General features: G+C 47.7%; 1 protein-coding gene across 1 annotated transcript; it reads left to right on the forward strand.

The window, feature by feature from the left end:
* The first annotated feature begins 23,961 nt into the window (after positions 1-23,961).
* On the forward strand, positions 23,962-117,447 carry Atxn10 (ataxin 10). The gene is made up of 12 exons (XM_090328888.1): positions 23,962-24,261; positions 38,351-38,542; positions 44,522-44,604; positions 51,991-52,087; positions 53,825-53,983; positions 56,902-56,982; positions 62,654-62,819; positions 67,548-67,656; positions 68,386-68,555; positions 102,888-102,951; positions 116,635-116,822; positions 117,171-117,447. The coding sequence occupies exons 1-12, from the start codon at positions 24,146-24,148 to the stop codon at positions 117,171-117,173; spliced, it is 1,428 nt and encodes a 475-aa protein (XP_090185014.1). The 5' UTR covers positions 23,962-24,145; the 3' UTR covers positions 117,174-117,447.
* Positions 117,448-136,690: the final 19,243 nt, after the last annotated feature.

Here is a 136,690-nt window from a genome sequence, read left to right on the forward strand (position 1 = left end):
AGTTGGTATTTTTTTTCTTTTGCACCAGTCCTGTGGCTTGAACTCAGGGCCTGTGTGCTGTATTCCTGAGCTGTTTTGTACTCTACCATTTGAGCCACAACTCCACTTCTGGCTTTTTGCTGGTTAATTGGAGAAGGAATCTTAATGAATTTTTCCTCCCTGAGCTGGCTCTGAACCGTGATCCTCAGCTCTTAGCCTCCTGAAGCAGCTATGGTTACAGGCGTGAGCCACGGCATCTGGACTTCCAGATCAATTATTTTTTTTAACAGTAGAGGATACTTTGAACTTTTTATTTCATTTTGTATTTTTTTTTTTTGCCAGTCCTGGGGCTTGAACTCAGGGCCTGAGCACTGTCCTTGGACTTTATTTTGCTCAAGGCTAGCACTCTGCCACTTGAGCCACAGCACCACTTCTGGCTTTTTCTATGAATGTGGTACCAGGAATCGAACCCAGGGCTTCATGCGTGCTAGACGAGCACTCTACCACTGGGCCACACTCCTGGTTGTCATGTTGTGTTAGTTTTGTTGCCTTGTAATTTTAAAGGAACATTTCTTGAAGATCACTTTTATCAGTATATTTTTTTTTTCTTGTTGATCTTGGGGCTTGAATTCAGGCCCTGCGCGATATCCCTGAGCTCTTCAGCTCAAGGCTGGCATTCTACCACTTGAGCCACAATGCCATTTCTGGCTTTCTGGTGGTTAACTGGAGATAAGAGTCTCATGGACTTTTGTGCCTGGGCTGGCTTTGAACTTTTGTCCTCTGATTTGTCCTCCCAAGTAGCCAGGATTACAGATAGCTTCCTTCTGCTTCCTTTAAGCTTCATTTACTGGAACACTTTTTTCTGTGACAGAAATTTTAGATCATTGGTTTTCAGCCTCCTTATTTTTGAACCCATGTATTCAAGGCAGAAATTTTCCAGCCCAGCCTTTCTTCCTTCGCTGCTTCCTACAAGTTTCAATACGTTTATTTTCATCATCATTCTGTCCAAAGTATTTTCTAATTTCTATTGTGGCTTTTCCTCTGACCCATCGTTATATAGAAGTGAGTTGCTCAATTCCCAAACACTTGGGCCTCGTCCAATTATCTTTCTGTTATTAGTTTCCAGTTTAATTGCACTGTGGTCAGAGAGCCACCGTGGGGTGATTTCAGGCCTTTGATTTCAGTCTGTTCAGACTTGCTTCAAGGCTCAGCACAGGCCTTGGCAGAAGTATTTTTGGTGACTGTCCCTTGTCTGCATTTATTCCTGTCCTAGCCTGGTGCCATTGAACCCATACATTTTAGCATTTATTCGTGTGTGTGTGTGTGTGCAGGTTACTGCTTCTCTCAGCCTGTTTGAAGGCATTTCTGTTTGACTTTCATTTCTGAAGAGTCCTTCAACAAGGCTAAGTAGGGTCTGCTTGGCTTTTTTCCCCCCTCTTAGCAAATTAAAGACATTGTCTCATGGTCTCCCGGATTCCAAGACTGTGAGCTGCCCCCTGTCCTTGTCCCCCTTGGGGCCAGCTATCCTGCACGGGCCAGTGCAGGTGCGGCTCAGGCAGGGCAGGCTTGCATAAGCTTCCCCACACATCCCTGGACACAGCCTTTCCCAAGCCCGCTCTGCAGTTCCCTCCACCATGCAGAGAGGCGCAGAGAAGGAGAAGCCACACGACCTCAGGGTGGTCTCTTCTCTGTCCAAGAAGCCAAGTGAGGCAGGAGCAGAGGCAGAGGCAGAGCCCTGTCCCTTTTTCATCCAGCCTGAAGGGACAGGTGGATGTTTAAGACAGTGCTACCCTCCCACTGTCTTTTGAGCAGTACCAGGGTTTGAACTCAGAGCCTTGCACTAGCTAGACAGGTGCTGGGCCAGGTACGATTACCCCACATTGACGAGGCCCCTCAATGCCCAGTTGGGCCCTCTTTCTCCCCTCAGTGCCCACCCTCACGGACAAGTGTGTTTGGTTCTGCCCAGGAGTCCCACCACGCCACAGGGCTGGTTACACGAACGGGGTTTCCAGTCCAAGCCTGCACTGACTGAAGATTTGTAGAGCCAGGCCTGGTGGCTCACACCTGTAATCCTAGCTCCTCAGGAGGCTGAGATCTGAGGATCATGTTCAGAGCCAGCCGAAGACAAATCTGTAAGACTCTGATTTCCAACTAACCAGCAAAAGGCCGGAAGTGGAGGTAGGGCTCAAGTGGTAGAGTGCCAGCCTTGACCGAACAAGCCAAGTAGCACGACGTAGCACGACGCCCTGGGTTCAAGCCACAGTATCAGCACAAAACAAAAATACAAAAGGAGGGGTGAGGAAGAGGGGCGATGGGGATGAGGCCGTGCTCTGTGCACGCGTGGACACCAGTGCATCCCCTGCCACCAGTGGATGCTAATGAGAGCATTAAGGGTGAAAGGGTGCCTTGACCCGTCCCCAACTTCAAATCCAGACCCTGCAGTGTCAACCACCACGGGTTCCTTTTTTCCTTTTCTTTCTAGAAGGCGCCATACATTGCAGCCATCTGCAGTTATTCTGTAGCAGGCCCTACCTTCTGCACCCGGTGAGATCTTACAACACCACCAGGGCCCAGGGCCTCAGGGTTGCTTGGCAGGGACCGGTGTGGGATGGATGTTCTTCCTCCCCCTTCTTCCCCTCTCCGCTTCCTCCTCTCCTCCTCCCCCTTACCTTTTTCTCCCCCTCCTTCTTCCCCTCCCTCCCTCTCCCTCCTCTCCCATCTCCCCTCCTCCTTTCCCTCCTTCTCCACTCCTCTTCCACCCTCCCTTCCCCTTTTCTTCTTCTCCTTCCCCTCCTCCCCTCTTCCCCTCTCCCTCCCTCCTCCTCTGGCTCCTCCTTTGCCTCCTCCCCTTTTCCCCTCCTCCCCTCCCCTCCCTCCTCCTTCAGGCTAAGCCCGTCCCCCTCCTCCTCTCCATCCCTGTTCTAGTAGAGACAAGCAGGGAATCTTTGGGCTGTGCGGGTGGGAGCAGCGCTGGGCTTGATGGCACTGGTCCCCCTCTCGTACCTGAGTCACCTGTGGTCGCAGGGCCAGGTGGAGTGGGCCAGGCAGCCGCTGGGCGCAGGACACAGTCTGGCCCAGGGCAGGAGGAGGAGTCCCTGCGCGCAGGGCCCGCTGGGCCCATCCTGCTGTGTGCAGCAGCTGCTCACCCCGTGCATGGCTGTCCGCTGGCTGGCTTGTTTGCTGGCAGGGTTGGAGCTGCGTCCCCACCCTGGCTGTCTCTTTTTAGATTTTGTCAGTACTGAGGTTTGAACTCAGAGCTTGTCCTGGCCTGGCTGGTGCCCTTGGGGCCCGCTGGTCACAGGAGAGCACTCCTGCACTCCCTGCCAGGCGCCCCTGGAGCCACATGGGCAGCCACCGTGCTCCCAGCTTCCCTCCGAGGAGATGATGGGGTGAACCCCCTCCCAGCCTGACCTCAACATCTGTGCACACCTTCTCGTCCTCGGGACAACATGGATGTGTTTCCATCCTTTCTCTTTTGTTTTGGAGGTGGTCTTCTCTGGTACCATTCTACCATTTGAGCCACACCCCAGGGCATTGTATTTTCTATTGTTTTTTTAATAGGATCTCTCTTGGCCTGGTCAGCCAGAACTGCAGTCTCCTATGTGACTGGAATGACGAGTGTCCACTGCTGTGCCCAGACTTTTCACTGGGAGAGAGGGGGTTCTGGAGAACTTTTTACAGTGGTCCTCATTTCATGATGGGAGCCATTAGGCCTGGATTTTTTGGGGGGGAGGGGATTTCTGTTTGACAAACAAAGCATCTGAGGTCCAGGCCTTGAAGCCTTCACACTTGTAGGAAGAACAGGATTCCAGGGGGCTGCTCTGGTCTCAGCTTCGGTCTCCACCCAAGTATAAGCAAGGGAAGAAGAAAGCACAATCACAACAACAAACCCCAACAACCTATAACACCATAGAACACTATTTAAGACATGGAAGTATAATACAATTCCATGTCCTGGCCCCCCTCCTGCTCCCCATGCTCACAGGCAAGACCAAGGCTGTGTCTGCCCTGAGCTGGGTTTTTTCCACCACGCAGACTCTGTGGCACGCACAGCCCTTGCCACTCACTGTGGCAGGGCCTCCTGCATTTCAGCACCAGGGCGTGGCTGGCAGGCTCTGCTCACACAAGCCGGGGCTCAGCCTCGAATTCCTTTCCTGGGACTATGGGAAAGAAAACACCCCCCCAACCCCCAACAAAATGAGACATAGCAAATCAATAGAAATCCTGCCACACGCATGCTTGCTTCTGTCAAATATTTCCAGAAACACAGGCAGCTGCCGATTCAAAGGGAATGCTGGCGCAGCTACACCGAGCCTCCCCACATCTGACCTTCAGGCGGCTCCAGAGCCCCTCAGGAAAGATCCCTCGGTAAACTTCAGCTGATTGCATCTGTAGCAGCCCCCATATGGCTACTTTGGGCGAAGCCACCATAGTTCTTAGCAGAAAGAAATAGCAAATCGCATTGGAAATAGTACTGACTGCTGCACGGGCATGTGGAGGGGACCATATCTAAAGCGGAGAAGGGGGGGGAGATTGTATCCTGCAGAGCTGTTTGCTGTTTTTGTTTGTATTTGTAATCATTCTATAGCCAGGCACTGACAGTTCACTCCTGTAAATCCTGGCTACTTGAGAGTCTCCGGCTGGGAGGGTCAGGCCTCCAGGCCAGCCTGGGCAGGGAAGTCCGTGAGGCTCCATCTCCACGGAGTGAAGGTGGAACACACCCGTGACCCCAGCAGCTACAGGAAGCCTTAAGTAGATGTGCGCCTGGGCAGGAAGTGAGACCCTGTATCAAAAGTAACCATAAAAATGGGACTCAGCAGTTTAGCGTCTGCCAAGCAAGTGTGAGACCCTGAATTCAAACCAAAATTAGCAATCAAGTTGTGATGCTAGGATTCGAGGCATGCCAAGTGTAATTCACATCCTTTTAGAAGAATCAACATAGGTTATTTGAAAATGGCTCCCGAAACCAGGCGCCAGTGGTTCCTGCCTGTAATCCTAGCTCTTCAGGAGGCTGAGATCTAAGCACCGCAGTTAGAAGCCGCCTAGGCAAAAGAGTCTGAGAAACTCTTTTTTTATTTGTTTTGCCAGTCCTGGGCTTGAGCTCAGGGCCTGAGCACTGTCCTTGGACTTTCTCAAGGCTAGAGCTCTACCACTTGAGCCTCAGCACCACTGTCTGGCTTTTTCTATGTATGTGGTACCAAGGAATTGAACCCGGGTCTTTGTGCATGCTGGGCAAGCACTTTAACCACTAGGCCAAATTCCCGGCCCAGAAACTCTTATCTCTAACTAACTACCCAAAAGCTGAAAGCGGAAGGATGGCTCAAGTGGTAGAGTGCTAAAGCCAAGTAAGAATGGGAGGCCCTGAGTTCAAGCCCCAGTATTGACATGGGAATAAAGCCACCAATGTACAGCTGGAAATAAGAAGGCAGACAACATGGGCAACAGAAGTGTGGAGAGGACGATCCTGAGCCCAGGAAGGAGCAGGGCCATGAGGAACTGTGCTGCCTGACTTTCCCTGTCAGGAATCAGGGTGCGTGTGTGTGCGTGTGTGTGTGTGTGTGTGTGCGCGCGCGTGCACACGCACATCAGTCTTACAGCTTGATCTCAGGGCCTGGGTTCTGTCCCTGAACATTTTCCCCTAAAGACTGGCGCTCTATCTCTTGAGCCACAGCTCCACTTCTGACTTTTTCTGAGTAGTTTATCAGAGATAAAGAATCTCACAGACTTTCCTGTCCAGGCTGCCTTCAAACCATGATCCTCAGATCTCCGCCTCCTGAGTTACCGGTTACAGGCGTGAGCCACCAGGTCTCAGCCTTTTGAAGCTCCACAAATCAGATACTTCCATTTTTAACCAACCAGCACACCATGAACCCTTACTAGATGTACAGTATGGTCTTATACTGAGGTTGCTGTCAACTAAGAAAAGAAGTCAACGTTTTCGTTTGTCAGTAAGAAGCTGGTGGCGCGAGCACGTGCACATGCACATATGAGCGTGCATGCAAATCAAGGCCACACATGGGTGCAAGTGACATTATTTGGCTTGGATTAAAGGTGTGTGGCGTGGGGAGGGGAGGATTCGATGTTGATCCAGGAGAGGTTCCAAGTCAGGAAAGGAAGGGAAAGCAGACAGACGGCTCCTTTAGAATGAATCCATTTATCATTTTCCCACAGGCAAACAGTGAAAAAAAAAATGAAAAGAAGCCAGAGACTGTGTGCTTTTCCTTGAGAGCTCCTTTGACTCTCAGAGATGACGTCTGGGCTAATGTGAGGGTCACTAAGGAAACCGTTTGTGCTCCTGCATAGCAGAGCAAACAGGATGTAGAAGACCCGAGTAAATCATTAATTCACTAATATTATTATTGATGGCATCTGGAGAGACTTACATATTCCTTCTTTCTCCCAAGCACTCAAGAGTTTTCTCTCATCGCAAAGCAAACACTCAGATAGCCACTTTCTGGATCATTATTCCCTCTTCACCTCGCTCTCCAGAGACGAAGAAGGGGACCCTCTCGGATCTTAATGGATCAAAGAAAGGGAGAGGCTGGGTAAGAGAGCTGGGCTTCGTGAGGGTTTGGGTTTTTTTTGTCTTTTTTTGAGAATAGAAAACCCATTAAGGAGAGTCTGACTTAGAGACAAAGTACCTTCCCATGGGCAAACAGAGCTGAGTAGATGGCCGGCCCCAGCCTCAGACCCCAGCCTGGCCTCTGGTCGTCAGTTTGTGTGGCATCTTGGAAAGTCAAGGAGGTGGTGAGGGCTGCCAGGGGCAGGCACTGCCACGGTGCAGAGCTAGCTGTGAGGGTCAGAGCTGTGGGACACCGGGAGTCGATGCTGAGACAGGCACAGGTCCAGCTTCCTCCTGCTGCAGACCAGTGGGCTGCAGCAACACTGTGCTTTCTCCGCTGGCCTTGGGGTTATCTTAGAGGTGAGCTGTCCCAGTGAGGTGGCAAGGTGGCAAGGGTGTCCCCAGACACAGTGCCCAGGGCACCATCCAGCTTGGGACAAGCCCAGGGAGCACAGAAAGCTGGCCAGGCATGCTGTCCCCCCCCCCCCCAACCTGCTGCACTGCCACCTCGTGGTGTGTCCTGCTTCAGCGGTGTCACCGCTCTAGGTCCTGAAGGACTGCTGGAAACACAGCAGAATGGGGGGCTCGCTGATGCCCCACAGCGAGGAGGGCTGAGGCTCTTGGGACACAGCTGGCAACATGCCCATCTTCCAGCCTGCCCTGAGTCTCAAGCCTTCCTGTCTTACAGAGGGCCGCTCCACCCTGTCACCACTCAGCCCTCCACCAGGAGCAGGGAGGAATCTGGGCAGCCATTTGCCATGTGACCCTGTGGCCCCTGGGTCCTGGTCACAAAGTCAAGCTGGGGTCTGAGCTGGCAGCAGCTCAAGGGGGACTGGGTCTGGGGGGCTTTGGGGGAGCCCTGGTCTGGTGTCTGGATGGTAGTCCCCACCAGGGACATGGCTCCTGTGCTGGGGTCCCCAGAGGGGACTGTGGCAAGGGGTCTGGGGACGGTGGGCACTTGGGATTTGTGGCTGGAGATGCAGCAGTCCAGAGATCCAGCCCCTTAGAATGAGCCTGACCCAGACGGAGGCGCTGGCATCTGACGGGGTCTGCCGGTCTCAGGGCTGTTATGGGGGGGGGGCAGGGACAGGAGGGGACATCGTGCCTCAGAATGGAGACTGGAGCCCCCAGACTCCACTCACTGACTCAGCTATGTCAGGTGTAGAGGCAAAGGCGGTGTCTCCCCCTGGGCATTGCTCGCTCTGAGGGTCTCAGCCCCTGAGGTCAAGACTGCCTCTGAGCCCCAGCACCGCTGCCCACAGGGAGTCAAGCTGAGAAGGTAGGGTGGGCCCAGAGGCTCCATCTTCACCAACACTGCTGGTATGGCTTGTGGATGGTGGCAGAGCCTTGGCTCCTGGTGGGTTCCCAGGGAAGACAGGGCTGGCTGGGGCCTCTTGAGGAGGAAATGAAGACACCCAGCCATTTGGAGTCACCGGCCCAGTGGCCGCTTCCTCGCCTCTCTCCAAACATGCCATCCTGAAGGATGCCGTCCCTTCTCCACGCTGTCTCCAGGTCGTCTGTGAACCATCCTGGGTACCGGGTTAAGTAGTTCAGAATAACCAACTCACAGGGCTCCGACCACGCCCCCCACTCGAGTGCAGGCAGCCCATGGACTGGTGGATCTGTGGGCCTTGGCCCCATCTGTGAGACGCTTCTTGTTTTAACCTCTGCTTTTAGATTAGATCCTTCTAGTATCCAGATTGGGACAGAGTCAGCCTGGAGGTATGGCTCCAGCGGTAGACACTTGTTTAGGAAGCACGGTGTCCTGGGTTCAATCCCCAGCACCAAGACACACACACACACACACACACACACACACCACACACCACACACACCACACACACACACACACACACACACACACACACACACATCACATCACGGCAGATTCCAAGACAGGCTAGGATTTTTGAGCCACAAAATCTCTCCTGGAGTCAGGTACAGATGACTTGAGCCTGTAATCTTAGCTATTCAGGAGTTGAGAGCTGGATGACGGAGGTTTGAAAATAGTCCAAGCAGGAAAGTCTATAAGGCTCTATCACCAAAATAACCAGGAAGAAGCTGAGCTGGATGTGTGGTTCAACTGGTATACCACTTGCCTAGTAAGCTCAACATTTAGGGTATATCCCCAGTGCTACTAAAGGAAGAAGAAAAGCAAAGGAGGAGATTCCAAGTCAGAGGGGTGTGTGTGTGTGCGTGAGCACATCTGTGTGCCTATACTGGAGCTTGAACCTGGGTCTGTGCACTATCTCTAAACGTTTCCACTCATGTCTCTTGAGCCACAGCTCCACTTCTGGCTTCTTGGCCACTCACTGGAGGTAAAAGTTTCACAGACTCACCTGCCTGGGCTGCCTGACCCACACTCCTTGGACCTCAGCTGTGTTGAGTAGCTGGGATTCCAGGCATAAGGCACTGGCACCTGGCCAGGTTATGATTTTGAGCTGCCAAAACTTTCCTGGATAGGTCTCTGTGATTTCACAGAAGCCTCTGCGGGGGTCTGAGAAAGGACCTGGAGGCTGCGCAGCAGAGGGCCAGGTGACTGTAGAGAGATGGCACAGAGCTCCCTGCACAGAGGACCCCGCGTGGGCCAGGTCTCCAGAGCCCGGCATGGCTGCAGCTCCCTCCCAGGCCCACAGGCCGGGCAGCCACCTCCCCTCCTTCCCTCTCAGAGGGCTGAACTCTGACAAGTTGGCTAGGTTCCCTAAGGCAAGGGCTTCTGAGCTTTGTCATTCTCTGAAAAAATGTGATTTATGATATATTCCTATTTGCCAGACACTCCTTTCCCAGGAATGAGCACTCAGCCCAGAGGAGGGAGGCCCTCCCTTCCTCTCCCCATGCCCCTCCTAATTAGCTACCCACACAGGTACCAAGAGCAGGGGGCTGTGTGGCCCCTGAGCATCATTTTATGACGTGTTAATGACATTTTAGATGGCCACACACTTAAAAATGGATGGCAGCACAAGGCTGGCCCACAGTTTACTTCTGGATGTCATGTTCTGAGGGGAAGGTGTCAGGGTGTGATGGAAGAGATTGTACTGGGGTTCCATGGGTTCTTTGTGCTGAGCAGGCACAAAGCCCTGGGTTCAATCCCCAGCCCACACTCCAAGGGAGGGAGGGAGGGAGGGAGAGAAGGAGGGAAAGTTGTATTTTCTAACACCTCTTCTAGTTTACAAAAAAAACCAAACCAAAAAGCCAGTATGGATGGCTGGACACGTGTGGCTCCCACCTGTAATCCTATCTACTCAGGAGGCTGAGATCTGAGGATCAAGGTTCAAAGCAGCCCAGGCGGTCAAATCTGAGTTAAACACAAATCCGGTTAACCACAAAAAACTGAAAGTGGAGCTGTGCTCAAGTGGTAGGGCACCAGCCTTAAGCAACTTAGAACAAATAGCTGTGGAAGAACACAAAGCTGTGAGTTCAAGCTCCAGTACCAGAACACACACACACACACACACACACTCACACACACACACACACACACACTCACACACACACTCACTCACACACTCACACTCACACACTCACTCACACACTCACACACACACTCTCACACACTCACACTCACACACTCACTCACACACTCACACACACTCACACACTCACACACACTCGCACTCACACTCACACACACACTCACACTCACACACACACTCACACACACTCACACACACACTCACACACACTCACACACACTCGCACTCACACTCACACACACACTCACACACACACACACTCACACACACTCACACACACACTCACACACACTCGCACTCACACACACTTTATTGTTCTACAATAACCTGGCGTTTCAAAATGCACAACAGTCGATACTGGAGAGGAGACCACCCCTTCAGCCAAGCCTTCTTAGAGACGCTTTGTGAAGTTGGTTTGCATGGAGCGGATGCAGCCTCCCCACTTCTCTTAGACTCTTGGGTTCAAGTTGCCAACTCAAGATAAGCAGCAGTACTCAAAACTCTGCAAGCGGCAGGAAGGGATTTGATCTCTGGATCTGATTGCTCAGTGCAAGTCAAGAGGCCGAGTCTTCAACAATGTCTCCATATCATGACACTTCCTTAAAAATCCTCAAAGGGGAAACCTGAGCCTGTGAAAAATGACCCCAAATGTCAGTGGGACAAAACTTCCCTCCAAGACATAATTAGGAGAGCACAGCCGGGCTCTGACGATCTCCTTTGTTTTGTCTGCTCTCAGAGGGGTTTAGTAGGGCTTTGCTGGTTCTTTGTTAAAATGAATTGTTAAAAAAAATTATATATAAATAGGCCTGGCACGAGTGGCTCACGCCTGTAATCCTAGTTACTCAGGAGGCTGAGATCTGAGGATTGTGGTTTGAAGCCAGCCCGAGCAGAAAAGTCTGTGAGACAAGTATCTCTAGTTAATATCAAAAAGCCAGAAGTGGAGCTGTGGCTCAAGGGTAGAGCAAGCCTTGAGCAAGAAAAGACCCTGAATTCAAGCTCCAGTACTGGTATGCACACACACACACACACACACACACACACACACACACACGAAAATTACATCCATAATAATTCAAATAAAAAATGTAGCCAAAAAATGCTCATTTTACCTAGTTTGTGTATGTGAAGTCATCCCAGTTTTTCAAGGTAATGTGCCTCTTCCATTTAATTGTGTGCCCTTCTGGGCTGCTGCTGAGTTTTTTCCTCGAGCACTATGCAGGACACACTGGCACACACCAAGGACTGCCAGGACAGCTACAGAGCACATGCCACCAAGGGAAGCCACATGACGCCAGGTCGAGCACATCTGGTTGGGTGCTGTACCACACGGCTTCACAGCTGTGAGGCATGGTTAGCACTTGGGACCAAGGATTCTGTGCCATTCAATCAGCAGCCTCCTTCCGTCTCCCTTGAGGCCAGCCTACGGGGCGCTGCCCCTGAGCTCTTCAGCTCAAGACTAGTGCTCTACCACTTTGAGCCACAGCACCACTTCTGGTTTTCTGGTGGCTAATTGGAGATAAGAGTTTCGGGTCCTTTTGTGTCCAGGCTGGCTTTGAACCTCGATCCTCAGATCTCAGTCTCCTGAGTAGCTAGGATTGCAGGTGTGAGCCACTGGTGTCCCAGGAGAAACCAGTTTTGATAAGGAGTAGGGAAAACGTTCTAGAAGGTCCTCACGTGGTTGTGTTCAGACTGGCCTGGAACCCCAGGTGGGATCAGGCCCTGATTTTCCACAGATGGCTCATGCAGGTGCACAACGAGCCCAGCACAGAGCTGAACGCTGGGCTTCCCGGTAGGATTGAATCTAATGGGAGGTGGAGGGGGGCAAGGATGAGAATCACGGGACCTCCTCTCCTTGCCTCTGGACAGACAACAGGGACCTCCAGTTGGCAACTAAGCCATGACAATATACCTAGTGCCCTCTCCCAGGAAGGCAGAGAAGCCAGCGGGAGAGGGGAACACCTGGTCGAGGTGCTTACATCTGTAGCTGTCTCTGCCAGCCCACCTGGGTTGCCCTGTGGGCAGCATTTCCCCAGGGTGGCCACCAGGTGGCACCCTGCAGTTTTGAATGGCTGCTTGTCTGTGTCACCGCTGGCCAGCAGCTTTCTCCACAGTGGGCCTCCAGGCTTGCAGGACTGGTATCTCAGAATCCTCCATCTTCCTTTCCCACCGAGGGGCCCTGAGCCCTGCAATGGCCCAGCCTGGGGCTCCATGCAAAAGACCCACTGAGAGTGCCCTGAGAGAACAGCCGTGGTGCCTAGATGTCACGGCAACTTAGGAAGGAACAACCTGGCTGCAGTCCCCGACTTCTGGGGAGGACACCTGCCTGGGACGGTCTGGTCACTGAAATCGTGAGTTCTTCCCAGCCACCGACTTCCGTTCCTCATGTACGAGGTTACGGAAGGGCGTCTGGTGTGGCTGCCGTTGAGGGTAAAAATGCAACACTGGTAAAGGAAATGCACTGAAAACCCATCCTTGCCTAATCAGAAAAGTAAAGACAGCCAGGAGGTATGTGTCCTGAGCAGACCTTGAGGCTGGGTGCAGGGGACAGGATCGGGGAGCTGGCTGGGGGTGGGGGAGGCAGGGTCAGCTTGCATAGTGGCTCTGTTTTGATGGGGTGCATGGGAGGAGAGAGTGGGGCTCCCAGGTGCAGGGCAAGGCGCCTGATAGCACTCGGAGGCAGAAATGAGAGCCGCCTGTGCAGAGGAAAGAGCCTCTGGGCTGTAGGGGTAGCCAGAAATTCCTACGTCCCCCCTAAGTTATGAGACTTGTTTTAATCCTGTCTCTATCCTGGTCTCACTTCCTGACGTCTCAGGTCGTGTATAAACACTTCCTCCCTGAGAAGCTCAGCTTAAAAGGAAAAAGGAAAAGAAAAAGGCTAAACCATCAATTCCTTAACATTGTCTTGCGGCGGTATTGTATGAGACATAAAAACAAGTGGCATAGATGAGCCGGGAAGCATCTGCTACCAGCGAGGTCACCCTGCCATGTGACCATTCTAAGGGAGTGGAGGACAGGGATGGCACACACTTGGTGGGGAGCATGGCATTTTCAGGCGTTGGCATGAAGCATGGTGGTGATACAATGGTGCACGTGCCTGTGCGTGCCGGCACTGGGGCTGGCGTTTCTACCACTTGAGCCACAGTTCTACAGCAGTCTTTTGGAAGTTCCATGGACTTTTCAAGCTGTCTTTGAAATTCAGTCCTCAGCTCTCAGCCTCCCGAGCAGCTAGGGTTACAGGGGTGAGACACTGGTGCCGGGCTGGCTGATGCACTGGGTGCCAGCCGAGTGCAGGATTCACTCCCCATCCTCCCCCTGATCACCGTCACCGTCACCTCTCAGATGCCCACACCCAGGACAGTGCTCCGGGCAGGGGCTGGACGCAGGGTGGAATGGGGGGCTCCTCTCAGTGCCAGACCCCCACCAGGATGGTCCGAGTGAGGTAGGGGTTGTCCCGTGAGCGCAGACTGCAGGGGTCTGTGACGAGTCAGCGTGGCTGGGCGCCAGTGACTCACACCTGAATCCTAGCTACTCCGAGGGCTGAGAGCTGAGGGCTGAGGTTAAAGCCAGCCTGTGCACGAAAGGCTAGTCTATCTCCAGTTAGCCCCCCCCAAATCACAAGAGGAGCTATGGCTCAAGTGGTAGAGTGTCAGCTTTGAGCGAAAAAGCAAAGCAACATTGGGAGGCCCTGAGTTCACATCTGAAATGCCAACACGCGGACTCCTGACCCCACCTCCCACACATTCTCGTATTGTTGCTCCTTTTTTTTTTTCCTGCCACTTCTGGGGCTTGAACTCTGGGCCTGAGTGCTCTCCTTGGGCTTTTTCAAGGCTAGAGCTCTACCACTTGAGTCACAAGCACCATTTTCAGCTTTATTCTATGTACGTGGTACAGAGGAATCAAACCCAGGTCTTCCTGCATGCTGGGCCTTCATCTACCACTAGGCCAAACTCCTGGCCCTTGTTGCTCTTTTCTCACTGTGCCTAATGTCTGCATTAAACTCCACGGATAGGTAAGCATAAGAGAAGACACAGCACGCACAGTTTTGGAAGCCAGGAGCTGGTGGCTCATGCCTATTCCTGGCTACTCATGAGGCTGAGATCTGAGGATCGAGGTTCAACGCCAGCCCAACCAGGAAAGTCCATGAGACTATTTAGTTCTCGAGTCCAGTTTATCACAGAAAAAGCTGGAAGTGGTGCTGTGGCTCAAGTGGTCGAGCACTAACTAGTCTTGAGCAAAAGGAGCCCAGGGACACACCCCAGCCCAGAGCTCAAGCTCCAGGACCAGCAAAAAAGAAAACAAACAAACAAACAAACAAAAGATTCCGGGATTATCTGGTTTCAGAAGGTCATGGAACACAACCCAGTAAGTAGATAGAGGAATGCTGGACTGGCTGTGTGTCAGCAACGCTCAAGGCTAATTCCAGCCAATATTTGCCACATGCCCCTTAAGGGTTGATGTCCTGGGCTTTCTGAGGCCAAGGTGTGCCTTGTCCAAGCTCCTTCCTGAAATCCGACCCTGAGATTGGAAAGGGATGTATGCACATGGCTGGGGGGGAGCTCATGGCAGAGTGCTTACCTTCAGTCCATTCGGGGAGCAGAGCGGGGAGGGAGGGGAGGGGGAGGAGGAGGGAAGAAAAGAGCAAAGGAGGGAGGGATGGAGAGAAGGAGGGAGGAAGGAAGGAAATAGACAAAATGACTCTGAGGCTCTGGTAGGCACAGGAGGGTGGGGATGACATAACAAGTGGGGGTGTGGGAGGCGATGGGAGGGGGTTAGAAAGGGTGGGGTTGGGCATAAAGGGAAGGAGTTGTGTTTGAGAAGTCTGGCTGGCCTGTGAGGAAGGCAGGAGGGCCCCCCGCGAGTGAGAGGTCTTGGTGTGTGTGTGGGGGGGGGCACCTGGGAGTTACGGGGTGGGTGGGGTCAACAGAGCCTGGGGTCGTCAGCCCCAGCCTCCAGGGGGAGCTGCGGGCTCTGCTCCTCCCTCCCACCAGCAGCCTTCACCTCTGCTGGCCTGCGGCTGCCCACAGGCCGGCCTGTCATCGCTGGACAGTTCCAGCTGCTCCCCTCGCTGACCACAGCTTCCGAGGCTGCCCTCCCGCCTCCATCTCCTGACCTCGTCCTGATCCCAGCGCCCTGCCCTTTCCCATGGCCCCAGCTCCCCTGGCACCCACCCCGGGGGCCCCAACCACACAGTCATCGTCCCAGCTCTTCTTTTGCCAATGCCCTCAACGGCTTGGCCCTTGTCCTTCCGTCCTGCTCATCCGGAAAATCCAAGCCAGGGTTTAACAGCACCTGTCTCCACCCCTGCCCAGCCTCCATCAAGGATGTTGGTGCCCACAAAGCCATGGTAGCCAGTGTCAACTGCCTGTCCTGCCCCCCAGCAGATGGGTTTGCCCTCCAGTTCACGGAGGGGCCAGGCCCTGTGCCCATCGTCCTCTCCCTCCTTCTCATTGTGCAGATTCAGAACTGGAACTCCGAGAGACGAAGTGACATAGGGTCTCCAGACAGACAGACAGACAGATGTGCCAGTGGACTGACCTCCAGAACTGGCACAGAACCAAGGCCACACGTTTTACAGCGCACCAGATGGACGAGGTGCTGCCTACCACCAAGAAGCTTGCGCTAGAGAAAGGCTGTCCACAAACGAGTAAAAGAATGACTACCTCACATGAGCAAAGGACGAGCCCCACTGGGGCTACGTCTGAAATCCTAGCTACTCAGGAGGCTCGCAGTTCAAAGCCTGCCTGGGCAGGAAAGTCTATAAAACTCCTATCTCTAATTAGCCAACAAAAAGTCAGAAGTGGAGCTGTGGTTCAAGTGGTAGAGCTCCAGCTTTGAGCAAAAATGCTAAAGGATAGTGCCCAGGCTCTGGGTTCAAACACACCCCTGTATTGATATACATCTATACAAACGGGGGACATTTATTTGCATATATGTATATATATGTAAATGACTTGGGACAAGCTCTCTCATCCTAGTTTCTTTTTTTTTTTTTTGCCAGTCCTGGGCTTGAGCTCAGGGCCTGAGCACTGTCCTTGGACTTTCTCAAGGCTAGAGCTCTACCACTTGAGCCTCAGCACCATTTCTGGCTTTTTTCTATGTATGTGGTACCGAGGAATCGAACCCGGGTTTTCATGCATGCTAGGCAAGCACTTTAACCACTAGGCCAAACTCCCGGCCCCTCATCCTAGTTTCTTGAAGGCAGGTATTGGGGAATCATCGTTTAAGATCAGCCTGGGAAAAAAGTTAACAAGACCTCATCTCAAGCAACAAAGTGTTCATGGTGATACAATGTCTGAGCCCAATTACATGAGAAGCACAGGCTGGGGGGTGTCAGTTCAGGCTGGCAAAAATGCACAATTCCCTATCTGCAAATAAGAGAAGATAAAAGGGGCTGGGGTATGGCTCAGATAACTACCAAACGCAAACCCAAGTCCAAACCTTAGTACAGAGGAGGGAGAGGGGGGAAGAAAAAAAGGAAAGAGAGAGAGAGACAGAGACAGAGATCAATACAAGCCTGTAATCCTAGCTACTGGGAGAACAGAGATTGGGGAATTGTGTTCTGAAGCCAGCTTGGACAAAAAAGTTTGTGAGATTCCATCTTAACAAGTGGCTGGGCACAATTACCAACCTGTCTTTTCTTTTCTTGCTGGACTAGCATTTTGTCACTTGAATCACACCTCCAGCCCTGCTTTTTCATAGTTATTTTGGGAATGACCTCCCAGGCTGTTTTCAACTATGATCCTCTTAGTGTGTCTTGCATAGTGAGGGCTGAAGCATGAGCCAGCAATGCCCTGATTCACCTCTTCCATTCATTATATTAGAAGTTTGGAAATTTCTGACTTCCTCTTTTTCTGTGTGTTTGCTGGTACCACAACTTGAACTCGGGGCCTGCACACTGGCTCTTAGCTTTTTCTGCCCAAGACTAGCACTCTATCATTGCAGCCACTCAAAGTTCCACTTCTGCCTTTTTGGTGGTTAACTGGAGGTAAAAAATCTTACAGATTTTCCTGCCCAGGGTGGCTCTGAGCCTTGAATCTCAGATCTCAGCGTCCTGAACCCATCCTTCTTTCTCTTGAGCGTGTGTTCTGCTTTCTTGTTTCTACGCAATTCTGGAGACTTCTGGATGGCATCCTGATATGAATGTTATGCTGTGGACATTCTGGATTTTCTTATGTTCCTGTGCTGAGGGGTGCTTCCTTCCTTTTTGCAGGAACCGTCCTCTGCGGGCTTAGACTGAAGACTTTGCTTCTTGAAGGGGAGCTCCAATCATGCTTCAGTCCTTTTGTCTTGGGCTGAGAAACTTGGGGTGTTACCATCCCACATACTGTGAGGGGCGTCAGTGGGAAGTCAGAGGCCTGGGGGAAGCAGCTCAGGAATCCCCTCTCTTTGCTTGCTGTCTTTAGTGTTCATATATTCACACATTTACTTTTATGCCCCTAGGGCACCGAGAATGCAGGGTGTGTGCATGTACCCCCACCCCCTGCTGCCCCTCACCCATGCACACGGGTGCCCCAGGCCAACAGCCGGTGCACAGGTATGAGCCTACCCATGGTGCACTGCTCTTCCTGGAGGCAGGTGAGGCTCGGGGCAGAGCCTGTGTCCTCTCTTCTCTGACCACAGCCTTTGCATGGCTGTTGTCTTGCATTGTTGCATTTTGTGACGTTACTGAGAGAAACGTGTCCATAGGCCATCTAATACATTTTTTTTATTGGTACTGCTGGGATTGAACTCAGGACCTCACATTTGCTGGACAGATGCTCTACCACTTGAATCATGCCCCCATCCCTTTGGGCTTTGGTATTTTTCAATATTTTTCAAGGCTGATCTGGGCTTGGCTCCTCCCACTTATGATTCCTGTGTAGCTAGGATGACAGGTGTGAGCTACTGCACTCAACTCTGAGTGTGTGTGTGCGTGTGTGTGCCTGTGTGCGTGCGCACATGTGCGTGCGGGTCCTGCAGCCTGAACTCAGAGCCTGGGCTCTGTCCCTCAGCTTTTGTGCTTAAGGCTAGTGTTCTACCACTTGAGCCACAGCTCCACTTCTGGCTTTTTTCCAGAGTTGGTAATAAGTGTGTTACGGATTTTCCTTCCCTGGGCTGCTCTAGAGCTGTGATCCTTGCATTCAGCCTCCTGAGTAGGTAGGGTTACAGATGTGATTTACCAGTGGCTGGCACTGCCCTCAGGTTTTTATTATGAATTTTTTTTTTGCCCAGGCTGGCATTGAACTTCAGTCCTCCTGATCTCAGCCTTCTGAGTAGCCAGGATTATAGGCATGAACCATCCATCCTGCTATCTAGCATATTCTTTTTCTATCTTGCATCCAAGTAGAACTTTGTAACATTGATCCAGAAAACACTTTGGGCAGTTTAGGTCTTAGCTGCCACCAGAGTGGCTTTTGTGAGGCCACTTCTGTAGTTTCCTACCAGATTTGTAGCTGGGGGTCTAGAGTGGACGATGTTAAGTTCTGACAGAGGAACTCCACTTGCAGTCTCTTACAGACATGGCTGCTGGGACATGTAAGGCAGAGGAATCCTTGGGCAGGAGGTAGAGTCAGGCCTGTGCCCACAAGGGTGGTCTTGTGTGTGTGTGTGTGGGTGTGTGTGTGTTGGTACTGGGGATTAAACTCAGGGCCTTGTACTCGTTGTGACACTATTCTAGCACTTGAGCCACACCTCTAACCTTTTTAGTTTTGAAACTGGCTACAGACCTGGATCCCCCTAGCAATTCCTCTGAAGTAGCTGGGATTACAGGTGTGTCCTACCATGCCTGGCCCCAGACACGGCTTCTAAGAGAACCGGGAGCACTGGGCAAGACACCAGGTGAAGATTCCCCAGGTGATGTCTTATGGTTTGGAGCAGAGCCAGCCCAGCAGTTATTGTTGCTTTGTGACTGTGCTACGCTTTGCCTGTTCACGTGGTGAAGGTGTGGGTGTCCTTCCTTCCCCCTCCAGCTTTCCTCTTCCACATGGGGTTGCCTTCTCTCACTCAGACTCTTTTGTATTTCCTTTGGCACCCATCCTTTGGCAGCTATTTGTATTTGTTAGCACATGGCATAGTCTTGCACTATTTTGGTTTCTAGTATTTCTGTGGAGAATGCAGCCTACTCAAATCCCTACTCTCTTAAAAATAAACTGTCTGGCTGGAGGTGGGGTAGATCCTGTTTAGAGATGGATGCTGCGTGTGTGCGTGTGTGTGTGTGTGTGTGTGTGTGTGTGCATGCGCATTAGTATGTTGGTATGGGGGCTTCAACTCAAGGCCTGGGCCCTGTCCTGAGGTTTTTTTTTTTTGCTCAAGGCTGGTGCTATACCACTTGAGCCACCACTCCATTTCTGATTTTTTGGTGGTTAGTTGGAGATAAGAGTCTCACGGACTTTCCTGTGTAGGACGGCTGTGAACTCGGATCCTCAGATCTCAGCCTCCTGAGTAGCTGGAGGATTCCAGGCATGGGCCACCAGTGCCAGGCACAGAGAATTAAGTTATTTGTTCACATAGGTAACTTTCTTGAAGATAGCCTTTCTCAGTTTTAAGAGCGTTCTAGCTCACAGAGAGACAGCTGCTCGTGGCCTGTTGTTTTTCTGTTTATTAAATAATCCAGTTTATGGAGGCAGTGTCTTACTAGGAAACGGACACCGTGCCTCTAGTGATGCTGTGTGCTGTCTTGGACTGAGGAGCTGGATCTATATCCCCCACCTCAACCCACCCATTCCTTCACCCCGCTTTCTGAGTTGCCCTCCCACTCCCCCCCCAATGACCCCCCCATACCCCTCCTCTCTGTGCTTGCCACTCCACCATCCCCACTTTTCCCAGGCAGCTTTGGCTTCCACAGTGGCCATGTGCACAGTATGGGCCTTCACTGTCCCTGCTCCACCTCTGCTGCCCCCCTTCCACCCCTAGAGGCCCATCGCTGCCCCCTTCCACCCCCAGAGGCCCACCTCTGCCCCCCTTCCACCCCTAGAGGCCCACCGCTGCCCCCTTCCACCCCCAGAGGCCCACCGCTGCCCCCTTCCACCCCCAGAGGCCCACCGCTGCCCCCTTCCACCCCCAGAGGCCCACCGCTGCCCCCTTCCACCCCCAGAGGCCCACCGCTGCCCCCCTTCCACCCCCAGAGGCCCACCGCTGCCCCCTTCCACCTCCAGAGGCCCACCGCTGCCCCCTTCCACCCCGAGGCCCTCCTCTGCCCCCTTCCACCCCCAGAGGCCCACCGCTGCCCCCTTCCACCCCCAGAGGTCCACTTCTGCCCCACTCCCACCAGCTCACATTAACTTCCGTCTCCACCACCTGAACCACCCTCACTTTTGTCTCTCCCACCCTCCACTGCCTTCACCTTCCACTCACATGTACCCCTCACTTCCTGGGCCTTCCTCCACTGCTTCTACTGCCCCACCTTACACCCTCTGCTGCTTCCACTGCCACCGCTTCTCCTCCGCTGCTTCCACTGCCCTCATTTCCTCCTCCACTGCTCATGGTTCCAGTTCTGCCTCTTCTTCCAGCCTTGTTTGCTGTTTCTATCATTCTCCTTCCGCCTCCACTACCCCCACTTTTGCTCCCCCTCCAAGTCCGTGGTCGCCAGTGTTCACTTACAGGCCACAGGCTCCACCCCAGCTACTGAATTCTGCCCTCCTGGGGACATTGTGGCCTTGGGGGATTGTCACCAGCTGACAGTGACTCACCCCAACACAAGTTTAGAACATCTGCGGCAGCTGCCTCACAGGCTGTAGCTGGCCTGGCCCTTAATTTTTAAATTTTTCAATTCAACAAAGCACAGAAGACAGCTACATGAACACATGTGCACTGCAAGGCCGACTACCAGAAGTCAAAGCAGAAGACAGGAGGTAGCAGACTGGCTTTTCCTGGCGGCCTGTAGGTCTCCTGGAGCAGCCAGTACTGACATAAACCGTCCATGGAGAGAAACTCGGGCAGAGGGCAAAGATGCTGTCACAGAGGGGCTGCTGAGAAGCCAGGGTTTTCCATCCGCCCAGCCTCTGTCTTCCTTGCTTCACAGTGTTCCCTTCTTCCTTCTCAACCCTGTGCCCTTTGGTACAGTTTGTCTTTACCTTCCACTTCGCCATTTTCTCCACAGACTTGTTTTCCTTCTCTTTACCCTTCCCTCCCTGCCTTTCACTCAGTTTTGCACTTTTCTCTTGCTTATTGGGAGAGGTGAGGACACAAATGGCATCTGAGGTTCAAGTCTCGCACATCAACATGGTTGGCACACTCACGTCGTTTATCTAAGAGCAACAGTTACCTAACTCTGAAAGATGCCATCAAGCCAAGTGACATATTGACTTGATTTCCTCAGTCCAGTCGGTTGACAATGCCAACCAGTGCTTGTACAACCTCATTTCCTTTAGTTCCTCTTACCCAGACTTTCAGTTCCTTCAATTAATGGCTCTCTCCCTTCTTATAACTGATTTCCTCCCTTCATCCTCACCTGTCCTGGGATTTGAACTCAGGGTCTTGGATTTCCTAGCCTCTTGAGCCATGCCCCCAGCCCTTTCTATCTTCCCTTATTTTTCTGGTAGGGTATCATGATACCCTTGGCCTACCTAAAACAAGACCATCCCTACCATGCTTCCCACATAGCTGAGCTCCTACCCATGTTCCATCATGTACACCTTCATGGTTGACATTAGGTCTTGTTAACTTGTTGCTGAGGCTGGCCTCAAACCAAGATCTTCCTGATCTTCCTACTCTGAGTACATTAGAGGGTTTTGAGTAGAATGGAATGCTGACATATTTCTGAAAGTTCTAGAATGCAGAGAAGCAGTAAGGAGCACCACTACAATTATCCAAGTGGAGAAATCTGAACTCCATGGGGAATCTTCCCTGGGAGACTCAAGAGTAGTTTTCTTTCATAGTAGAGGATAAAAAACTAAAGACCATGATTTCCATGCATGAAAAGTAAACTTTATTAGATAGACCCTAAGCTGTGAGGAAAAAGTGGGTAGTTTTGCCCCGCAAGCCTAAGGGTTCTTTAGCACGTTGAACTGTCTGGAACACTGGAAAAGGATCCAACATCTGGCTCTTGGTGACCATCAACACACATCCACCTGCAGGATGGATGAACAGACAGCCAAAGAAGCGGGACTCGGTGCAGGCACACCTCTGTATGCTCTGGCGGCGTGTTAGTTAGCGAAGAATGTCAAGAGCGCCACACTGTAAACACCTCCGAGCTTCATCTGTAATGCACAGGGTTTCTGTGTTGACAATATTTGCACAGCAATGTGCACAATTATGTTTTCTGCTCAATAATTTGGCCCTTTTCAGGGTTGGAAGCATGTCTTAGGGCTCTGTCTCCAGCACCTAAGCATAGGGTTTGGTAGTAATTCTTACTGAATGCACACATAATACACCTTAACCAAGGGTGGTGGAAAGAATGCGGTGGGTTACCAACAACAACCAGAGAAGCCTTGTCCTGTAAAGCAGATCCATCTCCCTTAGGAAAACACTCAGGTTGGGCCACACCTGAGTGCTCGTGCTCACACCTGTAATCCTAGCTGTTCTGGTATCTGAGAATTGTGGTTCAAAGCCAGCCCAAGCAAGAAAAGCCTGTAAGATGGGGCCGGGAGTTTGGCCTAGTGGTAAAGTGCTTGCCTAGCATGCATGAAGACCCAGGTTCGATTCCTTGGTACCCCACATACATAGCAAAAAGCCAGAAGTGGTGCTGAGGCTCAAGTGGTAGAGCTCTAGCCTTGAGAAAGTCCAAGGACATTGCTCAGGCTCTGAGCTCAAGCCCAGGACTGGCAAAAAAAAAAAAAAAAAAAAAAAAAAGAAAAGCAAAGCCTGTAAGACTCTTGCTTTCCAATAAGCCACCAGAAAACGGAGAGTGACGCTGTGGCTCAAAGTGGCAGAGTGCTAGCCTTGAGCAAAAGAGCTCAGGGCTCAGGGATAGCACCCAGGCACAGAGTTCAAACCCCAGGGCCGACAAGATATATCTTTTATATATAAAAGACCCTCAGGTGTTGTATCACACCCTCATCCTGAGAAACACAGCTGTTGTAGAGTTGGCATATTGACTCCTAACTGCGTTTTAATCTTCAAAGCCCTGGAGGACCATATTCTCACTTTATGCTGGGTGCCCAGACCAGCAGGGTGACCTGAGCGTTCATGGGCTGAGACTTACCAGCTGGTGACAGATTTCTCTACCAGGTGTGTACGCACGTGTACGGGCATCAGTGACCCCCAAGGCAGAATCCAAGTCTCATGAGAGGGGACCATGCCTTGGCCCCTCTTCTCCGGGACCCCTCAACTAGAATCTCTGCGCAGACAGGCTTCCTCTTTTCCAGCATTCCCTGGGGTGTGTGTGGGGGCTCTCCCAAGTACCTTTCCATGGGCCCAAGGGTCCAGCATCCATCTCCTCTGAGGGACTCCCATTGCAGTGGTCATCCCCGGTCCTCTATCTTGAACCCCACTTCCCCTCATCCCCTCCCCTGGAGAAGTCCTCTGGGGGAAGCTCGGATCCCCCGGGGGAAGTCCCTGTCCCAGCCCCCCTATTCCTCCCCCAGGGAAGCCCCCTCCCCCATCCTCCCCCAGAGAAGCCCCCTTCCCCCGTCCCCAACCCCCCATCCTCCCCCAGGGAAGCCCCTTCCCCGGTCCAGGGCTCCTATTCTCCCCCAGGGAAGCCCCCTCCCCCCGTCCCCAACCCCCCATCCTCCCCCAGGGAAGCCCCTCCCCCGTCCCGTCCCCCATCCTCCCCCAGGGAAGCCCCTCCCCCGTCCCGTCCCCCATCCTCCCCCAGGGAAGCCCCTCCCCCCGTCCCGGCCCGCCATCCCTCCCCAGGGGGTCCTGTCAACACCCACAGGGCCGCACGTGCTCCCGAGGGGACGCCGCAGTCCCCCACACCTCCCAGACGACCCCCGAACCCAGTCTCCGCCCCGGCGCGGGACTTCCGGCGGCGCCCCCTCCCCTCGGGCGGGACTTCCGGCGGCGCCCCCTCCCCGCCGCGCCGCGTCGTCGCCGTCGTCGTCGTCGTGCGCCCGAGGCGGGCGGGCGGGCGGCGGGCGGTGCGCGGCTCTCCCCGCAGGGCGGCGGCGCGCGCAGCCTCTTCCCCTCCCCCGCGCCTTCCCCGGCTCGCCCGGCGCCTCGGCCTCCGCTGGGCCTCCGCGTCCCGCTCGGCCTGCCTGTGAACGGCAAGATGGCGGCGCCCAGGCCTCTGCCCGCCCGGATGTCGGGAGTCATGGTGCAGACGCCCATCCAGGACCTGGAGGCGCTGCGCGCGCTCACGGCGCTCTTCAAGGAGCAGCGGAATCGGTAATGGCGGGCGGGCGGCGGGGCGGCCGGGCGAGGCGGCGGCGGCGGGGGGCGGGGCGGGCGGCGGCTGGACCCCGGCCCCCCGCTGGAGACGCGCAGGCCCGGGAGTGGGTTTTAGACCCGGTCCCACGGCCGCGGTGTGCCGACGGAACGAGAAGTAACGCTCGTGGAAACACGAAGCGATGCCTCCGCGCCCCGCGTGGGGCCGCCGCTCTTCTTCCAGCGTCCCGTCGAGGTGGATGGAGGGGTGTTGGACGGGGCCTCCCCGGCTGGACTAAGGACGGATACGTGGAATAAGGCGTGTGGAACGATCAAGGGATGTCCTGACCCCCCCCCCTCCCCCGCCCGCCATCCCCACTGCCTGTCTGCTGTTGTTTTCTCCGGATCGTTGAGTGGAATAACCTTGGACGACGTGAAAGAATGCACCCTACGTCCTTACCTAGCATCACCTCACTCCACACATTGCCCCTTCTCCTCCGGGTTGTAGTTGACGAAGTAGGAGCTGGAAGTCTTTGTTCTGGCCCAGAGAGATAAGATCACACATCCCGTCCTGGGGGTGCAGGCAGAGGGCCAGGAACTGGAAGGACTGGAACAGCTGCTCCTGGGTTGGTCAGGATGGTCACCCAGGGCTCCTTTCCGACCTGCGCCGCATCTTTTGCCCTGCCTCCAGTCACAGGGTGCAGCTGCATGGGCGTGGTAGGTGGCCTCCAGGCACTGCTCTTGGTTGGGGCTTTTGGGCAGAATATTAACTGATGCGTTCATTGTTCCTGAGACATCTGTTGATGAATGCTCAGGCAGATCTGTACCCTATGGGAACCACACCTTAGGGACCAACCGTTTATGAAACACCCCTGTAAACACAGGATCCATATGTGTATATATGTGTACACACGCGTGGATAAACTGTACACCCAGGAGTGAGATTCCACCACAGTGTAGCCCCTTTGAACAGTTAAGCAGTTGAACAAAATACAAGGAAGCCGAAACAGGTGGCAGGGGTGGAGAGACATGATCAGAGAGAGGAAAAGAAGATGAGGATGGTATAATTACTTAGTGGACTTAGGAAACCTGATGAAATTGGTCTGCAGAGGGGGAGATCAGAGCAGAGTGACTGATGGGGAAGCATTGTATAGATACATGGTCGCGTTAAAATGAAAACTCCTGTACAGCTGAAGATAAACAGGTTGAGAGTATAGCAATGAATGTGACACAAACATTTTTATCAAGTATGTAAGGGAATTACTGTGGAAACAAATTAGAATGGATTTCTGTCCAGTGTAGGCACTGGATGCCTGAGGATTGCTTGGGTAAATTGGTGAGCTGGGAAAGGCCAAGATTACTGCAGCCACTGCCTAAGGATGAGAGGGCTTAGCACCAAGAACAGTGTTGGGGGTGGGGGGTGTTTGCTGGTTTGCAGAGAGGACATTTGCAGAGTGAAACATAAGTAATGTGAGTAGTCCAGAGAAAAGCAAAATGAACCCTATGAGAAACAAATAGGAAACAACAGAAATGAGAGGAAAGGCAGAAAGCAGTGGTACGATGGTTATCTTTCCTTGGTGGAAGAAAAGATGAGTCTTTAATGTGATGGTACTAAAGTCTTAAGATTCCGTTGTAGTTGCATCACTCCGTGACTTTGGGACTGAGTAGTCCTGAATATGAGTCTTGGTTTAGCTACGTGGGCTTACTGCTTCTTATCTTGAAAATGGAATAAAAAGAAGTGTCTTAGCTCATGACTATTGTCAGTTATTTGGGAGGTAGAGATCAGGAGGGATGATGATTCAAGGTTAGCTTGGGTAAGAAGTTAGTAAAAAAAAAATACCCCATTTCAGTGAATAAGTTGAGTGTGGTGGTGTACGTGTCATCCCAGCACCACCAAGATGGAAATGGGGCAATAGTGGCTACTTAGAATTGTGAGCATCTATAAGGGTTGCACTGATTTGTGCCAAATAGATGCTCCCCCCCCCCTCTTTTCAGTTGTGGGTCTTGAATTCCGGGCCTTGGTGCTGTCCCCGAGCTCTTCAGCTCAAGGTTACCTACCACCCTACTCCTTGAGTCACAGCAGCACTTCTGGTTTTGAAGTGATTAAGTCGAGATAAGAGTGTTGCAGACTTTAGTACCTGGGCAAGCTTTGAACTATGATCCTCAGATCTCAGCCTCCTGAGAAGCTAGGATTACAGGGGTAAGCCACCACTCTATTGGGCTAGGTGCTGTTTTATGTATGACCTGCTATTAAATACCTGAGTTAATTGTGGGACCTAGCTTGGAGCCTAATTGTGTTTTATTTTCCTTATTGAAAACAATGGAAACTTTCAGGAAGGTGATAGTTTATTCTAATTTTTTTTTTTTTTCTTGGTTGGTTGTGGGGCTTGAACTTTGGGCCTGGGCACTGTCCCTGAGCTCTTCAGCTCAAGGCTACTGTCCTACTCATGGGGCTCGGTGTTGTCCCTGAGCTCTTCAGCTCTAGGCTACTGCCCTGCCCTTGAGCCATAGTGCCACTTCTGCTTTTCTAGTGGTTAATTGGAAATAAGAGTCTCATAGTCTTTAGTGCCTGGACTGGCTTTGAACCGTGATCCTCAGATCTGAGCCTCCTCAATGGCTAGGATTACAGACATGAGCCATCACACCCGGCAGTTTATTCTAATTTTGAAGTTTACAGAGAGGGATCCCAGGATCTTATTAAAAATGAAAAAAAGTACTAGGTGCTAGTGGCTCACACTTAGCTACTCAGGAGGCTGAGATTTGAGGATCATGGTTGAAAGCCAACCTCAGCAGAAAAGTGGGGGCTCAAGTGGTACAGTACTAACTTTGAGCACAAAGAGGCTTAAGGACTTTGTCCAGGCCCTGAGTTCAAGCTCCACAACAGACAGAAATCCTCACGTCTCGTTGTGTTTTTAAATGTGCTCACAGATCCTCTCCTTCAGGGGAGGTTGTATGGTTGAAGGTGGTGATTTGCTTCTGAAGCATAAAATAGAAGAGACTGAGTGGCTCCTCAGACCAGGTCTGCTTTATCTGGGAGCATTTGAGAATGCTCGTGCGTGAGTGTGTAGAGCTCCTCCTTTAGAGATGCCCCAAGCCACGCGTGTGAGGATGTGGCTGTCACTGCTTAATTACTATATAGTAATCATTAATGCACTCTAAATGTATTTTGCTGTGTCCAGTAAGCATTTTAGTCACTAATTTGTTAAAAGTTATGTACGGTATAAAATGTCACACTTCTGAGCCCCTTCATCTTAACCCCACCTTTTTTTTTTTTAAAGCACATAGTATATTCTGTTATACTTAATACTTGCTTAGCATAATAACTTTTTCCAGACTGAAAGACTTACGCTTGGCTTTTTGGGGGGGGGGATTTTCCTTTTTAGATGGTGTGTTTGAATTTGTTGTCTTTTGCCAGCTTAGAAAATTGACAGCCAACACTTAAAATCATTGTTCTCAGTTTTCTCTTTGGCTTCTGGTACTCCAGTTAACACATATGTTAAGCCTTTCACTGCATCCTTTGTATTTATGGGCAGTTTTCCGTACTTTTTTTTTTTTTTTATCATTTTTCTCTTTAACTTGCTTTCGGGTTCTCTGATCTTGTAGTTTACTGTCATCACTGTGTTTTAGATTCAGATATTGTGTTTTTAAATTAATGTATTTCCATTTAATTCTTTCCTAAATGGATTCCTGTACACTGTTGAAATTTATATTGTTATCTCTCTTGAACATATTAATTACAGTTGTTTTAAAGAGTGTGCCTACTAGTCTTTCTATTGTCACCTTTTGTGTTTTTGTGTTCAGTCATGTGGTCCTGTCTTTTTTTTTTTTTTTAACTGAATGTGGAATATTGTATGTTGGCCATTTGAAGCCTTTTTATATTCTTATAAAGTATTTGTAGAACCAAAATCAATCTAAAACTATTTCTTTGAACAAATGGTGGTGGACTAGCTAAATTTCTTCCTTTTATTCTTTCTCTCTCTCTCTTTTTTTTTCTGGTAGTGGTTCTGGGGTTTGAACTCAGGACTTCATGCTTTTACTTGCATTATGTGTTTGGCTGGCATTCCACCACTTTGGCCTACAGCCCAAAACTACCTAAAATGAATATTGAGAGCATTCACAAAAATATTTCAACATGGATTATAGATGTAAGCATAGACAGTATTTAGAAGGAAACACAAGAGACTTACCTTTGTGACATTGTATGTAGGCAAACATTTCCTGTCCAAAACACAGGTGGCACAAACTGTGAAAATAAAATACTACATCAGATTCAATTGTATCCAAATTGAAAATGTCCTATCAAGACATTCCTTTAGGTGAATAGGCAAGCCACAAACTCTAAAGTATTTACTACATAAATATCTAATGAGAGACTGTTTCAGAATGTATAAGATAGTCTTACTGAAAACTATAGTTCACCTGGGTGTGATGGCTGCAGCCTGTCATTGTAGCTACCTGAGAGGTAGGTAGGGGATTGGCAGCCCTGGCAAAAGCAAGGAATCGTCTTAACCCATCGCTGGTCATTGAGCATTCATTCCTACTATGTAGCTATGGGAGAAGTATGGTGGCTGGGTATCATCCTTAATAATAGGATGCACAGGGGCTGGGAGTTTGGCCTAGTGGTTAAAGTGCTTGCCTAGCATGCATGAAGACCCGGGTTCAATTCCTCGGTACCACATATAGAAAAAAAAAAAAGCCAGAAGTGGTGCTGAGGCTCAAGTGGTAGAGCTCTAGCCTTGAGAAAGTCCAAGGACAGTGCTCATCCCTGAGCTCAAGCCCAGGACGGGCAAAAAAAAAAAAAAAAAAAAAAATAGGACGCACAAGTAGAAAATAACTAATGTGGAGGTATGGTTCAAATGGTAGAGCACCTGCCTAGAAAGCTGAAGCTTTAAGTTCAGCCCCCAGTACTGCCAAAACAAAAACCGAGGTAGAAAAACCTACAACTCAAGAAAAGGTGAATCCATTTAAAAATTAGGCAAAAAAAAAAGAAGTGTTCTTTACATAGAGTAAATGCCAGTGAATTTATAAATGCCAGTACGTTTATGATTAAATAGTGTGATTATATGTGAAAGAAATGTAAGTAAAACCATGATAAGATAGCATTTCATGAAGCTGGGTGAGGTGGCTCACGCCTGTAATCCTAGCTACTCAGAAGGCTGAGAACTGAGGATCTCGGTTCAAAGCCAGCCTGGGCACGAAAGTCTTCTGTGAAACTCTTACCTCCAGTTAACCACCAGAAAACTGGAAGTGGCACTGTGGCTCAAGGGGTAGGGTAGTAGCCTTGAGCTGAAAAGCTTAGAGTTCAAGCCCCACTACTGACAAAACAAAAACAAAAACCCACAACCAAAAAAGATCGCATTTCATACCTTTCCGTTTGATTATTTTCACATACATAGGAAAGTACAGGTTGGTGGTCGATATGTAAAATGGTGTGGTCATTGTGGAAAACTGCCTGGTGGTTCAGTGAAAAGCTATACCTCTGTTAGGACCAAGAAATTCACTCTAGATGAAAAAAGACAAATACTGTACAATTCCACTGATATGGACTACCTATGATAGCAGATTCTAGGCAGATTCTAGGCTGACAGGTTCTAGGCAGAGAAGGAATGGTTAAGAGAGGGTTAGAGGCCTGAATTCAGGGCTTAGGTATTGTCCTTTCTTTCTTTTTTTCCCCCTGGTGGATTGTTGGGCTTGAATTTGGCACCTTGGTACTACCCCGGAGCTCTTTTGTTCAAGGCTAGTGCTGTACCATTTTGAGGCACAATACCACTTCTGGTTTTCTGCTGATACTCCCTTTTTCATCTCCAATATTATTTACTTAAAGTTCTTTAGTCAGATTTCCCAGGGGCTTATGAATCTTTTTTTTTTTTTTTGGTGGGTCATAGGGTTTGAACCCTGCCTGGGCGTTGTCCCTGAGCTCTTCAGCTCACTGCCACCCTACCCTTGAGCCATGCCCCACTTCTAGGGAGAAGTGCTGGGAGAAAGCTTGTGGATTGTATGTGATTCTCTTACAGCTAAGGTGATTGATCCTTTCTTGATTCTGGGATCAGATTTTACCTGATGTTGCCCTCTTACGGTGTCGCCAACTTCAGCCAGAGAGCCAGTCCCGGCTCCAAACTCTTCTTTTCTTGTGCTATGATTTCTTTCTGCGTCCCTGCCACCTCCCCTATAGTCTTCCATTTTTCAATTCTATCAGGCCTCTTAATCTTCTCTCTTGTGTCACTAGATTCCAGCCTGCCATATTTAGGGAAAGATGGGTACTTCTTTTCTTTTATTTTTTTAAAAAAAGCTATTTCATACAGTATAATGAGCAATATTGAGCTTTTTTCCAACTATTACTCGAAAATCATTGTTGTAATACTGAACTTAGAAGTGTCTTAATACTTTTTTCATCCCTATGCTCACATACAGTGGTGATCTTGTTGTAATTAGCATTTCCCCTCCCATGGAAAGTCTTTGCTGACCTCTTTCATAGACCTTCACAGAGAATTACATTAGAGTAGCACAGGATGTGGAGGAGTCCTGTAGGGGTACGTTCAGCAACATTTAGTTGTGCAGAAGTGTGCACATCACCCCAAATCTGACAAGCAAGCACACAGAGCAGGTAGGCTGCTACTTTTTTTTTTTTTGGCTGCTACTTTTGATCCTTAACTCAGCAGGCTCACTCCCTCTGCTTGGACTGGCTGAGCTCACATTTGCAATCTGCAAAAGGATGATTAACAAGATGCAACCAGAGTCCAAGGACCTCCTAACAGGATGTCTTAAGGACAAGGATTTATGTAATAAAATGTAATTAACAAGGTCTAAGCTACCTGGCCAAAGAAGGAGCCCTTCAGGAAAACCATTCTCTCAAGATTAACAGAAAGGAAGCAAACTGCTTTGATAGAAAATAAGCTTTTTCTCACAATTACAAGCATATTCTTGCCTGGAAGCTGCCAGAGTGCAGACTATCTAATGGCAGATTCTCCTTTGCTTCATAGCTTTGGTCCCTACTTTCTCATTTAACACATAATGAACATTTGATAGTATTGAATTACTCTCTTAAGCCATTAGCTATAAGATGAGAAGAATGAAGAAAGAATAGTTAGGAAGGGACAGGACATATTAAATACAACATGCCTATGGTTTCAAGAGATAGAAAATGACTTGTGATTTTTTTTTTGTTTGTTTTTTTGATGTATATGTGTGTTGATCTTGAGGCTTGAACTCAGGGCCTGGATGCTGTTCCAAAGCAGTTTTTGCTTAAGAAAGGCTGGTGTTCTACCTCTTGGGCCACAGCTCTACTTCTGGCTTATTTTTGAGTGCTCGCTTGGGAATAAGAGGCTCATTGACTTTCCTTCCTGGGCTGGCTTTGAACCCTAGATTTTAGCCTCCTGAATAGTTATGATTACAGGCATGAGCCACAGCTGGAACTTGGCAACCTGGGATTCTTAATTGATTGTATAAATATGTGCTTATTGACCTTCATTAAGTGCATAGGTTTAGCTTTATGGAGACCAACATACCACAGAAGTAAAGCCCTCCTCTGGGTACGTACAAATGTATACATGCACGCATGCACACTGTCATATATACGCCCACTGTCTCTCTTTCTCCTCTCTCTCTCTCTCTCTCTCTCTCTCTCTCTCTCTCTCTCTCTCTCTCTCACACACACACACACACACACACACACACACACATACAAATTCAGCCTGTGGCCAGCGGGAGTCATTGGCTGTACCAAAAGAACAAAACACCCCCAAAACAAAAAACCCACAGGAGGCATCAGCTTAGCTGAGCACACCATATGGTGTATTGACTCAAGCATGATTCAGTTCAGCTTTGTTGAGAGACGACCCCAATTAAATTCCACTATAAAAAGAACTTTGTGAGTATGATGGCAATTTCCTTTATTTTTACCTATGCCATGAGCTGGAATACCACAGGGAGCCATTTGGTAAGTAAGGTATTCTGACTCAGCTTCAAAATACAGAGGTGGCCAGTGTCAGCCACCTCTCCAATTATCTTAAGTGGACAGGAAAAGGTTTGAGCCAGGAAATCAAAATAAATAAGGTAGGGCTCAGCCTCCAGTCCTTAGAGCAGTTCAGCTGTTCCATTCTTCCGGTCTTTTGTTGTGGTTACTAGCCCAAGGGCTTGGTTGCTGCAGGATGAGTAACAGCCCGACAAGCAGACAAGCAGAGGAGCCTGGGACTTATGAGGCCACAGCGCAGGGAGGGCATAGTTAAGATGGATTGTCTGGGTGGGGTGCACTCATCCATCACCAGTCATGACCCCTGTGGTCCAGTGTGACCTTCACATGAACAGTACCAGGAATTGGGTCTGGCATGGAGAGCACATTCAAAGGTGAGATCTCACCTTCTCCATGCTCACATGAAGAACGAAAAGCTGTGTCAGAAGCCATTAAATAAAGACTTCAGTGGTATCTATTACAGGACCTCTCATGACAGAGAAGTCAGTTCTTTTCTATTGTTACTGAGCTTTTGTTTACTTTTTCTCCCAGTTCAGCATGCACCATGGCCTGTTTCCTCTCTTCTCAGTCCTAAAGGGGCAGCGTTCACCTGGGAGAAACCTCAATCTTTGAAACCCCAGTCTTCGTTTTTGTCATTTTTAAAATTATCAAATATTAATTGTACAGAAAGCTTTTATTGTGATATTTCTATATGCATATTGCATCAAATTCATCTGTGTTACTTTTCCTTCTGCCTTAATTTTTTTTCTAGTCTTGGTGCTTGAACTCAGGGTCTGGGCACTGTTCTTGGACTTTCTCAAGGCTAGTGCTCTGCCTCTTGAGCCACAGCACTGCTTCAAGCTTTTTTCTATGTATGTGGTACCAAGGAATTGAACCCGGGTCTTCGTGCATGCTAGGCAAGCACTCTACCACTAGGCCAAACTGCCGGCCCTAAAATATTTTAAATAGGTTTCATTATTCTGTTTGAATACATGCATCTAGAAAGGCATTTCTGTCTTTTCCCTCCCCCTAGTGTCTGTCATTCCCAGGAACTCAAGACTCAATATTGGTCTGTTCATTGAATCATACCCCTGGCATGGCCTCTCCCTCCGCTGGCCAGGAAGCTTCTGTGGCTGTCTCGCTGGATCCACAGGAAGGAGCTTCCCCGAGACACAGTGGATCCCAGAGAGCAGCCATGAGGCTTGCAATTGTCCTGTCCTCCTGTCCTATCACAAAATTCCCAAGGCTGGGTACTTACATTCTGTAACCATGCTCTGAGTACATTAGTTCTGGGATTGCTCTCTGGTATCATTGGCCATTGTTTTTTTTTTTTTTTTTTTTTTGCCAGTCCTGGAGCTTGAACTCCGGACCTGGGCACTGTCCTTGGACACATTTTGCTCAAGGCTAGCACTCTGCCCCTTGAGCTACCCGGCTTTTTCTGTCTACGTGGTACCAAGGAATTGAACCCATGACTTTACGCATGCTAGGCAAGCACTGTACCACTAGGCTACACTCTCGGCCCAGCCTCTTGCCTGTCATTTCCTTCCTCCTTAGTTTTTTTTTTTTTTTTTTTTTTTTTTTTGCCAGTCCTGGGCTTGAGCTCAGGGCCTGAGCACTGTCCTTGGACTTTCTCAAGGCTAGAGCTCTACCACTTGAGCCTTAGCACCACTTCCGGATTTTTTTTTTTTTGTATATGTGGTACCGAGGAATTGAACCCGGGTCTTCATGCATGCTAGGCAAGCACTTTAACCACTAGGCCAAACTCCCGGCCCCCCTTAGTTCTTAAGCTGAGCTATGACCTCAGTGCTATTCAAAATGAAATCCCAATAAACATTTTGCTAGAAATTCACAAGTGAATTTTCTAATTTCTGTGGAAAATGGCTATGTTTTCTGCTTCCCTGGGCTTTCCTTCCCATACAGCTTTTTGTGCAAGTCCTCCCCTGGTACTTCAGCAGAAGACCTTCTGGTGTCACCCTCACCTTGTCGTCTTGATCTAAAGAAATAAAGCTCTAGGGGCTGGGAGTTTGGCCTAGTGGTAGAGTGCTTGCCTAGCATGCACGAAGCCCTGGGTTACATTCCTCGGTATACATACACAGAAACAACCAGAAGTGATGATGTGACTCAAGGGGTAGAAATTCCAGTGACAGTGCCCAGGCCCTGAGTTCCAAGCCCCAGGACTGGCAAAAAAAGAAACAAAGCTCTTCTAAGTGGGATGCTTTCTTTCTCTGCAGCATACTGTATAGCCTCAGTCTTTTGACTTGCTTTTTTGAGAACGGGCTCACTGTAGCTGAGGCTGACCTGGAACTTGTCCTTTTCCCTCAGCCTTGTGAGTGCTGAGAGGTTACAAGTGTGTGCCACGCTGGGCCTGACCTTATTTCAAAGACCGCCTTCAGTTCTTTATTCCTTCATCTCCTTCTCTGCAATCTTCTGTCACTCTCACTCCTAGCCTTTCCTGTTCTAACGAAGACAGCGGAAGGGAAGCTGGCTCGAGTGGCCCGCAATTCCGTGCTCAGGAGGCTGAGGCGGGAGCTTGTGAGTTAGAAGCTGGCCTGGGATATGTATCAAGACCCTATCACTCCCATCACGAATAAAGCGCCTCAGACATTAAAAAGCAATTTCCCACCCTTCCCCAGTGAAATTTCTCAGAGATTTACAGAGTAGAAGGATACTGATAATCCTGCCCAAGCCCAGGTGCCAGCATCTTGACAGTTTGGATCTGCACTCAGGTCCCGCCTACCCCTTTGTCCGAAGCCAGCGCCTGCAGCTGCTGCACACCAGTGCCCTTCTCTACGTGGATTTCCATTCTTCTTTAAGTCACCCGTTTCTTCCTTTCAGTTTATCTAGGTGTGATTCTTCCTTCCTGAGAAAACGCCTTCTGTTCTCCTGAGCCCTGCGGTGCCTCAGACCCCAGCACTTCTCAGGATGCTCCTCTTCCTCCTGAGCTTACTTACAGTGACCTCCCTTACCTTGGGGCTTTACTTCCTTCCGTTTGGTACTGTTAACATTTCTCTCTAGCTGGACATTTCTCCACAAACTGTGGAACAGTCTGTTGACTTGCCGACTCCATACTTCCTTCTTTCTCCTTCACTTGGTGGTAGTACTGGAGCTTGAACTCAGGTCCTTGAGCTCCCACGTGGCTTTTTTGCTTCTCGTTAGTATTTGACCACTTGAGCCAGGCCTTTCCTTAGATTTTTTTTTTGCTTTTTAATTGGAGATAAGAGCCCCACGGACAGGTCTGTCTGCTTGGACTGACTTTGAAGTACAGTCCAGTGAATCTCAGTCTCTTGAATAGGATTATATTTGGGGGCCACTGGCACCCAACTCCTTCTTGTATTTTTTTTTTTTTTTTTGCCAGTTCTGGGCTTGAGCTCAGGGCCTGAGCACTGTCCTTGAACTTTCTCAAGGCTAGCACTCTACCACTTGAGCCTCAGCACCACTTCCAGCTTTTTTTTGCTAGGTATGTGGGGTACCAAGGAATCGAACCCGGGTCTTCGTGCATGCCAGGCAAGCACTCTACCACTAGGCCAAACTCCCGGCCCCTTGTATTTTTTTTTTTTTTGAGAATTTTATTTTTTCCAGTCCTGGGCTTGGACTCAGGGCCTGAGCACTGTCCCTGGATTTTCTCAAGGCTAGGGCTCTTCCGCTTGAGCCACAGCACCACTTCTGGCTTTTTGCTATGTATGTGGTACTGAGGAATCAAACCTAGGTCTTTGTGCATGCTAGGCAAGCACTCTACCACCAGGCTAAACTCCTGGCCCTCCTTCTTGTATTTTTAATAACCTCAAATTAAACAAATATCAAACCAGGTTCTTGGTTTTTTGTTTTTTTTTTTTGGTCTTCCAAATGTTCTAATAAGTCTCCTCCACTTCTGTTTTTGTAAACAGCAGATACACATTTCTAATTGATTGATAATGCCACAGTATTGGTACTATCTTTGATTGATGTGTCTGCAGTCTGAACTAGGTGTGGCTTGGTGGTTGCGTGTTGTCCTAGCATGCAGAAGGCCCCATGTTTGGACCTCAGCACAGAAAATCAAAATCCAGACAGAATCTGTTCTCTGTGTTCAGTTTGCAACTTACTCGATGTGCTGTTCTCACTCTCTGGCCCTGCGATCAGTTCTCATATAAATCTGATGCTGTGACCTCTGTCCAGAGCCTCCTGAGGTTTTCAGAGTCCTTCAGTGGCTCATGGAACCTTTGCAGTGTGGTTCTTTCTCACTGTGGGCCTGCAAAATTCTCTCCTGTGCCAGATAGACTACTAGTTTCCTGTGACATTTGGGATGTGTCTGCCTCATATCCTGGAGCTTTCACCTGCATTCTATGCTCAGTCTCATGAAAATTGTTAAAAGCTTTAAGTTGTAGTGTCCACAGTACATTTTACTAGAACTTAGTTATGTCATGTTCGTTTGTCTGTCCCCTGTGGCCATGTTTCATGATAAAAGGCAGCATTGAGAAGTTGGGCAGAGGCTTTCTGACTGTCAAAGCCTAAAATATTAACTGAAAAGCTCTTTAAAGAAAATATGTACTCCAGCATAATAGATTGATTGGTTTGGGCAGTGGGGAACAGCTCGAGTCCTAGATGAGAAAGAATATACAAACTGGGGCTGGAGTTCTGAAAAGGTGGCTATCAGAATTTTCCTCCACTGTTTGTGGCAGGAAATAAATTTTTATTTTCTGGTTTTGATCTGTCCAATTGAATTAGTGAGCAAGGCAGTGTGGCTTTAAGTAACAAATCAGCAATTGTGAACTTGTGTGTGTTACTCAGTTTTTCTCAGCAATAGTGATTAAACCACATATACCAGCTTCTAATGAAATGGAAGGAATTAGAATAAATCTTCACAAGTGTGAGTCTTAGATGTCTCTCTACAGTGACTAGCAGCCGGCTTCCTTTTTGTGGGAGGTGGTCCGCCTGATGAGTTAACTATAAATCATGGATTTGGACAGTAGATTAGACCTCGCTAACCTGTGATATATAATCATGAACAAGACTTGCTAAGATTAAACCTACAGATGTGTTGAAACTTGAAGGAAATGAAATTCTACCTTTGGTGTAATTCAAAGGATTTTTTTTTTTTGTAATGTAACATTTCATTTGTACATTGTCTTTAGGGTATGCATTCCTATCTAATAGGAATGTCTAACAGTCAAATTTTAATTGTTCTCTGAAATACTTTCTGACTTTTGTGACTGAAGTAGCTAAGCCTTTTAAAGTCATTGTGACTTTGTGTGTGTGTGTGTGTGTGTGTGTGTGTGTGTGTGAGAGAGAGAGAGAGAGTTTGGTTAAAGCACAAATAAAGCATCTTTTTTTAGTAATGTTTAACATACAGAGTGACTGGCCAATCTCATCAAAGGCCCAAACAGAAAAGAAAATGAGTGTATTTGTGACTTGTGCTGTCTTTCCATAAGCCTCGAGGTGGGAGCCTTCAGAGTCAGGTGTCCCTTTCCCTGGAAAGGAAGAGGGCCTGTTTTTGTCTTCTGTGCTCTCAAGTAGCTCACTGTCAGTTCTAGGCTTCTGTGGTCCAGCTTAATTGAGGATGAAATGTTGGGCTTTGTGACTTAGAACAAGATGGTCTGAGTTTCTTAAGTTGTCCAACATGGCAATTTTTCTCCTAATATTAGAACACGTTGCCGTTTCTTTAGGTTTTTGGCAGAATGCTGCTCAAGTCTCTGAATGGGGCGTGGTGTAGACCCACTCCCGGACTCGAGGCATGCAGGTCGAATGCCCTGAGAATACACGGCCTGCATGTCTTCTCAGTGGGGAGCTGGACGCCTCTCACCCCCCCCCCCCCCGTTGGTGCAGGTGTGCCGGCTGCACAGAGCAGCCCTGTGCTTGCCCTCTCCTGGGAGTATGTGGTCAGAGTGCTTGGGCTAGAAGTGTGGCTGAGGATGCCGGCTGGTTATCCGCCTGCTGCCTGCCTTACTCATCTCGCTGATACCAGGGAGGGCCAGTGCGGGCCCCAGGTTAAGCGGGAGGATGATGGGCTGTGAGCAGTGCCTGGCACGCCGACTGCTCAGTTCATGTAGTCTCTGTGGTAACTAAGGAGCTGGAGTAGGCCAGTCCACCTCCCCAGAGAAGCAGGTAAGGCTTTTTCTGAATAGGACACGTAGCAATTACAGGTGGGTTTTTTGTTTGGTGGCTTATAACAGCTCTATCCTCTTCCAGTGAAACAGCGCCCAGGACCATCTTCCAGAGAGTCCTGGATATCTTGAGGAAATCTTCCCAGACCGTTGAACTGGCCTGCAGGGACTCATCCCAAGTGGAGCACCTGGCTTCCAGTCTGCAGCTAATAACGGAGTGCTTCAGGTGTCTTCGGAATGCTTGCATCGAGTGCTCTCTGAACCAGAACTCCATCAGGTAGTCCTTCCTCCTCCCCTCTCTCCTCTTCCTCCTCCCTTCCTCCGCTCCCCTCCTCCCTGTGTCTGTCAGGAGTTGTTGCGTTTCATAGAGCCAAATGTTGTTTCTACCTACGGGACAAGTTGTGTGTACTAGCACCTCAGGGGTGCTGAGACACCCACGTGGTAGTGCAGCACCCAATGGTGTTTGACAGTGGGGGCCATTCACCTTTCTGAGTTGTGTTTATGAGGTGTTTTGGGGAATTTAACTCTGTTTGAAATAGTGATAGGATTTATTCCTCTTCCTCCTTCTTAAAACATTTCCAGCAGGTATCATTATTCTATTCTCATGCATGCAAATGAATGGCCTGGACCGTATTCATCCTATTTACCCCTTTGTAGCCCAACCCCACCTGAGCCTGGTCATTAAAATGTGTAGTTCTTTGCTCACCTTTCTTTCCTCAGCTCTCATGCTGGCAGTGCCCCAGGCCTCCCTGTCTCTGCTGTGATGGCTGAGATTGGGTTGGTCCAGAAGCCACCTGAGGGACCGCCTGGGCCGCTTTAGACCAAGGCTTTCATATGATTAATGGGATTTTTGAGATCAAAGGAGAGGAAGAAGAAAATCTAGAGTTGCGCAATGTCAATGCTAAACCAAACCTGCCGTCCATTTGCAGAAAGTGAATGAAACAATGGGCATCTTGCTAGTAATAGTTAATATTTTAAAGCATTTGCTTGGAAAGTTAGTTACCTTTCCCAGACAAGGGAGCTGCTTAGGGTGGGGAGGGACAGGGAGCTTGGAGTAGAGGAAAGACTGTGCTGGCCACCGCATCTCCCTGTTGGTTGGCCTCATGGTGGAGGACGCAAGCCTGGCACTGGGTGTGGGCTGTGCTTGCCTTACAGTGTCTTGTTTTAATCCTGAGCACAAACTGGAGACAGTTTGTTTCTACTGCGTTTCCATTTTTACCAAAGAAGAAATTGACTCAAGGGCTTAAATAACTTGCCCTAAAGCTGGTCATGGAGGGGCTGTGGATGCTCTTTCCAGCCCTGGACTGCTGAGGTCTTCCTGCTGCTCTGTCCTTGTGTAGTGGTGCAGCTTGGACAAATATTCTAAGTCTCAGATATGGGGTAGGTGGGGGGGGGAGGAGTGGTTCTAAGTGTCGGTTTTCTCCTTTTTACATGGAGTCAACAGCTTTTCCTTACGGGTCTTGGGGGAGGTAGATGGGATTGCATCGTAAACTGCCTCCAGAGGCTGGGCATAGCTCCTGTGCTTCATGTAATCCCAGTCACTTAGGAGGCTGAGATCTGAGGATCACAGTTAAAGGTTAGCCGGGGCAGAAAAGTCCAAGACATTCTTCTCTTCAAAATAATCAGCAAAATGGGCGCCTGGCTCACATCTGTACTCCTAGCTACTCGGGAGACTGAGATCTGAGGATTGCGGTTCAAAGCCAGCGTGGGCACTACAAAGCTGAGACTCTTATCTTCAATTAATCACTAGAAAAATGGGAAGTGGGGCTGTGGCTCAAGGGTATGGCAGTAGCCTTGAGCTAAAGAGCTCAAGGACAGCGTCCAGACCAGAGTTCAAGCCCCAGGGAACCCCTCCCCCCCAAAAAAAAATCAGCAAAAGGGCTGAGAATCTGGCTTAGTGGTCGAGTGCTTGCCTAGGATACATGAAGCCCTGGGTTTGATTCCTCAGTACCACATACACAGAAAAAGCTGAAAGTGGTGTTGTCCCTCAAGTGTTAAGAGTGCTTTGAGCAAAAGAAGCTCAGGAACAGTGCCCAGGCCCTGAGTTCAAGCCCCAGGACTGGCAAAAACAACACCAACAAAAACCACACAAAACCCAACAGCAAACAGCGTGGCCGGGGGAGACATGGATGAAGTGATAGAGTGCTAGCCCACTGAGCGGGCCCAGTGTGAGGTGTCCCGTGCCTGCTCCCTGGGCGGAGGAGGGGCAGGCATCGGCTTCTCCTCAGGGTTGGCAGTGATGCCAGGTGCTGTTTTCAGAGTGGCATTTGGTAAGTGAAGGTAGATGCTGCTCTCTACACTGAGGTGGGCGTGGACCGCGTGCTTGGGCCTACTGACTGCCTGTTGCCTGTGACTGCAGACCTGAGCTTTTAGGGATGATTTTTGGCTTCTCATTTTCTAGGACCGGTTTTTATTTTGGAGTTTTGTTTTATGGTGATAGTATACTGAGGTTTGAACTCAGGGGCCTCATGCTTGCTAGGTAGAAATTGCCTCTTACGCCATGTTTCTAGCTTTTTGTTTAGATTATTTCTCACTATCTTCCAATTTTAGCCTCTTACATAGCTGGACTCATAGGTGGGATTGTTTACTTTTTGCCTGCACTGGCTTTAAACCTTCTCTATGTCCCGCTCAACTGTGATTACAGACACGAGCACTGTACTAGCCTAGTATTATACTGTTATTACTGTTACTTACTATTGATTGCTAACCAGTTAGGACATTAGCTCTTAGAAAAAACATTTTTTTTTTTTCTGATCATGGGACTTGAACTCTGGGCCTGGGCGCTGTCCCTGAGCTCTTCAGCTCAAGGCTACCGCCCTGCCCCTTGAGCCACAGTGCTACTTCGGGTTTTCTAGTAGTTAATTGGAGATAAGAGTCTCGTGGTCTGGTCTTTAGTGCCAGGGCTGACTTTGAACCACAATCCTCAGATCTCAGCCTCATGAGTAAGTAGGATTATAGGCTTGAGACACTGTGCCTAGCTTAGAAAAACATTTTAGAGGTATAGATTGTAACATTATATACAAATGTGTGTGCATACATATTCATATACATATACACACATATACATATGTATGTCAGTGTGCGTGTGTGTCTACTGATGTAAATAAATAACTGGGAAAGTACGATGCCAGTCAGGCTCATTTATTCAAATGTTACAGCGGCTATGGGCAACATTTGAATAAATGAGCTTGACTGTGTTCTGTTTTTGAACACTGAATTTCATAAAATTGGACCACATCATGAAATTGAATTCTTAGGACTTCCCCCCCACTTACACATTAAAAAAGATCTGTATAGACAGGAAGTCAAGAACAGAAAGGTGGACCAGCCTCTATGGTAGTGCTGCTGTTTTCCCACTGTTGGCTGCGGGGGGTATGGCCAGGAGCAGTGAGCAGCTGTGACACCTGGCTGGGCAGGGCGCAGGTTCTTTCTGCATGTGTGTGATAACTGCCATCTGAAACTGTTCCCATAACAATGGCCTTTGGGAGTGAATGCTGAGGCTCAGGTCTGGTTCTTGTGGGAAGAATTACTTTTCTGTTGCTGTTGTAATTACTACAAACATAGGCTTAAAACATTAGGTAGTTTTACAGCTCTGGATGTCCTGAGTTCAAAATTAGTCTGACTGGTCTAAAGTCAGACCATTTTCAGGAGTAGTTCTTTCTGGTGATTTTGGGGAAAATTCCTTCCCTTGTCTTCTCTTGCTTCTCCAGGCCTTCTGCTTTCCTTGGCTCGTGGCCCCTCCCGTAGTCTTCATGGTAACAATGTGATATCTCTCAGCTTCTCTTTCTGATCCTGACCCTACCCTTGTCCCTCCATGACGACCCTGATTGCATTAGGCCATGTGAGTCACCCAGGGCGATGTTCCTACCTCAGAACCACTAGCGTGATCACATGTAAAACATCTCTTCTCTTCTGATCGTCTCACACTGACTGGGTGTCCTATAACTCCTTTTCTGGCAGTATCTACAGGAGTTAGCAGTGTCAATTTCCAAAACGTACAGGCTCAATCCAGAAGACTTCCCATGAGAAGGCCAGATTTTCCATATTTCTGTGTGGTGATTGTAAAGTCGAAGACTCCGGAAGGAGTCACAGGTCTCAAAGAGTTTATTCACTTGCTTCTGGTTTGCTATAAATCAGTACCCCTTGCTGGGTATGCCTTCCTCACCCTGTCCCATTGTTTAGGGATTTCTATGGCATTTTCATTATGCAGGGTTGATTAATGAAACCATTGGCCACTGGTAATTGGTCTCCTTTCCCTCCCATGAACCAAGGTAGGTCTGAAGTAACCCTCTTACTACAGTATTGAAACCTCTGGCACACACCCACCATTCTGAAGCTATGCTTGAGTTAACTCAGTAAACTCAGATGTCATGCAGGGCTGGTCAGGAGTAATGGGTACTTCTCACTCACGGTCCTAAGGGTTCTAGGACCATGTGAGTGCCAGGAGCACATTCACATTCTGGTAATAGCATACCACTTGCCGCGTAAGGAAGCCTTTTTTTACAGATCCAGGATTAGGCTCTTTTGTCTGCCATTCATTCTTTGACTCCTAACCACACACACCTGTCACACTCAAAATACTTCTGCCTGTCCAGGGTCCCCCATTATAGCATCAGCTCCTGTTCGCAATGCCTCCTTCTGAAAAGCTTGAAATCTTGTCATCTGAATCACTGGCCTCATGAGGCTCTGAATGGGACCCACCGTGGGACCAGGGAAGTCAGAAAATAAGCGTCTGAGGCAGAGTGTAGCAGGCTGAAAGAGAGAACAGCAGCTTTGGCATTCCCCTTTTCTTTCTCTGTACACAGCAAAAGGGTGCTGTCTGGGGGCAATGAGGCCATTGTGTAGCAAGGCTCACCCTCTTCCCTGTCTAGTACAGATTCTCACCGCCTTCCCAGCCACACCTGCAGTACTTGCTCTGCCTTGCCTCTACCCCTGAGCAGTCTGTTCGAGGCATGGGGGGGGAAGGAGGGCTTTCTGTTGTGCTTCTCACAGTTCTTCTAGCTCCTGCTCATTACCAAAGGCCAGAGCTCCTAACACATTGGCTTGGTTTTTCTTTAGAATTATTTTATTAAATTGTGAAAGTATAACTGCTTCTTAGCTCTACACAATTTTTTTTCTTTTATTTTTCCAGTGCTGGGGCTTGAACTCAGGGCCTGGGCACTGTCCTTGAGCTTTCTCAAGGTTAGCACTCTACCACTTGAGTTCACAGTACCATGTCTGGCCTTTTCTGTGTATGAGGTACCGAGGAATCAAACCCAGGGCTTCATGCATGCGAGGCCAGCACTCTACCACTAGGCCAAACTCCTGGCACACATGCACTTAATTTTTTAGAGGGAAAACATTGTATCTTATTATAATACCATGTTCTTAGCTAATAGCTTTTCAAAACTTTTCAAAAACTGAGAAGAATCTTAAAAAAAAAAGTTTCAGGTATCACCTGAAATTTACAAATCTAGCATTATCAAAGAAGAAATGCTTCTACACTTTTATAAAGACCACTAGAAAGAAATGATAATTGAAAGCTAAGAAACAATCTCATGGGCATTTTTTTTCATATATTTTTATTGTAATTAATAGAGGGGTTACAGTTATATTTGCCTATAGAAGGTGCATTGCTTCACAGACATTGATACCCCTTCTCATGTTTTTGTCCCCATTTTCCTCTCTCCACCCTCTCCCCTCAAGGGCATTTAAACATTTTTTTTTTACAATCCTTCCTCCACATCGAACATGTTTTTAGTTATTATAGCAGCACTGCCCTTCTACTTCCCAAGTCTTCTTGGTACTATGACAGATTACCAAAACATCGTGGTTTCAGCCTCTGTGCATCTGTTGTCTCCCAGGTATGTGTTGTGCATTGGGGTTGATGAGGCTGTGCTCTCTGCTGGAGGCCTCAGGGAGAGCCCGTTTCCTTGTGATGCTGCTGACCGCCATGCCATGCTCCTGTTCCCTGGCTGCGACCTCCTCCTCCTCGTTGGCTCTCACTCTCTTGTGTGTCCCTCTTATAAAGAGCTTTCTATGTTGGCCTCTGTATTGAAATCCTTAGAGTGGTCTTGTCTGTTTGTAAAGAAAGTCCCCCTTGCCACATAGGATGGTAGATTTTGGGGGCTGGGATGGGGATGCCTGGTGGTTGGTAATCTGTCCACCACAGAAACTGTTGTCAGTAGTCTCAGTACCATGCATTTCCATTTCCATGTGCGATGCAGTTTTAGGAAAGAGCACATGCTTAATTTTGTCTCTTTAAAACTTGATTCAGGAACCTGGATACAATCAGCGTTGCTGTGGATCTGATTCTTCTGTTCCGTGAACTGCGAGTGGAGCCGGACTCCCTGTTGACAGGTATAGCAAACCATTTTCTGCCTTGAAGAGGTTTTCAATTAAAATCAGTGTTTGGAGAGTCATATCATTTATTGAAACATGTTCCATATTTTGTGAGATGGGAAATTTGAACAAGGAAATACTAAAAATTGTGAGTTATAAAGGAAGGTTGCAATGACTTTCTTTTGTAGGCTGATCTCTTTCCAACTTAGGCTTTTGTTTGTCTTCGTGTGTGTGTGTGTGTGTGTGTGTGTGTGTGTGTGTGTGTGTGTGTGTGTGCAGCTTTAGCAATATATGTAGGCTGGGCAGTTAAAGTAGATGTTTGTCACTCACAGTTCTGGACTCTGGAAAGTGTGAATTTGTACTCTGCCTCTGTGGTACCATAGTGTATCCTCACATAGTACAGGGCAAAAGGGCAAATGAACTTTTTCTGACCTTTCTTAGGCCACTGACCTTGAGAGCTGCTTACTCCCTGGCCCTGGGCTGTGGAAGGCGGCCCCCTCACTGGTACACAATGTGAAGGGACAGGCACAGATGATTCCAGCGAGCTTCCTGGGACACTCGGCCTCTACTCATAATTTTGTGTGCCCAGAAATGATTCTGCTTAGCATGAAGAGGTCCCCACCACTGTTTTAGAGAAACACAGGCATTCAGACCATAGCCCAATTCTAAACTCCTGTACCCAAAGCCAGAGTACATGTGGAAGTCGGATTTCCAAAGAGTAATTCTTAAAAGATGAGAACATTTGACTAGGTTCCTTATAAGAGATGAGATATACAGACACAAAGACCAGGTGAAGCTGCAGGTAGAAGATAACCATCTAAAGAGGTCTAGACTCCAGAAGTGTGAGAAAGTTATTGTATTTGAAGATGCTCTGTCTTTGGCTCTTTGTAATTACAGCCTGAGCTGACAATTGCACTCACCATCTTCTAGCTTTTGGAAGTGGCAGGCCCTAGTTTGGGTTTTGGGTGTGATCTACAGTGACCAAAGCAGACAAAAATTCTGCCCTCAGGAGCTTACATTCCAGTGAGGGAATCCAGTTATTAAATCTGTTAAGTAAGTCCAAATACTTTGGAGTGACAGAAAGGGAAGTTAACTGCAATTGCTGATGGCTGTTGTATGGATTAAGAGACCCTCAGCTCCTTAGCTGAAGTCTGCAAGGTTTTAGAGGATTCTGAGCGTCTAGGGTTTTGTGCTGCTAGCGGCCCTTCTCCTTTGCACAAGGATTGTTATCTGAAGATAACATTTTTGTGATTATTTGACAAAATCTTCATGTAAATATCTAGGCTTATATTTTAGATAGGTTATAGATTTAAAAATTTGTCTTAATTGAGAAGTTCAGCTAATATGTAACATATGAGCTGAATCTGGATGCTGGTGGCTTGGAATCCTTAAGAGTGTGGGAGGATTGCGATTTGAAGCCATCCTGAGAAACAAAAAGTTCATGAGACTCCTCAACACGTAGCGGGATGTGGTGCCTCTGTGACCTTAGCTTCATGGGAGGCTGACAATAGCAAGATCAAAGTTCAAGATCAGTCTAGTCAGAGAAGTCCACAAAGATTCCATCTCAACAGAGATTGGGCGTGGTGGCAGGCACTTGTCCTCCCACCCTGGACTTAAAATGGGCAGAGTGAAGTCCGCCTTGGTAGACCACACCTGTCATCCTAGCTGCTCAGGCTGCCGGGATCTAAGGATTGTGGTTCTAAGGCAGCCTGGGGAGGAAATATCTCCACTTTGTCACAGAAAAAGCCAGAAATGTTACTGTGGCTCAACTGGTGGAATGCTAGCCTAGAGTAAGGGGCCTCAGGGACAGCGCCCAGGCTGAATTCAAGCCCTAAGACCTGCCATGAAAAAAAAAAAAAAGGCAGACTGAAGTTCAATTATGCTTCTGGGAAGAAAAAAGAGAACCTATTTTGAAAATAACCAATATGCGAAAAAGGGCATGGCCCATTGGTAGAGCAGCCTAGAAACAAATGCAAGGCCAAGTTCAAAACCCAGTACTACAATGTGTGATTTGACTTAAATTGATTTATACACAATTCCTAATTCCTTTTCTTATATAACATGAGACACACATACATTACTAGTATCAGCAGGCTATTCTTGGTAGATAGGTGAGAATTAGAGGTGAGATATCACCTTGTGGACATCAGAATTGAAGCACGATAGGAGATCAAATCACTGTGGTGGAGGTGTGGTGTGTGCCTGGTATGATTCGTCCCTATTCTGTTTTGTGATTTCTAGTCCTTTCATTCAGAGTCAATTTACAAAAATTCTTGGATCCTTCTATTTGATTTAGAAGTCTTCTAACAATTTACATACAATATGTTTGCTCTTGAGTTTTTGTTTTTTTTTAATTTTTGATAAGCGTTAGTTTGTTGAGTGGTTCCGAGAAATTGATAGTGTATAGTGTATGAACTTTGCCATACTGCTTTTACAGATTGTTTTTTATTTGAAGTATTTTTGTGGTTTCATTTTAGAATGAAGTGGAAGTGGTGGTGTTCAGATTTGGGGTATTAAAGATGACTGTGTGTGTATGGAAAGTTGGAGGTATGGTCATGCAGTAAGAAATGTGGCTCACACCTATCATCCAAGCTACACAAGAGGCTGTGATGAAGACAGCCGGGGCAGGAGAGCTCATGAGATTCCATCTCCAATTTACCACCAAAAAGTCAGTAATGGAGCTGGGACTCAGTGGTAGAGCATTAACCTTGAGCAAAAAAAAGTCTCCAAAGCTCACTTATAGCACCCAGGACCTTAGTTCAAGCCCCAGGACTAGCACCAGACAAAAGAAAGAAGAAAGGTCAGATGTGCTTTGTGGGTGGTAGATGGAGTCCCCGGTCCTGCAGAGGCCCTGGGGTAGACACGTTGTGAACACAGAGGAGGTCCCAGGTAAAGGCTGTACAATCATCCTTGCTGTATATCTTGGTTCACTGTTGTGGCTTCACTGTATCGAAGGTTAAAAAAAAAAGTGTAAGTAGTGATCCCTCACTTGTCCATGAAGTAGCAATGAATGAACGGTGACGTAGCTAGGGACAGGCTGACAACTCCTGCCACAGGTGAGCCATCGAACTCAGCGCCTCATGCTTGCCTGGTAGCACTCTGCCACTTGAGTGTGCCCCAGCTCTGCTTCTGTCTGGTTATTTTAAAAAGAGTCTCAGACTTTTCCCTAGGCTGGTATCGAGGCATTCTAGATGTGAGCCACCAGTACCTGGCCTCTGTGCTGAGTATTTTATATCAATGCAATTGTAGAATTAGTCCTGCCTGGCACATTTCACTTAGTACATTTGCAAAGTTCATTTGCATTGTAGCACACATCAGAACATTGTTCCTCTTTTGATTGAGTGGTACTCTGTTGTAAGGATGTTTCATGGTTCGTTAGTCTGTCCATCAGTCTTGGATGTTTGGCTGTCCATCACGAACAATGTATTTGTTGGAGTGGAATTGCTGTGGTTAACATTTTGAAGAGCCATTAAACTGTGTCCAAAGCAGTTGTCTGTAATGATTGGGTTTCTCTATGTCCCTGCTGCCCTTTTTTATTTTCGGATTATTGTTATTTCTGGTGTGAAGCGACTTGTTTTCATTTGCATTTCCCAAATGACCACTGAGTGTGAACCTTGTTTCATATGCTCACTACTTTCAGCAGATTTTCGTGTTCATTGGAGTCTGGTGACCAGTTTTAATTATTGTTTTACTATCCATCTGTACAAATTCTTTGTATACTGTGGACACTGGCATTATGTGGAATCGATGCATCAACTTAACAATATCGAGTCTCTAGCCCATAAAATTGGAGCATCTTTCATTGAGGTCATTTAGATATATTATTTTTTTAAGTAGCTGACTGTTGTTGAGTGGCAGAATTAGAAGGCTATTACAGAGGCAGGAAGGAGAAGGACAGTTAAAGATATTTCTTACCAACTTGAAAAGGTCAAATAGTGATGTCACTGCATTTTTTATTTGGAATTACAGTGGTGAAATTTGATTCAACAAGAAACTTGAAGGTTTTTTCACTGTGTATCAGTTCAAACCTAATCTAGTAACCTGACAAAAATATTCTGGTTTCTTTAATTTTTTTTTAAATTTAGTTTATTGTCAGGGTGATATCAGAGGGGTTATAGTTACATAAGTAATAAGGTAATGACTACATTTCTTATCAAATATTGTTACCCCCTCTCTTGTTTTTCCCACTTTACCTCCCCAAACTCCCCCTCCAAGTTGTAAAGTTCATTTCCAATATAGTGTCTTGACAGTATAATATTCTGGTTTCTGAGAAAGATCTGTGCTGTCTTTTGTATTTTCTCTGTGAGAACATTGTTTTAGGGAGAATTTTTTCACTGGGGTAACTGCCAGTGTTTTGTTACTACTCTTGAAGTAAGAACTATAATTACATTGTCAAAATAATATTTAGAGTATTATTTTCAGGGAATAATTGCAGTGGTGTGACAAATATATTATGCTCATCATTTTTATGTAAACACAAGCATGAGCTATTTTAATTGAATTATTGTTGTTGGTTTTAGCCTTTCTTCTTTCCTAATCTGTAAAAACAATGTTGGGAGTTGCCATGTTTTCAGTATTCACATCAAGATCAGTCGATAAGCTGATTGGTAAAAGTAAACTGTCATCTTGTCTTCAGTTTACTTTTTTTTTTTTTTTTTTTTTGTTTCTGGGACATCTTTAAGCCTTTTCATAATTGTGTTCTGATTCAGAGTGCTAGTTTTTATTTGCCCAGTAAATTATTGACTCAATTGCCTTTTCAGACCAGCTTACACTGTTGGCTTTTCTTTTTCTTTCTTTCTTTCTTTCTTTTTTTTGTGGGTCATGGGCCTGGGTGTTGTCCCTGAGCTCTTCAGCTCAAGGCTACCACCCTACTTCCTGTTTTCTAGAGGTTAATTGGAGATAAGAGTCTCAGGTCCTTTTGTGCCTGGGCTGGCTTTGAACCTTGATCCTTAGATCTCAGCCTCCTGAGTAGCTAGGATTACAGGTGTGAGCCACAGCGCCCGGCGTACTGTTGGCTTTTCTTCCATGTTACATTTTACACATTTTTGAATGTTGTTCATACTCTAAAATATTCAATAGAAATATAAGTATCTTTAACTCGGCTTTATCTGTAAGAAGGGTAGGCATTTTTTTTGTTGTTATAAATGTTTAATGTATGTTCATTACAGTCTTTTGTTTTTGGCAGTAGTAGGATTTGAACTCAGGGCTCTGTGCATGTCACAGAGGTTGCTCCACTGCTGACCATGCCTCCAGCCTAGTATAATTTACAAAAAAAAAAAAACCCTCATAATGTGGCCTAGTAGTTGAATGCTTGCCTGGCATGCACAAAGACCCGGGTTTGATTCCTTGGTACCACATGCATAGAAAAAAGCTGAAAGTGGTGCTGTGGCTCAAGTGGTAGAGTACTAACACTGTCCAAGAACAGTGTTCAGGCCCTGAGTTCAAGCCCCACGACTGACACAAAGAATAATAAACCCAAAAAACCCTCGTAAATGTAGAGAAATAATTCACCACTCTCTATGTATAAACTTGGCTTTTTTTTTTTTTGGCCTTTTTCAGTGTTTTTGTCTGTATGAATGTGTGCTTGCAAATTTGCGTCCAGCCTCTTTATTTTAGATTATAATACTCAGTTCTGGGGTTCTTATTGCATCATCATTTTCTTTTCATATTCTAATACTTCAGTGTTTTGATTTTGGCCACCTTTTCACAATCCCTCCCCCCTTTGGTGTCAGAGTTAGTGACAGGGTGGCTGCTTGTTTCTGAAATGATGGCAGTTTCCTTCACTTGGACAAAATCTTCTCTTCAAGCTCTCCTCTCTATTTTATTTTTGTGCAAGTCCTGGGGCTTTTTTGCTCATGGCTGGCACTCTTAACTACTTGTGCTGTGCCTCTGGTCTAGCATTTTGCTGGTTAATTGGAGCTAGGTCCCTGTCTGGGCTGGCTTCAGACCTTGATCCTCAGATCTCGGCCTCCTGAGAGGCTAGGGAGCCTGTGTGCTTCATTTCTCTGCTTTTACTTTACATTCTGAAAGGCAAAGGGAGCCCCTTACTCCCCCATACCTGCCTGCGTTCACTCTGCTGGTGTTCTGGGCACAGTCCTGTGGACCCATCTCTCCTGTGGTGGCTGGTAGAGACTGGGGCGGCAGGCGGACGGGGGCCTAGTAACTTGCTCCCAGGGAGTGTCTCCCTAGTAACAGCATTGACTTGTGGGGAGTTCCAGTTGGTTCCAGGTTCAGTGTCGTGTTGGGTTCCTGCTTCAGATCTGGCTGGCAACCCTCTGGGCCTACAGTTCCTGGTGGTGGGTCATTGGGTCCTTACTCACCATCTTAGTTTGCTCTTCAAGGTCTAGGGGTGGTGCTGCCTTCTCAGTGCCAATCTCTCTGTCACCTTCGTGACAATTTCTTGTTAAATAACGAGCTTGGGTTCCATTTGCCTGCCTTGCTCTGACTGGCTTTGCTGATTCTGCTTACTGAGACCGGCACCTCATGGTCTCATGTCTTGCTCCCAGCCGAGTTCCTTCTTTCCTCCCTTCTCCCTTCCTCCCATGCACTGGTCAGTGGGGGTGTATGAAAGTAATGGAAGCCACTTCATCATGTGGACAGGGAAGGAGCTCCCGGTCCTCTTGCCTCTGCCTCCCGGTTACTGCTGGGATTGCAGGTGTGTGCCTCCATGTCCAGTGGGAGAGGGAAGGTCTAAGGTGAGGAATTTCTACCACAAAGGTTCCAACTGATGTGTACTGACTAGTGCCAGGCAAGAGAATAGCGATGAATGTTGGAGATGGGAATTAACTGAGTTGCCTTAAGCCATCGCTGTCTCTTGCGTGGTAGTTAGGGTTAGAGGTGTGAGCCTTAGGGTGGCGTGCATGATGTGTGTACGTGTACTGGGCCTTAAATGTGCAGGGCCTGGCACTCTCACCTGGCCTTTTCTGCTCAAGGCTGGCACTCTTCCACTTTTTGCTTAACTGGAGGTAAGAGTCACTTGGATTTTTCTCTGTGGACCGGTTTTGTTTTTGTTGTTGTTGTTTTGTTGTGGGATTAAATTCAGGGCCTGGGTGCTGTCTGGGAGCTCTTCTGCTCAAGGCTAGCACTTACCTTGAGCCACTGTGCGCTACTTCCTGGGTGTTTTTGAGTGATTAACTGGGGATAGGGGTCTTCCTGGGACTTCCTTCTTTGGCTGGAATTCTCAGATCTCAGCCGCCTGAATAGCTAGGATTATAGGTGAGAGCCTCTGGCGCTCAGCTATGGGTTGTTTTGATCAGGCATATTAATATTATTGTGGAGAGACATCTTTAAGGAAAACAACACAAATTTGTATTTAATAACATAGGAAATGCCTCTTTTAAAAGATATCTTTATTAATTGTGTTTAATTGGATATTCTTTGCTTTTTATTTTTATTAATTCGTAGCTTTTCGCTGTGGCCTGCAGTTTTTAGGCAACATTGCCTCACGGAATGAAGCGTCTCAGTGCATTGTTTGGGAGCGTGCTTTCCCAGAACTCTTCATGTGAGTATCTGACTTCTAAAAGACTGGCTAGAATTCGGCTTCTGTTAAATTGAGAAGCATAAGAAGCTAACCTGTGTTGTAATATAATTCAGAACAGTAAATATTCTAAACTGGTATGACGTCATTAAAAATTTTTGGGGTACTCCATGTCTGCCAGGGCTTGAGTTAAATGACCAGATTATAGGGGTGCCTTAGGTATGTTTACACTTGTGAAGATTCCAAACTTTAGTGGAAGAAATAAAGAACAGTAAGGACGTTGTAATGTAAGTACTGAGACAGTTTAGATTCAATCCAGGCCAATAGTAAAACAAGTAGTCTAATAGAAGAGCAAAGGAAAGGTTCTGAACAGACAAATCTTACATTATGTCATATGGTCCTCATAAAGCCTTGTGAGATAGATGGAAACTTTTTATTATATTTTGTTTTTTTTATATCCGAAAACATACTGAAAGAGGTTATATAATTTTATGCTTTATGCCTTTATGAGACATGGCACAGCCCAAGTTGGATTTCGGTTTTGGCAGGTGTTGTCTTTGTACCGTAGAGCAAATAAGTCCTCCCCTCCTTTCCTCTTTTCCTCCTCCACTGGCGTTTGAACTCTAGGCCTTGTACACTCCAGGTCTGCTGTCTTCAGAGTTTTCCTTTTGAATTGTACTCTTCCAGATCTCAGTCTCCAGAGTAGCTAGGATTACAAGAGTGAGCCACCAGGGCTCAGATAACAGATTTCTTTACAGGAGAAATCCAGTTTAAAGAAGAACCAAGCTTGTGTGTAGGCCAGGTTGTAATGGACATTTGATGAGCAGTGTCCTTCCTGAGGTGGTGGTGTGCTAGGTAGATACGGTAAGGCTTATGCTAAGGCTCTTCACTCGACTTGGGTTTCTCCCCAGCACACCCTCTGTTCTGTAGAGGCTGCTTCCCCTCCTGACTGTTAAAGGAATGCCTGTGTGTTTGTGTATTGGGTTTTGATTGATTTTTAGCAGAGGTGAGCAGCTAGTCATAATGCTTTATAATCATGACCATTTTAATTTTTTTCTTTATTCAAATGTTTATCTTGTGAGTCTTAAGTCAGTGTCAACATTTTATAGGGCTTCCGTCTTGTGTTTGTTATTTTATTATTATTACTAGGTAGTTGCACAAAGAGGTTATAATTCCATGTCCGGTTAGGAGTACAGTGGTTCTTGGTCAGCTTTTACCTCTTCTATTGTTGTTCCTCATTTTTTCCCCTCTTATCCTGACCCTCAAGTTACCTAGTTCAGTTGCTACATAATATACATTGGCTATTAGAGTAAGTAATATTGTTTCAAAGCATGATAAGCTTTTGTTAAACCCTTAATAATCTCTATGCATTGAATTTGCTAGTGGGATTACAGTTATGTTTTTTTTTATTTAAAGAATTTAGTAACATTGATTTTTTACATCATATTTCAAATGACGTGTTTAACAAACAAGTATTCAAGAAGGGAATCTATATACAATCACTGGTACTTAGATTTTAGAACATAATTAAAATTAGGCTGAGGGTTTGTATGTCATAGATACATATTAATCTGTGTAATACAACATTATATCTATAGAGTCATCAATTTTTATGTCTGTGTAGTTGTGTTTATATTTCCAATACCATGTCCATAGCATTTGGGTATGCAAATATTGAGACATCGCTCTGCAGTTATGTTTTATAATCATATTTTACATGTTTCTAAGTTGGACTAAAAGTCTCATTTCTTTACTTAAAAGGTCTTGCTTAAATCACCCGGATAAAAAAATCGTTGCCTACTGTTCAATGATTTTGTTCACGTCTCTGAATTCTGAAAGAATGAAAGAACTAGAGGAAAACCTCAATATTGCGATTAACGTCATAGAAGCTCACCAGAAGCAGCCAGAGTCAGAGTGGCCGTAAGTGTTGCTGGGAACGAGGTGACTGGGGCATCCTGGCAGAGAGTGCATTCCTCCTCTTGACCCCTCACGCGAGTGCCTGGGCTGGCCCCGTGGGAGAAGACCCTGCTGGTGGGCACCAGCACAGATCTTACAGTTTTACTGAACTCATTAGTTGTAATAGGATTTTTGAAAAAGGATTTTCCTCTGTGTAAGATAATGTCATGTGCACATAGATACAGGTTTGTTTATGTTTCCTTCTCCAGTGGTGTGGCCATTCTTTTGAGTGCCTGCCTAGTTGTCTGGACTGGGATTTACAGGCACTGTAACAAGCAGACATGCACACATCATGCCCTGAGAGAGTAGTTGTGGCTTTTGACCAATAGTAAGGTCCCAGAGTCCTCCAAAAAAATGGCTGTTGTGACTGAGCTCATGCTTGAATATTGCAGAAGATCCCTTCCCACCTTGCTTTCCTGGACACGATGAGATGTCTAATAAAAAGCACCAAACTGCATCGTCTCAGAACTTACAGACTTTATTTTTTCATCTTCTTTTCTCTAAGGGACAATTGTAAGATTTCAGTAGCTCTGGATCTTTTTGTTTGTATATACTAGAGCCACAGGAAAGTATAGGCAAGAAAATAGCAACACATTCAGTATGAATTAAGATCATTTTGGTCTTTCTAAAAGTGCTTGATTTTGTTGTTTTTGTTTGGTAGGTGTGGAGGATGTTTTCATGCTCTTAGATTACCCTGCATAAATCCCAGGTTCCTATTTTAAATTGAGCTAGACAAGACAATAAATGGGCATTGGTAAGTTAGAAGAGAACTGATGCATCGGTGTGGAATTACAAAATAGGAGAAAGAGAAGGCCCATGATGGCCCATGATTGCTCATTCTGTGGTTGGATGGATTTTTCTGCATGTAGTATTACTGCTGTGCTGCTGTTACATATGCACATGCTTTTATATGTATGTGTGTAGCGCAACATATAGCTGAGAACCAGCTTGCTAAAGCCATACAAACCAGTAGATTGTTGTACAAGATTGAAAGCTCTTCTGAACGCCAAGCCCTTTTTACAGTGTCCCATATTATAAAAATAGGTGATTTTCAGGGTGTAGGTTTATATCTTCAGGGGAGGTGAGGACTCTGTCTGTCTTGGCCTTTGTGGAGTAAATTTGGGCATTCTTGGAAGCTTGTATCTAATTTCACTGCAAAAATGAAATTATAACTGAAGAAAACATTTTCATTCATATTTAAGTTAATGTCATTGACATTTTCCATGAGGAAGATTAATTTCCAGACTTACAGTGCCTTTGCTCTAGGGATGTTTCCTGTCTAATGCATATGCATGTGATTATCTAGTATTAAGGCAGGAGGAATAGGAGTGTAATTGTCTTTCCTCTTGCACTCAGCATCTGCACCCCAGTGTCTTAGCACTTAATGCTCTTAATGGCCCATTGAGATGGGAGCTCCCTGATGGATCCTTAGCAAGATAGCATCTGGTATTTGATAGGTTATTATATAATTAATGGTTCTGTTGAAGGTAAGTGCCTGAAGCACATGCCAGAGGGAGTCCTGGCCTGCACAGTGGGGTACAGGCCTGTTGGTCAGAGGCTGAATCTCATTGCTCAGGGCTCCTTGAGAACAGGCTTTGTCTTTCCTTCATGCTGTGTTTTTCTAAGTTCCTTTTGTTCTTTTCTAATGAGTGCTGTCTTCTCCCCCTTTCCAGAGATTTTTAGAACTATCCTTTTAGCTTCTTTGATCTCCTATCCTTGCCCTGTTCTCTGTCTCCAGTTCATTGGTACATGTGATGTTGCTGTAATTTAGGATGCTTGTCTGCATGTTGTACCAACACGTAGTTCTATTGTATCTGTGTGGATGTGACTCCACCTCTACTACTTGGAGAAGGCTTTTCGAAATAAGATGCATGTTCTAACCCTTGGCTAATGTACTAAATATTGAAGGGTTTTGTTGTATTTTAAGACTGGATCTCAGACTGGTCTTGAACTTGAAATGCTGTTTTAGTTTTCCAGATGTTGCATGGACATTTGCCAACACAACTGGTTTAACTGTCAATGTTGCATATTTTGGTGGTTGTTGTACTTGGGGTTTGAACTTGAGGGTCTGGCACTAGCTAGGCAGATGCTCTCTATTTGAGCTCCACTCCCAGAGCCTATTGTTTTTGAATGAATGTTCTATGGTAAGTGATTATATAAGCCTTCAATATTCTTAATGTTTTAGAATCAACTGTTATTATTGTAACTTTGGTTATAAACCTTGTATTTCTTAGTTCCTCAATCTTTTTCTCAGATACCCTCTGGCAGAAGTAGTTGTGATTAGGAATTAATAATACTCTTCAATCTTTTAAGCTGTCACAATGACATTTTAAAGAAATATGCCTTATAATCTTTGCCTTGGGGTTTCCATAGCTGATCGCTTTAAGTTTGTGTGAGTACTGTGCTTGACAGTGTTTTCTTGGTAACTTGAGAATGTTTAAAGAATGAAAAATCAAGCCAGGATTCATCACTGCATTGTTGGGATAGCTTACATAAAAGTATGACATGCTCATTTCTCTGTCTTGTCTTGCAGTATGAGTGCAGTGGTTTTCTGTCTGTATCTGAAATTGTAGCTAAATTTCACATTACTATTCATAGTGAAGACTTCTTTTTCAGTGTTAAGTGTAGGCTCTTTTTAAAAGAGAATCAGTTTGAATGGTTTCAATGAATTGTTCAGGTGTAAAATTGGAGAAAATAATTTCAAGTATTTTTTTCTTTTTGCTGCTAATAGAAAAATAGTGAGCAGACTAAAACATTTAAAATGATAGCAGTAAGAACTTTAATAAGATGAAGTGTTTCCATGTGTAAGAAGATGTACATACAAAGCTTGTCTGTTTTACTGTTTCCAGTAACCACACTTTTCTCTCTGCCTCTCCCCCTAGGTTCTTGATTATTACAGACCACTTCCTGAAAAGCCCAGAATTGGTGCAAGCCATGTATGACAAACTGACCAATCAAGAAAGGTAACCCCAAAACCATTGTGGTCTTGAATCTTTAGTACTCCATATGGAGTGTCCTGCAGCTTGGACTGGAACCAGTGTGGTTGCTCAGCTGGCAGTGACCTCTAAGTACATGTTTCTCTGTGGTGCGTGGTTAACATCACAGTCCAGCCACAGCAGGCAGTGATTTACACAGAATTGGAGAGTTCAGGTTGGTGCCACTATTGAGTAAAGACATTTAAAAAAACACGCTACAAACAAAACTTTATGCTTATGCTTTTGACTTTATAATGACAATTTATACAACTACGGATTATATTTCTATATTTTGACAGGTGCTCATTTGCTCATGCCACTGGTGTGATTGTTTGGGTTATGCGCTCTAGGTTTGTAGTTTTCTGATAGAAAGGTTAGACTACAAGAGTGGATAGCTGTCCAGTCTAATAGTTCTATAGTGGGAAATGCTGGCACCTTGCTGCTGGGGCTTGTTCTGGGATTCTTGATGAGGTTTTAGCTGTGTCCTTTCACCTTGTTTATATTCTGTTTCTTGAAGATAATTGAAATTTGCATACTAAGGAAAAATTTATATAATAATTTTCAGTGTACTTTCATTCCAGTACATATGTTTCCTAATTTTATTAGAAATAACACCTTAGGGAAAATACTTGTATTAGATCATAGCTCTACTGATCACCACTTAAATATTTTATTTATTTATTTTTTGCCAGTCCTGGGCTTGGGCTCAGGGCCTGAGCACTGTCCCTGGATTTTCTCAAGGCTAGGGCTCTACCACTTGAGCCACAGCACCACTTCTGGCTTTTTGCTATGTATGTGGTACCAAGGAATCGAACCCGGGTATTCGTGTATGCTAGGCAAACACTCTACCACTAGGCCAAACTCCCGGTCCCACCACTTAAATATTTTATCTTTTGATAGTAGCCACAATTTTTTTTTTTTCAAATCCTTCCCAACTTTTATTCCTTTTATTTATTTTATTTTATTTTTTATTGTATTTAATAAAAGGGTAACATGATATTTGCCAGATAGAAGGTGCATTAATTCACATGCATTGATACCCTTCCACATGTCTTGGTCCCATTACCCTTCCTCCCACCCCCCCTCTTAGTTTTCCCCCCCTAGCCACAATTTTTATAATTATAATGGTTTTGAAATTCTTGTTTTGTATTTATATGTCAATAAGTAAGCTTTCTATATTCCTTTGGAGGCATTTGTTACTTTCTTTCATCTTAAATATCTGTAGCACACAGGTTTAAAGAGTCAGTTAAGGCAATGATCCCAGATCCTAGCAGTGTATAGGCAAACACAGGATGATTCCGAGTCTTTCCAGCATAACATGGCAGCCATGGAGATCAAGCACCACAGGCTCATACCCTGTCCCTTCTTGTCCCCTTCTCTCCTTCCTTGGGTAGGGTCTTGAGGCACTTCCTGTGGTGTCCCAGGACTATGAGCATGTTTGAAGTAATTGCTTTGCCCAAGTCAGGCACTCTGATACTGTACACTTGGAACCGGGCTTTTGGCATGTGAGCCAGAACTCTGCTATTGTCCTGCTTAAATACACTGTTTTCAGGCAGAGGCTCATTCAGAGCATTCTCCATGTGGGTTTTTTGCCCTGGCTACAAAGGTTGTTGTAATCTCTATAGCACCTGACTCTTGTCTGTAACTTACTGAGGTCCCAATGAGGAGGTTCATTCATTCATTCATTCATTCATTCATTCATTCATACATTCCTTCATTCAGCCCTTCAGTGGCACACTGCCTGGACCTTGGTTAGCTTGCTCTTGAGGGTTAATAACATTTTTGGTCTGTGTGGCATACTACTCAACAAATTATATGTGTGGAGCAGTTCTCAAATTTTGCTGGAAAAGCCAGTCCTTGAATTTGAATTATAGATATTTTATTTCTAGAATTATAGGATATTTTATTTTCTGTTCTAGAATATTCAAAAACTTAGTCTTTCCTTCCTCCTTTATCTTCACTCTTGGTCCTCTCAAAAACAGTCTTTGCTGGATAATATAGATGTGGTTTTAAAGGCTCAGCACACTGGTGGCTCATACCTGTAATCCAAGCTACTCAGAAGCTGAGGTCGGAGGATTGCTGTTTGAAGCCAGCTTGGGCAGAGAAGTCCATGAGAGGTGGCTCATGTGGTAGAGTGCTTGCCTTGAATAAAAAAGCTCAAGGACAGTGCCTAGGCTCTTGAGTTTAATCCTCAGGACTGGCACCAAAACAAAAACCCTTGTAGTCTACATCAATTTAAGTATAACTTTGAAAGTAATTTTCTAACATTGAATTTCCCTAAAACCCCTTGCATGCACATTCCTTTTTTTTTTTTTTTCATATGACATAAAACAAAAATCCTGTGAGATGAAGTTGTAACTGCTAAGAAGGGAATAGAAATAGAATGCTTAGGCAGCCCTGTGGAGATGCAGGGTGAGAAAACTGCAAGTGGCTGATGGGGACCCATAGGGTGGGAAGGAGAAGCAAGCTTCCAGCACAGCAGAGTGATCAAGGTAACGAGTAGCAGTGGTGAGACCACTCGTGTTCTGTGTTCAAGCGGGCGCTCTGCCACTTGGGTTTTGCTTGGGGCTTGCCGTTCATTGTGTTCCTCCTACCCATGCTTCTTCCCTTAGAGTGCCACTATTCCTGATTTGTCACTTGTTGGGGGTCTCCATAATATTTCTTGGCTTGAACTCAAGGCCTTTGAGCTTGCTTGATCTGCTTACTTGACTGGCATTCTACCACTTGAACTTGGCTTTTTGCTTGGTTATTTTTGGAGATGGAGTCTTGCAGGTTTTTCTACCCGTGCTGTCCTTGAACCTCAGCCTTTTAATTAGCTAGGAGTACAGCCTGTAGCTATGAGGACCTCACTGAATCTCATTAACTTTTTGCCTCGACAAGCTTTGAACCATCATCCTTGAGATCTCTGCCTGCCTCGTAGTTGGGATTATAAGCAGAAGCTGCTGCTCCCAGCCCTGTCATTGTTTTAGACTGAGATCTGTCTGTAGTGAATTGTGATGGTAATGGTAAGCTGTGAGGCTGGCATCAGCTCCACCAGGCCATTTTCACTGCATCTCTTGATGACATCAGGAGTGTAAGTGATTGACCTACCTACACCTGCGTGTACGGTAAGCACACTCTGTGATGTTCACACAGCAAAATCCCCAGGGATTCCTTCGCCAGGACTGGGCACTGTTAGGTGACAAGACACTAGTGTTTAGTGTCCTGGAGCAGGAAGATACATGGGATTTTACCCCAGCTCCCTCATTGTCTGTGTAGAAGAGGGCTGGCAGATGTACGACGTGGTAAATGATTCTGAAAAAGTTTCCTCCTTCAGTTCCTGAGACAAGCTATATTGTCCTATGTGATGTTAGATATAGTTTTATTGTGATTACTAAGGTGTCATACGGAGGGGTTACCGTTTCATAAGTCCAGCAAGGTACCTTTACTTCCCTTACCCTAATTTCCTCCTCCCATTCCTGTCTCCAGGTTGCATAGGTCATTTCGATATGTGCATTGCATGAAATTGCACTCTTCCTTCCTCCCTTTCTGAACTCCCCTTATCCTTTGAGAAGAATTTTTTCTTAAAAAGAGCAAAAGCAGGTGGTGAGGGCTGGGAATTTGGCCTAGTGGTAGAGTGCTTGCCTAGCATGCACGAAGATCTGGGTTCAATTCCTCAGTACCACGTACATAGAAAAAAGCTGGAAGTGGTGCTGTTGCTCAAGTGGTAGGGCTCTAGCCTTGAGAAAGCCCAAGGACCAGTGCTCAGGCCCTGAGAAAACCCCAGGACTGGCCAAAGTGGGGAAAAAAAGCAAAAGCAGTAGCACCACCAACAAAGCCACATGTTGTATATGGAATGGGCCCACAGTTTAGATATTAGCACTGGGAGCCATTTTTATCAGCAGATAAAATGACTTAATGAGTAGGAACATTTATTGAAGTGCTGTCCATATTCAGGTGATATTCCAAGTTAGAGTTTTTGTTTTTTTTTTTTTTTTTTTTTTGGCAGTCCTGTGCTTGAGCTCAGGGCCTGCGCACTGTCCTTGGACTTTCTCAAGGTTAGAGCTCAACCACTTGACCTCAGCACCACTTCTGGCTTTTTTCTATGTATATGGTTCTGAGGAATCAAACCTGGGTCTTTGTGCATGCTAGGCAAGCACTCTACCACTAGGCCAAACTCCCGGCCCTAGTTTGAGTTTTTATATCTTAAAGGTCCAGTTTTTTTTCCCCTCAAAATCATTCATTATATCTCAATAGCTCTTATCACATAAAAAGTTATAGGGATAGTTTATTGGGATCTCCAGGACCTTGTGTGCTCTCTCCTGTAGCGCAGGAATAAAGTCACTTTCTTTTCTTTGCTGTGTGTGTGTGTGTGTGTGTGTGTGTGTGTGTGTGTGTGTGTGTGTGTGTGTGTGTGTGTGTGTGTGTGTGTGTGTGTGTGTGTGTGAGATGGGGCTTGGACTCTGGGCCTGGGCTCTTCAGCTCAAGACTACCACCCTACCCCTTGGGCCATGGCATCATTTCCCGGTTTCTAGTGGTTAATTGGAGACAAGAGTCTCATGGTCTTTTATGGCTGGGGCTGGCTTTAAACTCGATCCTCAGATCTCAGCCTCCTAAGTAGCTCGGATTGCAGGCATGAGCCACCACAGCCAGCTCATTACTTTGCTTATTGAGTAATAGGCAGATAGGCGCTGTATTGTGAAAGGCTGGCAGGAGTTGTGATGTTACATCCCATCATTTCCTGATGTAGAGATAAAGAATGTGAGAATGCCCTTCCTGACATTCCTGGATGATCTCCTGCTTGGGGAACCTGGCTAAGGCTGCCATGTACCCCATACCCCATTCACTTTTCAAAGAGTAAGATAATAAATAGGAAATGTAATCTTAGTGCTGTTCAAGGAAGGGGATTATGTGTTTGTTGCACTTTACATTAATGAGTGCTGTAAAAAATGTAAGGTTTGAGGAGTTTTGAAAATTGCTCAAGTCCCAGGCTGCTTGTCTTTGACCTTATTCGGCCACCACACAGAAAGCATTCATCATAGCCTCATTTCTTTCCCAAAGGGTCTGCCTTTCAAGGGCTGGCTTCCCTCTCAGTGGTTGTGAGACTGAATATGAAGTCTTTCCACATCATTTAATGTGCACTTACTAATAGTAAGTGTCCTGAGGAAGCTTATGAGGGTTAACTGACATAATTAAAGTGTTCCATTCAATTTCTCATGCTTTCAGTCAAACTTCACAACCTCATGTAGAGTTGTTACTGTGAATGTATTCATAGAACAAACCCTTAACATTTCTAAAATGTTGAGTTGGTCCAGTGAAAGAAAGCAAGAGGTATCCAGATATAAGAAGTATGTTAATTCTTGTTTCCAAGCTAAGTCACATTAAAGAAATCAAGATTTAAAAAACAAACTAACAACAACAACAAAAAAACAGGGCCAGGAGTTTGGCCTAGTGGTTAAAGTGCTTGCCTAGCATGCACGAAGACCCGGGTTGGATTCCTCAGTACCACATACACAGAAAAAAGCCAGAAATGGTGCTGAGGCTCAAGTGGTAGAGCTCTAGCCTTGAGAAAGTCCAAGGACAGTGCACAGGCCCTGAGCTCAAGCCCAGGACTGGCAAAAAAAAAAATGTACCCATAAGTTTTTCCAGTGTTGCATGTTTCTTCCTTGGTGTTTTTCAGGATTGCATTTTTAGATGTTATGATAGCCAAGATGGTAGGCGACGAGCAGCTGACCAAGGATGATGTCCCCGCGTTTTTGCACCATGCTGAGCTGATTGCCAATGCCTTTGTGGACCAGTGCAGGACTGTGCTGAAGCTCACCTCCGAGCAGCACTCTGAGGATGAGGTGAGGAGACAGCGCTCATAGAGTCGGGTGGTGTGGTTGCTTTGTCTTTTGAGATATTATACAAGTAATAAGTCCTGAGAGAACTCAGAAATGTCAGAGAAGGGGTAATGATGAAAAAAATTTTGGTTAACGCATATTTTCCAAGTAGCTCATATCAAGTAACATGTGAGTATGTATCCATACATGTACACATGCACACACCAATTGGTTAGTGGACTCATTCTAGGCCATTGAATTACCAGTTAAAGTTTTTCCCCCTGGATGTAGTCTCCATGAGGGCAGAAGGAGAACCATGGTATAGTCCTGTATATTTAGTGGGAACTTACCAAGTACTTGCTGGATGAATAAATTTTAAAACATCAGTACAATATCACAGTGAAAAAATCGATCCTCATTTAGGGTAGAAGTGTGATTTAAGAAGTATAGTGTCTTTCTCAGATCGTAGTCTCTGAGTGGTTGGCATTCCAGGTGTGAACTCTGGCTCTGATTTAGGTCTTGCTGTTTAATCCAGCCCACCATTCTGTCTTTTAAATTGAGCATTGAAACCAAGAGCACTGTGACTGTTGAGAGATGTGTAGTGTGTCCTGTGATTTTGTTGGTTTTGTGATTCTGCTTCTTTTCTAATCCTCATTTGCTAATTTATTTTTCCAGTGGGATTTATTCTTTCCTGTATTTTCCTAATGGTGTTTATCTTCCTCTTCTGTGAATAGAATTCCTTTAACTATCTTATGCATTGTTGTTTTAGCAGTCATAAATTTCCATTCAGTGGGAGGTTTTTATTTTTCTTTCATCTGTGAAGAATACCATTGCTAGATACATTAATCTAGATTGACACTTATTTTCTTTCAGGGCTTGGAATATATCATTCCATACCTTCTTGGTTTTAGAAATTGTTGAAAAATTTATTGTTCTTCTGATGGCTTCTTATGTTGCTCACAGCTTTCAATATTCTTTGTTCTGAATATTTATAGTGTTTTTATTTAGTATGTGTAGAAGTATTTCTTTTCTGATGTTGCATGTTTGTTTTTGTTTTTTTAAGCCTGTTATTTTTGGATGACCCTGTCTTTCTCAAGATTTGGAAAAGTTTTCTGTTAATACTTTGTTGATGTTGTTTCCTGTACCTTTAGCTTATATCTTTTCCTCTTCCACATCCCTGGTTTGTAAGTTTGGTCTTTTTAAGTTGTGTCCCCATAGATATTGCATGTTCTGTTCATAGTTTTTTTAGTGCTTTTTTTTCCTTTATGCAACTCATCTAATTCCTCTATTTTATTTTTAATTTGTTACTCTAATTTCAAGTTGGTTCATTTTAATTTGTAAAGCTTTCTATTGAGTTTTTAAATTTAGATTATCAAACTTTTCATTTTCAAGATTTCAGTTTTATTTTTTTCCTTTCAGGATTTCTATATATTTAATTTCTCTACCATATTAATTGTATTAATTATTTAATTTAAATATTCTTATTATGCTTTGAGTTCATTGTTTGAAATTTTCTCTACTTTATGTACATATATTAGCTTATCAGGTCTTCTAATTTGAAATTGTTTACTTTTCAAGGAAACAGATTTTCTTGTTTTTTTTTTTTATGTTATGATGTTTCTGTGTTGGAATTTATCAGAGACTAAAGTCACCTGTAGTCAGTCCTTCAGTTGATGTAGTGCCACTGTTCAGGGAGGACCAGTTTCCAGTTCAGGGCACTGAAATTTCCCTGGGAACTGCATCCTCACATGATGGTTGTTGGTGAGGACGGAGGGCCCAAGGCCAGGCCCTCTGAGCCACAGATATCCCACAGCTGCCACCTTCACAATAGATGGAATCTCCTGGATGGGGTCTGTAAGCCCTACTCAGGTAGGGGTTAGGCAGGCCCACCAGTTCTTCTCCAGCCAGTGCAGAACTGTTTGCTTACCTTGCTGTGATATAGTCAAAAGTCACCCTGAGTTGTGGACACGATCTTCCCGGTAGCCTTGGGTAGTGAACATAGCCCAGAAGCAGACAACTGATACTTCTACATATGAATCCTTAGTTTACCCTGAGCTTAGTATCCCCCTTGGGAATAAGACCCAAGACTCTGAGCCTAGGTAAGCCTGGTAAAGACTTGGCTCCTGAGCCATGTACTCCCTACTCCAGTGGGGCGAAACATCGCCTTAACCTAGCCACTGGTTATTAGAAGAATTTTCATCAAGGTATACCTAATCCCGTGTGTTCTCTCTCTCTGCGGTGTTCCCAGCCTTTGACAGTCACTCAGGTCCCATCTCGTCCTCTCCCTCCTTTACCACTTGAGCCAGTCCTAGCCCTTTTTGTTTATTTTTATGATAAGATTTCAAGTTTATGGTCTGAATCACAATTCTTAATAATCTGATTTCTGCGTCCTGACTATCAGCTCCAGGTATTGGTTGAGATGGGATCCTTGCCTGCTTATGTGGAGACAGTCTAATATGTATCTCAAGTTGGCTGTGAACTTAGGAAGTTCTCCTTTCTAAGTTTTGTGAATGCTGAGATTGCAGATACGTTCTGTCCCCTGGTATTTTGATTCTTGTAAGTCTTTTAAAAAAGACTTAAGTTTTATCTCCTTCAAGCTCTGCATATGACTTATGTAACTCATAGAATACAGAGACGTAGGGTATGATAGATTTATTTACTAACATGCACTGGTGTATTCTAAGAGGGGCAAGTAGAAGGTATCTGATTTTACATCTCATTGACAATAAAGAAAATATTGATACAATTTATTAGCAGGAATTATTTTATAAAGAGACAATTTCCTTAATTAACTATTAGATTATAAAAGGTACACTTTGTATGAGGAAGATAGGAAAAATGTTTGACTTCTTTTCTTTCTTGGTTACCAGTTTTCATATTGTTTGCTTTATGGCATTGTCTAAAGGTGACTGGGTGAGTTGTCTTCTGCTTTATTGTAAGTCATAGCTTTGGTTTTGAGCCTCTAACATTGAATGTGTCATCACTGGCTGCTGGTGAGCAGTGGAGTTTGTTTCTGGTTGCTGGCTGTGAGACTTACCAAGGGCATCCTACTCATGTTCTGCCTGCTTCTTGGAGAGAAATACTCGGTGGAGGTAGTGCTCTGGCAGCTGGCCCCTTAGCTGAAGAGGATGCCCAAGCCTACGTTGTTAGTGGGTTTGTTCAAGATGCTTTTTTTCAAGGCACTTGCCACAAACTTCTAATCTGTGCTTTATTTATAAATGTGTGTTGTTTCCTACTATTTAGTTTGAGATTTGGGAATGTTAAAATATTTTCTTAAAACCTTATAACTATAATATAGTAAATTGCATTTAGTATTAACACAAGAAAATAGTTCTTGTTTCTTTCTTTTCTTCTTTTTTTAAAAAACTAGTCCTGGGTCTGGTACTCAGGGCCATAGCACCACTTCCAGCTTTTTTGTATGTATGTGGTTCTGAGAAATTGGACCCTGGTCTTTGTGTATGAAGGCAAGTACTCTACCACTAGGCCAAACTCCCACCCCTCTTCCCCCGACTTTTTTTTTTGGCCAGGCCTGGGGCTTGAACTCAGGGCGTGGGCACTGTCCTTAGACACTTTTTGCTCAAGGCTAGTGCTCTGCCACTTGAGCCACAGCACTGCTTCCGGCTTTTTCTATGTATGTGCTACCAAGGAATTGAACCTAGGGCTTTGTGCATGCTAGGTGGGCACTCTACCACTAGGCTACACTCCCAAACCAAGAAAATAATTCTTAGCTTGAAGAATATTATCTTTATGATCTAAATTTGTAGTCGCTACTAAATTTTGTCAAATAATGTGTACTCTGTTCTTAGGTTTTGTGACATAGGGTCTCAGTTTCTATCCCAGGTTGGCCTTGAACTTGCAGTCCAAGTGCAGGATTACAGACAGTTGCTATTATGCCTGGCTAATAATACATACTTAAAACAACATTTAAAATCTCTATAGAAGCTCATCTTTAATCTTACATGGACTGCGCAATGCTTGTAGTTGGTAGTTGGTGGTTTTGGGGTCATACCATCTATTTGTTATAGATTATCTAGTAGTGATACTGCATGAAGGCTTGCATTTACCCCAAAATAGTGCAAGTTCTTGGAACCCAAGTCTTTTGACCACAGTACTTTACAGGATTCCTGTGGACAAGAAATTAATGTATTTCATGGAATGTTTACATTTTTAAAGAGGAGCTTGCATGTTGGGAATGCTTTAAAAAGAAAGTATTTGCATAAATATTGTGTATGCATAGCTTATAATTTTGAACATTTATCCCACTGTTGGAAGATATTTTGCCTGAATAAGAATTTTTCTGAAGCCAGGTACAGTGACTCATGCCTGAAATCTGAGCAAAGATCGTGGTTCAAAGCCAGCTTGGGCAAGAAATTTTATGAGACTCTTACCTGCAGTTAACCACCAAAAGCCAGAAATGGAATTGTGGCCTAAGTGGTAGAACACTAGCCTTGAGCAAAAATAAAATAAAAAAAAAATGTAGAGACAGCACCCAGGCCCTGAGTTCAATCCACAGGACTGGCACCCAGAAAAAAAAAAAAAAATTAAAAAGGAACTTTTCTGACTCCTTGTCCCATGAAAACACTTGATCATCCAAGAGCACACATCCTATTCTTCGACGCTACAAGATTTTCTGTGCTTGAGTGTACCCAGGCATTGACTTTCCTGTTGTCTGCACGGTTTCATTCCCTGGAAAGTCACAGTCGAATCATTCACCTCATCTACTCAGCAGTGATGGTTCCCTTCTGTTTTCAGGAGGCGCTGGTCACAATTCGGCTTCTGGATGTCCTATGCGAGATGAGTGCCAACACTGAGCTGCTTGGCTACCTGCAGGTGTTCCCTAGTTTGCTGGAACGAGTGCTCGGTAAGTGAACCATAATTTAGATTTTTTTTTTTGCCAGTCCTGGGCTTGAGCTCAGGGCTTGAGCACTGTCCTTGGACTTTCTCAAGGCTAGAGCTCTACCACTTGAGCCTCAGCACCACTTCCAGCTTTTTTTTTTTTCTATGTATGTGGTACCAAGGAATCGAACCCAGGTCTTCATGCATGCTAGGCAAGCACTTTAACCACTAGGCCAAACTCCCGGCCTAGAAATTTTTGACATATTTTTATATAAGTCTAAACATAGATTCCCTCCCTCTCCCCCTCCCTCCCTATCCTGTTTTGGACACAGTTTGGTGATTTTTAAAATTAATATTATTGTTATTGTTAAGGTGTTGTCCTGAGCAGTTACCATTTCATAAATCAGATAATGAGTACAATTCTTTTGGGGCAGTGTCACCCCTCCCCCTTTAGTTTCCCCAGTTTAGCTTAGGATGGCTGGAATTTGTGTTGAATCCAGCCTCAGCCTCCTGGATTGATGAAATTGTAGGTGCACATCACCTTACCTCTTACTTTTGAGACTTTGTGAATATTTTTGTCTTGAGTGGGTTTAATGGGGTTGCGGTAACAGCTCAGGGCCATTAATCTGAAACACTGTAGCTCTGCCCCTTTTGTTCCATTGAACTTCATATAAATAATTATTTGTAGGATACTACTACCAAATACCAAACACAGTTTTCTTATGGAAAATGAAGGCTATTCTTTTTGCCCTAGATCTTTTACGTCTGATTCACGTAGCTGGAAAAGACAGCACGAACGTCTTCAGCACTCTGAGTAACATAAAAGCAGAGGGTGATGTCTCCAGCATGGCCGAGGGGTTTAAGTCTCATCTCATTCGTCTGATCGGAAATCTCTGTTACAAGAATAAAGACAACCAAGACAGGGTACGTGTCATATATGTGTGGCTTCACTTAGAGTGTAGAATATTTCATTCTTTTCAGAGTGAGAGCTCGAGGGACTTAAAAAAGCATACATATGTATGTATGTATAAAATATGTAAGATATATAATATCTGTATTATATATATATACTGTATTTTCCCCCACAAGTAAACAATGTTGTTTATTTGTACTAAGTTCTTTATATAGTTTTCCATGTATTTTAGACAGTCTTCTTTCTTGTAAATATAATGCTTGTATATGAATATATATATTTAAACACTAATATCATATCACAACCAGTTAGTTAAAAAATTTTAACAAGTCTAGAAAACTTTCTAGTAGACATTTAAATAATACTAGTTACTATTGATCATTATCATTTAAAAAAAAAGTCCCTTGACTTCCGTCTGCACCCTGTTTTGATAGGTGATAGCATTATAGCCTTCTCTTCTGGGGCTTTGGTGTAGACACGCATTTAATAATTTGAAAACTCTAATATTGAACAGCAAAGATAATGTGAGAGGTGACAGACTTGTAGGAAGATTGGATCACATGTTTATCCTGAATTAATATTCTTGTCTTCATGAAGTTTAATATGGGGTAGCATTTGTTTTCTCACTTAAATATATAATGTGAGGCAGATTGTATTTCCCAAGAAGTCTAAAAAAATACATGCCATTTTATCTGTGTTGTGAATTTGCCATTTCCCTCATTAAGGGTTGACATTTGTTTTCCATTCCTTTGATCTCTTCAGCTCTTGGCATCGACTGCTTTGAACAGCAAAATGTGGCAGGAGGGCTCTGTCATTTCTCTCTAGCCCTCGATGGGTGTGGCAGTTACATGTGAATAGTGCTGAGTTCCTGAGATTACCTTGCTCTGGCTTTGTGAGCCCACATGAGAAGCCCTGGGAGATGAGGGCACAGAGGAGAGGGGAAAGGCTCGTTGAGGAATATCACTGTCCTAGATACATGTGTCTGAATAGGCCAGGCCCTGGTTCTTTGACCTGTCCATCTGAGCTGTGTCGGTCAGCGAGCTTTCTCTGAATTCATTTCCCACAACATTGTGAGAAAAACTGAAGACTCAAGAAGAAAAATTGTCTAGTTTTTCCTCTGTTCATATCTCAGGATGCTGTAATTGGACTTGTAGTTTAGAAATTATGGAGGAAAGAGGGCTCTGTGAAGATACTCAGAATTGACACAAATGGAAAATTCTGGAGTAAAATTGACACAAATACTTGTGCTGCTGTATTTACCATTAGCCCCTTAAGCCCGCCAACACTTTTTTTTTAAGCCTCAAATATTTCTCTAGAGAGGAAAAGAGCATCACGGTTCTGCTCACTTCAGAAAATTGCTTTTGAAGATTTAGTGGTTTGTTTTTTAAAAAACACATCTTCTTTGCCATGGTTTCATAGGGAATTCTACTTCAGTGGGTGGAGTGGGGTGATGCTTAGCTGAATGAAGCTGGCTTTCTTCCTTTCCTGGTGATCTTCCTTCACGCATTTCAGGAAGCTTGATGGGCTCACTACAGTGTAGCATTGATTCTCTTGGCAAGAATGCCTTCCTCATTTGCTTGTTCCCAGCTGTGCCAACAGCATGCTGGGCATAATCTTGGTTTTACCATGGCAACATTTGTAAGGCATTTCTGTTTGAACAGTACCATTCCTTTGATGCTTGTCAAGTTGAATGTATGTGGCTGAAGAACCAACGCTTATGTTTTCTGAAAGGCGTAGAGAATGTATCTTGGGCACCTCTTCTCTTTCCCATTGTTCTCCCATCATTTTTGCCATTTTGGTTCATTACTGGAGGATAATGTCTTTGAGAAAGGACATGCTAGTGTACTATGGGATCCAGAGCTTCCACAGCATAGAAGACACTAAAATAGTGGTTTTTTTCTCAAGAGAACAGATAATGAAGGGAGCTGATCATCCAGATGTTGGCAATGATTTTAAAACAATAGTTATAACTATGCTCAAGGATGTAAAGGAAAATACAGATCCCATGAATGAGAATAAAGGATATTTCAAGCCAGGCGTAGAGATACATGTCTGTAATTCCATCACGTGAGGTCCTGAGATAGGCATGGTGCAGGGTTGCAGGCGTCCTGGGTTGCTGACGGCACCATATCCTTGTGGGGCTTTTCATTTTCTGGTGTCCATTTCATCAGCCTTTGTCCGCAGAGCCTCTCCTTCTTCTGAGAGAAGACTAAAAAGATTTTATCCTCATTTTATTAATCCCTTCTCCTTCCTCCCTCCCCTCTCCCAAGAATTGAACCCAGGGCTTTTGAATTGTCATTTTCTAAACGAAGAATGACTAAGGCTGGGAGAGACATTAGCTCTTGAGTCTGTGGGATGGAAGCTGCAGCTGCTGTAGTAGCATTCCATCCACTGTCTAAGAGACTGCACATGTGTACTAGTCACGCCAACCATGCATGGTCTTGGTGGAGCACCGGCCTGGCAGAGAGGAAGAGGTGCGTGACCTGACTTCAGAGCTAATGGGCTGGGAGCAAGCACTTCTAGCCAGGCCAGAAGCTGGCTGCCAGGGACACGGTACTAATACAGTGGCGAGGTATCTTCCTTTGGATTTACACCTTTCTGGCAAGATTTAAGAGAGTCAAGAGTTCTTGGCTTCAGGTTGAAAATCTGCCCAGAAATGTACCTTCTAAAGAAGTCACTGTATACATGTCACGAGTTGTCCTTTGCCAGGTCATGCAGGGAGGTGCTCTATAATTCTGCTGACTCCTCTGACAGCTTTTGTGTTCCACCTGCATAGCTACCGTGCTCTGCCATAGCTGTAGGGATTCATTTACTTGTGAGCCTCAGTGGACGTGGACTGAGATTCTTTTGTGGTTTTGATGGTAGGAAACACAGGGGTATTAATTTGTAAACATGAGGAAAGCATTCTTTTACCTTTTTATTAGAATAAGGAATGTCTGGCTTACCTTTCTTCCCCATTCCTCTGTTCTTCAATATTGTCCTTTCTTTAAACGAAAGCTTTATTTAGGGAAACACAAAATGTGTTTCATAGAGCCAAATGCATCATTTGAAGTGGACAGGCACATCTCAGGCTTCTCTCCTTTCCACCCAGTCCATCCCACATGCTAGCTTGGGCAAGATGCTTGGTTGTGTTCATTTTGCTGTAGCTTTGCTGACAGAATGATTTAAGGTCCCTCTTCCTCTTCCTCGTCTCCTGCCTAGCCTTCATTCCTGTGGTCCCCATGTTCACACGCCTGCACATAGAAACATAGATTACAGGCATCCTTTCATTGCGCAATGTGTTGGTACCATGTGGAAAAAAGAAGTATGTGAGGCCCTTCCAAATCAGAATTGTCATGTAGGAAAGTAAATTTCATTCATATTCATAAAAACGTTTTTGGACATAGTAAAGCATTTAATTTTCGTTGAATAATTATATATATTGCACCCCCTCGGGGAGAGTGTCATTTTGTGGCATGAGCTCAGGGCCTGGGCACTGTGCCTGAGTTTTTTCTTTTTTTACCCTCAAGGCTAGTGTTCTGCCACACCTCCATTTCTGGTTTATTTGTTTGTTTTTGGTAGTTAATTGGAGATAAGGGTCTCTTGGATTTTCTTGCTCTGGCTGGCTTTGAACTTCAGTCTTCAGATCTCAGCTTCCTGAGTAGTTACTGGATTGTAGATATGAACCACCAACCCTCAGCTTGAATGATTGTTGTAAATAGTAAAGACTATTAAAAACAAAATGACTTTTCACGCGAAAGCTGAAAATGCTCTAAATTCTGGATTCCATTTTTTTTTTTAAAGCCAGTCCTGGGGTTTGAACTCAGGGCCTGGACACTGTCCTTGAGCTTTCTCAAGGCTAGCACCTCTACCACTTAAGCCACAGCACCACTTCTGGCTTTGTTTTCCCTATGTATGTGGTACCAAGGACTCGAACCCAGGGCTTCATGCATGCTTTGCAAGCTTAAGTCTTTTATTTTGTATACATATAAGTAAATTCTTTTTTTTTTTTTTTTTTAAATTTTTTTTTTTGCCAGTCCTGGGCTTGAGCTCAGGGCCTGAGCACTGTCCTTGGACTTTCTCAAGGCTAGAGCTCTACCACTTGAGCCTCAGCACCACTTCTAGCTTTTGTCTGTGTATGTGGTACCAAGGAATTGAACCCGGGTCTTCATGCATGCTAGGCAAGCACTTTAACCACTAGGCCAAACTCCTGGCCCCACATATAAGTAAATTCTAACAGTATAATTTGCTATTTATTTAGATAAAGTCTAGCTATGTAGCCTGGGCTATGGACTTGGGAACTTCTGTTTCTAGAGTGCTGGGTTCCCAGTATGGCTCTCATTTACTGTATTTTCATTTGATTTACCTTTAGATTCTAAGAGCATCTACATAGTATAATATGCTTAAATAAAAATGAAATCTCTGGTTTAGGCTTTGTCTAAAATAAAACTTTAGAATAAATTTCACTTATTAAGAGTCAGGAGGTGGTTATTTTTAATGCTTTGCTAAGGGGTGGGGGCATGCAGTCACATCCAGACCTGAGGAGCCCAGAGCAGGTGAGCTGTTAATGCCTTCTTCGTGGTTTTCTCCTGTCTGAAATGTTTTCACACAGCATATTTACTTAGTACCTCATGAAATGGGAGAAAAAAAGCTCTAAGGCTATTTCCTAGTTATTTAGGTGATTATTTTTGTGTATCAGAGTTACTGATTGTGGATTGAATGAAGCTTCTGCAAGGATATGAATGTTTGACTGGTTCTTGGACTTTTTGTACAAAAGGCCTGGGTTGCCCAGGGTGGGGCCAGCTTTGCGTTCGTGACCTCTGCCAGCTCTCCTCAGAGCTCAGGCCACAGGCCTGCAAAGGTGCTTCTCCACACTGTGCTCTTCCACTCTTCTCTATCTAGAATCAGCTATTGGTGTGAAGATATTGTGGGTTGTTACTGAAGGGGCATATTTCAGTATATACGTGTTGTTTCCTTGTCTTCAGGGTGATAAATGAGTATAAACTGACCACTAAGAGGCCAATATCATAAGTTTTAAAAAGTGGCTTTAGTCTTCTCTCCAGTACACTTTAATAGGTGCAATCCCTTCCTAATCTCTCTTCTCCCTGAGTCTCCTTTCTAGGAATGTGTCTGTCTGTCTGTCTTGGAAGGGATCAGTCCCCACATGCCATGCTGACTCCTCAGACATTCCAACTCAGTGACTCCCATCCTTGTAACAGCTCCAGGCCTGCAGTGGTATAGAGATTCTGGCAGTGCCTTCCAGTTATGTAATCCTAGATGTGCTTCTTAGTTGAGCAGCTAGTAACGGTAAATTTGGGTAGTGATTTAACCTCTTTTGATCTCAGCTTTGTATACAAAATGGAGAGAGTGATGCCTTCCTTATGGGGCTGTGTGCACTGAATCGGTCTTCCATTTAAAGTCTCTAACAGACTGCTCAGTCTCTTCTCACCCCATCTCCCACTCCTCTTTCCATGATCAGTCTGTGAATAATGCCTTCCAATTCAGGTATTGAAGCGGAAATGTGTATCCATGTTGTGGGTGTCCACAGCGGCTTGTCTTTGAGGACTCTGGGAGCAGTGAAAAAGGTGAATCGAGTGAGAAAATGTTTTCAGGATGGTAGTCATCTTTTTATTTTATTTTATTTTTTTATCCTGTCATTTCTACCACAAATGCTTTCTGGGCTGAGTTTTTCTCATGATAGTACCCAGCAAAGAGCTGAAGTATTTTCTGTTTAGATTCCAAAATCTGTTCTAGGTCAATCCTGAGACATAGAGGGACTTTGAAGTCTCAGGTCTGCCTCCTGTCTCAGTTGCAAGTCAGTCAGAATTGTACCTTATTGATTTGAAGAGCAAATGTAAAGACAAGATCTGGCCTGCTTAGAATTCCACTTCTTTGTAATGTAATCCCAGTTCAAGAAATATGTCACAATTCATAAATCAAGCTGTCACCATTAGTTTCCTGAACTTACAGTTCCTTTACAGTAACCAAAATTAAAATTCCTATTTAGAGGACACCTATCACTGTTTAGTTTGTTGCAGGTGTACTTTTTTTTTTTTTTAAGACATGGAGGATATTCTACTATTTGATTGTAAAAATCTCTTTTCTGTGTCTTGCTGTTACTCAAAAGGAAGAATTGCATGAACTCTGTAAACATAATGTCGCATTGTACACTATCTATAGCTGTTACTGCTGCACGCTAACTGGTCTTCAGTCCCTGAACCTGTGCCCTATGCTTCTCTGTGGGATCATGGCCCACCATGCTGTGAACTCTTTAAAGGCACACAAATTGTGCCTGGCTAGCACCTATGTGATACCAGCCCACAGTGTAATAGAATTAATGGGTAGTAGTTGGTACGTATCTGAACATGACCAGCCCATAAAGCACAGACTGAGCTCCCTCCCTGGAGTTGATGTAAGGCAGAATTCTGTCTCTAGAGTCCTAGCTTTTCCCCTGCCCCTTCCTAGCTTTCACATTTGCTATCAAAGAGCTCCCTAAGACTTGTCCTTTAAAGTTGGCAGCCACATTTGTATGACTCCTCAGGGAGGGTACATTCTTCAGTTCTTTTGCTGTGATCTCCTGGTATTTCCCTGGAAACGGTCTTGAGGTCTGAACTTGCCTTTCGGCAGACAGGCTAGGATGAAATGGCTGAGTGCTCAGTGAGACCTCCAGGCCACTTTTCTGAACTGCTGCTCTGTCCTGCGTACTGTGCAGTGACTTCATGCAGGTCTGTGTTTCCTTGTAGGAACAGTGTTCAGCAGGACGAAGGAAGAGTGGGCTGCATGAACTAAAACCTTTTTCTGAATGAAGTATGGGATCTTTATTTTTAGCTCATTTGAGACCCTCTGCAATCACACTGAAAAAAATTACAACCTTGATTTTGACAACAAAATGCAAATAAAATGATTAGTTTTTTTTTTTCTTAAAATCCAATCACAACAATGAACAGCTGTGGATAGGTTAGTGGAAACCCACCTGGAGAAGTTATAGAAATTACCACATAATAAGAATAAGCCAGAATACAAAGGAAAAGAGAAAGCTATGTAAAGGGTGGACTGCTGAGAAAGAACTCTCACTTGCCCATAACAGACACCAAACAAAAGCAGTGTGGGGCTGCTTCAACAATAAGAGGTTCTAAGATGAGCCACGAGAACTAGAGACAGACAAGCGATGGAAAGATGAGCGTTCCAGGGTGTTTTCTTCTCTTCCTTCACAGGACCAGACTGGCATTTACCTTGCCTGCTCAGGTGTGCTGCCTCTTTCTGTTAACGAAAACCTGTTTTTGACATCATGACATCTCTGTATATTTCCCCCAATTTTGAGCTCTTTGGATAAAGTAGAAAAACATTTTTATTTCAAATAGGAGAGGGGGCCCTCTTCATTTCTAAAAAAAGAAAAAGATGGAACTGTCAGTCACATCTAAAACTGTTTTGATCTTTAATGTATTTAGGTTTTCCCTCCAGCAGCAACTGAAAAATTAAGCAGATCAAAGTTGCATTCCTGTGTAGCTCCAGTATGGAAATTATTACCTAATGCTCCCCTCTCCCTTTTCTTGCTGCTTACGCACTCTGGTAGTTTATTTTCTACCCATTGTATTATAATGGAAGAAGAGTTTTTTGGCCTGGAGCTGTGGGTTTTACTTTAAATGTAAGTTGCTAACTTAAACACTGAAGTAGAGGCAAAAGCAGACATACGCATTTTGGTATTGTGGTAAGAGCTTATTCTTAGTCACCATATACTCTCTACCTGCTGGTGTTCTATGTGCCAGGAACGCAGAAACGTTTGGCATTGTGCCCTCTCGAGGAATTCCTGTTCACGGTGCAGACAGATGTAATAGCTTAGCATTTCAGTGAGAGTGTGAAGAGCAGGGAGAGCAGGGAGAGCAGGGAGCCCGCACGCCAAGTGCCTGGGAGAGAGGAAGGATTCGGGCCTCCAGAAGAACTTTGCGCTGGAAGGGAACGAGGCTGTGGGAGCTGCGGGGGACAGCCTGCCTCATGCCGACCTCCTGCCACCTGTGGTTGAGCTTGGGCGAGGCCCCACTCAGCTACACAGCACGTTCACCAGGCCTGGGCTCTGCACTTAGTGAGTGCTGGGGCTCCGTCTCAAGCAGGGGTAGCCTGCAAATGCCAGCACATTCGGAAGAAGTCACTCAGGTCTGCGTTCATTTATCTCTGGTTGCCCTTGGTTGATACTGCTCTTTTCCCTAATACTTGAAGCACTGTTTCCTTTGTTCCCTTCTTTTCGTGCCCTCCTTCCCTCCCTTCTCACATTCTTCTCAGTAGAAATGCTCCTTCTCACGACTTAAGGGGTTTTACCTCCTGTTCTGCTGAGTACCCGTGGTCTCTGGCTGTGGGCTTGTTCTCACAGAAAGTTTTGCTTCTTTTTCTCCCCCTTTCTCTGTCTTTGCACCTCTTGCCAGTGTTATGTGTTTGTTCATCTATTTTAGTACCACCCTGACTGCAAGTTCGGCCTTATTATTACCTACTTGTAATAGTTCTCTTTGCAGGCATCTGGACAAACCACAGCTTTATTGACGTGATGGACAGAGTTTATGATGTGGCGGTCAGGGAGGGAGGGACCAATCCTAGACTTGTTCCTTATTGAAGGCCACCTACCTTGAGGCCCCCTCAGCTGTGCTGAAACCCTAACTGCTTTAGAGGCCTTGTCCTACTTGGACCCTGGACCCCTTTTTTTCCTCCCTCTCAGGATTTGTCATTCTGGTCTCGTGATGATACCACTCAGTGGTAGGTTGACTCCTGGGTCCCCTGGTCCCTCTCAGGTGAAACACGAGAGTGAGCTGAGGCAGTAGTAAGAGTTGCGGCCTCTGCTGTGGCAGCTGTTGCCTTCCCTGACGGTGCTCTGGGCACTTAGCCTTTCCCTGCCCGGTGCAGAGAGAAAAGTGGTTTCACTTCCAGGGTTTTTTCATTTACTTCCCTGCCAACCCTTCCTATGTGGCTCAAGTTCTGTGTTGCTCCATCTATAAAGTGGACATGATCCCTGTCTTTCCTGAGTGCCTGTTAGGTGTGCTTACTTGGTGTCAGACTGTTCACCAAGTACCCATCCCACTCCCAGGTCCGTGCTCTGTTGTGTCACCCTGCGCTTGCCCAGTGGACACCCCACTTGAACACTAGTGGCGCTGCTCCTGTGGTCATGGCAGCTGGGTCCTGCACTCTGCGATGGGCCCTTGATCAGTCCACACTCCTAAAGATGGCAAGCTGCTTTATGTCCCCCATCCCTCCACCCTGGCCAGCAACCTGGTGCTCAGAAATGCTGGGTGCCATCTGGTGATGGTAACATTACCGCACCTTGATTTGCAGACAGGCATGAGCAGTAAATATTCGCCTAAGGTCACATCCATCCCCCAGGTAGTGGAGCCACACAAGAACTCATGCCATGGCCCCAGCGCCTTGTGAATTGTCCATTGTTGGATGTAGTCCACTGGAGCTGCGGCCCTTCAAATTTCTGTCAGGATCACAGATTTGGCTAGTATTTGTAGATGCATGCTGAATATCCTGTACTTTCTAGTGTATGTGCTGCCAAAGCAAGTACAAATCCAGTCTTTTTTAAGTATAAGACTAAAGGAGAATTTCATAAATAGACTTAAAATAGGATTCTCTGTTATCCTGATGACTGTTTTTAAGTAGTTAGTGTTGAATGTAGTCTTGAAAGACTGTGATGTCTACAATGACATTTTTATTACAGGAACATTTTTTTGGTGGGGAGAGAGGGGGGTCATGGGGCTTGAACTCAGCTGGATGCTGTCTGTGCGCTCTTCAGGCTACTGCTTCCTCCTGGGCCCAGGTGTTGTCCTGGAGCTCTTCAGCTCTAGGCTACAGCCCTACCCTTAAGCCAAGCCCCACTTCCCATTTTCTAGTGATTAATTGGAGATAAGAATCTCAGGTCCTGGCTCTGGACTTTGATCCTCAGATCTCAGCCCCCTGAGTAGCTAGGATTACTGGTGTGAGCCACTGCTCTCTCTTACTCCCACAGGAAATTTTGTGTATGTGTACTGAGAATTGAACTCTTACTTACAAGACAGGTACTCTGATGAGCCCAAGCCACACCTTAAGCCCCCTTTTTGCCGTATTTACCTGGTAGGATTTTGTCTTATGCCCAGGCCAGCTTGAGCTTTGATCTTCCTACTTGCCCTTTTCTGTGTTACTAGTTTTGCTAGGGATAATGGGCATGTGCCATTGTGTGTAGAGTTGGAGTCTCAAGAATTCTCACTCCTTCGGTAGCCATTTCTACCTTATAAGTTGCTAAGACTGGGCTTGAGCATGCTTGGCCTAAAGAAAACATATAATGACATAAGCAGAGAGACTGTTTATTAGTCATTTAAGGAACATAAACTAGAAAATAGCTGGAGAATTATGTGAATGTCCTAACACCTGTTTCCAGTTTTTGTGTGGCTGAAATTTTCCAGTGAGTCTCTTAGGCAGCATTTCAGGCCCCTCGGCTAAGAATTGAGGGAAACAGCACATAGGGAGCCTCTCTGGATGTATCTGTGCTGCATGCCAGTCTGTGTGTGCGCACATAATAGAGAAAGAGAGGTGGAGATTGTCCTTTTCAGGTTGAGTTGTTTGTATTACCTGTATTATTGTACATCTTACGTTACAAATCCCTCCACAAGCTGCATTTAGCTCATGTTACCCTTGGACATTTGAATAATTGGTTAAATGTAAGACTAATTTCTGGGAATGACTCATGCTATTTACTTGGTATGTGTTAGTGACAGTGTTGAGTTTACCTACTGGAAAAAACCAAAAGGAATTGGTGTAATTACCTGACTAGCATGCTGAGTTGAGGGAAAGGGGGTGGGTGGGTTGGGGCTGAGTTCTTATTTCTTTAAGTCCCAGTCCCTTGCTCTCGGTATTTGAGGTCTGGGGGGTGGGCGGGCTGGGCAGTCATCCTCTGAAGCAGATGTGCTGTGGTCCACACCTGCAACCCGGGGCCCTCAGCCTGGGGCAGGCTATGGAGGAGGACTGCTGAGGCAGCCTAAGCCTGGTGGTGGGCGGTGGGGTGTTGACAGGAAAAATCCTACTGGCAGGCCTCAAGCATGGAGGGGAGAGGGCATGTCCATGCCTGCTGGAATTTCAGCCCTGGCAGTGTTCAGCTGCACCCTCTGCCCCTCCCCCTGCCCCAGATGAGCTTCAGTGCACAGGGGCAGTGCCAGCGGCCCCCGCTCCCTGGCTGAGGACCTCTATTTCCTATAGCTCCTGCCACACAGGGTGCCTGAGGCTCCCAGCCAGGTGGGCACCCTGGTCGGATTTAGAATTTGGCTGTGCCCTCTGTGGGCTTCTGGAGAAGGTACTTGAAAAGGGGGAGGAGCGATGCTTCTATCAGTACCTGGGGAAACGAGAAATTGGTCCTACGGGGCACAGTGGCTCGTGCCTGTAACCCGAGCTGTTTGTGAGAGTGGGGGATGGAGATCTAAGGAGCATAGTTCAAAGCCAGCCTGGGCAGGAAAGTCTATGAGCTCATCTCTCCAATGAACTGCCCCCAAAAGCCAGAGTGGGACTTCGGCTCAAGTGGTAGAGTGCTAGCCTTGGGCAAAAGAAGTTCAGGGACAGTCAAGGCTCCAAACTCAAGCCCTAGAATTGGTACCAAAAGAAAAAAAAATCGGTCCCTCTTGTCTTACTTAATCTCCTCTCCTCTCCTCTCTTTCCTCTTCTTGTCTTTTGTGCTAGCCTTGGGGCTTGGGCTGAGAATCCGGGAGCTGACCCTGAGCTACTACTTGAACCACTGTTCTACTTCTGGCTGCAGGGCTACTTTTGAACTGCAGTCCCCAGCTCTCAGCCTCCTCAGTAGCTAGGACAATAGTCGTGGCCCACCAATGCCCCGTGCCCAGCTCTTTTTGTCTTCTTTTTATGAGAGACTTGTTTTTAATGTTGAAATACCATTTCTAGCCATTTTAGTCCTCTTTCCCCGACATATTGAGGTTTGAGCTTAGGCAGGTACTTTTGCTAGGCAGGTACTCTACCAATTGAGCCACACGACACTTCTGGCTTTTCTTTGATAGTTAATTGGAGGTAAGTGTTAGACAGACTTTATTGTCTGAGCTGGCTTTGAACCACAGTCCTCAGGTCTCACAATCTCCTGAGTAGCTGGCATGAGCCATTGAAACTGGCCATATATATTTTTATTTATTTATTTATTTTTAGTATCAAAATTGTGGTTGTGTTAGGGAGGAAAAAAAGAGGCAGATAATTATAACCATTTTATAGTATGTATGTATGTATGTATGTATGTATATATGTATGTATATATGTATGTTGATGCATATGCAGAAGTGGTGCCATGTAGTTAGAGGGTTAGGGATGGGACCAGCAAGGTGCGGAGAGCAGTGGGTGACTTAACCAAGGTGCACTGCACTCATATTTTGACTTGTGGAATTGAAGCCTTTTTGTGGGCCTACTTTAAAAAAAATAGTGATTAGAATTCTCAAGTTAATTGCTATTTTCTTTTCTTTTATGAGTTATTCTCTGCTAGTAATTTTGTATGGTTCAACTTAGGCTTTCAAGCAACGACCACTGGTCCACCATCTACCAGCAGTTGTGTTTCTTTAGCCTGCCCTGATGATATTGACAGTTTTTGAACTTCCATTGCTTACATTGTTCGTTAATTTTGTTGAAACCTGTCAAAGAGAAGCCTCTGTGTTGTGAGGCTTCAGTTTGTACAGCAGAAACCGACATAGCCCTGAAACAGTGGTGTGGGGCCCTGAGCCATGGCCAGGGGCCGCCCAGCCCACCCTCACAGCCTGCTGCCTTCACAGCCTGCCTGGTCAGCCCCTGTTGTCCTGTGCTCCCTGTGAAGGAGGCCCCAGCTCCACTGAGCGCTGGGATGAGCGGCCCCTGGTCCTGTGCACAAAGCACAGGTGTGCACTGTGCCAGCGCCTGCTCTGCTTGGAGCACTGCCTCTCCTCCCTTCATGGGCTCTGGAGCCAGGCAGATACACTAAGCAAAACCCCGGTGCTCCTTTTAGGAAATTACACGTGTGGTGTGAGATGGGAACTACGTCAGCATGTACCTGCAACAAAATGTGCCATTAATTTAGATTCAAGATTGAAATCACAGATCCCGGAGAATTTGCTAAGGAGCGCACACCTTAGTTCAAGGTTGCTGTAGGGGAGGGGGTGCCGATCTTCAGCCTTGGAAAGTTCTCATTGAGGACCCGGTTTTCTGCTCTGACAGTTACCTGGAAGGCGCTGCTTTGAGGCTGCAGGTGTTCGTTGAAGCACACGGGCCTTGTGCTTGTGTGTGCACGCGCACACTCCAGACAGTGCCAGGAGCTGTAATTTAAAGGTGAATGGGCAGAGCGTATGTAATGTTTTATCTCAGGGCGAGATCCTGATGTACAGCTTCATGTGACATCCCGTTCTTAAAAGCCTGAGGCATCAGTAATCTTTATAGAAGGAATTCTAGTGCTGTGTTTTGCATTCCAGGCTTACTGTCTACCCTGCCCCATAAAAGTGTGGCTTTTATGGACTTATAAATCATGACAGTAGGATTCATACATATCTAAAATGAAGAGATTTAGATCTTTACAGAATTCCCAAGATTCATTGTAATTTAGACATTAATTTTTGCTTCGAAGTAACGTTCTTATTTAAGGACAACATATCGCCTATCTCTGGTAACTTTGAAAAAAAACCTTGGCAGAGACACATTTCAGAGCACATTGTGTGCCAAGCTTTGTGCGAGATGCTGGAGGGAAGGAAGTAAAAGAGGTTCTTAATTGTAAGTAATTCACAGCCTGAAGTAAAAGGTCTGTACAGTGTAAACATCTGACTGGGTGTAGATTTTCCGCCCACTCGAGCCTCTTCTGGCTGGGAAGCACCAGGGGAGCTGGTGCCACCCCGCCTTTCAAAATGAGTGGCATTAAAGCACACCGGGTTCATCAGCCATCAGAAGTGCTTCCCACCTTCTCTGTTCTAGACCCCTCTTCTGGGAGCACGGGCTCAGGAGACATGGGGAACATAGGTAGTAGTCCCCCTCCCCCTGCTGGATTTCTCCTTTGGCAGATGCATGCTCCTCTAAGATTGCACTGCCTCAGAATACAGAACCTTCCCCCTACTGGGGCTGGCTTTTGTTTTTCCATATAGCATGGTGCAGAAAGGTCTTGACCTAAGCATGAGGAACAGGAACCGAGAGTTGCTTTCTTCTTCTATGGGAGGCAGGCTTGTGTTAATTCCATCAAGGTATGTCCACATTCCTTTGCCTAGACCTCCCTGAGAGCAGTACTGTATGCCTGGGCGGTGTCCCAGCTCTGGGGCCTTGAAAGCCACGGGACTTCCATCTACAGATGGTGTCCCAGACTTCATCTTGAGCAGTTGAGTCAGGTCCTCGGACTGTGCAGGAGGTGTGTAGTTTCCCACCCATAGAAATAGTTCTAAAGCATTCTGCCTTCAGTTTAGCCAGTTTCACTGCCTGCCTGCCTTATGCCAAGTGCTGAAATAAGCTCTGTGTTCTTAACTGAGTACCCATGGTGTACTGGGTTGTACAGCGGTCAGAGCCGTGCAGGGGGCATGAAGGTTGTGGACAGTGTCAGCAGAGTAATAACGATATTTCTTGATGAGTACTTCCTACGTGCTAGGCACACTCTGAATGCCTTTTGGGTATCACATTTAATGAAGTTCTTTTCCCAGTGCCCAGACGTGGAGCCTGAAGGTCAGAGAGTTAGCAGAATGCCAAGGCTACCCAGCTGTTGTACTATGACAGAGGCAAGCAAGGCACTGTGTTTGTGTTGTTTTACGTGACATAGATCCTTGCGGATTGTTCCTTATTGCAACCTACATTTCCCTTACCTTGGCAGAGTGGATTGGAGAAGAGCTACTCAGACCAACTGGCCAGAGGGCTCAGGGCAGGTGTTTTCCTGCTGGCTTGTGGCATATCAGGGCCATACTCTTTGGGAGAAGCACTCTGTGGCTTTTCAGGGTGAATTTCTGACATGTAAGCCAGATCTGTTCTGCTGCTCACTTCCCACTTGGCCTGGGCATAGTATCTGCTGTGTGTGCTGTTTTTAAGGAAGAGCCGTGGACATAGTTAGATAGGTCTTATAGCAGTTAATCTTTCTCCTGCTCCTGCAAGTACTGCGTTTGCTTACTATCCTCTCTTCTTCACTGGACCAGTGGTTGTGCCTATAGCTCACTGGACCAGCCCAGTGCCTGTGGCTCACACCTGTCATCCTAACTACTCAGGAGGCTGAAATCTGAGGATCACAGTTCAAAGCCAGCCAGGGCATGAAAGTCTTACCTCCATTTAACCACTAGAAAACCGGAAGTGACGCCATGGCTCAAAGTGGTAGAGCATTAGCCTTGAGCTGAAGAGCTCAGGGTCGGCACCCAGGCCCAGAGGTTAAGCTCCACGACTGATCAAAAAAAAAAAAGACAAGAGTATATCTCTTTCTGGACATGTTAGTCCCCTTCCTTCCCACCCCCTCCCACAAGTTGTAACGTTGTTTTTCAGTAGTGTCTAGTGAGTATCACTGCCGCATGTGTCCCTCCACATCTGTACTTCCCTTACCTCCCAAAGACAGAGAGGTGAATAAACAAGACAAACAATAAAACAAAACCAGCAACACATTTAAAAACCTCTGGTTTCCATTTCCTGGAGGAGAAACAAAGCTTTAAAAGTGGTAACTTTACGAGGAGCCAGGGTAGTATAACAGAACTAGAAACTAGAATCTCAAAATGTTCCTGTTCTCTAGTATCACTTTGAAATTAGGCATATGTCTTACTTGGTTAAAAATTTAAACGAAAAGAAAAGAAAAGCATACAAACACAGTCTCTGTAAAGAATGATTCTGTAATCCTGGGCAGTTGAGACAGGAGGCTTGTCGTTTAGGCCAGTCTAGGGCACATGATGAGACTTTCTCAAAGGAATGGAGAAGGACAATTGATTTTAAAATTGATTTTTAAAATGTATTTCCAGTGTAATCCTAGTGAGATATTTTCTCAAGAAGAACTAAGAACCACGGACATTACAAATGGTTTCTAGCTTATAGTGATTTGACCTACCTTTTTCAGCTTCATAAGGGTATGAAAACAATATGCAGTCATTAGAAACTATGCTTTGAGTTATAAATAGTGATCCTGTCCCAGACTAGTAACATGTAGTACAATCTTTCTTTGCACTTCTGGCCACTGGCAGCTTGTAGTCAGCCCAGTTGCTATAGTACCTTGTTTGCTACTAGGATATTCTGTAGGTTATTAGATTGGGGGGGGGGTCTGATAGTGACTGCTGTGGTGGTGGTTCTGGTGGTGGTAGTGGTAGTAGTAGTGGTGGTTCTGGTGGTGGTAGTAGTGGTAGTGCTAGGAGGCAAAGGACTCTGGCACTCTCCATCGTATGGTGCCCACCTAGCCCCTCCATAGAGCTCATGTTCACCGCGAGGGCCTCTCCCAGCAAGCTTGGCCTGTCTCCTAGCAGCAAGCTGTGACCATGACACCTTATTGCCCAAAATAGCCTGGGCTCAGAAAGGACTTCTTGAGGAAGGGTGCTGAGTGCCAGGGTCCAGCCATTCACACGGGTTAGTGGAGGAGAGTGTGTGATTCATAGCACACACTATAGGATAGTTTGCCTGGTAGAATGTGTGGAATATGCTCAGCCCTGCTGGGATCAGAACTCAGGGATTTGGTTGGTCCCAAAACTCACTTTGAGGGGCACTAGTAGTTTTCCTTGTTGAGACATTTGTCACTGATCTCTTCTCTGATATTTTCACTGGGGCTTTTGTTTCAGCATTGGCATCCATGTGTGCTTTGTTAGATTTCTACCCAAGTGTGCAGCCTTTGGGGGACCTTCTGTGGATATTCCTGGTAGAAACTGCTTGCTTCCTTGAGGGGTACCTCTTACATGTGGAACTAGGACTGATCTTTGTCTACTGCACTGAAATCCTGGGGCCCTTCTTGGCTCACTTGTCTTAGGGGTGAGAAGTGGACTCCCTGGGTTTCTGCATAGATAAGCACCTGGTGTGAGTCCTCCATCTCATGTGTGCCTCTTTGGGCCACTTCTTGTGGCAAAATAGAAAATATATCCTGTTTATTTTTTTTGCCAGTCCTGGGCTTGGGCTCAGGGCCTGAGCACTGTCCTTGGGTTTTCTCAAGGCTAATGCTCTACTACTTGAGCCACAGCACTACTTCTGGCTTTTTTTTTTTTTTTTCTGTGTATGTGGTACCCCCAAAGAATCGAACCCAGGTCTTTGTGCATGCTAGGAAAGCACTCTACCGCTAGGCCAGACTCCCGGCCCCTTATCTCATTTTGTTTTAATTGCATGTTTTATTCTATTACAAAGTTACCCAACCATCAACAATATTATAATTCCAGAAGATTCCTCAACCCTATAAAAACTAATTAAATTTCATATTTCCTTTCCAAGAACATGACATTGAAGATCTTTTAGAGTTGGGATTCTTCCCTTTGCATGCTTCGGGCCTGGAAAGGGAGGAGTGTCAGGAAGATGTTCAGAATATCACAGTACTGCTCTTCCAAGGTAACCATCTTCCTCTTGAGAGCACAGAGACTTGAGAAATGCCACACTAGAATATGTTCCTTGCTCCTCCTCCAACCGCCCCCCCTTTCTTCATTTCTCCTTCTGGTAGTTTATCAGAATTTCATGTCCTCCACCAGAAGCCACTATTGCCCTGCAGCTCTACATCGATGTGGATGTTGGGTCCAGGGCATCTGTGAGGAGTACCAGCCCTCCCCTTCCTCGTCATCAGGAAAGGCGGGGATGGTTTCTGCACACAGAAGCATGTCCCAACTGCAGCACCCTGGGGGCTCTCCCTGTTCCCATATGGGGCCTCAGCACAGTGCCCGGTGGCTGAGCTGCTCCTCCCCTCCTGAAGGGGTGTGGAAGACTAAAGTTGTAAGGCTGTGTTGCAGGGAGCACACTTGTTAAAGGTTCGTATTTAGCACACACTTGGCTGTCTTACTCTATTCAGACATTTACTTGTTTGTGTGTGGAATCATGTTCAGAATGACTTTTCTAATGTTCCAGTTTTATTAATACATCAGGTTGGTGGCTTTGTGTGGTTGTGGTCCAGTGGTAGCGCTTCTCACACTCACGTCACTGAGGAAGATCAGTGCAGCTGTGTGTAGGTGGCATCTGAGCTTACCGATTCGGCTGCCCACGTCTTCAGTCAGTGTAACGTAGTGACGTCAGTGGTGCGGTCGATGACACCACCAGTCCCTCCCAGCAGGTACCCGTTGTTGGTGATTGGGAACTGGGCTGTGGGCAGGGCTCCACAGCCACGCAGGGCCCTGCGCTGCTCTCCACTTGTAATGTCCTGCCTGCCTGGGATGGCCCATGAGAGCACGTTGGGCTTGTCACATGATCCTGAAAGATGAAAGGTAGACAGCAGCAGAATCCAAAGGCTGCCGTGACTGCTCTTTCCCATCCAGCTGCTGTAGACCATGTTTCCTTAAATCATCTGTTGATTTGTTCATGGAAACCAGTCTCTTTATAGCCCAGGAGGTGATGATCTGAAGAGGGATATGTATATTTCATCTGATCAACCATTTTGTTTCTCCTTGGAGAAGGTGGGGAGGGCGAGGTGCACTGAGGAAGTAATAGGGGTGCTGGTCCAAGGCCACTGTGCTTCTTTGGGATTTTCATGATTGATGTGTGCTGATGAACTGCGTTTTCTACTCAAGAGCTCCCACCCCTAGCCACACAAAGTCTGTCATACATTCACATGACCCAGGAGCTCCAAACCTTGTTAAGAAAATGAAACGATGATACGGAAGAAAGAGCTGTGGACCTGTTTGGCTCAGTTGCTCCCTAGTTGGCAAAGTTAGGACACTAATAATTGAGCCCGTTTTATTATTAATGAAAATACAGAAAAAGAATCTATATGTTATGTCATGTATGGTGCTGAAAGCAAAGGCAGTAAATGCACAGTACATCCAATAATGTGTGAGATGACAGTCAAAGTATTAATGACCCAGGCCTGGCCCTGCTGGGCTGCCCTGATTTCTGACTAGGTTTATACTGCTGACTCTGAGGAGAGTGTGCTTTTTTTTTTTTTTTTTTTTTTTAAAGACTTCTTGTTTCTTTTTGCACAGTTTCCAGTAATAGTACTTACTGAGTCAAATAGTATTTGCCATTTGATTCATGATTTTATATATGCATGTGTTTTGGTTTTAAAAAAACCAGAAAACTAGTTCTGTGTTTTGAAAAGTAGTCAATTTGGGTTTTTCTTTTTTAACTTTACCACATTGCTCTGAAGTGATTTCTTCTGTCCTGAGATAGGTCAATTTCAAGGACAAGTTTGCCATACTTTTCTATCAAATATCAAGACTTGGGATCTTTCACTATCAAGATTAGCCAGCTTACATCAAATGCCTTTTAGTTATTTTATGCAGTTGTTACCATAGCTGGAGTTGAGTGGGTGTCTAGACCTTGTGAACTCCAGATTCCTGTATGGTGATGGAGTATTTCATGTTTTAATATTCTTGATAGAGAGGATGTGCTCAAATATTTTACCAAGTATGTGTTTTTTAAAGGTTCATATAATATATAAAATGCATTTCTGTTCCAAGAAAAATAAAAGCGGTAAACAGTCGCGAGAGAACATGCATATTTTCCTTTCTTATCCTGTCTGATGATTAATGCTTTCAGTTATGCTCACCTGACGTTTAACCAGGTTAGTGTTTAGTTTGGGTTCGGCTGTTTTCCTTGTGAGAACAGGAATGGCCAATCCTGAGTGCTGTCTGTCTTCCAGGTGGAGTCTTTGCATTGTTTCCAGATCACGGTGCTTAATAATGTAAGGTCAGATTCTCTTGTGAAAACAGATTTTGGATTAGCTGTGTCTGTGCACTTGCTCACACCCCCGCCCACCTGCCCACGTTCTTCAGGCCTCACAGCTTGCTGGAATCGTGGCTTAGTTCAGGATGCAAAGGAGAGCTTGGGGTCTTGCTTTAGAGCCTATGAGTGCAAACGCTGATTTCTGGGTTCACGGTGGTCTGTTTCCCCGTAACACAGCCATGCCCACTCCTCTGGTGCCTCGTGTGGCTGGGATCCCGCTGCAGCAGGGTGAAATTACACACTTTCCAGCAAAAGTTGACTGACTCCCAACTTAATAAAATTAAAAACAAATAGTAGTTTGAATTCTAGTTCTGTCATACATACCTGTAGGAACTTGGTATGGCATGTCTTGTAACCTTCATTTTCCTCCGCCAGTGTCGTTTACCCAGGTATTTGGTGGATCTGTTGTGTGCGTTCTGTGTGCCCAGTACTGTCTGGGTTCAGGAAGTAGAGCAATACACACGATATGCACAAATGCCCACCCTCCTGGAGCTTGCATTCCAGTGCAGCTTGCTTTCTAGGAGGACCAGGCGAGCTAATACTCGTAAGAGCGGTACTTAGAACATGCCTTGGCATAAGCAGTAGTCTACTGAACACACTTGGTGTTCAGTGTGTTCCCGCTGTACGAAATGTGTGAATGAAGAACAGCTTCCCCTGTTCCTGCAGGGGCCCCATACAAGTTCATGTTCAGTACTCTCCGGGATCGTGGGTAACAGGGAGGGGTGCTGGAGAGTATGCCTGGAGAGGTTAGCATGACAGAGAGAGGGCAGAGTTTACATGGCACTTTTATGCAGTCACTTGAAAGGTGACTGTCACTTCAGCGCCAGCTGATAGTAATGGGAGGTTGATGGATTGTTGGTGATACAGAGGACAGTTCAGATGGAGAAGACAGGAGTGGGAGAAGTAAAATCCTCCCGTGTCCAGTATATGAATGCTTCCTCAGGGACTTCATACTCATTCTGCATTTCAGAATTCTCATTGGACATACACAGACATTGGAGGCCCTTTGCATATTTGCATGAGGGGATTCTAAGGATTTAGGATTCAGTTTATTTTGTTTATCATTTTTGTTTTTGCCTGTCCTGAGGCTTGAACTAAGGGCCTGGACACTGTCCTTATACACTTTTTGCTCAAGGCTAGCACTCTGCTACTCGAGCCACAGTACCATTTCTGGCTTTTTCTGAGTATTGTGGTACTAAGGAATCAAACCTAGGGCTTTGTTCATGCTAGGCTAGCACTGTACCACTAGGTTATGCTCCCAGCCCAGTGTTTTATGTTTTAAGAATGAACATTAAGGCCCAAGTAAATGCTCTGAATAATGTCTGTTCAATAGGAGACAGCCATTTTCTTGACCTGTGTGCAGAATGCATGCCTCTGCTTCCGTGGAAGTATAATTGAGTATAATACCCAGTCAACTAAGATTCCAGAACAAAATCCAGCAAGAAGTGGAGTGGAGGAAGGGTGCTCTTGCTCTCCTTTTTTGTGTCTGTATTGAGGCTTGAACCTCTTACTTGCACTCTTGGATTTTTGGCTCACAGCTGACACTATTCTACTTGAGCTACACCTTCACTTCTGGCTTTTTGCTGGTTAATTGGCGATTAGAGTCTCTGGTATGGTTTGTCTTCCAGGCTCCTCAGATCTCAGCTGCCTGAGTAACTAGGATTACAGATGTGACGCACCGAGGAAATCCCCAGCTAGGAGCAGGCGAGGCTTGCTGTTGGACTAAGTGGCTCTCTTGCAGCCACAGATGCTGAGTCGAGATCCATCATTTCCCTGTGGCAGTCTGCTCTCTCCTTTTCCCTGCCTGTCCTGCCTGTCCACATTCCTTCAGAGGTTATACTAAGGATTGAACTCAGGATTCACCCTTGCTAGCTATGCCCCCAACTCTTTTGTTTTTAACTTTTCAGGCAGTCTCAGAACTTTGTTTTGGCATGAACCTTGATCTTTCTTCCTCTGCCTCCCAAGTAGCTGGGATTACAGGCCTGCTATACCACACTCAACTGATTTTTTTTTTTTTTTTTTTGAGATAAAGTCTTGCTTATTTTGCTTGAGTAAATGGCAAAGCACAATTCTTACCTTCCTCTCACGGAGATGGGATTGTAGGCATATACCACCGTGCCTGGCCTTGTCTGCTTGGCAAATAACCCATAAGAATTGTTCTAACCCAAAGCAGAGCCACTGTGAAAGGACCCTTCTCCTTAGAGCACATGGAGTCGGAAGGGCCTGCTCCAGTGCTCAGCTGTGCTGAGACAGCGCCTCACCAAGGTTGGACCTGGAGCTTTCTACTGTACTGTTCTGGCCCTAGGGATGTCCCCGCCCCAAAACATGAAGCTCAGTTCAGAGTCAGGGAAGGATGCCTTAGCACCACCAGGCCCCACACGAGAACCAGGGAATTAGAACCCGAGTGAAGACATCTATTTGCACTGCAGTGAATTCCTGACAAGGACCGTCGAAATGCTTTAGTGAGCAACTAGAAACACATGAAAGAAGCAAAGGAAATCTCAGCTAACAAATAGAACCTACAAAGAATATTCAAACTGAAATTTTAGAACTAAAACAACATAATAGTCTGGAATAAAAAAAAAAAGAAAGAAAGAAAGCCACAGTGGGTGGCTTAGTTGTAGAATGGAGGGGACAGCCAAGAATCCCCAGTGAACTTAGAACAAAATTATCCAGTGTGAAAACGAGAAGAGGTTGGAAGAAACATCAGCAAGGCCATGTGAGACCCTGAGGTCTGGCAGTGTAGGAGTCCTGGCAGAGGACAGAGAGGGTGGGGCTCAGTGAGGTGTTTAAAAGAGTAATTTCCCCAGTTTGGCAAAGAACTAAACCTACACGTTGATGAGCCAGGATTGGATCATGGTTCCTTGACAAGAGCTTTAGAATAGTAACTGACTCAACCTGGGAAGTTTCCATGCCCCCCTTCCCATCCTATTAAGAAGAGATCTGCTATCAGTCTTGATTCTGTATGACTAAGAAGACCTGTTTGCCTTATCTTAGGCCATTTCCAGTGCAAGTAAAGAGTGTTTTGTCACACAGCCTTGTTAGTCAGCTTTCCCTTGACAAAACACCTTAGATAATCAACTTATAAATAGAAAAGGAGTGTTTTGGACCCGTGGTTGGAGGTTTCAGCCAGGGTCTGTTGGCTGTGTGGTTTGGGGCCTATGGTGATGCACCATGGCAGGAACGCATGGAAGAGCACAGCACAGCTGCTCAGCCCTTGGTGGCAGGGGCGGGAGAGGAGAGGTAGTTAGTAGTCTGCTTGGAAGACACTGGCCCCACCCCTCCATAGTTTCCCTCCTAGTCGTGCTGAGCCCATTTTCATGTTGTGCAGGAATAAATGTATGAGTGAATGAATGCCGGTCTCTTCCTGGGTGTGCTGAAGCGGATGGCTAACCACTTGGGTGGAGGTACACCCCACTCAGACCAGAGCCATCACCAGACCTCTTTCCTGTGCACTCTCAGCACATTTCACACTGTTCTACCCATTCTGTCTTTTCTGGGGACCAGAAGTAGTTCCTAGAATTGAAATGGGACTAAAGTGACCTGGGCTCTTCCGCTCACTGAGATTGAAGGCAGCAACAAGTTAACACCACAGGTCTTATTTCTTTCTTTCTTTTCTTTTTTTTTTTTTTTGCCAGTCCTGGGCTTGAACTCAGGGCCTGAGCCCTGTCCTTGGACTTTCTCAGAGCTAGAGCTCTACTACCTGAGCCTCAGCACCACTTCTGGCTTTTTTCTATGTATGTGGTACTGAGGAATCAAACCTGGGTCTTCGTGCATGCTAGGCAAGCACTCTACCACTCGGCCAGACTCCCAGCCCCACAGGTCTTATTTCTTTATCTGTCAGATAGGAATGCTAGTTCCTATTGGCAAACCAGCTAAGCCCCAGGCCTTTCCCTGCTAGTTGTCTGGCATACTAGATCATCTCCCCGTTCCCCCTCCCCACGTCGTGGGGCGTGAATCTTGGGCATCGGTGCTGTCCCTGAGCTCTTCAGCTCAAGGCTACCACCCTACCCTTGAGCCACAGCACCACTTCCAGGTTTTTGTTTTGTTTTGTTTTTGTTTTTGTTTTTGTTTTTTTTTTTTGCCAGTCCTAGGCTTGAGCTCAGGGCCTGAGCACTGTCCTTGGACTTTCTCAAGGCTAGAGCTCTACCACTTGAGCCTCAGCACCACTTCCAGCTTTTTGCTATGTATGTGGGGTACCGAGGAATCGAACCCGGGTCTTCGTGCATGCTAGGCAAGCACTCTACCACTAGGCCAAACTCCCGGCCCCCGCTTCCAGTTTTCTAGAGGTTAATTGGAGATTAGAGTCTGATGGTCTTTAGTGCCTGGTCTGGCCTTGAACCATGATCCTCAGATCTCGGCCTCCTGAGTAGCTAGGTTACAGGCGTGAGCCACCGCGCCCCGCTACCAGAGGCTTTTAAAGGTACATGTTCCCTTCCCCTGTCCCACTGTCCACTTCCTAACAGTGAGTAGAGTTTCTGGAGTATGTCTTCCTGATTCATAGACCTAGCCTCCTAATTGTCACCTGAGTGCCCCCTCTGTCAGGCACTGTGCATGGCCAGCCGGGAGAAAGGGTGGGCTTGCTGGCTCCAGACGTACGCTGTGTAGAATGCTGCCCAAATGGGTATCATGGTTCTTCTCACCTCCCCAGGCCAGTGTGTCTGAGAGCCAGACAGGCCAGTCACGTGGCTCCCTGGGAGTGCTGTCCCCACAGCAAGCTGACCAGCTGTCTTCAGGCACATCTCCATATAATAGGAGAGAGCAGTAGAGAGTCTGCACACAGGTTAAAGTGAAAGGTCGGTTGTGTTCAGGACAGACTTCTGTTTGCTCAGGTGCTACAGTGGTGTGACACTGGGCACCGTGGGAATCGGACTTGAAGTGAGCAAGGTGACACTGAATGTGAGTTGCAGTCCTGGATCCTTGTCCTTACTACGGCTGTCTCGAGTAGAGTGCTGAGTGACGTGCACTCAAGTACATTAGAGAAATCCTCTTCTTGATTCTTCCCCGCTCTGACTCCAAACAGAGATCTCTACCCAGCTGAAGGATGCCATCTTAAAGAAGGGACAGCAAGGGAAGCATGGCTGCGTGTCCCCTTTTCCTCCGTCACTCAGCCAGGGTAAAGCCCTTTACAAAGAGCGCAGGAGTTTACAGTATTGAGACATCTCTCGAGTATCTACCCATCTGGGACACTTTCTAGAAGCCATGCGTTGCACAAGCCTCTTTTCTTGCCATTTACTCACATGGTCCTCTGGTTGCAGTGGGGCTTATTTGCCTGATTTCCACATGAGCAAAGGTGACTCACCTGAGGTCCTGTGGCTATGTAGGTGACAGGCAGGCCACCTCATCTCCTCTGGGGCCTGTGTTAAGGAGTTGCCAGGGGAGTTGGAAGGCCTCCCGTTGAAAGTGAGCTTCTTACATTCCAGGTTGCCTGCACATACCTTCCTGGCACTGTGTCGTGCCCCAAGGCCTCCTGGTGATTTGTAGTTAGTCAGAGTGAAAGCACACACACATTTTATAGGTATGCACTAACAATTTTCATGCACCAAGTATTTACTGGTTTCTACCATGTGCCGATTATTTCTTTTTCATTAAGAAAATAAGTATGTTTTCTTTTTTTAGCCTTCCATTTGGAAATGTAGTTAGCGTCTTAAAAATGAACTCATTTTATGTATTATATCTTCCAAGTGAAGATTTTATGAGAAAAATGTCTAAATTCAGATACAAATGTTAATAAATATTGTGTTAATCATGCAGTTCTCCTTTCCCGCCCTCAGAGAGCTTGGCTCTTCCTGATCTTGAAAAGCTCTTTTGTTTGGCATAGTAGTTTTCAGAATGCTCCTGCTTCAGTACTGAGTTTTACTAGAGATTAATTTTTTTTTTTGTCTGCCTGCCTGCTATGGTGTGAGTAGTTGTTGCACACCTAACTTTTCATCTTCTCTTTCTGAGAGCTCTGGCTTAGCAGTGGCTGGGAGCCACATCCAGGAGCAGGGAAACCATGGGCTGCAGTCTCCAGCACACCTGGACTGTCATAGTCCCAGTCTTCCTCTGCACATTGGCCGGCCGGGTTGGAGATTCTCTCATCTACTTGTGTACGTCTGTGCCCTCTTCAAGTGTGGTCCATGGTGCACTTTAGCTGGCCAATTTTTTTTTTTTTTTTTTTTTTTTTTTTTTCCAGTCCTGGGCTTGAGCTCAGCGCCTGAGCTCTGTGCTTGGACTTTCTCAAGGCTAGAGCTCTACCACTTGAGCCTCAGCACCACTTCCGGCTTTTTTCTATGTATGTGGTACCAAGGAATTGAACCCAGGTCTTCATGCATGCTAGGCAAGCACTCTACCATTAGGCCAAACTCCCGGCCCCAAGTCTTTTACTGTTAAAGGCTTCTGTTAAAACTCGAATTTGAAAACAGCCTGAGCTGTGTATGAAAACAGAAGTCTGAATTAGATTATGTTATGCAGCTGTATGATGTTGTCAGTGAGCACTTGACATGCACAAAAGCTTATTTATATTCCATAGTTTACTGTCGTATCTGAGTCACTGGAGGGCTTTCAAGACTCATACGTGCATGCATGTGTCCATAAATTCCTCCATCTGTCCATTTTATTTGCTGGGATCTTTGCCCCAACAAGGGCCTTGAGAGTTTTTAAAGCTCTCTCACAAGAGGGCTTGAGACTCTGCACATCACAGTTAGGGTGTCCATACTGGGTCCTATCCCTCCAGCCTCTGTAAGGCTGTGGCAGAGCTCAGGCCTTTGCATGTCAGAAGAACAAATTGTGCGGCAGCTACTGGTGCTGGTGCAAAGACCACTGGGAGACCACCTGTCCCTACAGGATTTGGTTCTGCCCGTGCTCTGAGCACCTCTTGTACCATTGCCGTCAGCCCCCGTAGGTGGGCCTGCTGGCCGTCACATTCAGCCAGTTCTCTGTGCCGCCGTCTCTGAGCAAGTGTCAGCCCCTTGGTAGAGAAGTTACTCTGGCTCTTGTCTAAAATAGAGCCATCCTGGACACTCTGCAGCTGGTCATCCTACTGCTTATTTCACAGGGATTATCTTAGTCTGTGCGCACACGTGGCGTGTTACATGCCGAGCTAGACTTACATGGGAGTAGCCACTTACAAGAGTGTGTGTCTCCCTCACACACTTCTGTGGCTCACCCCTCTCCCCAGCAAGTAGCTACCGACCATCTAAGGGTTACAGAAATGGGTAAAACATGGTTCTTGCGATTGAAAGGCTCAGAGCCAGTGACAGTTAGATAAGCTGAGAGTGGTATGTGTCCCATGGCATTCCCACATCCATGTCCTGCTCTGGTGACCACCTCCATAGGAAGAGACAGTGAGGGAGCCTGAGAAGGTGAGCAGTGTCGTGCACGGTGCAGGAACGGTCTTCTACCTGGCTGCAGTCTGTGTGCTGGTGGTGTGGGCCATCCTTCAGGAAGACACTCCGTTGGACGGGAGCATCCTGCCTTGCCCGGGTGCCTCCAGCACAGCTTGCTCCCTTCCTCCATGGCCACCGATGGGAGGAGACATTTTCTTCAGCAGGTTTCTAACTGGGTCAGAGCAACATACATATCTAATTATCTCCAAAGTCACCTTGACCTTCAGGCAGAAAATCAATTCCATTCTGAGTTCCTCCAGCGTGAAGCCTAAATTCATCATCATAATAAAATGCCCCAAGAGACTCTGCATATTTGAGTATTAATTCTATCTCATTTTCAAATTCCCAGGGAGGCATTGCAGTCCAGAGATTATACTTCATTTTAAAGTAAAGTCCAAAAAAAAGGAAGTTCAAGCTATATTCTCCAGTTCTGCTCAGCCTTTTATTTTTGGAGGGCAGGAGCAGTCCCTCTGTAGTCCAGGATGGCCTGAAACTCATATTCTTCCTACCTCGGCCTTGTAGTGCTGGGATTATAGGCATGTGCCATCACTCCCGGCCCGAGGGGTTCCTGATGACTGTGGAAGGCTTCATCTTTTCACAACTGCAGCCCAGCTACCTCCTGTTGAAAAGTGTGTGGCTTTTCAAGAACAGTTAGTACCAGACCTCCGCTCTGTCCTCAGTTGTCGAAACTAAACACATCAGCAGGGCACAGGATTATCCAAACACTGGCTCTCTCTGCCAGAACCAGGGAGCTACCCCACCGAAGGATAGCCCCAGAAACCAGCTTTTAGCATTGATAGTTGCTAGATGCAGTTCAGTACAAGAAGTGTGCCAAATGTGAGGGCTAGAGGGCCAGCGAGGGGCTGGTGTCCACTTCACTTGGCCCCGACTCCAACAGTGACAGTGTGACACTTGGGATCAGCGTCCTCCCTCATTTTTGGCTCCTGCTTTTTTTTCTATGAGTAACTCTAGTGAGCCTAGACAAAAATTTCTTTTTGTGCTGGGTCACGTAAGACTCAGCCATGTTTCTGCCCCAATAGATACAGAGACACCTCTCTGTGCAGGGTGGGTGGAACCCCCCAAACCCAGGCTGGAACCTCTTCAGCCCATTCAGCCTTATTGTTTTATTGTTTTTGTCCTTCCATTGCTTCTGTTCTCATCATAAGCCTGAAGTTGTGAGCTTTTCTCTATTGGTTGAGAGAACTCATGAATGCCTTAGTAAGGATTAGTACTTGTTCTCTGCTCTGGTGCGCATTCTTTCTTTCTTTTTAGGAAAATTGCCTGATTTTGGTATCTGTCTGTAGCGTGTTTCAGTTAGTCAGTCTCATATTATTTCTAGAATTTTGGAGGGAGGAGCCTGTATTCTTAAGTTAAAATGGCCTATAGTTTTCTTTCCTTTTGCAGGGTTTAAATTCAGGATCTTATACTTGTTAGGCAGGTGCTCTACCATTTAAATCAGAACATCTCACATTTATGCCAGCTGGCCTGGACTGTGACTCTGGTGTTTATACTTCTGCCTAGCTGAACTGGCAGCCGGGCTCCCCCTCCCAGATGTCATTGGAGCATCTGTGCAGCAAATGTGAGGCCCTTCACCAAGAGAAAAGACAGAGCAGTGCACTTAGCAACTTTAGAATGTTACACAGCATGTCCTCTGGCTACAGTGTAATTGGAAATCAACAGCAGTAAAGTGTCTTCACTTTGGAGGTATAGCTCCTGAAGTATTTGAAAAATTAAGCAGCAGGCTTCTAAATAATGCCAGAAACCACATGGAAATTAGAAGAGATTTCTGATTCAAAATGAAGACACAGCATACCTAAGTTTATGACCTGGAGTTTCTTGCTCTTGATACTAATAAAGAACAAATTAAGCTTCTTTCACAAAATAAAAGGTTGGGAAACACATTCCAAGTTATTGTGTAAAGTCCCTGTGACTGTTAGCACATCCAGAGAGAAACCTCACAAGACAGCGCACGCGTGCGGAGGGCAGCTTCTTTCTGTGCCTGGTGAACAGAACTTTGGGGAGCCTTCTGAGGACTCCTGCTGTGTGCACTGTCAGCAGTAATTGCTTAGTTCCACCATAGCTGTTGGTGTAATTGCTTCAGACTGAGGATACAAGATGGGGAGCTCCATGGAAGAAGGGCACTCTGAATGCAAATTCAGTGTTCATAATAAAACCTTGTGGACAGGGTACAGGCACATCTTCACCCAGTGATGGGTGTCTGGAAACAGGTGCAGTAGCTAATCTTACATTTCTGATGGGGGCCTGCATGCTTTCCCTGACATTGGGAGCCAGACCAGCTCTGCTCTGGGTGTACTAGCGAGCAGCATGCCAAATGTGCTGCGCAGAAGGAGGGCTATCGCCCTCCTTCCATGCTGTCAAAAGGGAAGGGAAGCTGGGAGCTGATTACTCCTGTAATCTTAGCTACTCATGAGGGTGAGATCGAAGGATGGCGGTTTGAAGCCATCCTGGGCAGGGAAGTTCATGAGATTCTGTATCTCCAATAAACTACAGAGCCTAGACTCTGGTTTTAAGCCCCAGGATTTGGGTGGGGGAGTGAAGGCTTTCCAGGAAAGTTACACAGAACACCGTGGGAATTGTGGGACACTTAGAATTGGTGCACCAGGCCATAGCCAGCAGTAGAGTGCAGGAGACAGTGGGTAAATAGACACCTTCCAGCTCGTGACAGTCAGGGACACGGGCAATCCACATCTCCCCATGTTCTTAGAGTCGTAAAAGTACCTTTCTTTTGTCTAGATTCCAACTTTTTAAGTGTTCTTTTTGGGTGTTCAAACTCTTTAAGCCTTCTTGAAGTGTGCATAGTAAAGCATGTCAGAGCCACCTAGAACGCACGTGCAAACGGCTGCCGTTCCTGTGTTTGAGGTGCTGGCCACAACACTGCATGCTTGCTCTCGGGACCACCCAGATGTAGCAGGGTGGCGCTGCTCTCTGTGGAGTCTACCTGTGGAGAGCGGTGGCCACTCAGCGTCCCCAGAAGCTGAGGGGGCTGGCAGTGGGCGCCCGTGGTGCCATCACTGGACGGAAACTCACTGAGCATCTCCATGGCCACATAGGTCTTTTTTGACCTGGTACTGGGGTTGAACTCAGAATCTCTTCCTTACTGGGCAGAAGCTCTGCCTCTTGAGACACACACCATCCCTACCCTTTTGGCTTTAATTTTGTGGTAGGCTCTCCCTTTGGGCTTGTGCCAACCTCTGGCCAGGATCCTTGGTTGTTTTGTTTTTGTTTGTTTTTATATCTCATGTAGCTGGGGTTACAAGCGCATACCACCATTCCCAGTTAGTTTTTGAAATGGAATCGTTTAAATTTTTTTTTTTTTTTTTTGCCTGGTTTGGACTCAAACCAAGACCTTGTTAATCTCTGTCTTCTAAGTTGCTGGAATTACAGGTGTGAGGGATCTGGGCAGCCCTGTCTGTGTCTACATCCAGGCCTAATCGGAGGAGACTCTGCCCCGTCCACACTGGTATTTGTTGTGCGGTTGCCCTTCTTAAGGATCCATGTTCTTTATTCACATTCCATGTGAACTCGGCCAGAATAGTTGAGGTTCCATTTTCCTGCCAGCCCGGTACATCTTTCTGAGGTACCCGTTTGCGTGGTACCCGTGGCCTGCGGTCCCTGCCACTGTGTGTCTGGTGCTCCCATGGGACAGAAAGCACCCTCGTGTGCGCTGTGTTGGCTTGTCTGGGGAGGCCTCCCTGGGCTTCCTTGCTGCGTGGAGAGTGTTGACTGCGCTTGGCTCCTCTGCTTGAACTACAACTTGTGACTCATTTTTTACGGTTCTCAAATCAGTTCCCAACATGTTAGGAAAAGAAACAAACAACTTCCTTGTTTTATGGAGTGCTAACAGAAAAAAAATGTGTTAATTTCTTAATTGTTCTCCCCTGCCCCAGACATTAACTGTACATGTGTAGCGGCAGCAATAAACAGGAGCTCTATAATAACAAATTGTGCCGTCAGTCCCTCCTGGCAGAGCGGGCCGCTCTCCCCGTAAGCCTCGTCGCTGGTCATTCTCGAGTGTGTAGTTGCCACTTGTGTGGTGAGCAAGCACTGGCTTTCTGTGGACAGGTCCCTCTGTCCTTTTGTGGCTGTGGCAGATGCTTGTCCACGACCCCCCCCCCCCTCCCGCTTATGCACAGCTCCAGGGTAACCACAAGTTTCATTTGCGTGCTGGGACTAGAACTCGGCCTCACACTTTTGCTTTGATTTTTTTTTTCCTCAAAGCTGGTGCTCTGCCATTTGAGCCACACCTTCCTATCTGGCTTTTTGCTGGCCAGTTAGAGATAAGAGTCTCACAGATTTTTCTGGCTGAGTTGGCTTCATATATGATCCTGAGATCCTCAGCCTTCTGAGTGTCTGGGATTACAGGCATAAGCCGCCAATGCCTGGCTGATAGTCACGATTTTTATGGAGTTTTCAACTCTTGTATTGCCCACTGTGGGAATCTGATTTCCATCAAAGAAAAGTTATTCCCTTGGCATTTCTTTGAATGCTATGTTTGTTTTTAATTTAATGAGATGATGTCTTGCTTACAACGAATAATAACTTGGAACACCTTATTTCTTACTTAACAAAACACTGGTGTTTGTGGTTGAGGATTTAGCTCAATGGAAGCACACTTGCCTGGAGAGTACAAGGCCCTTAGCTAGGAGGAGAAGCAAAACAAAACAACTCTCCCCCTCCCCCCTCCCCTCCCCCCCTCTCCACCTCTCTTCCTCCCTCTCTCCCTCACAAAAGCACTGATGTTTGAGAAGCCATTACAGCTTGGGACCTCCAGCTCCTGCCGCCATTCCCATGATGCCTTGTGCCGAGCAGTCCCTGCCTGGTGGCAGGATCAGTTCCATAGCCACAGTCCCCCTTTGGAGGGCCCCTGTGGTGCTCACCTGTAATTCCTCTTTCCCTTCCCTGGAGCTCAGAGTCCTTACTTTTGAGCCCCCTCCAGTGCCTGGGCTAAATCCAAACAGGACACACAGACCACCAGTAGTGACCTGAAGGGCTTGGGCTGTGCCCTACTGGAGGCCCTCCCCTGTCCCTTCCTCTCCCCTGCTCTCACCTGACCTACCCCCGTGTGGTACCACGCTCTTCCCCACAGAAGGAGCCTTAGTAGAACCCATCCTGCTGGGGGCGGGCGCAAGGCAGTTACTGGAGGAGCAGTGTGCCAGCCCAGGCTGCCCTGGGTGTACTCATGGGCCTCTGCCAGATGCACCAAGGGAGTGCGCTGACCTGCCGCCATGAGTGCTCGCTTCCCCCAAGCTCTGCTACAGCACAGCACGAAGGACTCGAGGACAAAACACCCAGAGTTTATATAATAAAACGCTAGGTGTCAGCCATCCCGTGAGTGCCCTGTGTAGAACGTCATCTAATTTCTGAGCCCTCCTTATTCGCTTTAAAGATAGAGAGCAGTGTGGACTGTCAGATGACACTGACAGTGCATCTACGGCTCCCTGCACTCTCGTGGGCGCCCAGGTCCCGCACCCAGTCCTGCACCGGGAACCAGACACGGGCCACTCTGTGAAGTCTTACTGTGCTTTCAAGATCACTTGGCTTTGATTCTTACTGCTTTGTTGGTTTGTTTTAACTTTGTGTGTGTGCACTAGTCCTGTGACTTGAACTCAGGGCCTGGGGGTTGTCCATGAGCTCTTTTTGCTCAAGGAAGGTGCTCTACACCTTGAGCCACAGTCTCCACTTCTGGCTTCTTCAGTGGCTATTTGGAGATAGAAGTCTCTCAGGACTTCCCTGCTCAAGCTGGCTTTGAATCACAGTCCTCAGAGCTCAGCCTCCTGAGGTGTTAGGATTACAGGTGTGAGCCAGCCCTTCTCAGCTTCTAGTATATTTTATGTACTCTTTTACAAACCAGATTTAGCTGTGTGTGGCTTATACCTATAACCCTAGCCACTAAGGTGTCAGTTGAGGTTCAAAGCCAACCCCAGTAGGAAAGTTTGTGAGACTCTTGAACTCTGGATTAACCACCAGATAAGTTGATGGAGCTGTGGTTCAGTGGCAGAGCGCTAACATTGAATAAAATCATACCAGAATCCAAAGTCCACAAATTACATGACTTCATACATGATAGAGTCACCATTTATCTCTGTGTGGCGTTATGCAAAGTTTTTAACTCGATTTGTATTGTTCGAACCAGCTTTCTAGGGCCCTGGCACGTGCTGAGCTTAGACTGTGCCACCTAGCTGCACTCGAGACCAGTTTTGGTTTTTCATACCCTCTAATCTGTTGCGAATACATTTTAAATCAGTGATAACTTGCATTTTTTCTTAATCTTCATCAGCCATGAAAAAAAATGTAGTCAGTCTGAAACTGGAACTGGTGTTTCTGAATTTTGGATCCTAATCAGGGAATATTTTTTTTTTCTTTCTTTGCTTTTGTTTCTCCCCTTAGGGGATCCTAGGGTTTATCCCCCTTAGGGTACTAGGGGTTTTAGCTTCAGTAAGCCTCATGACAGCAGGAGCTCTACTGTTAGAGCCATATACCTCTCCCTATCCCCAGCCCTTCCTTGTCTTTATTTATTTATTTTTTTTCAGTAGAATCTGATACCTTTTTCCTGGTTAGCTGGCCTAGACTGTTGTCCTCCTGTTTATACCTCTTGTGTAGCTGCCATGACAGGCATGCACTTTCATGCCCAGTTTACTTATTGAACACCAATGTTTTGACCAGATGGGCCTGAAAACAACATGCTCTTAGTCTGGAATTAAAGGCATGAGTAAATGCATGAGCCCTCATTAGTTATTTTTAGATAGGGTCTTGTGTTTTTGCCTTTCTGTTTGGCCTCAGATGGAAACCTCCTGCCTACACCTCATCACCTAGCTGGCATTACTACCTCCCAAGTAGCTAGGATTGCAGGGGTACCACTGAGCCTGATCAGGATATTTGTTATTCGTTCCAACCTGGTATCATATTTTTCATTCTCCGGGTTTAGAGCTCAGGTTTGTTTGGAGTTTATCCTTTGGACAGGGATGGGGAATGAGCTACTGTGTCTTTCTTGGTGGGGTTACCCATTACCTAACCCTTCTGAGAAAAGCTGAAAGGAAAATAAAGGTACTTTTGTTTCTTTTTCTGCTTTTTAGTACTTCTGCGCTGTTACTGGTGGCATGTGTAACTTTGAAACCACCCTGTGCATTAGCGGTGTCCTGTGGTCCTGACCTCTGCGCTGTTCCTCTTCTCTGTCTGCAGGTGAATGAGCTGGACGGCATTCCCCTGATTCTGGACAGCTGTAGCATGGACGACAGCAACCCCTGTATCCTTCCTTACCCACGGATCTGCTCGTACGTGGTCACGCCCAGGTTGGGGTGCCTTGTCTGTGAGCCCGGCAGGCACTCATGCACTTGCCCAGGCTGGGAGGGAGGTCTCTTTCCTGGTGGGTTTCAGTCTGTCGTGGGCTGGTCTCCTTACTTACTTCTTTCTAAAACTGAGCCACTTCCTCAAAGTCACAGTGCTGCTCTGTCCCTCCTAAAGCCTTCCTGGTATGGAGGGCTACCTTTTCAAGGTGTCACTGAAACACGGGGCGGAGGAGGGCCAGGCCCCTCTTGTTAGTATTATTAGAAGAATGGGTTAAACCACGTGGGGAGGGGTGAACAAGTTTCAGTGGACATGTGCATCGTGGAAATGGTAGGCGGAGTGGTATTATTCATTCACTTGGTTTAACCCATTCTTCTAATAATACTAACAAGAGGGGTTGTGTTGGTTTCGTTTTAAGTTTTTGTTTGGTTGGGGATTGAAAACGGCCTCAAGCATGCTCAGCAAGCACTCTACCATTTGAGCTCCGCCTGTAGCCCTTAGTTTGTATGATTTTTTTGTTGTTGTTGTTGGTACTGGGGTTTGAATTCAAAACCTTATATTCTTGCGTGGCTTTTTCACTTAAGGCCGGCACTCTACTGATTGAGCCACAGCTCCACTTGTTTGTCTGGTCCAGCTTTGAACCTTGATTCTCGGATCTTAACCTCTGGGGTAGCTAGGATCACCCACACGAACTACTGGGCTAAGCATATGTTTTGTTTTTGAGATAGGCTAACTTCTGGGGTGCCCTTACACTGGCCTTGAGCTTTCCACCTTCCTTCTTCTGTCTCCTGATTGGCTGGCATTGCGGGCCTGGGCTACCGTCCTCGCTACCTACCCAATACTTACTGAACTGCTCTTCCAATAGTTTGTTTTCAAAAGCAGTAAGTGTCTTGGAGGTGTTGTAGCATTCTCCGACACCCACATTCTCTTCCTCAGGTCAGCCTCCGGCTCCAGAGCCAGTGTGGGCCTTGAGCTTCCTCTGAGCAGGGCATCCGTTTCGATGGGAAGTCTGTAGGGTCCTGGGGGTTAGGTGGGTCTGCACGGTCTGTTGGAGCAGACTTTAGCTGCACACTGTCTCCATGTGAGGAGAGATGGGAAGGCTTCTCTCCTGCTTTGTAGAAGCAGCTCACAGAGACCAGCTGGGTCTCCACTTCCAGGGAAAGGTCACAGCTCAGAGGAGGCCAACCATGACGCCTGCCCTTCCCTGAGTGCTCCTGTGCTGGGGACACAGCCCAGCCAGGGCCCAGCTGTTCCTCACCCCACTCCTTTTGGGTCACCCGCAGTAATGACAGAGCAGTCAGTGCCATTGGAAAATTCCAGCTCCACGACCACAGGGTCCATTCTTATTTGTCAGTTTATTGTGGCAAGTGGGATTTTTTGTTGTTGTTTCCAAATAGGAACAGCTGAACTTTATTTTAGATGTTTTTCTTTCATTCTTTTTTTTGATCTGTGTTTTGATCAGTTGGCCTTTATGTGGGTTTTTATATATATTGTTTTTATTTTGGGGATTGGATGAGGACAGGGGCTAGGAAGGAGAGCCCAAATGGGCTTGTATGTTTTTTATGTTTTCACTTTTAAAAAAAAAAAACAACTTTTTCTGTTGTTGTTGGTTTTTTTTTTTTTTTTTTTCTTTTCCCCCAGTCGTGGGCTTGAGCTCAGGACCTGAGCACTGTCCTTGGACTTTCTCAAGGTTAGAACTCTACCACTTGAGCCTCAGCACCATTTCTGGCTTTTTTCTATGTATGTGGTACTGAGGAATTGAACCCGGGTCTTCATGCATGCTAGGCAAGCACTTTAACCACTAGGCCAAACTCCCGGCCTCTGCTGTTTGTTTTTTATGCCTCTCTGTCTCTCTCTATCCTAAGACCTCATCTGTGACAAAATTTCTTTGCATGGGAAGATAATCCAAGTAATAAGCATACGGGTCAAATTGTCCCCCTGTAATCCTGTGTGGAAGAAGTATACGGCTTCATGGTGAGAGTATCTGCTGTGCTTTGGAGCCAGGCAGACCCTGTGTCCCCCCCTCTCTGTTATCTGTGCATAGGAAGTATGGTGTAGTGATAAGGGTATTTGCGTGGCTCTGGACCAGATAGACACAGACTCTGTTCTGTCCCTTCCCTGGACCAACTCTGTTGGTGCTCACCTCTTTGCCTGTCCAGTGGCATCTGCCATCAGGGGTACAGGGAAGATAAGGTTGAGAACTTGTGGTTTCAGTCCAGCTCCAACTTTCTGTCCGAGAGACTCCATTTCTCCATGAAAGGAAGCTGGACACAGAAGTACACACCTATGATTCCATCAAGATGAAAGGCATAAAGAAGGCAGATCTTGACTCGGGTACATACCGGGCAGGAGTGAGACGTTATCCTAAAGAAGACTAGTGATAGGCCGGGAGTTTGGCCTAGTGGTAGAGTGCTTGCCTAGCATGCACGAAGACCCGGGTTCGATTCCTTGGTACCACATACTTAGAAAAAGCCAGACGTGGTGCTGAGGCTCAGGTGGTAGAGCTCTAGCCTTGAGAAAGTCCAAGGACAGTGCTCAGGCCCTGAGCTTAAGCCCAGGACTGGCAAAAAAAAAAAAAAAGACTAGTGATGGGCTGGGAGCGTAGCCTGGTGATAGAGTGCTTGCCTCGCATGAACAAAGCCTGTTTGATAACTCAGTACCACATACACAGAAAAGGCTGGGAGTGGCACTGTGGCTCAAGTAGCAAAGCACTAGCCTCGAGCAAAAAGTATCCAAGGACAGTGCCCAGGCCCTGAGTTCAAGCCCGAGTGGCAAAAAAAAAAAAAAAAAAAAGACTAATGATGAAGAGGGGGGAGCCACGGCTCAGCAGCCATGCACCAGTCTAGCAAAACAAGGCCCAGAGCTGAAACCCAGTACACTTGTCTAAAATAGGACTTTCCAGTTCACATTACAGGTCGTGCTCCTCCAGTTTTGGCCTGTGGTCCTCTTTTACATCTCAGACATCACTTGAGGATTGTTGCGGTGTGTGCACTCACAGCCAGGATTGTCAGTTACGTACACATGAGGCACAGTAGGCCTCCTCTTTGCCGTGTGACCTTGCCAGTCGTGTGTGTGTGTGTGTGTGTGTGTGTGGCCTGTCTAGGGGGCTCTGGGAACCTGAATGCGCCCAGCTCTGCGGCATGCAGTTCCCTGCCTGGGGGCACAGATCCTCGGGTGGTAGTCACTTCTGTCAGAGGGGCCCTCTGTGCTGCATCAGAGAGATGTGCTCAGTCTGTAGTGGCCACTTCCCTGCCCTGTCCTCACACAGGAAGTCCTGAGAGACTGGCGCAGACCGTTTCCGGCACTTCCTGTCTGGCTTGTCAGCTGTCTGGCCTTAAGATGACACCATGTGGCCTTAAGATGACACCATGTTTTCTTAAGTTTATACCTCTGTGGTCACTTAGGTTTTAAAGGAAGCAAGCGACGTAGCACTTGTGGCCTGAATTTCCACCCAGAAGCCACTCTTTTATCTGAGTACCATCACTGGCATGGGCTGCCCTTGATAAGCTGTATCCCAGCCTACTTCCATTGCTGAAAACTGCACAGCCAGAGTTCTGGGAACACATTCTAGAAATCTTAGCCTAAGGGATGCCACCCAGTAGTTAGAAGTTTACCCTAAGCATTTTTTGGAAGCAACATCATGTACTCAGATGATACGTTTATATCCTGTTCGTCCCATGACTAACATAATGCAGTAGAAGAGACTTTTATAATTCTTAACCTTGTGTTTCAAAGTTGGTATCTGCTGTGTGAGACTAGAGCAGAGGTAACAGCTGCATTGGGGCATGCGTGGTAGCTTCCTACGTCTGTTGCCAGTCCCAGGAAACCCTTTCGAGTTCTCCCCAGATGGTGTTACCAGCCCAGTCCTGGTGCAGGGAGGGCATGTTAGTGGCAGTTTTGAGATCACAGCTGTCCTCAAGGAGCCACTGAGCTGCTGGCTTGGAAGGGCGACCTCCGGTGCAATCAAGAGTTGCTGGCGGGGCCGGGAGTTTGGCCTAGTGGTTAAAGTGCTTGCCTAGCATGCATGAAGACCCGGGTTCGATTCCTCGGTACCACATACATAGAAAAAAAGCTGGAAGTGGTGCTGAGGCTCAAGTGGTAGAGCTCTAGCCTTGAGAAAGTCCAAGGACAGTGCTCAGGCCCTGAGCTCAAGCCCAGGACTGGCAAAAAAAAAAAGAGTTGCTGGCAAGTGCTCTGGGCCTGACAGGCCTCACCACTGTTACCATTAAGATGTTGTAAGTCTTTTTTGCAGTGCTTAATTATTTGCCAGTTTTCTTTTTCCCTTAGCTTCCTTTATTTAAAAGAGCAATGGCTTTAGGTATTTTTTAGGAAATTAATAACTGTTTTACATTGTCCTATTTAAATACCATTACATACACAATGTGCAATTTGAAAGACACCTGAGAGATTGAATAGCTGAAGTTTGGCATAAACATGTACCAGGTGACTAATTGTCGGGACTTTAACCTAAAGTGACCATAGTCAAATTTAGCAGCAAGTGAGGAATCTGGTCAAAACATCACTGAACCACAACCATTCAGAACTGTTAAATGGTAACTCCTTGACTATTTTACTTTAAGACCATTGTGAACAGAAATACACCTTCTGTACCAGGAACCAACACATGAAATAAAGATCCAGTAATCTATTGGGGGTGTTCCCCTCTCCTGGGACCTCCCCCTCATCCCCAGTCATAGTCTTGGGATGGGTGTTGGGAAGTAGTTCACTGGACAGAGCTGCAGACATAAGGGAAGGAGCCGGTGCCTCTGCCAGTCTCCTCACTGAGACCAGAGTGTCTCTCCAATTTGTGTCTTCTGATGGCCTGGACACAATTCGGCAGTCCTGCTTTTCTCCCTAGAGGCCGCTTCCTACACATGTTGTAAGGCCAGGGGCAAAGAGAAGCTTCTAGCATGTTGGGCTTTCTTACCCTATGGCTGCATTCCTTCTTTGGATATTATTTAAAAACCCAGAAGAGCTGGGCACAGTGGCTTACTACTGGCCTAACTACTCAGGAGGCTGAGATCTGAGGATCAAGGTTCAAAGCCAGCCTGGGCACAAAAAGGACCTGAGACTCGATTATATCCATGTAACCCCTAGAAAACAGAAAGTGGGACTTGGCTCAAGGGTAGGGGAATAGCCTTGAGCTGAAGAGCTCAGGGACTGAGATCAAGGCTGAGTTCAAGTCCCATGACCCACCTCCCCCAAAACAAAACAGAAGGAAAAACAGAAGATGTATTGCATACACCTGATTTGGGATGTGCTCACCCTTTAGTCACTGTCATGTGGCAGGAGACCTTTTAGATAGAGGAGACTTTGGATGCACTGATGCGCTTTGTGGGTCCTGGCCATTGGGGAGAAGGCGGCCTACTGCTGCCCAACAGGGGCACCTGGGTGGGATTAGACAGACCTTTACTTGGGTTCAGCTGGGCACAGCTGAAAGCTGTGAAGGAGCTGTGAAGGGACAGAAGCAGGATGCCACAACAGAGCAGCCACCCTGTTGATCAGGGCCAGGCCTGGGCTCAAGGTTTTCCTGAGTATGGGTGACGAGCCAGTCTTGACAGGAGAACCTTGCCTTCATTTTGGGGAAATAGCCTAGTATTATATTCTCATAGGTCACAGAATGGTGAACCTGCCCTCTCCAAAGAGAGCTGCACTTACGGTGAAAGACGGCAGAAGCCCGGAAGAAGTTAAAACACCGCTAGTTCTTGAGCGAAGTGGAAGTGGTGATTGCTGTGAGCCGATGTAGTGCCTCCAGAGGAGTGTTCTCAAGAAGAGCATGGCCTCCCCCGGGGGGAGCGTGACACAGAAAGGAACCAAGCGTCATGAACTTTGCCCTGATGACATCAACCACTCCTGTGGTAGAATCATCCTACTGGGAAGACAGACTTGGAGCTGTGGGGTCTGCCCGAGTGAGCACTGCCTTAGAGAGCCCACGCTCAGTCCATGTCACCACTGCCCTCACGTAAAACAACAACCCCTATTTGTGTTCCTTTTGAACAGAAAGGCGGAGCCAAGATTCCTTACCTGTCCAGTTTGCAGATAGAGAACAAAGATCCTTGTAGAGCCCGTATTGACAGGCTCCCCTTCAGCTCTCCACTTTTGAAATTCTTCAGTAGTTTGCATTCCCTAGAGCTCCGCACCCCAGTGAAGGCTTGTGAGTTCCCCAGAAGGCCTAGATGGGAAGGGGTGGTTAATTCTGGTCCATTTCTGCACTGACATCCGCTGTCCGTGGCATTCAGCTGGGTGTGTGCGCCCAGGCAGCCCGCGCTCAGCTTGCCGGGAGCAGCTCGGGTAGATAAAAGCACCCTGTCCTCCAGATAAGCTGGGGTCCTTGCAGTGACTGTTGGCTTCAGCTCGTGACCGCAGAGGAGGTGCATGCGAAGACCCGAGACATGGCTCTCACGCCCCCTTTGTGGTGAAAGCGCCTTCCTGGCTGACATGAGGAAATTAAATGGGCAGTGCCCTTTAGGTTTTTTACCATGTGAAGATGTTACATTTACACCTCAGACAGCCTGCAGCCATCTAAAACAAAACCAACAGTGGCTGAGGTATAGGTTCAGATGTTCCATGTTCAACAGTCAAACAAGAATTACTGAGACCTCCTCAGGTTTGGTGAAGAAGAAATAGCTATCTCACCAAGTGGCAGCTCAGTTGAGAGGCTTATACAGACACATCATGACCAAGCTTCTGAAAGGCAAAATTGAAGCAGCCAGGAACAAGGCAGACATAAAACAGGAAAACACAGGCACTCCAAGGAAAAAAGTAAATCACCAAAAATTATTTTTGAAATTGGTCTGCTGAATGGGCTACTGGACTGAGACTTTGAGACGTATCTTCACTATACTCAGAATGAAAGTAAGTGGTAAGAAGAGCAAGAAAATGATGTATGAACAAAACATGAAGTAGCAGTAAAGGCATAGAAAACAGACAGATAAGCCTGAAAGAGATTTTACTAGGATCCAACGCAGATTTGAGATCGCAGAGGAACGACTTGGGAAACTGGAAAGCAGAACAGTGTTGTTTGAAGAAGAAAAATGATCAGATGGACAGAGTTCAGAGCCGGCAGCAGCCATGAGACCAACACACATAGTACAGAGCGAAGGGTAAAGGTTGGAGGTCGGCATGGGCTCCAGCAGCAGCATGGGTACCCGGTGCCAAGGGTAGTGGCTGTGACTGGCTTTTCAGTGCTGCTGGCAGGGGAGAAGCGTGTCCTCGGGCGCTGGTGACCCATGGTGCAGACCCGAGCAACAGAGAAGGGTGCAGCAGGAGCAGACCTTGGCTCTGTCGTGTCCCTGCCATGTCTGCTCTGAAACCTTCAGAATTTTGACGCTTCGGATCTTCACTTAATCTTGTTGAGCTTAAAATTGATTTTGACCTTTGGCTATTCTTTATTAAGTCTAAAGTGTTATAAGTGCTTGGCCAACTCTAATCTCCTATGATGCCCATTCTAAATTTTCACTTCATTCTCAACTGTTTATTGGCTGCTGACAGAGATACTTGGTGGCAAGTTGCCCACAAGTTGTTCCCACAAGTTGATTTTGTCCTGTAGGCTCTTTGGGGGAGAGAGCTGTTGAAAGTGTTTCCCATCCTGCAGTTCTCTTGGCTGCAAAGCTTGCAGCCCTTATCCCCCTCCCCCACATCTCCATTGGGCTCTCTTCCTCCTCCAAGCCAGGCACATGCTTAGAAGCCATGTGGCAAAACATGCATAGCCACAGCGCTTGCCTCCGGGCCCCAGGCCCATCACTTCCCACTGTAGGACACTGGCTTCCTGTGGCTTGATTTTGTGATTTTCCTCACCTGTTGGATGAGGGTAATCGTTCAGGTTTTCTAAAGGTTGGATACTTTCTATGGCTGTGCTATTGCTATTATTAGTGTTCATGTTATTTTATTCAAATACAGGGAAAATTGCATTTTTGGACTTGGCCTATATGGCAGACACGCAAATGAGTTTCTCTTACCAAGCTTTGCTTGGCCTGAGTGGAACAGTGTGCTAGGAACAGAGATTGAGTTGAGGCTGCTTCTCCAACGAGAAGCATCCTGTTCACATGGCAGGTGGGGCCTTGCACTTCCATGGTTCTTCTGTGTCCAGCTTCATCTTCCAGTTCCTTGCTCATCAGGAACAGAGCTCAGGCACCATACTGCCACCAGGGGTCTAGCTGGGATGGGAAGTATTAGCAGTTTTTGTTTTCTGTCCCTGAAACACATGAAGGTACCAGTATACACCTGAATCACTGTGGGTATACACCGAAACACTGTACACTGCATCACCGTCAGCATACGCCGAATTACTGCAGACAGGCACTGAGCCACTTGTCAGCATGCTGAGCGAAATCACTGTGAGCATGTACCGTGGTCACTGTCAGTACACAAGGAATCACTCGCTGTCAGTATATGCAGGAGCAGCATTGGTGTGTACTGAACCACTGGATCACTCGCTGTTAGTGTACACTGAACCATTGTGACATGCTCTCGCTAACATCGCCTGGCTCAGATTCCACAGAGGCACTGGGAGGATACTGTACTGCCGTGGGTGGGAGCCAGTCAGATGGGACAGGAGGCCAGGCTTGGGAAGCACGTGCCCTCCGGGAGTCAGAGGGCGAGGGGTATGGGGCGGACCTGGCAGGCTGCAGGCAGCACTGAGTGCTCCAGTTGGGCTCGATGCTCCACGCCGTGCAAGCAGACTCCTTTGGAGTGCTGCCCCAACGACAAATGGAAGCACTTGTGGCCCGCTGCCTTTGGTGTGGGCTGAGTTAGAAGTGGTATTGGTTGTCTGTGATCCTGAAACCTGCAGTGCGATAGGGAGGCAGCGTCCGCCTCGCTGTGCTGCTTTGAAGTGGTTGCTAAAGTGCTTCCAGAACATGGGATGTTCCAAATTAGTGCCCCACGAGCTGAATCTGAGGTACCTGTGAGCACAGCCCCACTGGCCACAGGGGTGTCTGGGGTGGGAGGGCATGTGCTCACTGTCTGGCACAGTGCGAGGACATGACCTCACCACCAGCTGGGCCGGGCCCGCCACAGTTTTCCTCTCTTGACACTGTGTCTAGGACTGAAGGTCAGCACAGAGCCCCGCCAGGTCCACGTGGAGGGCTATGGCAGTGAGATTCTTCACCCTGCCCACCTGGCGGGGACAGATGTTCAGGCCTCGGAGAGGTGGTGCGTGAGACGGGGAGTAACTGACCTTGCCCTTGGGCAGTGTGTGCTGTGGTGCTGAGTGTGGCCTTCCTGTCTCGAATGCCAGTGTGGTTGTGCACAGCACCCTGGCATTGCTCTGTAGGAGTCGCATACTGGGCAGTGCAGTCAAGCTGTCCTGCTCCACTGGGCCTTGACACAGCGTCCTGGACACTGCCTCGTCCCCCTGGCTAGAGGCCAGGGATCCTCGGGCTATTTAAAGAGGCGGCACTCCGCTCTCTGGCAGTGTGTATAGAGCACAAGCATTCTGTTGTAGTTTTTGTATTGTGATCTAATTTACCAATCCAGCAATTGTTTCTTTACCCGCCCCCTTCCCTTCATATTTTTTTTCACTGCTTCCAGTTTTGGCAGTTAGCCAGTAATTGGCAAGTTGCGGGGTATGCAAATGTGACTTGAGCTCTGGACAGGACAGCCTGTGAACCAGCATGCCACACATGGTGTTCACGGAAACACTGGAGGTACAAGACACTGAGGGACGTGAATTGAGATAGTGGCACACTGACAGTTGGGAGTGGGAAGGAGTCCAAATGGTGGTTTGTGGGGGGCACTGCACAATGGGTATAATGCCCACCACCGTGTGTCTGGCCCTGTGCACAGCCCCCTGGGGTGGCTGTGCTCCACACGGCCTCGCTCCATAGCAAGAACCCTGCACACCTGCTGACCAGGACATATGGGGGAGCTGAGTACCAGAGATGACAGTGAGCAGGTGGGAGCATGAGTGGCGCTGATGGCAGGTTGTGAACACAGGAGGCCTTTAGCTTGGCGGGCCTTGTGGCACAGTCCTCTGTCTCTGCCTTCCTGGTAGCTGGGATTGTAGTCATGAGCCACCAGGCCTGCTACCCTGTCACCTAACTGGTGCCAAGAAGGCCTTGGGCTCATAGACCTCTTCATACCCGTGCAGCACTGCTGGCACCCTGTTCTCAGCTCCTCCCCACCCCTGCTTAGCACCACACCCACTGCCACTGGGGCAGGCCCTGTGGGAGTCCCTCTCCAGCACTGGTCGCCAGTTCTTTGTGGTCACCATGGTAACTGGGAGAGCAAAGCTAAGCATACACTCCAGCTCCTCAAGTGGCCAGAGGATTCGAGGTGGCTGAAGATGTTTAGTTTTCTCCCCCACGCTTTCCTGCTCCTGTCTCTTCACAGAGGGAACAAGAGGGCAGTGTTCCTATGACTGCTGCTCTGTACTGGCTGTCCAGCCTCTCAGCGGCGTGCAAGGAGCCCATGCATATTCACGACCCGGCCCCAGACCCCGGGGGCTCCACTTTGGTTTCTCTTTCAACTCACGTTTTGTGGTAGGGTATGTTTTCTTGCTCACTGTGTTTGCTCTTTGATGTCCCGGTGCAGAACAGGTGGTAGAGCAAGAAGTCTCTGTTCTGTGCCACATGGGGGTGGTGTGGGGGCTGGGAGGTAGATGAGATAGGGGTTCACCTCGTCCACCATCATGCAGTTGGAGCCACACCGTGGATGCTCCACAAATTTGGCCCATTTTTATATTTTTACAGGTCAGTTCACACGGTAACCTTGATCCTCACCTTCAGAAGGTCGAGGCCAGCCTAGACTGCAGGAAAGCTATGACATTAACATCAGCAAGGCTCCCTAGTGTGGGGGGCGGAAAGGTGACCTGAACTCCATTGGTCCTGGGCGGGAACCCTTACCTCACACAAAAAGACAGACCCTGTGTGTACAACAACTATAAAACGTGAGCAGACAGCCCTGGATCTTCTCGAGGACTCTCGAGGGGTGTTGGTTGTGAGTGGAGGGCACCCCAGGTGTCGATGCTCACTGCTTAGGAAGAAGGGTGACTGTCACAGGTAACACAAATGAGCATCAGGCAGGCTGTGACCTTGCTTCTCCCAGCCCCGTGCTGCCTGAATACCAACTGCCGTGGACGCCGGGGTGCCTGCCTGTCCTGTGGATCTCGGGGCTCCAAGGCTTGCTGGTATGGGAGTGTCGGCCTAGAGTGGCACGTTTTGGTCAGTGAGCGGGGCTCCGTGGCACCCCCTTGTGCATAGAGAAGCATTGTGTCATTTCATAGAGACGTTATCTACTGATAGAAGTGGTGTTAGCTCAGTTTCACAGAACATCCTAAGAAAGTCACCCACTTGCAGCGTGGAGCAGAGGTGGCTGGAGCTTTCCGTCTGTGCCGCGCATTGCCTGCCTCCTGCAGCCCTGTCCCACCACCTTCGGCCTGGCTGGGTGCATTGGATGGTGTCCTGTCTGTCACTGGAACAGAGCACAGCCATCGGGGGCATGGCAGGGCAGCGGGAAGGCCTGTGGGGATAATGGCCCCTTTTGGTGGCACACTTGCCTTCCATGTCTCTTCCACAGCTTCTATGCTGTTAGGGCAGAAGACAGGCAGGTAGGAAGCCAGAGTGCAAACTGAATTCGTTCACAGGGTTCCAACCAACGGGCCTTGAACTTGGCCCTGGGTGGTGGGGTTGTAGAGGAGCAAGCAGGCTGTGAGCGCTGCTGGCTAGGGAGGGCTCCGTGCACTGGTGGCAGGTATTGCAGCTTCGGCTAGGGTTCAGAAGCCAGCACTGCATGGATGGTACTCACTGCCAGTCGTGCTGCATAGAATGCCTGCGCCCAGGAGAAGGGTGTGAGGCCCCAGAGTGGGAGGCAGATGGTAATGGGGCTCTGGCTGGTGGCACTCCCTCCAGAGTGGCCTTTTATTTGTATGGTGGCGCTGCAGGCACATACTCCTCACTGCATCCAAACAGCCTCTGGCTCCTCGATCTCTGGAGGCTGTGGGAATCTGCTTTCGGTTCTTTACGTGGACAAGTAGGACATTTCAGAAAGGAGAAACACTTGTGCTCCTGGAGAGTCAGCACCCAGAGCCAGCCCGCCCTCCCTGCCTTCTCACGCACGCCTGCCGGCCCTGCCCTTTCTCACCCCAGCCCTCGCCCAAGGGTAGCCCTCAAAGGTGGGTTCTTTTTGCCTGGCTCCTAATTGGTTCCCTTTGTTTCTCTTCTAAAGTGAAAAGGTGAATTTGTGTGGTGATCATGCTGCTCTGGGTATGAAAGTTGTCATCACACATGATTTGCCTTTTCAGAAGTCCTGTTGGAAGTGTCTTGTACCTGGGATTGGTTTTGCTTTTGTACGGGCACTGAGTAGAGGTTCAGAGAGTGAGGAAACAAGGGAGACGTGAACTTTGGCCTTCTGGGTTTATATGGATTCAGTCTCCAGGAATGAAAAGTCTCCTTTTTATAAAGGTGCAAGGCTTCGTTGTGGTCCCATCAGGCTGCGGCCAAGGACAGATGGGCACCCAGGTAGGGACCGCCCCTGTGCTGTGCTTTCTAGAACCAGTCAGTCAACCAAACCACAGTGGTTCCAGCAAGAAACCCTCCAAGACCAGTGGGCGGGTCACTCAGCAGTGCTGGTTGAGCCTCTTCTCTGTGCCAGGATGTGTCTGGGCCCCAAGGCCCACAAACACGAGCCCAGCCCTGTGCTGAGAGCTGGCAGAGGCCAGCCAGTGGTAATGCCATGATCAGAAGCAGACCTGGGCATGACAGTCGGGGACCACTGGGCTGGTTGAGAACAGCTTGGGGTGGTGGCAGAGGTAGGAGGATCTTGGTTCGAGGCCAGCCTGGCAAACGTTAGATCAAGATCTGATCTGAAAGAGAGAAGACTCACATGGTTCAGTCCCCAGTAGAGCCAAAACAAAGCTGCGACTCCTTTACTTTGAGTGTCTCTGGCCTTTAGTAAGCAACTTCCGTTTTCACTCTCAAGTCGTGGCAGTTTGGTTTCCTCTCCCCAGTACTGAGGCAGAGCCAGTGGTTCGGTGCCACCCCTGGCTTCTCCGGTAGGTCATAGGTGAGGAGCCTCAGAGCCAGCCTGCACCAGCATGCCAGGGTGTGGGGCAGGAGCAGAAGCCGACTGGCTGATCCCTTTGGAGGACTAGAGTATGTGAGTGGAGTGTTGGACCCCTGAGGGAAAGGACTTGGTTGCATTGGTTATGGCAGGGAGGCGTCTGGCCCTAGGGAAGTATTTATTCAAGCTTGAGTTGTCATCTTCCGGGGATCCCAATGCGGACCTGCCCTCTGCGGCTGGTCTGCCCTGCCCCATCTGAAGGACTGGCAGCACCACGTCGTCGTCATTCAGTGTGCAGCACACAGCAGGGCCCAGGCAGGACAGCAGCAAGGCTTTGTCTGAAGCAGTGGACCAGGGGAAGTCAGTCGTGTGTCCTCGTCGGAGCCCCCCACGCCCGCCGTGACTGGGGTTAGTCAGGAGGAGGCTTTCCTGCCCGTCCCGACCTTCATCACAACGGAGCCTCTCCCCACCACTCCACACAACTCATCCGAGTGCTGTGACCCTCAGCCCCCGGCCTCTGCCCACGCGTGTGCAGGCCCAGCTGTGGTAGAGCATCTTCCCCTCGGGTGTGCGTGTGGTCACTGGCCCGCCCCTCTCTGTCTTACTTGATCACAAGTTGCCAGTTCCTTCACTCCAGTGCCAGTTCTGATGCAGTGGGTGGTGTATGCTATCCGAAACCTCACTGAAGACAACAGCCAGAACCAGGATTTGATTGCGAAGATGGAAGACCAGGGCCTAGCCGACACATCGCTACTGAAGAAAATGGGGTTTGAGGTTGAGAAGCAGGGGGAGAAGCTGATTCTGAAGTCTACTAGTGATGCACCCCCACTGGTAAGTGTCCTCCTAAGAGCCCCACAGAGCACCCTTGTCCTTGGTACAGTGCAGACAGGACAGTGTCCCTATTGCATTGTTACCATGGTTACAGCACTGAATAGGGCTGCAGACAAGTTCTTGTGCAGGCTTCATTTATGCTGCTGTTTGCAACTTGAAATTTCAAGGGGGAAGGTTGCAAAATGTTTCTGTGGTCCAAAAATAAGTTTCTGAAGGAAATCACTTTCACTTTACAAGGTAGTGCCAAACACTGCAGGAGCCCTGTGTTTGCTTCTCCTCTGTCGGGTAATTCGCACAAATTCCAGCTGTCAATGTATATCTATCTTTCTGTTTCTGTTTTCTCCCTAGTGAGTGGTCTTCCCGTCCACACATGTGAACTTTCAGAATCTGGCTCGTGGATTTTTCATGTTCTAGTGTGCAGACTTGCAGTGTTTGAAGTAGAAGTACAGATTCGGGACCCCAAGTCTCGTAGGTACAAATCCCCTTGTTTCCCCTCCCTCTGCGATGATGTCCCCGCATCCCCCTCCCCCCCCCGCCTGCGGTAGGTGTGCATTTCTGTGCTGTTGATTATGTTCACTGTGCAACAAATAATAAATGTCTCTGAGGGCACGGCCCCTATTTGGCAAAGACAGGGACGTCTGCTTGGATTCTGTGAGCCCCACTTTGAGTCCCTTCTTGTCAGTGGATTTCTGAGCTTAGGCCAGGAAGCCTTTTCTCACTTGGATCCTCGCAATCCTTTCCTCCCTCCCCTTGCCGGAATGTGGACAAGACTCATTTCCAGGTGATGAATTTAGAAGCCTCCCTCCTGGGTACGTGGTTGTCACGGGGCCCTGCTTGGGGGTGCAGCAGGGAGTGGACAGGGCTGAGAGGGTATGAGGACCCCTAACGCTCCTCACTCCAGATTCCAGGCGCATCTTTCTTGTCTGCCTTCCTGCCTCGGGACAGAGGAAGGGAAGGTTTACTTTGTGCTCCAGGGGGCCATGCCAAGCCACCACAGGGACCGTGTGTCTTGGTGGAACAGCCCAGCCTCCCGGCTCTGGAGAGGTGGATTGGGGACCACACGGTCTCTGCGCTATGTCAGGTGGAGCCGGACTGGCGGGGCGCACAGCTCTAGTATTTAGATCACGCGCATGCTAGCACACATTACCTTTGGACACACATGTCCCACACTGAAGGTTCACACAGTCGAACCTTCCAAAATAAAAACCAGTAAAGCCTCAACCAAACATGTTACAAAAACAGCGATTGTGTCAGGCCCAGGTGGCTCACGCCCGTAGACCTTGCTGCTTGGAGGGCTCGGTTCTGAAGACTAGAGTCCAGCCAGCCTGGGCAGCTGGACATGGCTCAAGTGGTCGACTGCTCGCCTTGAGAGTGACAGCTCACGGACGGCTCCCAGACTTGAGATCAAGCCCAGGTCTGGAACACACCCACAAAAATCAATAGTTACTCCAAACTACAGTGCTTCTGCGTTTCTTGGTAGCCATCATTGGTGCTTCCGGAAGCAGCGTCAGGCGAGCCATTGGGTGCAGCCACGGCTTTGCCACGTGTTGTGTGAGGTGTGCTCCACAGCTGAGGAGATACCAGGTTCTACACCTCTGTCGGCCTGTGGAGGACGTGACCTGTGTAAGTTTGATCTGTAGAAGAGCCACTGTAAAATGTAAAACACACAGAGAGGAGGATGTTCCCGCCCGGGGCACAAAGCGTTAAACTCCTGTTCCCCCGTAGAGGACTGTCCAGAAGGAAACAGCAGGGTCCCTTCCTCCTTTGAAGGAGCCTGCCGTGGACATCCTTTCTTCCTCTCAATGGATGTGTGCACACCAGTGGAGTCACACAAACATGTCGCTGTGCACCGTGTAATAACAAACACAAGTAAGTGAAAGGGAGCCTTGTGAGAATGGCCCCGGGCATGGTTGTGTGTGTCCTGACCAGGAAGTGTGGGGCCTGTGCAGTGAAAACACACTGATGACTGCATTGTGGCTCCTTCTGGTTCCCTGGGGAGTTGAGTGCCTGGACACAACAGCCCGCCTGTGTCCCGCCAGTGGGCCCACGGCTTCTGAGCACTGTGTTTTACATGCTACGGAGGATTAATCCGCCACCTCAATCAGTCCTCTAAAAGGGAAGAAAGCAGGGCAGCCTTGCAAAATTTGTAAAGAGCCAGAATGGTCCCAGGGAGTTTTGTTGAGCGTATTGTTTCCAAGAGCAAACTGGCAAAGCCTTTAGCCTGCCTCACTGTGGACGGCGTAGAAGAAAAGCTTCTGCTTGGAAATGAATCCCAGTGTCGGCAGAATGGCTCTTTTGTGCTAGTTTCACAATGGACAAGACTTGAGAAACATGGGTTTCCACACTCCCAGTGATGTACTGTTGGGGTCTGCCTGTGTGCCTCCTGGCTCTTGGGGTGCAGAAACCGCTAAGCGTGTCATTTAGAAGGGTAAGCCATGGAGAAGGGTGGAGAGTTACAACACTGGCTGGCAGGGGAATTGTATTGCAGTGGCTTTGCAGGAAGAAACTCCCTAAATATATACACATAGTTCATCATGTGAAACAGTAGAGTAAAATGTGGAGCGGCTTTCTTTAAGACGGGAACGCATCTGAGAGGACAAAGACCTCAGTGCTGTCCAAGGTTCTGATCATTTCAGCCGTGTTCGTCTGTACAGGAAAAATCAAAACCTTCATTTACAAAATTCCAGGCTTTTCTTCCTATGATGCAATATGGCTGCTTTCCTCTAAAATATTTTTTGTACACGTATTTGGGGTTTTAGGTAAAGCATTTGTATGTCATTTTACCAATATGAATTTGGCTTACCATCTAATATATATGTATATGTATGTACATATATATATATATACACACACATATATATATCTTTAAACATTTTCCCTCATTTGCTTTTTTTTTTTTTTTCAGTACCGGGGTTGGGCTCAGCACCTCATGCTCGTGGGCACACTAAGCCCATTTGGCATTTAGATAAGGTCTTGCACGTTTGCCCCGGCTGGTCTTGGACTGCAGTCGTCCTTCCTCTGTCTCCCGGGTGCCTGAGCCTCTAGCTGGGTATCATGAGCTCTGGCCAGGGCCTGCTTTGCCGTGCAGTGCTGAGGGGTCAGGAGTGCAGGGTCTGTGGGCTATGGAAGGAAGTGCAGTTTGCAAGTGTGTATGTATCTTGTGGGAGGTGGTGGATGGAGCTCCGCCTGAGTGGCCTCCCGTATGAAAGCAACTAGAGAAGGGGGAGCCGAGCACTGGCAGGCCAATGTGCGCTGCAGGCAGAATCCATAGATTGATTTGCTCCTGGTTTATGCCTGAAGGTGAGGGAGGATTTAAAAAGTCACCAGGTCCTATGTTCAGGCTCCATTTTAACTTAACCAAAAGTACCTCTGTCAATGTCCTAAATCAAATTTTAAAGGGTTCAAGCCCCAAGATTACTTGGAAGAGAAAGACAGCAGCCAAGCAAAGCAGTCTGTCCCAGTCTGCAGGAAGGTTACCCACCCAAACCCAAGAGGTGAAGGAGGGAAGGAAAGGGCAGGACGTGAACAGACATGCGTACAGCAGAGGGGACGGGCAGAGCGGGCTCTGAGTGTGTGCGGTTGGGAAGGACACACCCAGAGAAAATGGTTCTCTGGGACGGTTTTGTGAACATCCTAAGTCCTTAAGGTAGACTGGCACCGAAGGCTCTGCGAGGAGGCGCACATGTGAGGACGGCTGTGTGAAGCCAGCCCAGGCAGGAAAGGCACTGCGGATCTTGTTCCTAACGAGCCCCAGACAGCCTGGCAGTTCCTGTGGCTGACAGACCCCGGAAGGAGTGAGCCTCCTAAAGACCGAGAGTGAGTGATGGGCTGGTGCTCCAGTGCAGTCCCAAGGTGAGAAGAGCTGTTGTCGGAGCTCTGGCAGCCCGGCCCAGGCCCCACCTAACCAGGGAAACCCCCTGCTGGCCGGCTCCAGTGTGCCTCTTCACCCATGCCTGCCCAGCCAGGCTTACAGACGTGATGGGCCGTCCCAGTGTGGTTCTGTAAGGAGCCCAGGTGTCCGGGAGCCAGCAGCTTCTGGCACGGGATTCCTGCATGGGGTGCGGTGTGAGTGGCAGGTGATCACCAAGGAAGGGGCCAGTCCTGTCTGCTCATCCAAGCTCAGTGTCCTTGACTTGAGCCGCATCCAGATAGGAGTGGGGCCGTGTTGATGTCCTCCAGAGGCACTTTTGAACCCCACCACCTCAGGACAGGACACTGGTGTGTCTACCGGGTGGTTAAAATGGTTCTGTTCAGCACCCCTCACCCAGTGGGACTGGCATCCTTCCAGGACGTTTGGAGACAGAGGCCCTGGACACAAAGGGCAGCCTGGAGGTGAGGGGGAGGGTGGCCAGCCACAGGCCCAGGAGGAAACAGGCCTGCCCACATCTTGGTCTTGGACATCCATCCTTCAGAACTTTGAGATTGGCTTTTACTTCGTTGCTTTTACTTCGTTGAAGCCACCAGCCTGTGTGTATGGTGTGTCCGTCAGGTCAGCTTTGCAGGCTCCCGAACAGGGTCCCTCATGCTTGCTGAAGGTGGGGTCTCTAGACATGCTGGCAGGGGGAGCAGAATGCGTTCAGGAGCGGCTTCCTGCAGGTGGCTCCAAGCTGCAGCCTCCAGGAAGGTGCAGGCTGGAAGGGCATCAGGCCCAGAGCCAAGAGAAAGGCCCCTCTGGGAGCTGCCTAATGGTTTGCTGCTGCCAGTGGGCCACCCGGGACGGGTCAGGTGCCTCATTTTCCCAGCTGTAGAGCTGGACTGCACCCTCGGGTGGAACAGGGCCTGCAGCCAGAGATACAGCTTGTTCAGCGAAAGGAGGAAAACCAGAGTTCCGTTTCTCACTAGGTGAGCCCAGCATCAGCAACAGCTTAAGCCAATAGGAATGAAGGCAAAGATTAAATCCCACCAGTACGTCATGCTGCCTCCCTCTTAGAAGATACTAGCAAATGGCAGCGTCTGCCGGGGCTCCTGCTGGAGGGGAAGGGGGTGGGGAACCAGGGTCCAGAGAGAATCTGTTGCCTTTGACATCAAAGCAGGGTTGGCTCCCTCCTTACCTGGTTGTACGGTAGAGTTTGCTCCCTCTTTACCTGTTTGCATGGCGGGATCCACTTTTTTTGGCCGGTCCTGGGGCTTGAACTCAGGTCTGGGTGCTGTCCCTGAGCTCTTGCTCAAGGCTAGTGCTTGAACTACAAGTCCATTTCTGGCTCTTTAGTGGTTAATTGAAGATGAGACTCACAGGGACCCTCAGATCTCAGCCTCCTCTGAGGAGCTGACCACTGCTCCTTTTCATGACCTGTTCATTGCTTCTGGCCCCGCCGAATGCCCTTTTTCCACACACTCTGCTGGCACTTTAGTAACATGGCCATGCCAGGACAGCTGGCTCAGAGCAGGCACCGGGTGGGAGAAAACCTGCCCGTGGCGGCCTGTTGGACAAGGGTCAGGATGCCCACTGGGTGTGCCTTCCACACCTCCCACAGTGCTCAGCAGACACCGAGTTCTGGAGAGGTACTGGGCCAGGCACAGACCCTCCTCTTGAGTCATCTGCACGTTGCCACTGTGGTAAAACAGTCCCATCACACCCTAAGTGTGACATCAGCACCCTTGGACCACAAGAGATAGTACTGTCATACATAGCTATGCATACAATGTGCCGTCAGACTCACTCTATTGCTCACTGTTGTTCTTTCTCCCCCGCCCTTTTTTGTGTGCATTGTACACCAGTCATGGGGTTTGGACTCAGGGCCTATGCGTAGATTCTGAACTTTTTTCTTTTTTGCTCAAGGTTAGCGTTCTACTACTTGAGCCACAGCTCTACTTTTGGCTTTTTGGGTGGCTAATTGGAGATAAAGTCTCACAGACATTCTTGTCTGGACTGGCTTTGAACCACCACGATCCTCAGGTCTCAGCAGTGCTCAGCCTCCTGAGTAGCCGGAATGACAGGTGAAAGCAATGCACCAGTTTCACTGTATTTCAGTGTGTGCAGATAACCCGCTTTGACTACCTTCCCCCCGAGCGTTCAGCGCCCTCTGCTCTCCACTCCATTAGGATCTGTGCATGGAGCCCCTCCCTTTCTCCATCCCCTGGAACAGTGGAACAGCTCCTCTGCAGTCCACGCCTTCCCTCCCGACAAGCCTCGTCCACTTGTCCATCGTTAGGCCCAGGGTCTCCCCGCCTCTCCTTCACAGCTCCCAGGGGAATGCTAAAGGCATGGACACCAGCATTCTGGGTCACACTTAGGTATTTTCAAATAATAAAACTCAGCAAATAGTGGAGATGTTCTGATTGCATCATTCCTTTCAATTATTCAATTCTACCAAAATACTGAGACAACCGAGACCGCTCCCAGGATCCAGTTTGAAGATCAGCGTGCTTAGTTTACTTCTAGAATTTGTATTGTTTCACTTCACGCTGAATTTTACACTTTTTATGCTTGAAATTGTACAGAATAAATGATCACACAGAGAGATAAATTCTGTCCACAATGGAAAGCAAACTGGAAAAGTGTACCCAAAAAAGGAGACTGATACGTGAATATTTTGAGTTACAGTGAGAGATATGCTTAAGGAAACTTGGTACTTTAGACCTCTTGTTAAAAAGGAGAGCAAAGGAAACGGAAGAAAAAAAGTTCAACAAAAGCAAAAATCAGAAAGTGATAGAATGAAATAATAATAAAAACCACTAGTTCTTTAAAGCAGGAAAGCTATTAATTCTCCCACTAGACTGCTCAGGAAGATGAACCACCACCTCAGCAATGTCAGCATGGAGCAGTGCAGCATCGCCGCAGTTCCTAGAGGGAACGAGTGAAAAAAAAGCCCGAGTGTGTGCGCTCTACCCCCAGTGTTGACAATATCTCCATGAGAGATGTGAATTGCTGAAATGGACACAAAAGAAATAGAAGAGTCCATTTGTCCTGCGTTTCTTGAAGTGGGACTTGTGATTCATCTTAGCAGCAGGCAAAGCCCAGTCTTCTCCCTTCAAGGCAGCCCTGGTCTCTGTAGAGTGTGGATCTGTTGTCTTCTTCCTTTACCCACAATCTGTCAGTGCCTTTATTTATTCCCCAGTCATCTGCATCTGTGATCACCATTCCCTCCCTCTCTCGGTCTCCCTCCCTTCCTTCCTCATCCATTTCCTTCTCTCCCTCTCCATACACAGTACCACGGAAGGTCCACAAATCCAGGTTTCCTGTGGCAGTGCGCCCTGCCCCCACTAGGGGGCACTGGCAGGGGGGGGCAGTATGATGGAGACGTCACTGGAACCTGTGGCAGGGCCCAGGGTCAGGCCTCCAGCAGTCCTAGAGCAGGCTCCACAGTGAGGACTCACACTTGAGAATGCCCTGAGCCCGCAGACACCCAGCCCAGCTGGGTTTTCTCCCCGTTTCAACACCATAGCCATCTTCCACCTTTTCTTCCCCTGGATGGTTCTGACTCCGCTTTGGGGCACTGCTTAAATATTACTGCTTAGAAACTGTTCCTGACTAGATGCCATCTGTCTGTCCCGTTCCTCACCTTCCTCTTTCATGGAAGTCAAGTTCAGTTGTCAGACAGGGACTTTTAATTTGAACATACTCTGAAAACCACTCTGCCGAGGAGGAGGGAGCTCTAATATTTACCGTCACCATGGCAAACCTTCTGAGCAGCAGCAGCAGCATCTCCTCTTCCCAGGCCTCTACCTTGCCTGGTTGTGAGCGGTTTCTTCAGAGCCATGCTTATACCTGGGCCTGCCCGGAGCCAGGTCACCTCCTCCTCGTCGTCGTCGTCGTCGTCGTCTTCTCTCCCTCCTTCATCTGGGATTCTTTCTCTAGTCTGCTCATCTTTGCTCCCAGATCCCAGCCTCACTTGCCTTTCTCCCAGTCCACCCCACCTCACACCCCGGAGAGGGGAGCTTCCGCATTGGTCCCCTGGGAGAGCAGTCGCCTCCCGCCTGGGTCTGCCGGGACCTGAGGCCAGGACAGGCAGGCTTCACCTCTGTTTGCGGATTTTTTTTTTTTGCATTGATAATTATGGGTTGTGGCATTGTTGAAATACGAAGCAAACGAAGGCAGGAGAGGAGCCCTGCGCCGCCTGTCGCATGGAGGCCGCTCTGGGAGCGCGGCTGGGTGTGAAGGCTTGTCAGTGAGGGATTAGCCTCGCCCGCGTGAAGGGAAAATTAGGAAGGGGGAGAAGAAAAAAAAAAAAGCCTTGTCTGAACTTGAAAATGAAAATGCTGATGTGGTTTCTATTCCAGAAACATATCTTCCTGATTAAGAGCATGGAGCTCCGCTGGCTCGTGGGTGGGCAGCTGTCAGCTCCTCGCTGTGCCAGGCCAGGCTCCCTGCTGGCAGGATGTTGAGGCAGGAGGCCCGAGCGGGACTTGGCAGAAGGGCATGGCCCAGATTGCCCATATGGGAGGCAAGTTCCTCTCAGTGAGTCAGGGACAGAGGGGCAGCCACCACCCCCAGAAGAGTACAGAGTTGGAGTCACACAGGCCTGGGCTTAGCTCTGGCTGGCCGCTTGCTGGTCACCCTGGGGAATGACAGGCCCCATAGGGCAGAGAGAGGGACCCCTGCTTGCTGAGGCTGACCAGGCAATGCCTGCAGGCCTATGAAGTCCATGCCCCCTGAATGGGCACCCTCCAAGGACCAGCTGCTCCACAGCCCCCTCTGGGCTCCACCCTCCCGGGCCTCGGTGTTTGTGCCTGAGAAATGGAACCGACACCTCTGCACACAGCGACCACACAGGGCTTGTGGCTTGGCATGAGAGCAGCGGCTGCTGCCAGGCAGGCAGCCCTCGCCAGGAGCCGGATCCCACCCGGCCCGGCCTGGCTGGCATCCTCTCCAGTTTCATTGGGTTGGGTTGCAGGGAGATTCAGCCATTGCTGGTGGTGTGATTAGGGTGACTCGGGTATTTTCCTGGGTGCTGCACAGATGGCTCGTGCTTGCTAAGTCCACATTGCACTGGTAGGGGCACACAGACGCGTAAGGAGCCCCATCAGCGTTCACAGTTCCGGTGTTGGAATGTGAGGTCCTGGAGCTGCCCCAGTCCACACCCGAGGAGGTGCTACGTGGAGCCTGTGTTCCAGAGCCCACGCAGGCCCAGCCTCTCGGGGCATGCTTGTCTGGTGCTTCATCTGTACCCACAATCAAGAGCCTAAAAATCATAGACCCACCCCATAGTCAAGCTGGGCCCCCACCTTCCCCTCTCTCCCCTTCCCCTCTCTTCCCTTCCCCTTTCAGCCCTTCCAGCGGCTTCCTCTGCTCTGCCCTTCTGCCTGCTCCCTTCATCTCTGAGAAGCCCTCTCCCTTCCACCATCTCTTCTCCCTGGCCTGTGTTCAGGGCCTGGGCTGGTGTGTGCTAAGCAGACCCTCCCCACCCTTCATGGGCCAGGCAGAGCTGTGGCATGTGGCGAGGACAAGCCACCTCAGGCCGGGGGACCCAGGCCTGGAGACCTGCCCTGGGACTCAGGCACCACAGGCCAGCAGGTCCTGCCCCAGCCCTCGTACTGCTTGACCATCCAGGGCTTATGACGTACACAGGAAAAGACCATGCTGTCATGGTGTCCCTGGGGACGCCAGCTGCCCTGTGACTGTGGCACAGAGGCAGGATGGCACCTGCAGGGGTGGTCAGGGACTCCCTCACACCCGGCCTCTCTTCCTCTCCAACTTTCCGAGTGATTGTGGTGTGATCCCTGGGCACGGGCCTGGATTCCGGGGAGACAGGGTTCCTGATGTCCTGGAGTAGATTGGCACAGGGTCAAGATCACCAGCTCGGAAGGAAATGGGGGTCTGGGGCTCTCTCTCCCACTGCTGTGGGGCTTACTGCCACGTTTGGTGGCCATGTGGCCCTGGGCAGGTTGCTTCCCCTCCAGCAAGACAACTGTTGGTTGAGCAGCCATCTGCTGGCACCTGCGGTAATCACAGGACAGGAGGAATCCAAGGTCTCCGGGCCGGGCAGGCCGGACAGAGGTGAGCCTGCACTGCCCTCTGGGGGATGGCCGGGCGGGAGGAGACCTGGCTGTAGCCCCTGGGCTCTGCAGTCTGCACCGTCCTTGGAGTCTTCACAGCCCCCAGGATGACAGCCAGAGGCTGACTTCTCTGTCCTCCCAGAGCTAAGAGGCAGGTGCGAGCCGAGACCTGTGCCCAGCGATCCTAGCCAGAGGCACAGTCTGGACTTGTCACTGCAGTCCCTCCCCCAGCCACACAACGTCACTTCACACCTTCATCTCCATCGAACTCCCGGCTCCCTCCGTGGCCTGGCCCATCTCCATGTGGAATTTTGCTCTGGCACAATCCCAGCCCTGGGTAAGCACAGCCTCCTGCTCATTGCAGAGTGATACTGGTGTGACCCTGGAGCATCTGCCACCTTCCCCACCGAGTGGGGCCCTCCTTCCACCTCCGCAGACAGCAGCAGGCAGACACAGCCCCTTCCAGGCCGGCTGAGATGGCTGCCAGGGGGCCCAGGTGCTCCTGCCCCAGGAGCTGCCCGGAGTCCTCCCTCTCATGAGCCGTTTAGGTGTGTCCCTGCGTCTCCCTCCTCCCTCTTTCCTGTGCCCCTGGCTGCTCCTAACCGGGTTCCAGACCCTTAGAGCCTGCCCTGAAGCTCCCCACCCCAGGCACACACCAGGCGCCCCCCTACCTAAAGCAAGGTGCCTCTGCCACCCGGTCCTCTCGCCCAGACGCTACCCCCGGCCTCGTCCAGCTCATCGTTGGCTTTTCTCTCTTTTACACCCACCCTTTGGAAATTTACACCAGAGACCCTGACACACCACTGCCCGCAGCTCCAACCACCACCCCTGACTCCTTCCTTGGTTCAGGATAGAACACCAGGACCCAGCCAGTGGCCAGGTACTTCTCCCCCGTGGGGAGTGCACCCACACTCTTCCGTCCTTCTCAGTCCCCTGCACTGAACCCTCTACGAGGTCCTGCGCGCCCCCTTTCAGGTCTGTCCTGAATCCACTCCTCCCTCCCCTCGCCTGGCTTGTCCCCATTCTATCCTCTTCTGGTTCCTTCCCTCTGGACTGGCCACCACGGCATCTCCACCCATCGCCCTTTTCAGGCCTAAGTCCATTCAAATTGCTCTTCTGCCAAAAGCCCTTGAAGTGTCACCCTGTCCAGAGCACTGCAGTTTAACCAGCTGCCCTCCCCCACCCCATCCCTGCGCTCCTGCTCCCATTCTGCGCTTCACCTGCAGTCCTGGTCCCTCAGGGGCTCCCTACGCATCTGACCCTTGGCTCTCTCTCCCCCCTCCCTCCCCCCTGCCCCTCCCTCCACTGTGGTCATTGCCTTCTCCATGGAATTGCAACTCCTCCCCCTCCCTACAGTGCCCCCATCCTGCCCACATCTGTGCCTGTCTGTGGCATCAGGTCTGGCTCAGGAGGGCACACCCGGATGGCCCTGGCAGGCAGTGCGTCCCATGCCCTGGATGGTCAGAGGGTCTGGATCAGAGCTGGATTCCTGCTAGAGCTTAACCCTGGCTGCCACATTTTTGTGATAGTTGCAGGGCTGGGCGAGTTGGCCGTCCTGGACCCCGCCATGGACCTCTAAGAGTCACTGTCCCTAGGCATCCACTATCCACTCCACGTGTGCGCTCTCTCTCTCTCTCTCTCTCTCTCTCTCTCTCTCTCTCTCTCTCTCTCTCTCTCTCTCTCCCTCCCTCCCTCCCTCCCTCCCTCCCTCCCTCCCTCCCTCCCTCCCTCTCTCTCTCTCTCTCTCTCTCTCTCTCTCTCTCTCTCTCTCTCTCTCTCTCTCTCTCTCGTGAAGAGCTCATGGCAGCCTGACATCCTTCCCTTCCGTCACCGGGTTTTGCATCTTCTCTCCCAGGCAGGGAGACTGCCCAGAGAGGCAGCATGGCAGGCGCCCCCTGTGTCCCCCTGTGGCTCCCAACGCCCGGGCTTTGGTGTCTCCACTGCGCCCTATGGCGGCAGGCACCACAGCTCTCCAGGCCGGCGGCTGTCCATAGGCGCAGCCCGCGGCTGCTTTGCCCGCACCTGGGTAAAACTCTTCTCCCCTTCCTTCTGCTATGTTGCCCCTTGCATCTTTCTTGTGGGTTCCTCCTGATGGGGCAGCTCTTCTCTGCACAGGGACCCCAGTGCCGCCTGGGAGCTCTAGGTTCTCTCCGCCAGGCTCCTGTCTTATCTCTGCACCTCCAGAGGGGCTGCAGGAGGCTGCGCTGACTGCCTCGACTGTCCAGGCGTGGTCGCAGCCAATTCCGGCGCCTCGTCACCTGTGGCACATCACTTCCCCTCCCCCTTTTCCATCAGAACATTCATTTGTGGTTTGCTCATCACCACCACAAAAGCCCAGCCTTCCCGGGGAGTGGTGGAGGGGACATGGGTCGGGAGAAGGCTGGCATCCTGAGATCCCACACCCTGCGAGCAGGAGGTGGCCAGTATTTATGTGAAAAGAAGGCTGCTTCTGTTTCTAGCCAGGAGAAGAGGGCAAGCTGTGTTTTCCCTGCTGGCCATGGCCAAACAGACTGAAGAGGTCATATGAAAGGGTCATTTTGGAGACACTGGACCCCAGGGAAGCATGCTGATCTCAAAGGGACAGAAAATAGGAGAGCCCCCTCCACCTTGTCACCCCTTTGCTGTGTCCTGACAGCATTCGTGCCATGGTGTGGGGGAGGATCGCCTCTCTGAGCTGGAGCTGAGGGCCCAGCAGGCTGAGAGTCAGCAGGGACAGCCAGCTGCCCAGGAGAGAAGCCAGAGGTGCCCAGGGCAGCCCCATCCATCCCGCCTGGGTACGCTGGAGGCCTGGGAAAGCGCATCCTGAAGGGTTTGGGGAGCAGGACCAGTGCTCACAGCGCCCAGGAATTCTTTCCCCTCTGTCCTGATTCTGGTGGGGCATTCGGTGTTCCTAAGGTTGGACTCACATCAGAATGATCTGCCCTTGGAAGTGAGAACACAGGGCTGCCTGATGCTCACCGAGCCAGTCACGTGGATTCCTGGCAACCTGCTTCCCAGAACAAAGCCCAGGAACGTGTACACCCAGCGTGCAGAATTTTACAAATATCAAACAGCTGATGAACGACATCAAGACCTCCAGAGAAGTAGGAGGTAGCGCCCATTTGAGGAAGTAGTCATCTATTAAATGGAATTGACCACTGGGCACAGAGGCTCAGCCTTGTGATGCTACCTAGGTGAGAGGCAGAGACTGGAAGGTCACAGTTTGGGGCCCATCCAGGCAGGCTGAATGCAGAAGTATACGCCTGTTTCCTCTAGGGAGTCACCAGTAGGAGGACAGAAGCTCGGGCTGGCCTGGGCTGAGAGTGAGACTTTACCTTGAAAATAACCAACACCAAAGGGCGGGAGGTATGGATCGAGTGGTAGATTCTCCCCCTGGGGGGCCCAAGCCTCGGAGTTCAATCCCAGGTACTACCAAGAAAATAGACACAGATGTTAGTGAACCTGAAGACATAATGATAGGCAGTGTTCACAGTGAGACATGCAGAGGAAAAGACTCTACCCCTGAGTAAGGAGCTTCAGGGAGCCTCACGTGAAAGGGAGGAGACAGAAGAGAAAAATAGGAAGAAATGAGAATCAAAAACTTTCCGAGATGACAAAAGCAATGTGCACAGATTTGTGAACTTGGCAAAGGCCCAACACAAGAAGGAGTGCAAATAGGCCAGTGAAAGTTTCTGGTCAGCCCAGGAAGACAGACCCAGAAACAACAAGCATATTATGATCACATTGTTCAACAACAGCCACAGAGAATATTGTTAAACTGGCATAAATAAATTGCATGGAGGGATTTCCTGATATTCACGTAGATTCACATAACATACCTGGACCCAAGTCACGCCTTTTACACAGTTGGATGTCATCATGCTGTTTTCATACATGTATAGAAAACAAAAAAGCAGGTAGGGGAATGGAGGTATTACATATGCATGCAAATCCAACACATTGCATATGGCAGAAGAAAACAAGAATGACAGCAGATTTCTTATCAGAAATGATGCAAATTGGCAGACAGTGAAGCAATAGCTTTACAGTAGTTTTTTCCTTCACAGAAACAACTACCAACCATGACCCATATTTAAAGCAAAAATACCTTTCAAAATATATTTTCAATTAGACATACTGAAAATATTTATTGAGATAGCTTTCTTTTTTTTTTTCTAGTCCTTGGCTTTGAACTCAGGGCCTAAGCACTGTCCTTGGGCTTTCTCAAAGCTAGAGCTCTACCACTTGAGCCACAGAACCACTTCCAGCTTTTTCTATGTATGTGGTACCAAGGAATCGAACCCAGGTCTTCATGCATGTTAGGTAAACACTCTACCACTAGGCCAAACTCCCAGCCCCTGAGATAGCTTTCAAAACCAAGAGTAAAATAATGAGATGTCAAAACACATCAAATGGGGCCTGCTCTTTAGCAACATAGCCACACAAGATAGAGTACCCCGTGTTCACGGGCTGGAGGACCACGGCCTTGTGACGGCAAGGCCACCCAGGGCCACCTCACACAGCCATTGCAGTGCTCACCCACACTTCATCAGCCTGCACAGAAATGCAGACGTAATCTTCACCCTCCCATGAAGCTGCAAGGGGCCCAGTGCCAAGAAATCTTCAAAAAGAAGACAGAGCTGAACCCATTCTTCGTGATTTCACAACCAGTGGTGAAGCTCTAGGAGGAAGAGCTGTGGGGCTGGCACATGGGATGGAATCACTGACCCAGAAATAAACTAAACCCTACGACCAATCACCCCAAAGTAAGCCAAGGAAATAATAAAGATCCAAGTGAAAGTTAGTGAGAGTGTAGAGAGAAAAACAGAGATGGATGACAGTGGAACCAGCACATGGCTCTCTGAGAAGATCAATAAAGGAAGAGAGTAGGATAACATCAATATTGCTAACACCAAGAATGAGCACGGAGGCTCTGCTATGGGTATAAGAGAGTCTTATGAACCGCTTTATGATTATAACTTTTAACGGCTTAGATAAAATAATGAAATTATTTGAAAGACACAAATTTCCAGAACTACCACCCTACAACTATTAAATAATAAAATTACACAGAGAAAATTCCTGCTTGTGTTAATGGATTCTGTGAAAACCTTCAGAAATTCTACACAAGTGCTTTAAAAAAAAAAATCAAAGAAACAGATGCATTTCCTAACTTGTTCCATGACACAAAACCAGGTAAGAAAACTACAGAACAATTTGGTAAAAAATAGATGCAAAAATTCTCAATAACCATGAGCAGATCCGACAACGTATAAAGAGGGATAAGGCAGATGAATGGCTAGGCTTACCCCCAGATAAGTCTGAAGTGCAAAGTTGGTTTTCCATTTGCTTTGAGCCTAAAAACAGAGGCACACAGGTATGGTGACTTTTAATTTTTTTCCAGCTTTACAGTGGTGCATTTGAAAATGTAGTATATTATTGAATGTGTATAATGTGATTTTTTTTGTTGGTGGTGGTGGTCACAGGGCTTGAACTCAAGGCTTGGGCACTGTCTCTGAGCTCTTTTTGCCCAAGGCAAACACTACTACTTTAAGGTACAGCTCCACTTCTGGTTTTCTGTTGGTTCATTGCAAATAAGAGTCTCCTGGACTTTCCTGCCCGGGCTGGCTTTGAACCATGATCCTTGGATATCAGCCTCCTGAGTGGCTAGGATTATAGGTGTAAATCACCAGCGCCCAGCCTACAATAGGAATTTTTAAATGAAAGGGAAAGGTTTCTTGCGACATTTCCACCCTGGTCAACTGGCTCCCTCCATCTCTCTCCCCCACCCCACTCCCTCTTCTTTAAACAATTTCCACAGGTTTCATGGCCCTGTTTCATACATGCGAATAAACAATGTTGACCGTTGTCATGTTTCTTCGCCTCCTCCCCTGCTGTCTCCCTCTTTCCCAACAAGCCTGCTTTGCTTTCCTGTCACTCATTATTTTAAGTGTCTATTAATTGTACCAAGGTTTTCACTGTGGTATTTCAGATGTGCCTATCTCTGCCTGTTGCGTTCTCTTCTGTCCCAACCCCTGCCGATCCACAGTGGAGTTCCTTATGCTGCGTTCATACATAGTTGCGGTATATCTCAGAGCTCTTCGCCTTCCGTCTTTTCCTTTTCCCCTCTTCCTCCCACCCAGTCCACAGCAAGAATCGAATCCTGTAACTGGTGTTACATATTTCCATGAATAATCTGGTTGGTAAAGCGAAAATGTGATTCAGATCATAGTATGACAAGCATTTTGACAAACAATTTCAGAAAATTTGAATATTGCATACAGAAATAAACCCAAAAGAACAAAGAACAATTTATATCTGTCCCTATGGACATAAATTAACTCAAAATGGACCCCAGGCCTAACTACATAACCTAGGAAGGTCTTGACCTTCTAACCCTATGGCAGCTTCCTTCGTGCCGGAATTACACGAGTACACTATGAAACCATGCCAAAATCAAACATTTCTGGTTTTAGGAAAATACTATTAAGATCAAAAAGATAAGCCACATGCAGTTTGGGAGAAAAAAACTTAAAAATATGTTTCTGGGGACTGGGAGTTTGGCCTAGTGGTACAGTGCTTGCCTAGCATGCATGAAGACCCGGGTTCGATTCCTCAGTACCACATACATACAAAAAAGCCGGAAGTGGTGCTGAGGCTCAAGTGGTAGAGCTCTAGCTTTGAGAAAGTCCAAGCACAGTGCTCAGGCCCTGAGCTCAAGCCCAGGACTGGCAAAAAAAAACCCCAAAAAACTAAATAAACAAATTTATAAAAAAATACGTTTCTGATAAGGAATAGTTAAATTCAATAATGATAAAATAACTCATATTTTATTTTTTGAGTTGTTTTTGTTGTTATTGTGTAAAGACAGGCTCTCAGCTGAATGTCAGTGCTCGGGCCTATAATTCTAGATGATACCCACGAGGCTCAGGTCTGGAGGTGTGTGGTTCTAAGTAATCTGGGCAGACAAGGTGATGAACTCTGTCTCTGAAAGAACCAACAGAAAGTAAAGCTGTCTATGTATATCTGACCATATAAAATAGTACTTAATGAATGAACTCCAGGTAGTGGAGATGTTGCTATCTCTTTTCTTTGTGTATCCTTTAATCTGTCTTTGGGAGAGTAAAGAAGGGTACAGAAATGGAGGAACAAAGGTGAACAAGTGCATCTGGACAACTTGTGGGTAGGGAGGGCAGGGAAAAACTGGAGAGAGTGAGGGAAGGAGTGACATCGTTCAAAAAGAAATGTACTCTTCACCTGACTTATGAAACTGTAACACTTCTGTATAGCACCTTTATAATAATCTTTTAAAGCAAAGCTGGAAGCATGGTTCGAAGTGGTAGAGCAAGCAAGCCCTGGTGCTAGCAAAACTAACTAAATAAGGACAAGCTCTCACCATGAAGTCTAGGCTGGCAGCACACTCATGATGATAAGTGTAAACTATCAGTGCTGAAAAAATAATTTAACAACTTTCACCCAAGAAAGCACTGAAAGAGCCAACAAGCACGTGAAAAGATGTCCTTCGGGAAATGAAAATCACAAGAAGATATCCCATCCATCTAAAACGACTGAACCAGCAAGGTGGGAAGACTTGCAGTCCGCGGGGAGGGACGGAAGTCCCCTCACAGGCGAGAACAAGGGTTCAAATGGCACCCCACTTTCTAGAACAATTTGACACTCTCTTCACAAGTTAAATATACCCTGATCCAGGCCTTCCAGCCTTTGCTTACTCACACATAACAGCTGAGATGGGGACATGAAGATTCACAGCAGGTTTATGTGTCACCAAATACAGACACAACCTCAGTGTCAGCCAACTAAATGTCCATCTTCTCTGTGATGGGTGTCTTCACCATAAAGCAGTGGGGTGTACACACACACACACACACACACACACACACACACACACACAGTAACTTGGGAACTGGGTGGGATGGGGCAGGCAGGGGGCGGGGCCTGCAGGGGTGGGGCCTGCAGGGATAGGGCAGGAGAGCAGGGGACAGACCCCACCCTCTGTAAACAGGATCAGTTCATTAGATAGTGGTGGTGGCTTCATGGATGAGGTCATCACTTAAAACTTACCAAATGGCGACACATGCAGTTGGTTGTCTGGTTACCAGACTTCAGTGAAGTGTTAAGCAAGACCCAGAGGAAAGTCCTTTGCAAGCGGGGTACTGGAGTTTGAACCCAGGGCCTTGCCTGTGTGTTTTGTGCTTGCGCCCAGGGACAGCTTCATTCTGACTGGAAGGGAGCCTTACTCCCACTTTGCCCCAGCTGATCTTTACCCAGATCTTTCTACTCTTCCGTCCGCCAACGTGCCCATGTCCTGGGCTGTGTGGAGGGGCAGCGCTGCAGCCTGAACTGGAGGCCTCACACTTACTAAGCAGGCCCTTTACCACTGAAGCCACGCCAGATCACCCATGAAGAGGCATTGACAAGTGGGGTACCCAGAGAGGTCAGGACGATTGTCAGAGTGGGGCTAGCACACTGTCCGTGCCCTGACAGCCAGCCAGCCACAGGTATTGGCCCAGGAACAGGGCTCAGCACCCAGGCTCGCTGCCCACGGCGGTGGGTGGCTGTCTTTGGAGAAACACACAGCCACCTGGCCTCGCAGGAAGCCCGAGGCCCGGCCTGGCCTGGAAGCTCGCAGCAGCCTGTGAGACTGGACTGCCAAGCCCGCTACGGCCGTGAGAGCCGCCCAGCGCATCCTGGACACAAAGTTGTGTGCAAAGACTGTGTTCTGGCTCTTTCTGTCGGTCCATTGCACAGGATCCAGGCCAGTCCCGCTGAACAGGTTTGGGGAGTGAGGCGGCCACAAGAGTCTGTTCCCTAATGTTAAAGGACAATCAGAGAAAGGAGTGGAGGATATGGGCCAGCCAAACGCAGCCAGCAATGGGTCCCTCCCAGCCATGCCCTGGGCCTTACCTGTACCCGGGAGACATGATACATGGACTCCTTGTGGTCCCCGGCCTGAGCCACCCCCCTGCCAGGGCCCTGTTGTGACATCTGTCACTGAGGACCAGGGTGTGCCAGCCGGCCCAGGACTAGCAGGAGGGAGCCATGTCGCCCCTCTGGGTTTTGGGCACAAGCGAACCCCCTGCCCTTCCCAACCCTTGGCTCTTCTGGTAAAGTGAGGGTGAGGGTGGAATTGAACCCAGGATACTGGGAAACCAGCTGGGATGGAGCCGAGGACCAGAGCCAGGGTGAGGGTGCTCCGTGGAAGGTTTGCTATTCCTCTTTCACCATCCCCAGTGCGTGGACAGCGTGGGGCTCGGGCCCCAGTGGGAGCCCCCCTTCGGGTTCTGCCTCTTCCTAACCCTCCTGAGACCCCTCTGAGCCCCGGTCTCCCTGTCTGTCACTGAGATTCAGTCCCTCCTTTCCACGGTTCAGACAAAGGCTGGGCATGGCTTTTGCCGATCATCCACCCTCTCTGCAGGGTGAGGCCTGGCGTGGTGGCTTGGGGCTTCCGCTCAGTGAACCTCTGCCAGGGCAATCTGCAGGTGGCCCTCAAGCCGAGCCCTCTGCTCCCGGCCTGCCATCCACACAGACCCCGCCTATTCCGGGTCCTTCTCCAGCCCTCCCAAAGCCGCCTTCTCTGGAGTGGGTCCCAGACAGAGGGAGGGAGGGAAGGAGGGAGGGGGCGGGGTAGAGAGGATTGGGGTGCTGCCTTCTGTCCTTCACACCCCCTCCAGAATCCCTCCAGTCAGAAAGCGTTCCCATGGCAACCCCTCTGCGCCGGTCCTTCTCCATCAGGTCAAGTCAGTGCTTCTCTGGCCTCGGCCCTGCCTCACCCGGCCCTGCTCTCACAGGCACCCAGTTCAGTTGTCTTTTCCCCTGGGACAAGTTGGAACAGGGACATTCTCCAAGCCAGCACCCACGGTGCATGGAGGCACCCATCCCCCTCGGCTCCCCGCACCCTCACGACCAGACATGTGGCTCCACTACCCGGCTGA

This window comes from Megascapheus bottae, chromosome 2 (assembly GCF_031878675.1).
Source record: "Megascapheus bottae isolate mThoBot1 chromosome 2, mThoBot2.hap1, whole genome shotgun sequence".
NCBI classification, from domain to species: Eukaryota; Metazoa; Chordata; class Mammalia; order Rodentia; family Geomyidae; genus Megascapheus; species Megascapheus bottae.

Bases quoted from the DNA above. Each gene is read 5' to 3' on its own strand.
- Atxn10 (XM_090328888.1), top strand. From the start codon at position 24,146: ATGGCGGCGCCCAGGCCTCTGCCCGCCCGGATGTCGGGAGTCATGGTG. The intron at 62,820-67,547 runs GTGAGGAGACAG...TTCTGTTTTCAG, and splicing joins AGCAGCACTCTGAGGATGAG to GAGGCGCTGGTCACAATTCG. The intron at 68,556-102,887 runs GTACGTGTCATA...CTCTGTCTGCAG, and splicing joins ATAAAGACAACCAAGACAGG to GTGAATGAGCTGGACGGCAT.